At 45.7% G+C, this 123,275-nt stretch overlaps 3 protein-coding genes and 1 pseudogene across 6 annotated transcripts in view; 2 read left to right on the forward strand and 2 right to left on the reverse strand.

Moving 5' to 3' along the window:
* The window catches only part of FN3KRP (fructosamine 3 kinase related protein), an 11,693-nt gene extending 11,622 nt beyond the window's left edge, over positions 1-71 (reverse strand). The window contains exon 1 of one of the 2 annotated variants that reach the window (XM_060171689.1): positions 1-71. This exon is cut by the window's left edge and continues 112 nt beyond it. In XM_060171689.1, the coding sequence (XP_060027672.1) occupies positions 1-29 (29 nt within the window). In that variant the 5' untranslated portion in view covers positions 30-71. The other variant, XM_060171690.1, reaches the window with a different exon arrangement.
* Positions 72-18,975: 18,904 nt separating this feature from the next.
* On the reverse strand, positions 18,976-19,803 carry LOC103114722 (proteasome subunit beta type-6-like; annotated as a pseudogene).
* Positions 19,804-34,988: 15,185 nt separating this feature from the next.
* RAB40B (RAB40B, member RAS oncogene family) lies at positions 34,989-72,084 on the forward strand. The gene is made up of 6 exons (XM_007524448.3): positions 34,989-35,243; positions 59,119-59,179; positions 61,215-61,275; positions 61,857-61,934; positions 67,252-67,474; positions 71,047-72,084. Exons 1-6 carry the CDS (start codon positions 35,075-35,077, stop codon positions 71,313-71,315), a joined length of 861 nt encoding a protein of 286 aa, XP_007524510.1. The 5' UTR covers positions 34,989-35,074; the 3' UTR covers positions 71,316-72,084.
* A 6,466-nt stretch (positions 72,085-78,550) lies between these two features.
* Positions 78,551-110,357, forward strand: WDR45B (WD repeat domain 45B). 3 transcript variants are annotated; one of them, XM_007524450.3, is made up of 10 exons: positions 78,551-78,707; positions 87,215-87,289; positions 93,178-93,279; positions 99,929-100,016; positions 102,643-102,737; positions 105,549-105,739; positions 106,366-106,451; positions 107,786-107,887; positions 108,513-108,634; positions 108,977-110,357. In XM_007524450.3, exons 1-10 carry the CDS (start codon positions 78,641-78,643, stop codon positions 109,081-109,083), a joined length of 1,035 nt encoding a protein of 344 aa, XP_007524512.1. In that variant the 5' UTR covers positions 78,551-78,640; the 3' UTR covers positions 109,084-110,357. The 3 variants fall into 3 exon arrangements, with proteins under 3 accessions (XP_007524512.1, XP_060027675.1, XP_016044239.1); XM_016188753.2 differs by lacking the exon at positions 78,551-78,707 and adding an exon at positions 78,841-79,311; XM_060171692.1 differs by lacking the exon at positions 108,513-108,634.
* The last annotated feature ends 12,918 nt before the right edge of the window (positions 110,358-123,275 follow it).

Genomic DNA, 123,275 nt, shown 5'->3' on the forward strand with positions numbered 1-123,275 from the left:
CCCAGCTCCCGACTCAGCAGCGCCTCCATCTTCTTAGCGCACCCCGAAGCCGAACCAGCTCAGGTAGCAGCGGAGACGCGAGCGACTACGCTGAAACGCTTGCGGATTGGGTGAGGGGCGGGAGGGGGTGGGACCTAGCCTGAGGATGCACGGGGATTGGAGAAAGACCCATGCGTCACAGGGGCGGGGCCTATGGGCAGGCGTGAGCGGGGATTGGGTGAGGGACAGGGCCACGTCAGGGCGTTTGGGAGAGGGCAAGGGGCGGGGCCATGCTTCTGCAGTCTCAGCAGCTCCTGGCAGGGGGCCGGGAACTGGTTTGCATTCTTTACGGTTTCCTTCACGCTGACCCTAACCTTGACTCTTGCCCGCTGCTCACCCTCTCAAGCACAGACAGCATAGCCTGCTGTGCCCTAGTTTACAAAGCCCTGCTTGTGGTCACTCTTATTGTTGCTGAGCATTAGAAACCCATTATTCTCTCTCTCTCACCCTCTCTTTTTGCCTTTAGGATTATCTGTGGGGTTGGGTGTTGGCACTACTAATCCACTCTTCCTGGAGGCCTTTTTTTTTCCATTTTATTGGGTAGGACAGAGAGAAATTGAGAGAGAAGGAGGTATAGAAAGGGAGAGAGAAAGACACCTGTAGACCTGTCTCATCGCTTGAAAAACGAATACCCTGAAGGTGGGAAGGCGGGGAGGGGGCTCGAACTTGTAGCCTTGCTCTTTGTACTATGTGCACTTAACCCGGTGCGCTCCGCCCGGCCCTTACGCCATTATTCTCTCTACAGAAATTCTAGCAGAGTTCCAGGTGTAGGCCTTAAGAAAATTGACACATTTACTGTGGGTCTAGACCAGCCTTGAGTTTATGTAATCCAAAGGACACTCAGAAGTACCCGGATGTAGGGGGCCCGGCGGGAGCACACCAAGTTAAGTGTACATAGTGCGAAGCACAGGGACAGGAACAAGGATCCTGGTTCTGGCTCTGGGCTCCCCAGCTGCTGGGGGATCGCTTTACAAGCAAGTAAAGTAGGTCTGCTGATGTCTTTCTCTTCTCTCTATCTTCCTCTCCTCTCTCAATTTCTCTCAGTCCTGTCCAACAACAAAATGGAAAAAATGGCCTCCGGGAGCAGTGGATTAGTAGTGCAGGCACCGAGCCCCAGCCATAACCCTGGAGGCAAAAAAAAAAAAAAAAAAAACCCGGATGTGGTACACCTAGTAGACTGCACACATTACCGTGTGCAAGGACTTGAGTTCTAACCCCTAGCCCCATTTGCAGGGCACCGAGCCCCAGTGATAGCCCTGGTGGCAAAACAAAACAAAATAAAACACCCAGAGCTCCTGCATGAAAAACTACAACTTACTCTCAGTCTCCCTTGTCTAGAGAATTTATGGAGTTTTTATTTTACTTTATTTCTTTATTGGAGGATTAATGGTTTACAGTCAACAGTAAAATACAGTACTCTGTACATGTGTAACATTTCTCAGTTTTCCACAGAACTCAACCCCCATTAGGTCCTCCCCTGCCATCATGTTCCAGGACCTGAGCCCTCCCCCCCCCCCCCAGAGTCTTTTACTTTGGTGCAATACATCAGGAGAGTTCTTAAGTCAGAAGGAAAAAGTGCAAGGACCGGCATAAGGATCCTGGTTCGGGCCCCTGGCTCCCCTCCTTAGGGTGTCCCTTCACAGGCGGTGAAACAGGTCTACAGGTGTCTGTCTTTCTCTCCCCTTCTCTATTTTCTCCTCCTCTCTCCATTTCTGTCTGTCCTATCTAACAATGACAACAACAACAATAATAACTACAACAATAAAAAAAAGGGCAACAAAGTGAAAAGAAAGAAAGTCAGAGCCTCACTCTAACCTCTACCTTCCCTATCCCTTAGCCTTAAAAGACCTCCTCGTTGTCAATTTTTTTTTAAAAAATTATTTATTTATTTATTTGTTTGCTTATTTATTTATTTTTCCTTTTTGTTGCCCTTGTTGTTTTTCATTGTTGTTGTAGTTATTGATGTTGTCATTGTTAGGAAAGAGAGAAATGGAGAGAGGAGGGGAAGACAGAGAGGGGTAGAGAAAGACACCTGCAGACCTGCTTCACCCCCTGTGAAGTGACTCCCCTTCACGTGGGGAGCTGGGGGCTCGAACTGGGATCCTTAAACGGGCCCTTGCACTTTGACCCACGTGCACTTAAACTGTTGCGCTACCAGCCAATTCCCCTTTGTTTTGTTTTTAATCTGTGGTTAACGGTGGTTTATAAAATTGTAAGATTATGCTCAAGGACCGGCGTAAGGAACCCGGTTCGAGCCCTCGGCTCCCCACCTGCAGGGGAGTCCCTTCACAGGCAGTGAAGCAGGTCTGCAGGTGTCTATCTTTCTCTCCCGCTCTGTCTTCCCCTCCTCTCTCCATTTCTCTCCTATCTAACAACGACATCAACAACAACAATAATAACTACAACAACAACGAAAAACAACAAGGGCAACAAAAGGGGCCTGATAGGCCGAGGGCCGAGAGGGGTGATCTGGTGTTGCTAAGTCCCAAAACATCTGGCTGCAAGGTCCATGGACTGCTACAGTCAGTCCTCGAGAAGTCCAGCCATGTAAAGAGAGTGTCCAAAGGTGTACCACCAAGTCCAATAGAAGTGTCAGTCCAATGCCAACAACCAGGGGAAGAAATGCTGCACGTCTGTCTCGATGGCTGAGGACAGCCAATGGAACTTTGCATCACTGTAGAGAGTCAGCTGGAGTTGCCAAAATATGACAGGCGAAGCAGAAGCAGGAAGGGCAGGCAATGATGGGCGAGAGAAAGGCAGTAGGAAATTTCTGTCCTTGGAGTCTGTGAATCAGGTTCTTCAGATCGTGTCAGGTCACATCATGGGCTTCAGGGGGCTGCTGTAGTCATGCCATCTTGTGGGCGATGTCAGAGGACAGGGGTCCAAATGGATTTCTGGGGATTGCTTATGAGCAGATGTTTCTTCATGTGAAGGCTTGACATAGTTGTAATCACTTACTTGTGAAGAAAAAAACTTGTAACAAATTAGAAGTTTACTATAATTGATAACTCAATGATTATAATTGGTTTAAGTACCTTTACAATTTTGGAAGTCCTTTCTAGTATGATTTTAAGGTTGTTAAAACAGTTTAAGCTCAATAAAATATGGAAAGGTAAACAGTAGAACCATTCTTAGAAGCCTCAAGCATGAGTATCATTAGCATAACCATTCTGTGATCTATCATTCACCCCGGCTGATTCTACCTCTTTAATTGGGAAGGTATATGAGAGCTTTACATATCAATAGCGTCTTTTCCACCTTTTGTTACACCCATGTAAGATGGAGACACATTGAATATTGTCACGTTGAATATTTAGACTTTACCTTAAATACTCAGTTGCTTTAGCATTGCTAAATGCTGTGGTTTATTTACATAATCATTGTTTTGCCTGAGACCCCCCCCCTGCCTGCAGGGCATTGGTTTAATCCCCACTAGTTAGATGGAAGCTTGCTACTTTCATGCTCTTTTCTCCTGTCCACCTCCTATCCTATCCATTTCCTTTTCCGGCCTGCCACTTCCACTTCGGAAGGTATAAAGGCAGTTCTTTTCTGATCAATAAAGGCAGCATTTCATTGCATTCCCACTCAGCCACGAGAATTCCTGGTTGCTCTCCTGTGTCGCTAGGTTGGTTCCAGTTGAGTTCTCTCCAACCCAGAGAACATGTGCCTGGGAAGAAACACCCTCAGGCTAGCCCAGCATCTGGTGCCTGAACAGGGACCCACCCCTCGGCTTCACACACAAGCAGCAGACCTATGAAGGCACCCCAGATAAGTATACACCATTTGGCTCTCTGCAAACTTGTGTTAAGGCACTGATTTTTTTCCCTTCTTATTTTTCTGAAATCTTTCTGCCATGGACCATCTTCCTCTTTATGAAGATGTTTCCCAAATCCTGTACTCTTTTTTCTATATACAGTTTTTATATCTCTGGGACATTTTGCTCGGGGCCACACCTTGGATCCTCTTGACCATGGTCGCAGCTTTCAGGGGATATACAGGGCACCCTCCCAAAAGGCTAAGGGACCTTGAGGCTGAGGTCCAAGAGTTAAGGGAGATGGTCATTGCATTTACCCAGCACCATACATGCTTATTAGAGAAAGCAAAGCCTGTTTCAATCCTGGCCCACCCTAAGCCCTCTGCATTTTGCCCCGAGGCTCCTGTTTTGGCAGATACAGCTTCTCCGGCAGCCACCGCCATGGCTTATCCAGTGGCTTCCATTTCTGCGACTCTTCCCCCTGCCACTTCGCAGTGGAGCTTTTCCTCCGGAGCAAGTCCACACATTCCCAGTTAACATTGCCCCCAATAGACAGAAACCTCAGGCATGGTACCCATATTCCTCCACAGATCTTAAAGCGCTTCGTCAGGTAATTAAGGAGGATGGAATTTATGCTCCATGGACCAGGTCCATTTTACAAGGCCTTCTTCCCCAGAACCTTAATACACCACAAGACTGGAGGAACATAACTCGAGCTATGCTCCCAGTCCCCCTCTTCCTTCAATGGGAGGCATTTTTTCATGATGAATGTTTACAGCAATCCCGGAATAGCCAGAATCAGCCCGAGTGGAATTTTGAAGCACTGTTTGGAACGGGTCATTTGGAAACCAGAATTCAACAGGCAGAGGCCAAGTTTCCACCCAGTTATTTTGATCAGGTACATCTCTGCGCATTACAAGCATGGAAGAGGTTAACACCACCCATGGGAGCGGCCTCAGCCCCCATTCTCTCCCTTTGCCAAGAACTGGATGAATCCCTGGCTAAATTCATTGCCATGGTCCAATCAAGTTTGAGAGAAAGATTTATAATCCTGATGCTTGTTTTCTCCTCCTGCGTTCCACTGTCTGGGATGGCATGCTTCTGGACTTCTGTCAGGCATGCCTCAGTCTTAAAAACAAACACCCAGATACCTGCATTTTAGAGACACAGGAACTTAGATCAAGCTCTTATCAGACACCCATTATGACACAGGCCTATGCAGCTACCCTATATAAGCGAAAGGGGGCTTGTTTTCAGTGTAGTTGCCAAGGGCATTGGAGTAACCAATGTCCAGAAAATAAACCGCGACCCTACTTCCAGTCAGGGAGCCAGAGACCCCGAATGCCTTGTCCTAGATGCCAGAAAGGGTTTCATTGGAGGAGAGATTGTTGGTCAAAGTTTCATAGAAATGGCAAGCCCCTGCCAAATGTAGGTCTAAACAGGGATTTAAACTAGGTGTGGGGCGTCGCTCAGCCCCGCCTTCAAGAGGGAGTCAAACAGGTCACCTGCTCGGCACCACACCTTTCTTCCATAAACAAAAGCCCAGCCCAGGATCCAACCCATCGCTCCACCCACAATGCCACATACAATAGCAGAGCATGAGAGGCAGGAGGAGCTCGCGGTGTGTGGGAACTCTCAACGTAAAAGTAGCCGGCTGGAGCAAGTGAACAGCTTGGATTCAGAGCCTGAGATTTTTGTGGACCACCCCTGTTTTAGAAAGGGGTCACCTGACTATGACAGTAAGGATTGGTAATATTCCTTTTAAATGTTTGATTGATAGATTGATACTAGAGCAGATAAAACAATCTTAAGGCAAGCAGAAGTTCCCCAGAGTTGGGAACTCCTTCGAGTACCACGTTTACATGGTGTTTGAGGGTTGACTCAAGCCTTCCTCACATGAGATTCGCTAGTGTGGGAAGGCCCATAAGGGAATACTGGATGCTTTCATCCTTTAATAGCTGATATTAGCACCAATTTATTGGGCAGAGACTTGCTGGAATCTCTTGGTGTAGTAATATCCTCAGACGCCTCTGCAGGGCACCACACTTACTCCTGCGAGACTACTAGACCCGACCAGCACTCCCAATACTAACTGCCACTGTTCATAACAGAACTCCCTGCTTAGATTGGCTTTCTAATGAGCCTGTCTGGGTGGAGCAGTGGCCTTTGCCTAGGGAGAAACTAGAAATTTTAAAAGAGCTCATCCAAGAGCAGTTGTCCTTGGGACACATTTGCCATTCCCGGAGCCCATGGAATACTCCTGGACCAGCGTAAGGATTCCGATTCGAGCCCCCACTCCCCACCTGCAGGGAGGGTCACTTCACAAGCGGTGAAGCAGGTCTGCAGGTGTCTATCTTTCTCTCCCCTTCTCGGTCTTCCCTCCTCTCTCCATGTTTCTCTGTCATATCCAACATCGACCACATCAATAGCAACAACAATAATAACTACAACAATAAAACAACAAGGGCAACAAAAGGGAATAAATAAATAAAAATAATATTCCAGTGTGTGTGTGTGTGTGTGTGTGTTTTAATATATTTTCTTTATTTTTAATGACAGAGAGACAGATACATAGAGAAAGAGAGAGAAAAGCTAAAGCACTACTCATCTCTAGATTATGGTGGTGCTGGGGACTGAACCTGCTCAGAGCTTCATGCCTGAAGGTCTTTTACAGAATCATTATGCTGTCTCTCTAGTTCTCATGTGTGGGTATTTAATCTATTCATTCATTGATAGGCACTTAGGCTGTTTACATGTCTTGGGCTATTGTAAATTATGCTGCAATAAACATGGGTGTGCAGACATCTCCGAGGGATAAGACTTTTTATTCATTTATTTATTTATTTGTTGCATACAGACAGAAATTAAGAGAGGAAGGGGGAGATAGAGGGAGAGAGACAGAGATTCCTGCAGCCCTGCTTCACCACTTGTGAAGATTTTCCTCTGCAAAGGGAACCAAAGGCTTGAACCTGGGTCCATGCACAGTGCAATGTGTGCACTTAACCAGGTGTTCCACTGCCTGGCCCTGAGATAGAGCTTTTATTTCCCTGAATATCTACTCAGAACTGGAATTGCTAGATAATAAAGATGTTATGCGTCTAATTTTTTGAGGAAACTTCTGATTATTTTTTGTAATGGTTGCAACAATTTATATTCCCATCAACGGTGCACAAGAACACTTGTTATTACTTATGTTTTGATAGTGAGTATTCCAGCAAGGTGGTATACCATTATGGTTTCCAGTAGCATTTCATTAATTAAGGATGTTGAACATCTTTTCATGTACCCATTGGTCATTTGCATATCTTCATGGAGAAAATGTCCATTCATAATTTGCCCCTTTTCAATAGGATTTTTCAACTGCAGTGCATAGGTGCTTAATTTATTTAATACCTTGTCAGGAATATAAGATTTTGTGGTCTGGGAGGTGGTGCAGTGGATAAAGCATTGGACTCTCAGCATGAGGTCCTGAGTTTAATCCCCGGCAGCACATGTACCAGAGTGATGTCTGGCTCTTTCTCTCCTCCTATGTTTCTCATTAATAAATAAATAAGCGCTAAGCACAAGGACCCGCATAAGGATCCTGGTTCAAGCCCTGGCTCCCCACCTGCAGGGTTGCTGCTTCACAAGCGGTGAAACAGGTATGCAGGTGTCTATCTTTCTCTCCCTCTCTCTGTCTTCTCCCTCCACTCTCCATTTCTCTCTGTCCTATCCAACAACAATGACAACAATAATAACTACAACAATAAAACAACAAGGGCAACAAAAGGGAATAAATAAATATAAATAAATATATTAAAATTTTTTTAAAATGAAATGGAAATAAATAAATAAAATCTTAAAAAAACATATATAAGATTTGCAAATATTTCCTCCCATTTATTGGATTGCCTTTTCATTTAATTTAATTTAATTTTTTTTTTTTGCAGAGCTGGGGCTTCTCTTTTCCATAATTTCATCACTCCTGAGCTGATTTTTTCACTTAGATAGAGGTAGGAAGGGGTGGAGGGAAAGATAACGTAACTCTGGAGCTGCCCCTGGTGCTGCAGTATTTCAGTATGATGCCAGAGTTTAAAACATGGTGCCACTTTAACTTTGTACCACAAACACCTAAGTATTGACACAAACAATGCCACTACTATTAAAATTTTTGTAGAGTGGTCTGGGAGGTGGCACAGTGATAAAGCTTTGGACTCTCAAGCATGAGGTCCTGAGTTCAATTCCCAGCAGCACATGTGCCAGAGTGATGTCTGGTTCTTAATCTCTCCCCCTTTCTCATAAATAAATAAAATCTTTAAAAAAAATTCTATTTGTAAAGAAATTCTTTTTGGCAAGGTGCTGGGGATTGAACTAAGGACTTCATGCATGGGCTTTGCTGCTAAATCCACTTCCAGAATCAATTAAATTTGAGTTTTATCATTTATTAGAGAGAAAGAAAAGAGAGAGAGACCAAACCACTGCCTCATCCTACATAGAGTGACTTTCTTCCTCGGTGGTGTCCATGGTGCTCCTCCAGAGTGAATAAAAACCGTGTGTGGTTGGGTGTGCACTCTACCTGGCCTCTAGCATGTTTGGTTTTGTTTGTTTGTTTTAGTTAATGCCATCTAAAAAACTGTATTGATTATTTGAAACAGGAATATTACGTATTGCATGAAAGACAAATTATGTGTATTACTTTTTAAAATTATTTTACTTTATTTGCTGGATAGAAACAGCCAGAAATTGAGAGGGAAGAAGGTGATACAGAAGAAGAAAGACAGAGAGACAATTGCAACAGTGCTTCACCACTTGCAAAATATCCCCCCTGCAGGTGGGGACCAGGGGACTTGAACCCCAGTTTTTGCACACTGTAATGTGTGTGCTTAAACAGGTGCACCACTACCCGGCCCCTGTATTGCTTATTCACCCACGAGGAAATGTTCCACAGTTGTCCTGTGACCAAACGTATTCCCCCATACTTTCATACACTACCTGATTCCAGAGATTCTGAGACCTCTCAGTAAATAAAAAAAGTCTGATTTTCTGCCAGTCTGTTCTCTCCTTGCAAACTCAGGTTTTCCTTTCCTGTGGCTTTTTCCTCCTCTGCAAACAATCTTCTCTGTATTCTGAGGTAATAGTCCTGAAAATTGCTCCCACCTCATGGTCTGGGATTCTCTCTATTTCCCTTCCTGAGGTCTGTCTTGGACTTGGGTTGATTCAGTTGTCTCAGGCTCTGTGGCAGCCCTGGGCTCTCTTCTTCTTGTACCTTGGCAATGACTATGGAACCTGGTGCACACTTAGGTGTCTGGTTTGCCAATGCAGTCAGGATGGTATGAAGGAAGTGGTGTGACAAAAGGACCAGAAGGCAACACCTGATCTTTACCATGGCCTGTGATGCTCCAAGGGCACACAATGAGCTAGGTCAGCGTGCTGCAACACCGGGCCTTATGTGGAGGAATATAGACTTATTTAATAATAGTATTTGTTTGCTTTTACCAGAGCACTGCTCAGCTCTGGCATATGGAGGTGCTGGAGATTGAACCTGGAATCTCAGAGCCTTTTGCAGAACCACAGTGGTGTCTCTCTAGTCCAAAAGTAAACTCTGAATCAAGAAGAGTTGGTGAATTTACCACTAAAGTGAGTTTATGCCCACAGAAGAACTGTCATAAGCAGCCCCATGTGGGCGCTGGAATCCCACGACTCCACTCGTTGGAACAGTCTTGAGTGATGAAAGCTCCTGTGTCACGAAAGTCAGAGGGACTGGAGTCGGGCAATAGTGCAGCAGGTTAAGTGCAGGTGGCGCAAAGCTCAAGGACTGGCTAAGGATCTGGGTTTGAGCAACTCCCCTCCCCACCTGCAGGGGAGTCGCTTCACAGGCAGTGAAGTAGGTCTGCAGGTGTCTATCTTTCTCTCCCCCTCTCTGTCTTCCCCTCCTCTCTCCTTTTCTCTCTGTCCCATCCAACAACAACGACATCAGTAACAACAACAATAATAACTACAACAATAAAAACAAGGGCAACAAAAGGGAATAAATATTTTTTTAAAAGTAAAGAAAGAGAGAAAGGAAGAAAGAGAGAAAGGAAGAAAGGAAGAAAGGAAGAAAGAAAGAAAGAAAGAAAGAAAGAAAGAAAGAAAGAAAGAAAGAAAGAAAGAAAGAAAGAAAGAAAGAAAGAAAGGGAGAAAGAAAGAAGGAGAGAGAGAAAGAGAAAAAGAAAGCCAGAGGGACAGCGCAAGCAAGAAGCCTGACCCCAGGTACAGGGTACAGCACTGCCAGGCTAGACCTTACCGACGCTGGAGGCGGGGCAGAGAGGGGCGTGGCCTCAACGGGCGTGGCTTATATATGGGCGTGGCCCTGAAATAGACTTTAAATAGAGGTCATGATGCCCTGAGACTGCTGCAGCGCCCCTAAGATTACAGTTTTGCTTCAAATAGGTTTTCTTTTTATGGCAGAAGAACAACTGGCACCTTGGTGAGTCATCCGTGAACACACACTCAATGTGAGGCTGAGCTCAGCTGCTAGCATCTATTTTCTTCTTGACAGCAGGGGAGAGACAGCAGAAGACTTAATTGGTTTGTGCAGACACCTGGCTTTGAGGGAGCAATAGTCAGACAATTTTACTTCCCTCTGTCTATTTTTAGAGAAAGTCAGAAAAAGAGCAGCCAGGGAAAGAGCTCAACTGTTTAAAGTGAGTTCAAGCCCTGCATGGGTGGGACTCCTAGTTCCATCACCTTGCTCTCTCTCATGTGAAACTCTCTATAGCTCATATGAGATAAGTAAAACTACAAAAGAAGAAAGAAAATCATAAGGAAACTGAAGAAAAGTAAGAAGTGCATTGCTCTGGACCAGCAGGTGTCTCAGTGTATGAAGTGTTGGACTCTCAAACATGAGGTCCGAGGTTCAATCCTCAGCACTTCAAGTGCCAGAGTGATGCTCTGGTTCTACCCCCCCATCTCATTAATAAATAAATAAATAAAGATATTTTTAAAAGAAATTCATCTCTGGGGTTGCACTGTGGTGCACATGGCAAAGAACACACATTACTCTGTGCAAGGACCCAGGACCCAGGTCATTCCCCTGGCGCCCACCTGCAGCAGGAAGACTTCACTATTGGTGAAGCAGTGTTGCAGGTGTCTCTCTGTCTCTCTCCTTTATCTCTCCCTTCCATCATAATTTCTGTCTCTATCCAAAATAAATTAATAAATAAAATACATTTCCATAGAAAAACAAAATGGGATAAATATCACACCAGAATTTATGGGAATGATGGTGCCCCCCCCCCTAGGGTTACTGTGGGGTGAAAGGGGACCGATCACAGGTACTGGAGAGTCCCTCACCCTCCACTGATCTCAGGCCAGAACCACTCTGGATCCTGGTCCCTAAGTCCTAATGCATCTGCCACCTCTAACAGATGCCCTCCTCTCCCTTGGTGGAGAAACCAAGTCCCTGAGCCCCTGAGCCCTGTGATGATCCCAGTCAGATCAATAGTAATGAAGCAGGAGGGACAGCATAATGGTTATGCAAAGAGATTCTTATGCTGAGGCTCCAAAGTACCTGGTCAACCCTCAGCACTACTTTGATCCAGAGCTGAGCAGTGCTCAGATAAAAATAATAAAAATAAAATAAAAACAAGTAAAGAGTAAAAATTTAAAAGTAGGGTAGGGGTAGATAGCATAATGGTTATGCAAAGAGACTCTCAGGCCTGAGGCTCCAGAGTCCAGGTTCAAACCCCACACCACTGTAAAGGAGTTGGGCAGTGTTCTGGTTAAAAAAGAAAAAGAAAAGAAGGGTGGGGGAGATAGCATAATGGTTATGCAAAGAGACTCTCAGGCCTGAGGCTCCCAAATCACAGATTCAATCCCTTGCACCACCACCATAAACCAGTGCTGAGCAGTGTTCTGGTTAAAAAAAAAAAAAATTATAAGTAGTCATGAAAATCATGTAGGCATAGACACCTCCCAGGTACAGCAGGAAGTGGTGGTAAGCCCCGAAAGGTATGCCTGATGTGGGTGTTGTGATCTCACCTGTGGGTCTGAGTGTGTCTACCACCCCTCAACAGGCTGGTGAATGTCAGCCTGGTGAAAATCAAATAAAAACAGTCTCAGGAGCAGGCAGTAGCACAGCGGATTAAGTGCACATGGCACAAAGTGCAAGGATCCTAACCAGTGTAAGGATCCTGGTTTGAGCCCCCAGCTCCCTACCTGCAGGGGGTTGCTTCACAAATGGTGAAGCAGGTCTGCAGGTGTCTCTTTCTCTTCCCTTCTCTGTCTTCCCCTCCTCTCTCAATTTCTTTCTTCCTATCCAACAACAACAACAGCAATGGCAACAATAACAACAACAGGGGAAACAACAAGGGCAACAAAATGGAAAAAATAGCTCCCAGAGCAGTGGATTATTAGTGCAGGCTCGGAACAAGCAGTCTTGATACCTCACAATTCATATCAAATGTTCCTGCTGCAGGTTGCCACTTCCGACCCAAAGAGGAGGAAAATGTGATGGTGAAAAGAGTAGGCAACTTACTATAGATCAGCAATGGTATGGACTACCCCATTCCTGAAGGGAAGCTGGGTCAACCTACCCTGCCACCTGAAGAAGACTGGTCCTGAAATGAGTGTAGTCTAGAATGTTCCCAGCTGTGACCATGGAATGCGAGTTCAGAGTGACAGAGTCTGATAAGTTACACAGGCTCCTGTTCTAAAAATGAATATATATGGGCCCTGGGTCAGGTTGATTGAGTAGTCAGTGGTATTTATGTATCTCCTCATGTTTGGGAGCTATTCTCTGTGCTAATCCAGCTTTCTAGCCCTATTCTCAACTCTGACACCATCATCTCAGAGTTGATGGTCACCATATTTTAGTCCACCTGAATGTTAACTATCAGGAACACAGCTAAAATAGGCTTCCAAGCTTCTTCCCAACCGAAGACCCCTAATTTCATATGCTCTACTCCTACCTTTGGATTCCTATTTATTGAACAATCTGTCCTGCTTTACAACTTACTGCCTTTCAGCCACCAAGTTGCAGATGCTACTCTGATACCATCCTGATGTCCCTGGGCAGACAACTTAACCAATGTGTCCCAGAGGCTCACCTCTCCAGAGATAGAAATAAGCTGGGGGTATGGATCCACCTTCCAACATCCATGTCCATCAGAGAAGCAATTACAGAAACCAGACCTCCCTTTGCACTCCAGAAAGAATTTTGGTCCATAGTCCCAGAAGGATAGTGAATAGGGAACCTTCCAATGGAGGGATGAGACACAGAACTCTGGTGGTAGGAATTGTGTGGAATTGTACTCCTGTTATTTTAAACAATCTTGTTAATCATTATTAAATCACTAATAAAAATTTTTTAAAAAACAAATATTTGCATGAAGATTTTGAGAGGGAGGATTCTTTCTTAATGTTTTATCTTAATTTTGTTATTTTTTCTTTTCAAATATTTTTTTTCTTTCTTTTCTTTTTTTTATTTCTTTATTGGGGAATTAATGTTTTACATTCAACAGTAAATACAATAGTTTGTACATGCATAACATTCCTCAGTTTCCCATATAACAATACAATCCCCACTAGGTCCTCTGTCATCCTTCTTGGACCTGTATTCTCCCCACCCACCCATCCCCCACCCCAGAGTCTTTTACTTTGGTGCCAATTCCACTTTTTGTTTATTATTGAATAGAGACAGAGAGAAATTGAGAGGGAGATGGAGAGGGGGAGAAAGAGAGAGACACAAGCAGCCCTGCATCACCACTTGTGAAGCTTTCCCCCCTGCAGGTGGGGACCAGGGGCTTGAAGCCGGATCCTTGTGTACTATAATGTGTGTACTTAATTAGGTGCACCACTGCCTAACCCCTGAGAGGTAAACTCTTTCAAAATGACATCTAGGAGGGTGGGGGATAGTATAATGGTTACTCAGAAAGATTTTCATTCTTGAATTTCAAGATCCCAGTTTCAATCCCCAGTACCATCTTAATCCAAAGATAAGCACTGCTCTGATAAAAACAAAACAAGCAAAATTTCTAGACTGCTGGGGTGAGGGATTGGTGCAGTGCTGGAATACAGGATTTAGAACTTTCAACTCCCAACACCAAATATGTTGGAGTAGCACTCTGGTTATCTTTTGTTAATATATTGTGTTTTTTTTTTTTTTTAATTCCTTGTAGGCCCAGGAGATGGTTCAGAGGGCAAAGCACATGCCTTGGCAAGCATGAAATCCAAGTGTGATCCCTGGCACCATAATAAAGCAACAAGGACAGCATCAAAGGAACTCCACAGGTCATAGGATGATGCTTTGATAGCTCTCTCTTCCTCTCTCAAAATACAGTATAAAGGACTGTGGAGAGACTTCATTGCTAGAACACTTGTATGCTTGAAGCCCCAGAGACCTCTAGCTCACTCTCCAACACCACCATTTGCCACAGCTGAGCAGTGCAGTAGCTTTTCTCTCTCTCTCTCTTTCATAGAAATAAAGAAATAGGGAGTCGGGAGGTAGCACAGCGGGTTAAGCGCAGGTGGCGCAAAGCACAAGGACAGGCGTAAGGATCCCAGTTCGAGCCCCTGACTCCCTACCTCCAGGGGGAATCATTTCACAGGTGGTGAAGCAGGTCTGCAGGTATCTTTCTTTCTCCTTCTCTGTCTTCCCCTCCTCTCTCCATTTCTCTCTGTCCTATCCAAGAACGATGACAACAATAACAACAACAATAATAACTACGGTAATAAAACAACAAGGGCAACAATAAATAATTTTTAAAAATTTAAAAAAGAAATAAATAAGTCTTAAACATTATGTATAGAATAAAGGGTCAGGTGGTAGTGCACCTGGTTGAACTCACACTTTACTATGCACAAGGACCTGTGTTCAAGCCCCCAGCTCCCATTTACAGGGGGCAAGCTTCAAGAATGGTGAAGCAGTGCTGCAGTGTGTCTCTTTCCCTCTCCCTTTCTACTACCCTTTCCCTCTCAGTTTTTCTCTGTCATATCAAAAAAAATTATGTGGGAGTCGGGCAGTAGCGCAATGGGTTAAGCGCACGTGGCACAAAGTGCAAGGACTGGGGAAAGGATCCTGGTTCGAGCCCCTGGCTCCCCACCTGCAGGGGAGTCGCTTCACAAGCGGTAAAGCAGGTCTGCAGGTGTCTGTCTTTCTCCCTTCTGTCTTCCCCTCCTCCCTCCATTTCTCTCTGTCTTATCTAACAACAACAATAACAACTACAATAGCAATGAAAAACAAGGGCAACAAAAGAGAAAATATGTTGGGTAGTATGCCACCTCCCCCTGGCTTCTGCTTAACCATATGCCTATATAGGGATTTACTGATCCAAAGCTTTGGTCTATTTACATAAATCACTTTTACATAAAGCACTCCAGGGCATTGGTGGTTCAGTGATAGGATTCTCGCCTGTTCCGCCCCCTCCTTGTCACACTCTGATTTTCACCAGTCACTTTTCTCTCCACCCTCTCTATATCACATCCTGTTTCCACCCTACTTGGAGAGTATAAAAACAGCTGCTCTTCTGATTAAAGACACCTGGAAATTGCTTTCCCGCTCCGAGAGTTCCAGAGTGTATCTCCTGCGGAAGTTAGTGCGGCACAAGTTCCCGATCCCTCTCCCACGCAGCAGCCTAGATCGGCTCCAGTTGAGTTCTCTCCAAGCCAGAGAGCACTAGCTCGGGAAGAAGTACCCTCAGGCTATCCCGGCAAAAATAAATTAAAAAAAAAACTTAAAAAAATTATGTATGACCCTGGGCCTATGCTCCCAGAGGGATAGAGAATGGGAAAGCTATTGGGGAGGGGATGGGATATGGAGATTGGGTGGTGGGAACCGTGTGGTTCCCCCCATCCTATGATTGTGTTAATGTCTCCTTTCTTAAATAAAAAAAATTATGTATGGAATAAAAATTGGGTCAGAGAGTCTTTCCAGCAGCATTGTCACTGAACTGAAAGCTAGAATTGTTTAACGCTCAAGAGCCCAATTAACAAGACAAGAGTTGATACAAGAAAAACAGATTTAATGAGGTGCTAGCCATACCTGAGAAGATGGCACACTCACACCTCAAAAAAAAAAAAAATCTGGGAACTGGGATAACTCACTCGGTAGAGCATACACTTTTAAAAATATTTATTTATTTATTTATTTTATTGCCACCAGGGTTATCACTGGAGCTTGGTGGCTGCATGATGATTCTACTGCTCTTTTCCTTTAATAGAGACAGAGAGAAATTGAAAGGGAAGGGAAAGATAGAAAGGGAAAGAGCAAAAGAGATAACTGCAATACTATTTCACTGCTTAAGAAGCTTTCACCACCTGCAGGGGGAGATCAGGGACCTGAATCCAAGTGCTTGTGCGTGGTAGCATGTGTACTCTATCGGGTGCACCATGGTCTGGTCCCTGTAGACTTACACTTGACAATAGAAGGGGATCTGAGTTTGGGTGCTGGACCACTACATGGCAGCACCTGAATGGAGGATGCTTCTTGAGTACTAGGATGGCACTGCAATGACTCTACTTCTCTCTCTCTGCCTTCTTCTTTGTATCTCTTCCTCATTCTGTCATTTTTTTTTCCCTCTAGGGTTATCTGCTGGGGCTCAGTGCTGGCACTATAAATCCACTACTCCTGGAGGCCTTTTTTTCTTCTTCTTCATTTTATTGGATAGAGACAGAGAGAAATTGAGAGGGGAGGGGTAAACAGACAGGGAGAGAGAAAGACACCTGCAGACCTGCTTCACCTCTTGTAAAGTGACACACACACACACACACACACACACACACACACACACACACACTGCAGTTGGGGAGCAAGAGGCTCAAACAGAGATTTTTGCACCAGTCCTTGCACTTCGTACTTTGTGTGCTTAACTCAGTGCACCACTGCCTAGCCCACCCCCCGTAATTTTATTTATTTATTTATCTATTTATTTATTTTGTCTCCAGCGTTGAATCCACTGCTCCTGGAGGCTATTTTTTCCCTTTTGTTGCCTTTGTTGTTTATCATTGTTGTTGTTATTGCTGTTGTTGTTGGATAGGACAGAAAGAAATCAAGAGAGGAGGGGAAGACAGAGAGGGGAGAGAAAGGTAGACACCTGCAGACCTGCTTCACTGCCCATGAAACGACCCCCATGCCAGGAGCCAGGGCTCGAACAGAGATCCTTATGCTGGTCAGTGCACTTTACGCCATGTGCACTTAACCCACTGAGCCCACCCCCCCAACTCTGTCATTTTCTATCTAAAAACTAAAGAGAAAGAGGAGCGTGCCAGGAGTAGTTGTGTTGTGCAAGTGAGGAACCCCAGTGATAGCCATAATGGAGAATTTAATCTTATAGGCCAGCAAGATGGCTCCCCTGGGAGGGTGCCTGCTCTGACATGTTGTGAACCAGGCAGGAGTCTAGCCTCTGCCACACAGGGAAATGCTTTGGTGTTATGGTGGATTTCCCTCCCTCTGTCTTTGACTATCTCTATTTTGTTTGTTTGTTTGTTTATTGTCACCAGGTTATCACTGGGGCTGGGTGCCTGCACTATGAATCCATTACTCCTGGTGGCTATTTCCCCTTCTTATTCCTTTCTATTTTTATTGCACAGGACAGAGAGAAATTGAGAAGGGAGGGGGAGATAGAGAGGGAGAGACTTGCTCTAAAAGAGTCAACCTTGTGGGGAGGGCAGTGGTGCACCTGGTAGAATGTTGTTTTCGCCGGGCTGGCTTCACGGGCGGGTAACAGATGACCCGGGACTCATGGCTGGGTTGTACGCAGTATCTCTTTATTCATGCAGGATGCAGCGCAATCTATACCAAGCTAGACTAAAACTAACACAACTACCAACTAACTAAAACGAACAATGTTGTCCTTACATACTTTCCAAGTAGGGTGTAAACAGGATGTGATGTAGAGAGGGTGGAGAGAAAAGTGACTGGTGAAAATCAGGGTGTGACAAGGAGAGGGGGTGGAGCAGGCAAGAGTTCTATCACTGAACCACTAATGCCCTGGAGGGAGTGTGGTGCTTTATGTAAATGTAAAAGTGACTTATGTAAATAGACTGCTTTGAATGGGATCAAACCAATCCCTATACAGGCATACCGGTGCTTGGTTAAGCAGAAGCCAGGGGGAGCTGGCATACTACCCAACAGTAGAACACATATTACAATGTACAAGGACCTGGGTTCAAGCACGTGGTCCCCACCTGCTGTGACAGAGCAGCGCTGCAGCTGTCTCTTTCTCCCTGTCAGTCTCCCCCTTCCCTCTCAATTTGTCTCTATCCAAAAAAATGAATATATATTAAGGGGTGGTGATGGAGAGAATCAACCTAGAGCAATAGAGCTCTGATGAGGAAAAAAAAAAACTTACTCTAAGACTGGGCTTCAGGTTCTGTTAAGGGAAGTGGGAGGGGTAGCACCATATGGCTGTGTATTTAGTTGGAATAGGTCTTGTCATGAGCCTGTGTGTCAGGAGGGATGACTCACTGAAGCCTAGTGATCTGTAAAGCTTCGAGAAATGGGGCCGGTATAGGGCAGTGTGTTAAGTGCACAAGGCGCAAAGTGCCAGGACCCTTGTAAGGATGATCCTGGTTTGAGCCCCCAGCTCCCCACCTTCAGAGGGTCGCTTCACACTCAGTGAAGCAGGTCTGCAGGTGTCTATCTTTCTCTCCCTCTCTCTGTCTTCCCCTCCTCTCTCAATTTCTCTCTGTCCTATCCAACAACAACAACAAGGGCAACAAAATGGGGGAAATGGCCTCCAGAAGCAGGGTTATTCGTAGTGCAGGCACCAAGCCCCAACGATAACCCTGGAAGCCAAAGGAGAGAAAGAAACAAAAAAACTTCAAGATAGACTCATAAAGCCATTTCTCCTCCTGAGATCTACAGAACAGGTGCATTTTCCTGGGAGAACATCTACCTCACAGGCTCCATGCAGCTTTGATTTACTTTTTTTTTGCCTCCAGGGTTAACGCTGGGACATGGTGCCTGCACTATGAATCCACTGCTCCTGGAGGCCATTTTTTCCTTGTTGCCCTTGTTGTTATTGTTATTGTTGTTGCTGGATAGGACAGAGAAATCAAGAGAAATGGGGAAGACAGAGAGAAAGATAGACACCTGCAGACCTGCTTCACCGCTTGTGAACTCCCTGGGCTCTAACCAGGATCCTTACGCTGGTCCTGTGCTTCACACCATGTGCACTTAACTCTGTGCGCTACTTCCCAGCCCCCTCTTTTTTTTCTCTCTCTTTAACAAAGTGTTTATTGGATCTAGTATCTGTCTGGGGTGCCTCCTATCATATCCTAGAGTCCCAGTATTTAAGGAGGTGGTAAAGTGGCAATGCTGAATTTGGGGATCTGAGCTCCCGAAAGTACCTGCCGCTCTACCCCTGATTCTGCAATGGCTGCTAGGCGGATCACCCCTCCACTTGAGCCATCCCGCTCCATGGCCAAAGCAAGAGGGTTGGCAGTGAACTGCAGACACTCTTCCTTGCTCATGCCTTCCCGGTAGGTAGCATCAACATAATCGTAGATGTAGGAGCTCCCAGAACCCCAGTGGCGAAGGACTGCCTAACCATCATACCTCCCATGGACACTGAGTACACCTGTCCTTCTTCTTGAGGGTCCCCAGCCTGCAGTGGCGATTCCTACCATTAGCTCTTCTCAGTATCGGTAACACATCTCCTCAAAGAGGCTGGTAGCTGTGTGTACCAGTGAAAGCTCATTCAGTTCAATGCTGTGGAAGCCACGCTGATAAGTGACTGCATCAGCTACTGCCTGGGTATCAGCTGCTGAGCCTGAGCGGCAGCAGAAGATTCAGTCATGAATGGGGGTCAGCTTGTCAGTCACTCGGCTGGCAATGTAGGACCCAGTGGTGGTTCTGGAGTCTGCTCACCAAAGTCAAACTGCACCGCCATAATAGTGGTCCCTGTGGAGACTTCCCGGCCTTCCCAGTAGGGGGCAAAAGCCTCTGGTCCCCATGCTGGTGCCGGTCCCGCTGCTAGAGGAGCTACTAAGGTGGCCGCCACCTTCCTCCTCCCCCCAGCCCCCTCTTTTTTAAACATCTTTTTCCCCATCTTGCAATTCTATGTAGCCAGTTTTTGTTTATTTGTTTGTTTTAACCAGAACACAGATCAGCTCTGGCTTATGGTGGTGTGGGGGATTGAACCTGGGAATTAGGAGCCTCAGGCATGAGAGCCCTTTGCATAATCATTATGCTATCTATCCCTGCCCACAGGCAACATTTTCCCCCTGAGGTCTACGTGACTGATATGAGAGAACAAAATGGACTTTCTGTAATGTTTGCTCATTTATAGTTTCACCCATGGAGACCTCGAGGATTATCCCCAACACCATATGAAAACAAACAAACAAACAAATAAATAAATAACTTTCAAAAGTCAACTTTTCGGGAGCTGGGCAGTTGCAAGTTTACCTATAAAATCAGTCACATTCACTTCGCAAGTGGTGAAGCAGGTCTGCGGGTGTCTCTTTCTCTCTTCCTGTCTTCCCCATCTCTCTCGACTTCTCTCTGTCCTATCCAACAACAATAATAACAACAATGACAATAAACAAGGGCAACAAAAGGGGGATATTTTTTTAAAATTGGGTGTTGGGCAGTAGCGCAGCGGGTTAAGTGCATGTGGCACAAAGCACAAGGACTGGCATAATGATCCCAGTTTGAGACCCCGGCTCCCCACCTGCAGGGGAGTCGCTTCACAGGGGGTGAAGCAGGTCTGCAAGTGTCTATTTTTCTCTCCCCCTCTGTCTTCCCTTCCTCTCTCCATTTCTCTCTGTCCTATCCAACAATGACAACAACAATAATAAACACAACAACAATAAAAAAGGCCAACAAAAGGGAAAATAAATAAATAATTTTAAAATATTTTATTTTATTTTATTTTTTATTTAAGAAAGGATAAATTAACAAAACCATAGGTTAGGAGGGGTACAACTCCACACAATTCCCACCACCCAATCTCCATATCCCACCCCCTCCCCTGATAGCTTTCCCACTCTCTATCCCTCTGGGAGCATGGACCCAGGGTCATTGTGGGTTGTAGAAGGTGGAAGATCTGGCTTCTGTAATTGCTTCCCCGCTGAACATGGGCGTTGACTGGTCGGTCCATACTCCCAGTCTGCCTCTCTCTTTCCCTAGTAGGGTGGGTCTCTGGGGAAGCAGAGCTCCAGGACACATTGGTGGGGTCTTCAGTCCAGGGAAGCCTGGCCGGCATCCTGATGACATCTGGAACCTGGTGACTGAAAAGAGAGTTAAGATACAAAGCCAAACAAATTGTTGAGCAATCTTGGACCCAAAGCTTGGAGTAGTGGAGAGGAAGTGTTAGGGGGATACTCACTGCAAACTCTAGTGTACTTCTGCTTTCAGGTATATATTTTGCAGTAGTTTATGGATACGTGTGAACATAAGCTCTCTCTCACAGAAACTGGTGTATATCTAGGTTTTGGGACTTTGTTAGAAAGTGAACCACCTGAGATGGAATTAGAGTATACTATGAAAGGAAAGGTCTCACCCGAGTAATGAAGCTGAAGGGTTGTCATTCCACACGTGAAGTCTCTGGACACAGTCTGAAGTGAAGCATGTTGAGGTAGCCGTCGTTGCGTTGATTAGGTTGTGATCGGCAGATGCAATATTATTTGATATGGATTGGAAGAGGCATACGGGAAAGTGGGCCCTATCCAAGGGTTCCAGGACTGGGGGAAGTAGAGGCTCTATAGTGGAGATGTGAGGTTCCTGCTGTCTTAGGGTTCAAAAAGACAATCGATAGTTAATGTTATCATCACATTATTTGGTAATTGGGTTAACTTTGAAAAGTCCTTTTGTTATAGTTTGCTGTACAGTACCCAGTATCTTGTATATAGTTGTGCTATTGGCTGCTAATTTTTTTTAATTTTAAAAAATAGTCACATCCTACCTGAAATTTCTTTTTAAAAATTTTGTATGTTTATTTATTTGTTTATTCCCTTTTGTTGCCCTTATTGTTTTATTGTTGTAGTTATTATCGTTGTTGTTATTGATGTCGTCATTGTTAGATAGGACAGAGAAATGGAGAGAGGAGGGGAAGACAGAGAGGGATAGAGAAAGATAGACACCTGCAGACCTACTTCACCACCTGTGAAACAACTCCCCTGCAGGTGGGGAGCCGGGGGCTCCAAGGGGGATCCTTATGCCAATCCTTGTGCTTTGTGCCATGTGGGCTTAACCCACTGTGCTACAGCCCGACTCCCCTACCTGAAACTTCTAAAGGCCCGCTGAGTATCTGAAGATTATCTCCCTGGCTCTTGCAGGTCTCAAAATGTGTTTTCGTAATCTTTTGTGCATCATGAGATGTTAATGAAACTGAAGTTGACTCATTGAAATTTCAGGAATTTCATGTGGTGATATCATTACTGAATCAAAGGTTTCAACTGTTCTCTGCTCAGGTGACCAGTTAACCAAGAGACAAGCACTGGTGTGAGAAATACAGATCGAATCAGGCACTAGTAATCCTGAGAAGATGGAAGATGAGTGTGTTGAAAAAAAAAATTCTTACTCTGAGGCTGGAGTTCAAGATGAGTGAAAGAAAAGGGGTCCAGTCACATAGCCATCTGGTTTCTGTAAAACGTCCTATTACTACAAGCCTGTTTGTGTATCTGGAAGGTGTCCTGTCATAAGTCACTGGAGCTTGGTGGCTGGTTCCTTGTAAAATTTTGAGATATATTTATCTAACAATACCATTTCCCTGACAGGTTCCAAGTGACACTTCTCCCGGAAGTCTAAGGGGTTGGCTCCTGGTTTATATGTGGCCAGCAAGACGAAATGTATAATGCCTGCTCACTGGCTCTAAGCAAGAGAATCCTGATGCCTCACTCTAGTCAGAATGGTAGAGCCATTTTTTCCTCAAGGTTCAAAAGATGTGAGACCAGCTCAGATTTTTCCAGTGATTTCAGATTAAGCTGTCCAACCCATAGTATACCCATCTCTTCATAGAGACTGTGGGGCAAATGATAGGCACAAAGCTTGTCCTCTGCAGAGACAGGCCACTTTACTGCCTCAGTTCCACTCCTGATGGAGCCTGAGAACAGGTAGATGAAAAACCTCTTGGTGAGGAGTGTCCAGAGCCCCTGGCTTAGGCAGATGGTGGCTAGCTCCCAAAAGACCTTGCTGTCTGGATTCCAGCTCTCATTGATAGAACCTACACAGGTTCTGGGAAATAACACAGAGGTAGTATACCAGACTTGCCTGTGAGAAGCCCCAGGTTTGATCCCTAACACCACCGGTAACCAAAGCTTAGAATTTTAGTTCTTTTTCCTTCCTGTTCTATTGGGAACATTCCTGCTGCTGGGACCCACCCCAGGGTCTCTTAATATTCCCTAGTTTTTTTTTTTTGTACTATTTTTTTTATTGGGGAATTAATGTTTTACATTCAACAGTAAGTACAATAGTTTGTACATGCATAACATTCCCCAGATTCCCATATAACAATACAACCCCCACTAGGTCCTCTGAATCCTTCTTGGACCTGTATTCTCCCCACCCACCCACACTGACCCAGAGTCTTTTACTTTGGTGAGATATGCCAATTCCATTTCAGGTTTTACTTGTGTTTTCTTTTCTGATCTTGTGTTTCAACTTTTGCCTGAGAGTGACATCATCCCATATTCATCTTTCTGTTTCTGACTTATTTCACTCAACATGATTTTTCCAAGGTCCATCCAAGATCGGCTGAAAACGGTGAAGTCACCATTTTTAACAGCTGAGTAGTATTCCATTGTGTATATAGACCACAACTTGCTCAGCCACTCATCTGTTGTTGAACACCTGGGTTGCTTCCAGGTTTTGGCTATTACAAATTGTGCTGCCAAGAACATATGTGTACACAGATCTTTTTGGATGGATGTGCTGAGTTCCTTAGGATATATCCCCAGGAGAGGAATTGCAGGGTCATAGGGTAGGTCCATTTCTAGCCTTCTGAGAGTTCTCCAGACTGTTCTTCACAGAGGTTGGATCAATTTACATTCCCACCAGCAGTGTAGGAGGGTTCCTTTGACCCACACCCTCTCCAGCATTTGCTACTGTTACCTTTTCTGATGTATGACATTCTCACAGGAGTGAAGTGGTATCTTGTTGTTGTTGTTATTTGCATTTCTCTGACAATCAGAGACTTGGAGCATTTTTTCATGTGTTTCTTGGCCTTTTGGATCTCTTCTGTGGTGAATATTCTGTCCATGTCCTCCCCCCATTTTTGGATGGGGTTATTTGTTGTCTTGTTGTTGAGTTTGGCAAGCTCTTTATATATATTGGTTATTAAACTCTTGTCTGATGTATGGCATGTAAAGATCTTCTCCCATTCTGTGAGGGGTCTCTTGGTTTGGGTAGTGGTTTCTTTTGCTGTGAAGAAGCTTTTTAATTTGATGTAGTCCCATAGGTTTATACTTGCCTTAGCTTTCTTTGTAATTGGATTCGTTTCATTGAAGATGTCTTTAAAATTTATGCGTAAAAGAGTTCTGCCAATATTTTCTTCTAAAGTATCTGATTGTTTGTGGTATAACATCCAAGTCCTTGATCCACTTGGAATTTACCTTTGTATTTGGTGAAATACAGTGGTTCAGTTTCATTATTCTGCATGTTTCAACCCACTGTTTCTAACACCATTTGTTGAAGAGACTCTGCTTTCCCCATGTAATAGTCTGGGCCCCTTTATCAAAGATTAGATGTCCATAGGTGTGGGGCCCCTTTCAGAACTTCTTTCAGGGCAGGCTTGGTGATGGTTGATTCCTTCAACTGTTGCTTGTCTGAGAAGGTTTTGATGCCTCCATCTAGTCTGAATGACAGTCTAGCAGGATATAGTATTCTTGGCTGAAAGCCTTTCTCATTGAGCACTCGATAGATATCTTGCCATTCTCTTCTGGCCTGTAGTGTTTGTATGGAGAAGTCTGCTGCTAATATTATGGGTTCCTTCCTTTGTAGGTGACTTTTTGTTTTTCTCTTGCAGCCTTCAGGATCCTTTCTTTATCCTTATTCCTTTCCATTTTAAGTATGATATGTCTTGGTGTCTTTAGGTCTGGGTTAATTCTGTTTGGGACCCTCTGGGCTTCTTGAATCTTTTATGTCTTTGATGTTGTCTAGACTAGAGAAGTTTTCAGCTATTATGGCCTGGAAAATGCTTTCTTCCTCTCCTTCTCTTTCTTCCTCTGGTATGCCAATAATGCGTATATTGTTTCTTTTGAAGTCATCCCATAGGACTCTGTTGTTGTTTTCAGCATCTCTTAATCTCTTTTTGAGATCTCTTCTTTTTTAGTTGTCTCTAATTCATCCTCAATCTTGCTAATTCTGTTTTCAGCCTCATAGATTCTATTTTCTCTTCCCTCTACTGTTTTCTGGAGTTCATCTATTTTGTTACCCTGTTCTGATACTGTTTTAGCTTGTTCAGCTAGTTGTCATCTTAGCTCAGCTATTTCAGCTTTCAGATCTCTAATAACCTTGAGATAGTTAGTGTTTTCTTCCAGAGTCTCATTTGTTGTTCCTGTATTTCTGATTACAATTCTTTCAACTCTTTACTAACTCCTGTGATTATTTCCTTAGCTAATGTTTGGGTGTTGAACTCGTTATTTTGTGCTTCACCCTTAGGGGGGCTTTTATCTGGACTGTTGTCCTGGTTAGTTTCTCCAGTATTTCTTCTTGTTGGTTTACCCATTTTATATATTATGTTATGAGTTCCCTCTCTTAGTACTTTTCAAATTACTGATCACTATTTCCTGGATTGACTTGTGTCTAAGTAAGGTAATTAAAGGGTTCACAGTGGTGGAAGTTAACAGTTGTTTCAATAGTATTTTAATCCCTGAGTTGGAGCTCAGTGATTTAAAACCCTCTTTTAAATTTTTTTTTCTTCTCTGTAGGCTATGGGAGCCTGAGGGCTTCTAAACTATCAATAGGCTTCTTAGCTTAATCACTGACTGCTGACCAAGAGATAAGGCAGGGTGTGGCAGAGATAGTCCAGTGGTTATGCAAAGAGACTTTCACAGCCCCACAGCTATGCCACCGAGGTATACGTCTTCTCCTGAGTTTCCTGGTTAGATCTCTGTCCCCCAGTGTCCCTCCCTGCCGCTGCTCCAGATTCTGAGGGTAGTAGCAATGGAGACTCAGAGTTGCACTTGGTGAGTCTCTGGGGAGTCCTCTCCTCCCTTCAGCTGTCCCCTTGTTGGTGGAACAAACTGGAGGTGGTGTCTCAACTGATAAACCGCCAGACTGTTACCAGCCATTTAGTCTCTCCCTAGGCTCCTCTCTGTCACCAGCAATGTGTGTTTGCACTCACCGGTGATTTGGTGGGTTCCTGTAGTCGTTCTAGTCCTGTCTTGCTGTGGTCCCAGGTGGTCTCCTTTGGTATTCCTAGTTGATCGGGGAAAGGAGAGGAGAGAGACAGATCTTTATTCCCTAGTTCTTAGAGACAACATCTTCACGTTAGCAGTGAATGAACCTGTCTCCAGGTGTCACTCAGGTGCACTGTAGTCAGGAGGTGATGCAGAAACAGCATTGTCATGCTATATAAAGCTGGTCTAGGGACCACAGTATGGAGGTGGAGGCCTTGCTCCCAGAAGCCTTAAGACCAAGGAAAGCCTGGCAACTGTGAACTGGAAAATGCATGTGCCCATATTTTTCTGCCTTTTCCAGTGCTGCCCGTGGAATGATGAGTGTGTGCACATCATTCTAATTAGATGTATGTGCAGATGCAATCACTAACTATGTGGTGGGCCAGGAGGGCTTCCTGAGGGAGATGTCATACTGTAGAGTTCTGAAGGTCCCATAGTACCAACCCAGTGAGAAATGTCAGACATGTCTTAGGGCTTAAATTTCTTTTTATTTTATTTATTTATTTTAAATTTTATTATCTTTATTTATTGGATGTAGACAGCCAGAAATTGAGAGGGATGGGGGAGATATAGAGGGAGAGAGACAGAGTGACAACTGCAGCCTTGCTTCACCACTTGTGAATCTTTCTCCCTGCAGATGGGAACCAGGGGCTTGAACCTGGGTCCTTTAGCACTCTAATGTGAGCGCTTAACCAAGTGCAAGTCCACCCAGCCAGGACTTAAATTTATTTTTTATATTTATTTATTTATGTATTTATTCTCTTTTGTTGCCCTTGTTTTATTGTTGTAGTTATTGTTGTTGTTATTGATGTCGTCAGTGTTAGATAGGACAGAGAGAAATGGAGAGAGGAGGGGAAGACAGAGAGGGGGAGAGAAAGATAGACACCTACAGACCTGCTTCACTGCCTGTGAAGCGACGCCCCTGCAGGTGGGAGCCAGGAGCTGGAACCGGGATCCTTAGGATGGTCCTTGTGCTTCACGCTTAACCTAGTGCACTACTGCCCGACTCCCAGGACTTAAATTTCTATCCCTAGCGTTTGTGAGACTTTCTGGAACATTGGAAATGCATTTTTCCCCTCACCAGGGTTATTTTTGGGGCTTGGTGCAGCATGGAAACTCCACTGCTCCTGGAATTTTTTTTTAATATTTACTTTATTTATTTATTCCCTTTTGTTTCCCTTCTTTTATTGTTGTTGTTCTTGATGTTGTTATTGTTGCATAGGACAGAGAGAAATGAAGAGAGGAGGGGAAGACAGAGAGAGGAAGAGAAAGACAGATACCTGCAGACCCACTTCACCACCCGTGAAGTGACTCCCCTGCAGGTGGGGAGCCAGGGTCTTGAACCGGGGGAATTTTTTTTTCATATAGGATAAAGCAGAAAAAGATAGGAGAAGAAAGAAGAGGAGGAGGAGGAGACACCTGCAGTATTGCTTCACCGCTTATGAAGCTTCCCCCTGCAGGTGGGAAGCTGTGTCCTCATGCATGATAACATGTGCATTCTAGCAGATGTGCTGTCATCCAGCTCCCCTGATAGTTTTAAATGTTAACTGTTATTTTCATTTTTAAGTTACTTGCACAGTTCTCTGCAAGCAATAGAAATACAGAGATGCTGGGAGTCCGGCAGTAGTGCAGTGGGTTAAGCAATGTGGTGCCAAGTGCAAGGATTGGTGTAAGGATCCCAGTACAAGCCCCCAGCTCCCCACCTGCAGGGGAGTCGCTTCACAGGCAGTGAAGCAGGTCTGCAGGTGTCTATCTTTCTCTCCCCCGTCTGTCTTCCCCTCCTCTCTCCATTTCTCTCTGTCCTATCCAACAATGATGACATCAATAACAATAACTACAACAATGAAAAACAATAAGGGCAACAAAAGGGTAAATAAATAAATTAATTAAAAAAAAAAGAAATAGAGAGATGCCTAAGCAAGAAGACTGTCTTAGAAAAGCACAGCTTCAGTGCCCCTAGGGTCCAGAAAGGATTGCCTGACCATGTTACAGTGCCCAGGTCTGGTCAGGTCCCTGGAGCACTGGAACTGGGGACCACTCCATGAGTCTACCTGCTTCCCACTTACCCAGAACACACACATTACCTTGTACAAGTACCGGGGTTCAAGCTCCTGGTCCCCACTTGTAGGGGGGCAGCTTCATGAGCAGTAGAGCAATGCTTCAGGTATCACTCTTTTCTCTCCCTCTTTCTGTCTTTCACCATCTGTCAAGTAGAAAGAAAAAGGAAAAAGTGACCACAGTGACTGGTAGAGCTGTGCAGGCACAGTTCCCCATTGATAGGCCTTGTGGCAACAGTGTGGGGGAGCTAAATTAGGGGGAAGGGCATGGAGAGTGTGCTGGTGCTTACATGGGTGGCCTCTCAACCCGAGATAAGCTGCTGACCTTCTCGTCTAAGGTTCAAGGAACCTCTAGATGCAGAAGAAGCACCGGGAGAGGTTCAGGTATGAACTTCTACTTTATTTTGGAGTAAGCACAGGTTTTATAGCAAACAGAACGAAGTACATTTTTCAAATATGTCAGAAATCACAGGTTTCTTAAAGGTTAGCTACCTCTATGTTGAGGGGTGTAGGAATGACAAGAATTGATGAGATATAGAAAGGTCAAAGCAGGGGGTCGGGCGGTGGCGCAGTGGGTTAAGCGCATGTGGCGCAAAGCGCAGGAACCGGCGTAAGGATCCTGGTTCGAGCCCCCGGCTCCCCACCTGCAGGGGAGTCGCTTCACAGGCGGTGAAGCAGGTCTGCAGGTGTCTATCTTTCTCTCCCCTTCTCTGTCTTCCCCTCCTCTCTCCATTTCTCTCTGTCCTATCCAACAACGAATTGCGTCAACAAGGGCAATAATAATAACCACAATGAAGCTACAACAAGGGCAACAAAAGGGGGAAAAAATGGCCTCCAGGAGCGGTGGATTCATGGTGCAGGCACCGAGCCCACCAATAACCCTGGAGGAGGAAAAAAAAAAAATAATAATAATAATAAAAAAAAAGAAAGGTCAAAGCAATTATTTCCATGATGCAAGACAAGTTAATTATCTAAAGGTATTAAGAAAAACATAGTGATAAAACCAGTAGGGTGAGATAAAGTAGAGAAGGATAAGGCTTTATGTAAATCATAGATATCAAAGACAAGGAAATAGGTGTGGGGGTCTCACTGCCAGGGTGCTGACAAGGCTTGTGATGGAGTATGCTTATGTATGTGATCAAAGGATGAAAGGATGGTGAACTCTGGGTGAATATAGTGAACTTACAAGCAGGCTTTGAACTTACAAGCAGGCAGCCATTTGGTCTGCTGGCAGGGGACTGAACTAAGTGTGAGAAGATGCAGGCTTTCTGTGAGGTTTTGAGAGGCTAACAAGGGGAAACTTGAGTCATGGAAAGCATTTCCCTCTTAGCTCCATACCTAGAAGGGAGAGTCTAACAAGTGGGGTGTCTTTCCAGACCTCCATCACAAGGATGGGAGAGCTCCCCTAAGCTCTGCCAAGATTTCACATAGTCCCACAAGAGTGCACACAATGATAACATGCCTTGTCTTAGTTGCCATGAAGTTCTAGGTTCAATCCCTGTCATCACAAGAACATAGGGAGTGCCATGTGCTACTATGACATCTCTCCCCCTCTGTTCCTCTAAAACTAATGAAAGAAATATCAGCTTCAGGAAGTCAGTCATCTGCAGTATCTTGCATCTGTGATGTCCTGAGTTCAACCACAAATGGAAAAAAAAGAAGGAAGACACTATAGTTGGATGAATGAACATTAGTGAGCAGCTTTGGCAGGTGGCTCAGTGGGAGAGCATAGGATTGACATGCATGGAGTGAGAGAGAGACAGAGAAAGATGCCACAGCACTAGAACTTCCTCAGTACCTTGGCACCTCCTATACAGTGTCAGGACTCAAACCAGGCCTAACACATGGGCCCTACCTGGTATACTATCTTTACAGCCCTGAATTCCATTTTGTTTTGTTTATTTTTCTTTAATTTTTATTATCGTTTTTAATTTGTTGGATATAAACAGCCAGAAATCAAGAGAGAGGGGGATATAGAGAGGGAGAGGGACAGAGAGATACCTGCAGCCCTGCTTCGCCATTCGCAAAGCTTTCCCCCTGCAGGTGAAGACAGGGGACTTGAACCCAGTCCTTGCACATTTTAAAATTAGTGCTCAACTGTTTTGTTTTATTTTGGTTGCTGCTTCTCCTGTATCCAAATCAGCTAACTGACCAATAAACAGCAAGTATCATAAGCTAAATTAACATTTTCTTGTGCACCTTTCTTAGGTCCAAGCAAATATAAACGAGAAGCTAACAATCTTGCCCCTTTTTCTGGTTGCTACAGTGGGGGGCACCTTGGTAGCAGAGTCACACTGGCACACCATCTCTGGGGAAGTGTGGAAAGTCCTGCATGGCAGCCAGCTGTGGGGCTGTGCAGTCCACACTGGGTTCCGTACTGTGTCCCCCCTCCCTCTCCCCCCCCCACAAGGGACGAGGGTCAGAGCGGCTCTCCAGGGAGTCCTGGGATGACTGTATGTTGAGGGTGAAGTGCGCAGGGAGACAAGCAGTCAGCCCTGGGAAAGCCTCAGTGGGGCAATTCGTTTATTGAAATAAAATTCAGGGGAGTCTGGCGGTAGCGCAGCAGGTTAAGCGCATGTGGCGCAAAGCGCAAGGACCTGTGTAACAATCCCTGCGAGCCTCCAGCTCCCCGCCTGCAGGGGAGTCGCTTCACAGGCAGTGAAGCAGGTCTACAGGTGTCTTTCTCTCCCCCTCTTTGTCTTCCCCTTCTCTCTCCACTTCTCTCTGTCCTCTCCAACAAAGACAGCACCAACAACTACAACAATAACTACAACAACAATAAAAAAACAAGGGCAACAAAAAGGAAAATAAATAAATATTAAAAAAAGAAAGAAAAAGCAGATAAATATAGCCCATAACTTGGGGGGAAGTTTTGGGGTATCCATTAACCCAAACACAGAGCAACACAATCTATAGTTACATTTTGGCCAACAGACTGTTTTATCATAAGCTTTACAATGTACATTCCCCCCACCCCCACCCCGAGGTAAACTGCAGGCACTTTGGAGCAGCAGGGGAGAGGAAAAGGGAGACAGCTGAGCAATCAGGATGTTTGTTGGCAGGCTTTGAAAGTTAACACAGTAATCCATGGCTTTAAAAAAATTTTTTTAATATATTTATTTTCCCTTTAGTTGACCTTATTGTTGTAGTTATTATTGTTATTGATGTCATTGTTGTTAGATAGGACAGAGAGAAATGGAGAGAGGAGGGCAAGACAGAGAGGGAGAGAGAAAGATAGACACCTGCAGACCTGCTTCACCGCCTGTGAAGCGACTCCCTTGCAGGTGGGGAGCCAGGGGCTCAAACTGGGATCCTTATGCTGGTTCTTGCGCTTTGCGCCATGTGCACTTAAGCTGCTGCGCTACCGACCGACTCCCAATCCATGGCTTTTAATTAAAGAAGGAAGGGGGGAAGGTGGCATTTGTAGAAAGGCACCCATGTCCGGAGGTCCAGTCATAAATTCCAGAGACTAGGGGAACCAGTCCTTGTCTCAACCTGAAGGGAGAGCTGGGGGTCAACCTGCTCGGACCTCATGGAAACAATGGCCTGGACTTTCCAGGACAATGGACTCATTCTCCAACAGGGCTGCAGATAAGGCCCCCAGAAAGACAAACATTTCTCAGGCAACAGCAGGCTTATGTCCACTCCTTACTCGAATTCTCCTAGAGTCCTGGGGGTCCAGCAGCACTAAGGCAAGGTCATCCCCCATAAGGACATTCAGTTCTGACTGAAGAAAGTCAATGAGAAAATGATTAAGAACCCAGCCAAGGGTGGGGAACTTGCATAATTGTCATGCAAACAGATTTCATACCTGAGGTTCTAAGGTCCCAGATTCAATCTCCAGCACCACCATAAGCCAGAACTAAACAGTGCTCTGGTAAAATAATATTAATGATACAAATAGTTCTCTCTCTTTCTTTTCTTTTCTTTTCTTTTTTTTTTTTTTTTTGCATTATCTTTTTTGGACAGAAACAGTCAGAAATTAAGAGGGAAGGGAATGATAGGGAGAGAGATAGAGACACCTGCAGCATTGCTTCACCACTTGCAAAGATTTCCCCCTGTAGGTGGGGACTGGGGGCATTAACTTGGGTCCTTGAGCACTATAACATGTGCACTCAGCCAGGTGTGCCACCACCCAGCCCCGTCAAACATTTCTCTTAATATATGCATAATAAATTGCTACCAATCACTATTTAAAAAGAAGAATTTGGTCAAGGAGTCTTTCACAGAGATAGCTCACTGGATAGTTTGCCTATCTTGCCAGGCAGAAGGCCTTGGACCCCAGCATCAACAGAAACTTTGGTGGCATCTTGATCTTTCTTTCTCATTCTGAATGAAAAAGTGGCCTGGGAGTGGTTGAATCATGCCCACATAAGGCTCCAGCTCTGAAAATAAAACAGAAGTAGAAGTAGAGGAGAAGGAATAAGGAGAAGGATGAGAAGAAGAAGAAAATGGAAAAAAGGAAAGAAGGAAGAAAGGGAGAGAGAGAGTGTGGGGTGGGGAGAGAGAGAGAGAGAGATAAAGAAGCTGGTGAAGAAGTATGAGGCTGGATTTCAGAGTCACTGATGAAGCAGATCCTATGATTCCTGGGCACAGGCTTGAATAAATCTGAGCCACTGTAAGAACAAGGCCACCAAAATTGATGGACTAAAATCCAAATGAAGCAGGTGTTGTGTCTGGCTATTGCTGAGTACGTGGATGAGACAGATGATGAGCTTGTAAACAACATCCACTTAGTTGTTAATTTCCCAGTGTCATTGCCCAATAAGAGTTGGCAGGACTTCCTGGCCTTGGACAAGCCCCAGCGTCTGTACTAAGTAAGGCACAGCTTAATAAAGCCTAATGCTGCCATTAATATAGCAACAACACAAGGAGACAGGGCCAGCAAGCTAGCTCATTTGAATAGTATGACTACTTTGTCACACACACACCATCCAGATCTGAGCCCATCCCCACTGCAATGGAGGAAGTTTCTGTGCTGTGGTGTCTTTCCCTCTCTTCTCTCTCTCTATCTGAAAGTCAGTTCAGGGGCTGGGTGGTAGCACAGTGGGTTAAGCGCACATGGCACGAAGCTCAAAGACGGGCACAAGGATCCCAGTTCGAGCCCCCGGCTCCCCACCTGTAGGGGGTTCACTTCACTAACAGTGAAGCAGGTCTGCAGGTATGCATTTTTCTCTCCCTCTCTCTGTCTTCCCCTCCTCTCTTGATTTCTCTCTGTCCAATCTAACAACAGTAACAATAAGAATAACCATAACAGCAACAGAAATGTAAAAAATGCCTTCCAGGATCAGTGGATTTGTAGGACTCATAGTGTGGCACCAAGACCCAGTGATAACCCTTGAGGCAAAAAAAAAAAAAAAAAAAAAAAAGGAAGGAAAGAAAAGAAAAAAAAAAGTCAGTTCAGAGAAGTGAACTCTCCTAACACATACACAAACACACCATGCAATTACAGATAAAAAGAGAGAAGAAAATATTCACTTTCATCTAATTTCATGTGATTCTTTCTCTTGCTACTCTCTGCAGTGAAACTGGGTCTAAAGCAGTTTCCTGGGTCTCACAGATGGCTCTCTCCCCAGCCCCGTGGTGGAGTGTATGGAGCCGGACAGGCCTGGAGGGAGTTCTTCCTTTTCTCTGTGGGAAGCCAGTTCTGCAGAGCTCCTAGAGAAAGCCCTCCACCAGTGTGACTGGCAGCCAGGGTTCTGTGTCCCTGCTGGGCGAGCAGAGCTAGGGCTGGAGGTGCCTTGTGCATCCTTGGCATGAAGAGACCACTTGAGGCTAGGGCATCTCTGCCTGACTTCTCACACAACACCCACGCAAATATGGGCATGCGTGCACCAAAAGCAGCTATAAAAATGTTACTACAAATACTACAAACGCCCGTGCAGGCATACAAAGTGTATTCATGCTCACAAACATGCAGGCACGTGGTTACACAGATCTATTTATTTTTGAAAAATATTTTTACTTATTATTGGATAGAGATATGGAGATAGGAATTGAGAGGGGAGGGGTATAGAGAAGGAGAGAGACAGAGAGACACCTGCAGCCCTGCTCAACCACTTATGAAGCTTTCCCCCTGCAGGTGGGGATGAGCAGCTTGAACCTGGGTCCTTGCACACTATAATGTGAGTGCTTAACCAGGCGCGCCACCGCCACCGCCTGGCCCCGGGTACACAGATTTAGAGACAGGCACAAGCACAGGCACACACATGATCATACATACACATGCACAGGCAGAGTCACACAGCCATACATGTACACATGTAAAGGCACACATATGAACTTGCACACGCACAAATGTGTACACAAGCATGGGCACACAGATGCACAAAGACGTCAACGTATGCACACACACACAGAAACGTGCACAAGCATACATACACTCATCACATAGATGTAAATGGATGCAAGCACATGCACGTGTACACAGGCAGGCGAGTCCACGGGAGGCATCGCTCTGGAGAGTAGGGCCGGGTTCTAAGGAGCCGGCTGGGGGACTGCCCCGCCCGTGGGGAACAGGAACCCCGAGGCGGCAGCGAGTCCGCTCACTGGCCCGCCACGCGGGATCGTAAACACTAGCCCCGCCTCGTTCTCCGCTGGCTCCTCCCCTCCCCGCCTCCAGACCCCTATTGGCTGGGACTCGGTATCACCGCCCGACGCCCCGCCTCCCATCTGCCATTGGCTGCGACTGCAGTGTCCACTCCGGAGAGGCGAGTGGGCGTGGACCTAGAGGTGGAGACGAGAACTAGATGGACATGCTTTTCACCAATGAAAGCGCTCTATAGCCTTAGCAACTGCGGCCGGCCAATGGCGGGGAGGTAGGGCGGAGTTGTGCGCTGTCAGGCGGCGGGGGCTGCAGTGCACCTCAGGGCCGGCGCGGCGCCTGGGTGCCCGCAGCCCCTCTGCGCGTCTTCGGGCGGGCATGGGCGGGGGTGCAGGCGGCTGCACGATGAGCGCCGTGAGCAGCCCGGTCCGCGCCTACGACTTCCTGCTGAAATTCCTTCTGGTGGGCGACAGCGACGTGGGCAAGGGCGAGATCCTGGCTAGTCTGCAGGACGGCGCGGCCGAGTCCCCGTACGGCCACCCGGCGGGTGAGCGCGGCCCCAGGGCGGCGGGGCGGGGGTCCCCGCAGGCGGTGCGGGGCGCGGGGAGGGCGGACGGGGTGGGCCGAGGAGCAGCGTGGGCCGAGGGTTGTGAGGTGGCGAAAGGGTGATGGGGGATTGCAGTCGAGGCCATAGAGGAGCGGGGTTCGCTGCCTGCGAGGACAGGCATGGGGGGCGCGGGGCGCGCCGGGGAACGGGGCGCAGGGCCTTGGAGGCAATGCCGACCTCGAGGACCCGGGACCTGGAAGGGGCTGCGTTTGGGGGGGTGGACCCCAGGCGGAGGGGAAAGTGGGACACAGGTCCCTCACCTCTGCACCCCCATTCCGCGCTCTTCTGGGGGGGGGTTGCGCGTGGGCGGGAGTCAGCGGCTAGGGGACCCTGGGGGCCCTTCCTGGCTAGGGGTGACTGCGCCCTCACAAGTAGGAGCGTCCTCGGGGACTTGGGGACCCGTGGGCAGGGAGGCTGGCGCAGGGGTGCGGGGGTGGCTCTGCGCCCTCCCTAGAAGCTTCTCCAGGACTTCCGCGGGTCCCCTTGTGATCAGGCGGGGGGGGGGGGGGGGCGGACGCAGAGCAGAGCTCGTGTCCTCGGAGAGGGGGGTCTGGGAGTGAGTTCCATCCGAGGGGTGAACAGCATGCTGAGTCTCAGGTCTAGGCAGGAAAGCCCTCTGAGCTTGAGGTGGGAGAGCCTCCAGCCCCAGAGGGGTGCACACGGGGAAGGGAGGCCCGGCACAGGAGGAAGTGGGGGACCCTGAGGAGTCACTCTTTAAAAGAGTTACAAGTGGGAGAAGGGAGCTAGCTCAGCCTGTAGTGCACACACTTGATCATGCGTGAGGACCCAGGTTCCAGCCCTTGGGCAAACCTTACCAGCTGTGGAGTGCTCGTGCTGACGTGTGCCTCATCTCTGTCACCCACCCTCTATCTAAAAACAAAAGGAAAATTTCCTGGGAGCAGTGGGATCGTGCAGGTGTGAGCCTGCTCCAGTGAAAACCCTGGCAGCAAATAAATCAATGAGTGAAAACTAACAATAACAAAAAGGTTTAAGACTGCTTTTAACTCAGGAGATGAAATGAAGCTCGGGTCTGCCCTCACTGCTGGTCTATAACCTACAGAGCGAGTGGTAGTGGAAGCCCGCATCAGGTCATCATTAGCTGGGTCCCCCGGGGTTGCACTCTGTTGTCCAGGGAGCAGAAAGTAGAGTCTTATGGTCCCGATAGCCACTTTGACCAGTAGCTCCTGGGTCTAGGGACCTCACATGAGAGAAACTTCAAGTAGGGGATTGTAGTGTGGGGACCAGGCAGGCTTGATGGGGATCAGAGCTGAGGAGAATGAAGAGAGGGGCCCCATGGGTACTTGAGGGGAGGGGAGGCAGTCCAGCTTGGAGCATGGGGTGAAGAGAGTTGGGGAATGATACCATGAGCTGCCAGTGAGAACCCCTCAAACTGCCAGGGTCAGGAGCCACCTGGGGTCTGTCTTCCAGAAGTGCAGATTCTCTTTCTAGTTCTGTGTTGTCCAAGGTGATGCAGTCTGCTGCATGTTCTTTTCAATGAATCTAAAGGCTTTCAAAAGAAATGTGATTATTGATTTAAGTGTGTGAGAGTCACAGTGCTCAGCAGTCACTTGGAACTCTGGATGGATGTGGACCAGCACAGAGGAAGCTGCTTTGCTGGACAACACTGCCCTGAGCTGGGGAGAGTGGGGGGTGGAGGAGTGGGAGTGTGGGGTGACCTCAGAACCTGGGGTCAGAGAATGTGTCAGCCACGGGAGAAGCACGAGTTTGGAGCCTGTGTGGTAGCTAACCTGGTAGAGGGCACAGGTTACCATGCACAGGACCCCTAAGTTCAAGCTTCCAAATCCCACCTACAGAGGCAAAGCTTTACAAGCAGTGGGACAGTACTGCAGGTGTCTCTCCATCTCCTCACCACCACCACCACCACCATCACCACCCTGCACCTTTCTCTCACTCTTTATTGGAAAAAAATGACCACAGGGAATGGTGGAATCAGGCAGGCAGCTAGCCTCCCTCTGGTCGCCACAATAACTCTAGTGGCAAAAAATAAAAATAACAAGCCTTAAGCCTTGGGGGTTGGGAGGACTGGGGTTGGGGTGGAGGTGTATTTTGAGCTCTGTTGTTGGGTGGTAGGGAACAAGGAGGAATCTGGACCATTTGACACTCAGGGTGAGTTAAACTTCTGTTGCTTTAACCTCCCTTTTGTTAAGCTAAACTGAAGGCCTTTAGAAACAACATGAGCTTTCTTTCTTTTTTTTTTTTTAACATTTTATTTATGTATTAATGAGAAAGATAGGAGGAAAGATAGAAAGAACAAGAACAAGACATCACTCTGGTATATGTGCTGCCGGGGACTGAACTTGGGACCTCGTGTTTGAGAATCCAATGCTTTATCCTCTGCACCGGACCACAACACAGGCTTTCTTCTGAAGACTTTTCCACCCCCCTTGATACACAGAGGACTTAGGCTGCAAACGTTTTTCTGCAACAGATTTTATTGTCAGGGCTGGGAGGTAGCTCACTAGGTAGAGCATTTGGTTTGCCATGCACCAGGCCTTGGGTTTGAACCCTGGCACCCATGAGAACATCATGGTTGGTGTAGTGTTACCTCTCATCACCCTTTTTTGAATATTTATTTTTTATTAGTGATATACAAATTGTATTGTGAGCACTTAACCAGGGGTGCCTCCGTCTGACCCCTCAAATTGTAAAATAATAGGAAAATAATTTGTCACCACTCCCACCTCCAGAGTTCTGTACCCCAGCCCCCTCCAGTGGTAACCACTATAGTTCTCCTAAGGTCATAGATATGAATTGCTTTTTTTTTTTTCAAGTTCATGTGTTTCAGTTCTCTGTATTCCACATGAGTGAAATCATCCCATCTTTCTTACTTCAATAATCATAATTACTGCCAGTCCCATCTATTTAATCCCAAAGGACACATTATAGTTTGCTTTAACTGCTGAGTAGTACTCTGTTGAGTATATGTTCAATGACTTTTCTTTTTGTATTTAAAAGATTAAAATTAGTGATTTTTATTCTGTTAAAGGTTTCTCCCCCCAACTCTTAAGTATTTCTCATAGGGTCTTCCCCTCTCTCTAGTATTCTAACTTTTAATCTGGAAAATGAAAAGGTATGCACTAGAGAAGCATATGGGCCATTTGGGCAAAGATGGCTACCCCCATGTTCTCTATCTTTCTAGACAAATAGGCACACGATGAATGTAAGATTCAGAGCTTGGAAGGCTGCTTATTGCATCTGTGTCAGGTCTGAGTTCATTCAAGTTTTACTGTTGACTTCAAACCCTATTGGAAAGAACCAATGCCATAGATGTGTCCTTCATGAGTTCCTAAACATTTCCTATTACTTTATTAATTTTGCCACCAGGGTTATTGCTGGGGCTTGGTGCCTGCAGTAACTGCTCCTGGTGACCATTTTTCCTACCCCACCTTTTATCTGATAGAACAGAGAGAAATTAAATGAGAGAGAGAAGGAGAAAGCATTTCTTCACCACCTGTGAAACTTTCCCCCTTGCAGTTGGGGACCTGGGACTTAAACCCAGGTCCTTGCCCATGCTGACTGTATGCTTAACTGGGTACACAACCACTGGGCTCCCCTCATGGATTTTCATTTCATAAAACAGTATTCTAGGGCTAAGAAGGAGATTAGATACAGTTCAAAGCAGTTGGAACCTTTTTATATTTTAATTTTTACCATCACAGTTATCCCTGGGGCTTGGTGCCTGACGGGCTCTACCATTCCTGGTGGCCATTTCCCCACTTCTTTCCTTCTCCTTCCTTCCTTCCTTCCTTCCTTCCTTCCTTCCTTCCTTCCTTCCTTATTTTCTTTTTTTCTAGAGGGTGAGAGACAGAGATAGAATGTAAAGGAAGGAGGTAGGGAGGGAGAGACAGAAAAAGAGAAACACCTGCAGCACTGCTCTACTGGTTGTGAAGTGACCTTCTGCAGGAAGGGGCTGGGGACTTGAACCTGGGTCCTCACATATGGTAACCTGTACACTCTATAGGTTGAATCACCACCTATCCCCATAACATTTGTTTTTGTTTGTAAAGATTTATTTTTCAGGGGTCAGGTGGTAGTGCAGTGGGTTAATGCCATGGCGCAAAGCACAAGGACCAGCTTAAGGATCCCGGTTCGAGTCCCGGGCTTCCTACCTACAGGGGGATTGCTTCACAAGCGGTGAAGCAGGTCTGCAGGTATCTATCTTTCTCTCCTCCTCTCTGTCTTCCCCTCCTCTCTCCATTTCTGTCTGTCCTATCCAACAATGACATCAATAACAACAACAATAATAATAACCACAACAATGTTAAGCAACAAAAGGGAAAAAAAATAGCTTTCAGGAGCAGTGGATTCGTGGTGCAGGCACTGAGCCCCAGCAGTAACCCTGGAGAAAAAAAACAAAAATAGATTTATTTTGCTATTTAGTAAGAAGCAAGAGGGGAGAGAGAGAGAGAGGAGGGGTGAGAGAATGGAGTTATCACTCTAATACATGTGGTGCTGGGGATGGAACTCAGAAATTAGTGTTAAAGAGTCCAAGGTTTTATCCATTGCCCAATCTTCTGCACTGACAGAATATTTTATTTTATTTTATTTTATTTTATTTTATTTTATTTTTTAAAGGAAGGGGTCAGGGCAGTGGTGCATCAAGTTAAACATCGTTAGTATGAAGAAGCACGAGGACCTGTGCAAGGATCCCAGTTCAAGTCCCGGCTCCCCACCTGCAAGGAGGTCACTTTATAAGCAGCAAAGCAGGTCTGCAGGTATCTATCTTTCTCTCCCCCTCTCTATCTTCCTTTCCTCTCTCAATTTCTTTCTGTCCTATCCAAAAAAGAGAAGAAAAAGGCTTCCAGGAGCAGTGGGTTTGTAGTGCCAGCACTGAGCCCCAGAGATAACCATGGAGGCAAAGAGAGAGAGAGAAAGAGAGACCACAGCACCAAAGCTTCCTTCAGTACAGCATGAGAGTGAGCCAGGCTCAAACCTGGGTCACACACGTGGCAAAGCAGCGCACTGTCCCAGGGAGCTATGCTATTGACCTGGAATCTTTTTTTTTTTTAACACTTAAATTTTTTTTTAAATTTATTATTGGATAGAGATTGAGAGAGGAAGAAGAGATAGAGAGACAGAGAGACACCTGTCCAGCCCTGCTTCACCACCGTGAATCTTTCCCCTGCAGGTGGGGAGCAGGGGCTTGAATCCGGGTTCTTATGCACTGTAGTGTAAGCACTTAACCAGATGTGCCACCACCTGCTCCCCCCACCCCCTTTTTTAAGACGTATTTCACACTGAGGCAATGCTTGCAGATGGAAGTGGGGGGGGGAGTGAGGGCATTTCTAATCCTTCACTGCCCCGTGCCTGATGCTGTGATCTGTGTTGTCATTTTGCAGGTTGGCTTCACTCCCTCTGTGGGTGACGGCACCCACAGTTACTCAGCACTAACATGTCCATGTAGACCTCAGTCACTGCCCATCAGCACATCTACACTCACTGTTTTGCTGCCTCTCTTAATGAAACTATATGGCCAAACACATAGCTCACCTGTATAGTGCACTGCTTTGATCTGTGAGCAGCCCAGGTTTGAGCCTGGCCCCCACCCTGCTAAAGGAAACATAGGTGCTTTGGTCTCCTTTACTCACTCACTTTTTCTCAAAAAAAAAAGTCTAATGAGGGAGTCGGGCTGTAGCGCAGCGGGTTAAGCGCAGGTGGCGCAAAGCACAAGGACCGGCATAAGGAACCCCGGCTCCCCACCTGCAGGGGAATCGCTTCACAGGCGGTGAAGCAGGTCTGCAGGTGTCTATCTTTCTCTCTTCCTCTCTGTTTTCCCCTCCTCTCTCCATTTCTCTGTCCTATCCAATAACGACAACAACAATAATAACTACAACAATAAAAAAAAAGATTAAAAAAAAAAGTCTAATGAGATTGCACTTAGTCATCTTTTTTCATGAGGCATTGCTAAGAGTTTCCATGTCTGAAAATGTCTGTGTGTTTGGCTCATGTTGGAGAAGCACACTGACTGGGATAGGGTGCTCTGAGCTATTTCCTTCCCCCTTTACTTTGTGGTCATTGTCCCACTACCAGAGGCATTGAATGTCTTTGTGGGGAAGCCTGAGGTCTACTGGTTTCTGCCTGTGTGGGTGACACGCCTTTTTCAAAAATGAATTTCTGAAGTTATTATTATTATTTACCTCATAACTCATTAGCTGGACCAGGCCCTACCTCAGAGTAGAATGCTTCTGTCAAACTCTGGTGCACTGTGTACACTTTTTAATTTCATTTTATTTTATTTATTTAGTCCTCACTGAGGCTTTACTACTTTAGGCTTTTTCTTACTTTCTCTTTTAAAGACTTTTATTTATTTATTTATTTACCAGAGCACTGCTCAGCTCTGGCTTATAGTGGTGTGGGGGATTGAACCAGGGACTTTGGAGGCTCAAGCATGAGAGTCTCTTTGCACCCTGAGTCCCTGTTAGCCAGTCTGTGCAGATGAAGAGCCTTAGTTTTGCCTTTGATATTGATGACTGATTTTCCAGCTTGGGTGAGATCAGAAGTGAAACCTCCATACCTTCTGTACAGTCCTCTGTCCCCCTGGAGAGATTTGCCCCTCCCCACCCAGCAAAGTCTCCTTTGCACACTGCAGGGGAGAAGCAGGTGGTGGGTGTGGGGGCTGTGCCATCCTTCTGTCCAGGGAGGAGCCTGCCATCCCCAGGGATGACAACACACACTCTGGCCCCATCCAGGTCCTTCCTGTTACCTGCTGCAGCCTAGTCCATCTTGTCCCTTAGAAGTCCTGCTTCTTCCTGGTGGAACTGGAATAGGAACTGGTGGAAAGGAATAGGATTGGGCAGCCATTATTGGGGATAGGAGGGCCCAGGCCACATTGGGCTCTGAGTCCTGCTCATCCTGAGCCTCAGGCTCTGGAACTCTAGTGCCGTGTCCTGGCCCTTCCCTTCTCTGAGGGAGTCTCCATATCCTGCTCCTTTCGTTAGTGATGGGGAGGAGGTGGATCACACTGATGCTGTTGATGTAACCTTCTCTTGCCCAGTTTTTCCTGCTTTCTCCTGGCAGTTTTTCCAGCCGCTTTTTCCCAGCAGAGGAAAATTCCTTCTGTTTCTTGGGCTCATTTTCACTGAGAGCAAACACTAAGTCCTGCTACAGATCGGGAGACAGGTTCCGTCCTGAGACCCATAGAGAGGGAGGGAGTGTCACAGTGTGTGTAAGAACTAAGGGTTCACAGTATGTCGTATACTGGTCAGAGCCAGAAGGAGGCACAAGGGACTGGGGTCTGTGTCAGGGGGAGTCAGACAGATCAGATCAGAGTGGGCACATGGGCAGCCAGATGACTGCTAGAGCTCCAGAAAGTTTTCAGTTGCAGACTTTTAGAAATCTATTATTCATAATATTTCATTTATTTATTTGATAGAGACAGAGAGAAATCCAGAATGAAGGGGAAGATATAAAGGGAGAGGGGGGGGCCAGGTGATGGCACAACTGGTTAAACGCACACGCTACAGTATGTTTAGGCCCCTGTTCTCCACCTACAGGGGGGAAAGCTTACTGGTGGTGAACTAGAGCTGCAGGTGTCTCTCTGTCTCTCTCCCTCTCTACCCCTCCCCCCTCAATCCCTGTCTCTGTCCAATAATAAATAGAATTTAATTTAATAAAGAGAGAGGAAGAGAGAGACACTTGCAATACTGTTTCAGCACTTGCATATCTTTCCTCCTGTAGGTGGGAACTGAGAGCTTGAACCTGGGCCCTTGGGCATGATAACATGTACATTCAACCAAGTGTGCCACAACCTGGCCCCTTGTTTGTTTATTTGCTTATTTTTATGTATTTATTTATTTTTATTATTTTTTACCAGAGCACTACTTAGCTCTGGCTTATGGTGGTACTGGGGATTGAACCTGGGAGCCCAGAGTCTCAGGCATGAGAGTCTGCATAACCACTATGCTATCTCCCCAGCCCAAAAACCTATCATTATTTTTAAAGATTCATTCATTTTCTAAAAGAGAGAGACAAATACTACTTGGTAATGGGTGGTGCAGCAGATTGAACCCAGGATTCTATCTTTTGAGAGAGGAAGAAAGATAAGAGAGATATCAAATCAGTGCTCCACCATGCACGGTACTGTTCATGGTGTTCTAGTGTGGTGCTGGGCTTGAATCCAGGGCCTCATGCATCATAAGGCACATGTTTCACCTGCTGAACCATTTCCTGGGACTGAAGCAAGAATTTTTTTTTTTTGATGAAGTTTATCAATGGAGAAGCAGTTTATTTATCTGTATGTTTCTAATTCTGTTATCCTGAAAGAAAATCATTAAGCATGAAACTACCTATGTTTTTTAGATGGCTTCACTTTTGTGATTGTTTTCTGCATGTGGGTTTGGCATTCCATAGCCCTAAGCCTCTCTTTGCCATGTTGCATAGTCTATTTATTTACTTTTTGTCACCAGAGTTATCACTTGGGTTCAGTGCCTGCATGACTTCACTCCTCTATATAGAAGGTGAGACAGACAGAGAGAGAGAGAGAGTAGGAAGAGAGGAGAGGACCAAAGCACCACTCCAGCACTCCTAAAGCTTCCTCTCCTGCACATGTGGTGGCCCAGGACTTGAACCCAGATCTTTGTGCATGATAACATGTGCACTATACCAGGTAAGCTACCTGCCTTGTCCCTCCCCCCCTTATTTTATGGATTTTATGGTATAGAATCCAGGCCCTGAAGTGCAGCCGAGAGTAAGTTGCCCCTGATTATGCCTAGCAGATCTTAGCGGGCACTCACAAGGTGATCATGCCTGACTCAACTGGTGTAGAGAGATTGAGCTCTTGCTTCTAGAACTATAGCTTTGTGGGGTTGCTCCTTGGGTGGCAAGTGTCAAGTCCCAGTGGGCAGGGAGCCAGGCCTGAGTGACCACCAGCTGCCTGTTACTGCAGCTTCTCACCAGGAGTCTTGTTCTGGATGCCACATTCTCCACCTGAACCCACCTGCTTATGGGTCTCTCCTGCAAGACCATACCAAACAGGCCTCTGTTGGCTGCGACGCGGAGGGGAGAGAGAGAGAGGAGATCCGGAGTGGAGAGGGAACACAATTCTTTATTTGCACGGGCACCTCAGAGTTGGGTGAGAGAGAAGCAGGTTGGGCCACGTGGAGCTAGCCAAAATGGCCACCTCGCGCAGCAACCTTCCCTGCAGTCTAATCACTGAAGTGAAAAGCAGGCAGAGCGAGAGGGGCGGAAGAAGAAGGGCTTTATAGGGCAAAAACCGGGAGTGATGAGCCGGGACAGGATTGGTTGGGAAGGGCACTTCAAGAATATCGTATTAACTCTTGCGGGAACTGGCACTAGCCTGAGGGGACAAGATGGCGGAACAGGCGCTCAGAGAATGCGGGAACTGGCACTAGCCTGAGGGGCATCTGCACAGCAGGCCTCCGAGAAGGACACAGGCTCTCCTCACCAATCTCGGCCTTCCCTGAGTTAAAAGTGACTTTCCAACAAGGGCAACAAAAGGGAATAAATAAATAAAATAAATATTTTTTTTTAAAAAGTGACTTTCATGGGGCCAGGCAGTGGTGCACCTGTTTAAGGATACATATTACCATGCACAAAGATCTGGGTTTAAGCTCCTTGCTCCCTCTTACAGGGGAGATGCTTCACTAGTGGTGTCTTTCTCTCTCCCTCTCTATCTCCTCCTCCCCTTTCAATTTCTCTCTGTCCTACTCCATAAAATAAAAAGAAAAAAAAAAGGCTGCTGAGAGTAGTGCATTTGTAATGCTGACACCAAGCCCCAGTGATAACCCGGGTGGCAATTAAAAAAAAATCAACCTTCAGGGTGCCAGGAGATAGCTCACCCAGAAAAGGGCATGCCTTACCTTGCTTGAGGACTTGGGTTTGAACCCTGGCTCCACATGGGAGCACACTGACTTGGGAGAACCTCAGCAGATGGTGAGACAGTGCTGTGATGTCGCTTCCTCTCTGCTGATTTCCCTCTCTCCCTGGAATTAAGAAAAATTCAGCCAGGAGTAGTGGAATTGCATATTTATATGGCCACTAATAATAGTGTTTTTTTTTTTAAGTGACCCTCAGGCTGTCGTGGTTTCAGTGACTGTATCCCAGCCTCCTGGGACTGGTAATTAATCACCTTCCTCGAAGGTGACAGTGACTCAGCAGGGTTTACTTATAACTTTGAATCGTGACTCATGACAAGGCTGGTATTTTGTCAGATGAAAAAGAGAAGTAGGCAGAAAAAAGAAAAGAAAAGCATGTGGTGGGGAAGGGTTGCGGGGGGGTAGGAGATAGCTCTGGGGTAGAGGGCTCCCTTGACCATGCTGGGGGACTCCACTGGGCTGGGTGTGGGGGCTACTGCTGTCCCTCTCTCTTTCAGTGAGGTGTGGGTGGGGAGGGGTGGTGCAAATCTTTACTGGATGGTGTTTTCATTTCCTAGTGTGTCATGACAACCTGTTTCTGGGGCTCTGGAAGTGCAGAAGTAGGCAGGAGGAGATAGCATAATGCTAATGCAAACATCTCTCTCTTATTGCCACCAGGGCTATCACTGGTGCCCGGTGCCAGCACTATGAATCCACTGCTCCTGGCAACCATTCCTCCCCCCTTTTTTTTCTTTCTACTTTTTTATTTTTATTTGACATAACAGACAGAAATTGAGAGAGGAAAGGGGAGATAGGGAGAGAGATAGACACCTGCAGATCTGCTTCACAGCTCCCTGCAGGTGTGGAGTGGGGGCTCGAACCTTGGTCGTTGCAGCTGGTGCTATGTGTGCTTAACCAAGAGCTCCACCACCCAGCTCCACAAACAGCTCTGAAGCTTGAGACTCTAAAGTCCCTGGTTCAAACCCACCCATAAGCCAGAGCTGAGCAGTACTGTGGTGGAAAATAGACAGACAGACAAAGTATGGAAGCGGCATTGTGGCCCAGGAACCAGAAAGAGGACTTGAGTCAGGCAGAAGACATTCCAGAGACCCAGGAATCTGCATTTCAGACCCACTGGAGAACTACTGTGCTGACTGTCTCCTTCTACAGTTGTTTTGGCCTTTTTAGTAGATTTATTCAGAAGTGCCTCCCGCCAGGCCCTAGTGTTCTCGGCTGGAGTTTAGTGGATGGTGGGGAGTGTTCTAGCAGCATCTGCCTGGTGGGCTGGTTCTCTGGGATGTGGGGACTTAGTGTAAAACACCTGCTTTGCAGGCAAGGAGGTGGCAATGGAGGTGACAGTGGGTGCCTCTGCTGGGGGTGTGTGGGGGTTCGAGGGCTCCTGTCACCCCTAAAGTATGTGTGTGGGGGGCCTGTAAAGCTGGTTGTGAGCGCAGCCTGCCCCACACCTGAACAGCCAGGAAGGAGAAAGTACAGGGGACAGACTGCTTTGCAGAGAGCATAGAGGGGCAGGGTTGCTGGCTTCAGTAAAAACCTCTGTGCCAGGCTTCCTTTAAGACTGGTGGAAAGCAAAGACCGATCTGCCTCCAGAGCCATTTAGACCCAGTGGGAAGCCACTTAAGGTGGAGGGGCCTAGAGGATGCTGAGAGTAGCTGTCCCTGCAACTTGGTCGCTGCACCCTGGAATCCCAGGGTCTGCAGGCCTCTTCTTTTGAAACATCCCCCTCCCTCCACTACTCTTCAATAAAAAAACAGCGCTCTTCAATAAAAAAAAAAATGCAGGCAGGGAGTTGGGCGGTAGCTCAGCGGGTTAAGCATAGGCTGCACGAAGCGTAAGGACCTCGGTTCAAGCCCCCGGGCTCCGGGGGTCTCTTCACAGGCGGTGAAGCAGTTCTACAGGTGTCTATCTTTCTCTCCCCCTCTCTGTCTTCCCTTCCTCTCTCCATTTCTTTCTGTCCTATCCAACAATGACGACATCAATAACAATAACTACAACAACAATAAAAAGGGCAACAAAAGGGAAAATAAATAAATATAATAAAATTAAATTTAAAAAAATCTTTATTAAAAAATCTAGGTAAGGTCAGTACCTGGGTAGGGCAGGTGTGTGGACTTAACTTTATGCAGGTGAAATTCATAGAACAAGAAACTAATCATTCCAAAGTGAAATTTGTGTTTTGTTTATTTGTTTATTTTCTGCAGAGAAGGGACCTCACGCGTGCATAATTTCACTGATGTGGACCATTTTTTTAAAAAAAGATTTTATTTATTTTTAATGATAGATAGATAGAGATAGAGAGAGAGAGAGAGAGAGAGAGAGAGGCAGAGGCACCAGAGCACTGCTCACTGCTCAGCTCTGATGATGATTGTGCTGGGCATTGAACCTGAGATCTCAGTCTCAGGCATAAAAATCTTTTGCATAACCATTATGCTATCTCTCTAGCTCCCCTACTTCCCCCCCCCCATTTAGATGGAGAGACAAAGAACCAGAGAAAGAGGGTGAGACACCACAGCACCAAAGGAAAGCCAGGTGCCAATGTGATACCAGGGCTTGAACTTGGGCCTGGAGCACAGCACTGGGTGGTGCCTCAACCCAGTGAGCCAGCTTGCCAGACTCTCCAGGTGAACAAGTCAGGGGCATATTGAGTAAGTTTATGATCTTGTACAGCCCCCTAATTACTTTGTGTTCTAGTCCGTCCCCCAGCCCCACCCCAAAGGAAGCCCCCAGCCCCTCTCTCAGCCCCTGGTAACTTCCAGCCTGCTTTTGGCTATCTCAGTTTGACACAGGACATGTTTTCTAAAGTCAGATGCTGAAAGATGATATGTTTGCAAGTGATATTGAACCAATATTTACACCACCAGAGGATCCTCTTATGTGAAGGGACACACTCGCTAAAATAGGATTTAGCAGCTGGTGGACGAGTTTAAATAAACTGCTAGATTTTTTTATTCATCATGTGGAGCTAAAAGTGTAGTGAATGGCTAGGCGTTTGATTTTTTTTTTTTTTTTAAGAAGTCTAAAATTACCTCTCTTCTTGTCTCCTGACTCACTCAGTGAACATTCCTCCCGGCTTTGTTCTAGAAGCTTTCATGGGTTTGAATTTTATGTTGATGGACGAGGTTGGTGAATTAGTTGAGAGCAGTGAAAAAATAGAACCTTAAAAAAATAGAAACAGGTGGTCTGGGAGGTGGCGCAGTGGGTAAAGTACTGGACTCCCAAGTGGATCCCAAGTTTGATCCCTGGCAGCACATATACCAGAGGATGTCTGGTTCTTACTCTCTCCTCCTATCTTTCTCGTAAATAAATAAATAAAATCTAAAAAAAAAGAAGAAGAAGAAGAAGAAGAAGAAGAAGAAGAAGAAGAAGAAGAAGAAGAAGAAGAAGAAGAAGAGGAAGAAGAAGAAGAAGAATGAATGAATGAAATAGGCAGAGAACAAGGCGGGGCAGGTGGTGATGCATTTGGTTAAGTGCACACATTACAATGCACAAGGACCTAGGTTTGAGCCCCCAGTCTCCACCTGCAGGGGGAAAAGAGGTAAAGCAGTATTGCAGGTGATTTTTTTTTTAAACCAGAGCACTGCTCATCTCTGGCTTATGGTGGTGCTGGGGACTGAACCTGGGATTTTGAAGCCTCAAGCATGAGAATCTTTTTGCATAACCATTATGCTATTTGCCCAGCTTTCTCTCTCCCTATCACCCCCTTCCCTTTCAATTTCTAACTACCTCTATCCAATAAGTAAACATAATAAAATTTAAGTATATATATATATGTATATATATATATATATGTATATGTATATATGAAGATCTGGCTTGAGCAGTGGTCTGTGGATAATGATTGGAAGGTTAATACAGAGCTGGGGAGACAGCTTAATGATTCTGAAAAACAAACAAAAAAAAACTCTATACCTGAGGCTCTGAGGTCCTAGGTTCAATCCCTAGCACCACCATAAGGCAGAGCTGGGCAGTGCTCTGTTAAAAAAAACATAGGAGTCTCTTTGTATAACCATTGTGCTATCTACCTCCACCCTCTCTCTTCCTCTCTATCTCTTTTCCATGGAATGTGTCTGTCATATCAAACAATTAAGGGATTTATTAATTAAAACAACAAACAAAAAGAAATGCAAACACTAAAAGTAGGTCCCCACTTGCAGGGGAAAACGTCACAAGTGGTGAAGCAGGGCTGCAGGTATCCTCTCTTCCTCTCTCCCTTTCTATCTCCCCTTCCCTCTGGATTTCTTTCTGTCTCTACCCAATAAATAAAATTTTTAAAAAATTAAAAATTTAAAAAAACTTAAAGTAGGTCAGGAGATGACTCAGTGGTATAGTGCAGGCATTGAACCCTGGGTTCATTATGTGGTACCTTAAAAAATGTGGGGGCTGGGCTGTAGTGCAGTAGGATAATAATAATAATAATAATAATAATAATAATAATAATAATAATAATAATAATAATATGGCCACAAGGAGCAGTGGATTCATAGTGTAGGCAGCGAGCCCCAGAGATAACCCTGGAGGCAAAAAATAATAATAATAATTTGTGATTGGGACCAGGTGGTGGCACATCTAGTTAAACACACACATTACATAAGGGCCCGAGTTCAAGTCCCCTGGTCCCCACCTGCAGGGGAAAAGCTTCACAAGGGTGAAGCAGGGCTACAGGTGTCTCTCTGCCTCTTTCCTTCTTTATCTCTTCCTCTCCTCAATTTCTCTCTGTCTCTATTCAGTAATAAATAAATAAATGATTTTTAGAAATAAAATAAATTATTTTTATTAATAACACATTACAAGATTACAAGGTTACAGTTCCATACCATACCCACCACCAGAGTTCTGTTTCCCCACCCTCCCATCTCCCAAAGATGACTGCCATAATCCTTACAAGTCTTAGAAACTGTTTGCTTGCTTGCTTTTTTAAAAAAATTTTTAAAAAATATATATTTATTTATTTTCTCTTTTGTTGCCCTTGTTGTTTAACATTGTTGTGGTTATTGATGTCATTGTTGTTGGATAGGACAGGGAGAAATGGAGAGAGGAAGGGAAGACAGAGAGGGGAGAGAAAGACAGACACCTGCAGACCTGCTTCACCAATTGTGAAGCGACATTCCCTGCAGGTGGGGGCCGCGGGCTCAAATTGAGATCCTTACTCTGGTCCTTGCACTTCACGCCACATGCGCTTAACCCACTGCGCCACCGCCTGGACTACCGCTTGCTTGCTTTTGTTTTCCTTTCTTCTTGTGTTTCTGTTCAGCCTGCAGTCAACTTTCCACCTGTGCTCCTTTCTACCTGGGACGAGGCTGGCCACTGTATTCAACACACCTTCCTCCACTACTGTCTTCCTCCCTCCCTTCCTTCCTTCCTTCCTTCCTTCCTCTCCTTCTTTCTTTCTCTTTTTTTGTGGATAAGAAACAGAAGTCAAGAGAGGAGAGGACGATAGAGAGAGGTAGATACAGATAGACATCTGCAGACCTGTCTCACCACCTGTGAAGCGATCCCCCTGCAAGTGAGCTCAGAGCCAAGGCCTCAACTCGGAATCCTTGGGATCATCGTACTTTGCACCATGTACACGTGACCCACTGTGCTACCGCCCAGCCCCTCTCCTTTTCTTCCATCCTTTTTTTTCTTCCCCTCCAGGGTTATCGATGGGGCTCGGTGCCTGCACTACGAATCCACTCCTCTTGGAGGCCATTTTTTCCCCTTTTTTGTTGCCCTTATTGTTGTTATTGCTGTTAGATAGGACAGAGGGAAATGGAGGTAGGAGGAACAAATAGAGAAGGAGAGAGAAAGATAGAAACTTGCAGACCTGCTTCCCTGCCAGTGAAGCAACCACCCTGCAGGTGGGGAGCCGGGGGCTCAAACCAGGATCCTTGTGCTTCAGACTATATGCTCTTAACCTGGTGTGCCACTGCTAGACCCTCATCCCCCCATCATAAATAATTTTTTAAAAAGAAGAAGAAACAAGGAAAGTGGGCTGAAGGAGACCTAGTCTGAACTGTGGTTGGTGGCCAGGGTTAGGGGTTAGGGGTCAGGGGTCAGTCGGCTATGATGGCTACACACACACACACACACACACACACACACACACACACACGATGATGTCTCAGGAAGGCAAAACATCTGAATGTTTGGAAATACTGAACAGAAATTTTTTTTTCTTTATTGTGGGATTACTGGTTTACAGTTGATGGTAAAATACAGTAGTTGGTACATGTGTAACATTTTTCAGTTTTCCACATAACAATACAACCCCCCTTTAGGTCTTCCTCTGCCACCATGTTCCAGGACCTGAACCTTCCCCCCAGTGCTCCAGAGTCCTTTATTTTATTTATTTATTTGTTATTGGATAGAGACAGAGAGAAATTAAGGGGGGGAGATATAGATTGGGAGAGAGACAGAGAGACACCTTCAGTCCTGTTTCACCACTTGTGAAGATTTCCCCCTGCAGGTAGGGAGCAGGGATTTAAACCTGCATCTTTGCGCACTATAATGTGAGTGCTTAACTAGGTACACCACCGCCTGCCTCCCCACCCCCCAGAGTCCCTTCTTCTTCTTTTTCTTCTCCTTCTCCTTCTCCTTCTCCTTCTTCTTCTTCTTTTTCTTCTTCTTCTTCTTCTTCTTTTTTTACCAGAGACTTTGGAGCCTCAGGTATAAGAGTCTCTTTGCATAACCATTATGCTATCTCCCCCCACCCCAGAGTCCTTTACTTTGGTGCAATACACCAAGTTCAGTCCAAGATCTGCGTTGTGTTTCCCCTTCTCAAACAGAAATTTTGAGAGTTGGGGAAGACTCTAAGGATAGGTTAATGATACATGCAGAGAAAGTTAAGTAATTTGACAAAAAGATAATCTTTAACTCTGGGAAAAACAAAAATAAAGGAAGGAAAAATAAAACATGACTGAGCTGTAGTTAGTGTATATTTGAGCATACTCATGTAAAACCTGAATACTGATGCAGCTGAAATGCCTATAGCTCTGTGTGCATGTGTGTGTGTGTGTGTGAGAGAGAGAGACAGAGAGACAGAGACAGAGAGGTGGGGTGGGGAAAGGAGGTATGGATGTATCAAATTAAAAAAAAAAAACTCAGCAAGGGAGACAGCATAATGGCTGTTAAAGACTTTCATGCCTAAGACTCTGAGGTCCCAGGTTCAGTTCCCAGCTCCACCATCAGCCAGAGCTGAGCAGAGCTCTGGTCATTCTCTCCATATCTTTCTCTCTGTTGTTAAAATTGAATAAATAATTTTTAAAAACTATGTTTTCACCTTCTTTTACTATGGAAGTCAATTAATGCCTAAAATGGAAAAGTCAAGAAGTAAAAATATAAGATTTTTTTGTTTATTTTTGTAAATTTGGAGCTACACAGCAAAATCATCCATTTATTGGACTAAAACAAGGAGTGCAGCCACTCCTTGTGAACCAGCACACACTTTCCATACTCAGTCTCGGAATATTTTGACACTCAAAACCATGTGCCTCTGTGACTGATGAAGAGTAGAAGTACAGCTCTAAGCAGTCAGGAGCTGGGCCACTGAAATTGCTCACTTTGATAGTGCGCTGCTTTGCCATGTGTAAGACCCAGATTTGAGCCCAGCCCCCACTGCATTGAAGGAAACTTCAGTGCTGTGGTCTCTTTAATTTTCTCTCTCTGCCTCTGTCTCTAAAGCCAAAATAAGACAGAGATTGCTTAGACCATCAGGAATTCTCAATAGTTATGGTTATTATCAATAGTTATGGTCCTAAAATAAAAACACACAAGGACACTTTTCCTTCTAGGGTTATCTCTGGGACTCTACGATCTACTGCTCCTGGCGGCCATTTTTCCCATTTTATTGGTTAGGACATTGAGAGAGGAGGGGGAGATAAAGATGAAGAAAAAGTGGAGGTAGATAGCATAATGGTTATGCAAAGAGAATCTCGTGCTTGAGGTTGCGAAGTGCCAGGTTCAATCACCCACACCACCAAGCCAGAGCTGAGCAGTGCTCTGGTAAATAAAAACAAAAACAAACAAACAAACAGCAACAACAAAAAAGAGGAAATAGAGACACCTTCAGACCTGCTTTGCTGCTTGTGAAGCATCCTTGCTTCCCCACTTGTGAAGCATCCCCCCTGCAGGTGGGGAGCCTGGGGCTCGAACCTAGATCCTTTCACTTTGTACTATGTGCACTTACTGAGTGCACCACCACCTGGCTCCCACAAGAACACTTTCTAAATCAGAGAAGCACAAGCAGCGAGTTAATCTCCCAAAGAACAAAGATGAAAGACATGCTTCTCTGGGCTGTGAATGTCCCTGTCACTCTCTAGAAACAAACCCTGTAAAGACCTGGCCTCTCCCTAGATCCAACAGTGTGAATCCAACAGATTCCCAAGTATGTTTATTTGTTGCTTCATGGAAAGAGTGCAAAGTCATTAGCTTTCCAAGGGGAAAAGAAGGATTTTTGAACCCAAAATTAACTTCGTATTTGTTACAAATACATATACATACATCCTACCATTCTATTATATCTCTCTGTGTGTATGTGTATTGTTTTGCTTTTGTTTTTGTTTTTGCCTCTAAGGTTTATTGCTGGGCTCGGTGCCTGCCCCATGAATCCACTGCTCCTGGAGGCCACTTTTCCCATTTTTGCTGCCCTAGTTGTTGTTTTTGTTGATATACTGTCGTTGTTGGATAGGACAGAGAGAAATGGAGAGAAGAGAGGAAGACAGAGAAGGGGAGAGAAAGATAGACACCTGCAGACCTGCTTCACTGCCTGTGAAGTGGTCCCCCTACAGGTGGGGAGCTGGGGGCTCGATCTGGGATCCTTGACCCAGTCCTTGCGCTTCACATCATGTGTGCTTAACCTGCATTAATAGCAGGAGGCCTGCCCAGTAAGAAAGGCTTTCCTTTTTTAAAAATTATTTTTATTTATTTATTGGATAGAGACAGCCAGAAATCAAGAACGGAGGGAATGATAGAGAGGGAGAGACAGAGAGACACCTTGCAGCCCTGCTTCACCACTCGCAAAGCTTTCTTTTCTGCAGGTGGGGACAGGAGGCTCGAACCTGGGTCTTTGTGCATTGTAACATGTGCGCTCAACCAAGTGCGCCACCACCCAGCCCCCACACATATATTTCAATGCACAACTTTAGAGGTCTTGGGCTTATGTGCTAAGTAGGCGTGACCTCCTAGGTCCAATTTTTTTCCCTCACTTTGTTTTATCTTAATTTATTAGAGATTTAATATTGATTCACAAAATTATGAGATAACGGGTATAATTCCACATGTTCCCATCACCAGAATTCTGTCTCTACTCTTTTTATTAGAAACCATAGTAGTTCTCACAGATATGGGTTGACTATTATTTCTTTTTTTGCCTCCAGGATTATTGCTGGGGCTCGGTGCCTGCACTATGAATACACTGCTGCTGGAGACCATTTTTTCCCATTTTTATTGCCCTTGTTGTTTATCGTTGTTGTTATTATTGTTGCTGTCAATGTTGGATAGGACAGAGAGAAATCGAGAGAGGACGGGAAGACAGAGAGGGGAAGAGAAAGACAGACAACTGCAGGCCTGTTTCACTGCTTGTGAAGCGACCCCCCTGCAGGTGGAGAGCAGGGCTCGAACTGAGATAGATCCCTAGGCCGGTCCTTGTGCTTTGTGCCATGTGCGTTTAACCCGCTGCACTATTGCCTGGCCTCCAACTATTATTTCTATATCTATATATATATATATTTGCCCATTTTTTCCTATGGTCCTGTCTTCTCTTCCTTTCTAAGTCACACCTATACCTGTTACTACTCCTTAATGCCCTTCTTTTTTCCTCATCTCTCTCTGGGTCCTGATGAAATTGGAGTTTAGAGCCTTTTAAAAAAAATTTTTATTTATAAAAAGGAAACATTGACTAAACCATAGGATAAGAGAGGTACAACTTTACACAATTCCCACCACCAGAACTCCATACCCCATCCCCTCCCCTGATAGCTTTCCTATTCTTTAACCCTCTGGGAGTATGGACCCAATGTCATTGTGGGATGCAGAAGGTGGAAGGTCTGGCTTCTGTAATTGCTTCCCCACTGAGCATGGGCATTGACAGGTCGATCCATACTCCCAGCCTGTCTCTCTCTTTCCCTAGTGGGGAAGGGCTCTGGGGAAGTGGAGCTTCAGGACACATTGGTGGGGTTGTCTGTCCAGGGAAGTCCAGTCAGCATCATGCTAGCATCTGGAATCTGGTCGTTGAAAAGAGAGTTAATATACAAAGCCCAAGCAAATTGCTGAACAATCATGGACCTAAAGGCTGGAGTAGTGCTGATGAAGAGTTGGGGGACCCTCCATTTTGTAGATAGCTAGTAGGCTATTTTAGTTATATTCCGAAGAGCCTGTGGCTATACTAGTTTTTGTTTGTTTGTAGCTCCCAAATATGGGAAAGCTGTATAAATATTGTTGACTGTAAACTCCATCGATTTGATGTGATCTGGGGCCCATATTCAGCTTAGGAGCCTATGTGACCTCTGCATCCCTGTAGATCTGAGCTCACATTCTGTGGTCATAAGTAGGAACGTTCCAAGCTGCCCCAGTTTCAGGACCCATCTTCCTCAGGTGTAGCATAGAGTATATTGTCCAGCCTCCCTTCGGAGGATGGAATATTCTCTACCATTGTTGATCCAAGTTGAGGGCAAGCTCCTATGGGGGCCCACAAAAGGGCCTGTTGTGTTGTTCCTGACAGAAATGACCGGTAACAATGGAGAGGGGTATTTATTTGAGGTCTAGGCCCATCATGTCTGTTTGGGAATCTCAGGACTCCCTGATTACGGCCCCCGCAGTTTAGAGCCTTTTAATCATCTTCCTCTAAGATTTTTCCCCCTTTGGGATTATGGACCAGAATTCTTTTTGGGGTGCAGAAAGCGAAAGGTCTGGTTCTGTAATTGCTTCTCTGCTGGAATGGACATTGGCAGATCAATCCATATGTTTCTGATTAGACTTAGACCTAATAAGCTTGGCAAGCAAGTAGAAAGGCCTAAAGAAGGCACCATAAATTGTCTCATCAAATATTTACTACTTGGAGCCAGATAGTGGCACAGTCATTGAGCGCACATATTACAGTGCTCAAGGACCTGGATTTGAGCCCTCAGTCCCCACCTGCAGGGGGAAGCTTTGCAAGTGGTAAAGCAGTGTTTCAGGTGTCTCTCTGTCTGTCTACCTCTCTATCACCCCCTTTCCTCTTGGTTTCTGACTGCATCCAATAAATAAGATAATAACAACAAAAATTTTAAATGTATACATTTGTATTTACTAAAGCCTAGGTGCCCTCCTCTCACATCCTCTACTTCACTTCCCTCAATTACTCATCTACTCAACTAACTACACAAAAGCAAGTAAGATTTATCTCCTAATCTCTTCTGATGGCATCAGCATTATTGTCACCCCTTGATAATCTTTAGGGGAAACACTGTGTACAGTTGGTCCCACCCCCTCTAAGTTATAAAGAGAGGAGAGAGGGAGAGAAAGTGTAAAAGGATATCCATATTAGCACTTTTCACCACCCATGGAGCTCCCCAGGGGCTCAAACCCAGGACCTGGTCCCACATGGTAAGGCACAAACTCTACCAGATGAGCTGTCTCCTGATTCCTGTGTGTATATGCGCTCTATTACATGCATTTGAGTTTGCAGAAGAAGTGGTACCTTATTATGTGTCTATATAATCTATATTCATGTGTATTTGTATGTGTCTCCTACTGCATGTGCCCAGACCCTGATTGACACATGGGGGCTAGAGAGGCAGCATAATAAATATACAAAAAAATTCCATGGCTGAGGCTTGAGTTCCCAGATTCAATCACTGATACCAGCAACCCATATCTGTGACCTTGGGACAACCACTGCAGTTTCCAATGGGAATGGGACACAGAACTCTGGTGGTGGGAAGGTTATGGAATCACACACCTAATGTCTTACAATTTTGTAAATCAATATTGAATCACTAATAAAAATAGTTTCTGAAACATCTGAGATACTATCCAAACCAGCCTGGCAACCGAAAGCACACTTAACATCTCTGTGAACTCAACAACAGAACAGTGGACTCGAGCTGATTCACCAGGTAGAACACACATCTTGACTGTGTGAGGCCCTGGGTACAATTTCCACAACCTGCATGTGAGGGAGTGGTGCTCTGGTCTCTCCCCTCTCTCATAAAATAAAGAGAAATTCAAAGAATCTTGGAGAAAAGGAAAACAGGGTCAGCAAGACAGCTGACTTGGACGATATCCTGGCTTTGTTAAGTGGATGACCTGGGTTCCAGCCCAGTCCCCGCCACGTCCAAGGCAGCTTCAGTGTTGTGGTGTCTTTCTCTCTGTTCCTCTACCTGTGTCTGTCTTTCCATCTGATAAAAGTCAAAAGCCAAAGCTGAGAAGTGCTCTGGTCAAACACAAAAACAAATGACTGGAGGTGGGCATCTGAAAGTGCCTTTTGCAGAGTGCAGTCAGATCTTAAACGACTTCCCAGGGAGTTGGGCGGTAGCACAGTGGGTTAAGCACACAAGGCACAAGGACCAGCATAAGGATTCCGGTTCGAGCCCCTGGCTCCCCACCTGCAGGGGGTTGCTTCACAAGCGGTGAAGCAGGTCTGCAGGCGTCTCTCTTTCTCTCCCCCTCTCTGTCTTCCCCTCCTCTCTCCATTTCTCTCTGTTTTATCCAATAATGACAAGAAGAACTACAACAATAAAACAACAATGGCAACAAAAGGGAATAAATAAATAAATAAATAAATAAATATTAAAAAAAAAAGACTTCCCAGAGGTTCGTGGTAGTTGCTCTGAAGACTAATGTTAGGGGCTAGTGGGTGCGTTGGTGTCTCTTTCCTTCCTCCTGTCTCTAAAGATATTAAGAATTGGGCTAGGGGTGGCTCAGTGGCATCGCAGATGACTAATAAAGAAGAAATATGCTCATGTGGCTGAGCATTTATCATCAAGACAGAGTAAAAAACTAAGAGAGTCATTTTGCAGGAAAGCTGCTGACCTAAACTTAAAGTCTGTGCTGTGCTCTGGAACTTGGGAACAGGTGTCAGAATGTGACGACACATCCTGTGAGGGCAGGAGGCTACTGTGACCCAGCCCTTCTCGAGGCTGTAGGTGTGGATCAGGCAGGCACTGGCCAAGTCTGAGTTTCTAAATCTGGCATGAGAGCCTAAAAGTGATCCTCCAGCTTCTTGTGAGCACATGTGCACACACACACACACACACACACACACACACACGACACACTTGTGTCCTATCTTTTCACACATCATTTTCTCATTTGTCTCATTTCCTCTTTCCTTGCTAAGAGTGATGATGTGAGGAAAACTGTCCCAGAATTAGCTGAGGGTGAGGGGGACGAGCTTATTTGGGTGCAGGTCCCACAGCCTCTTGATAAGCCTAGGGACACCAGGCCACACAAGTTCTCTGTTTCATGGGTCCAAATCTAAGGCCCTCAGCTCATGTGACCCACCCCTGGGGCAGCAGTGGTAGACACCAGGGTAAGGAAAGGAGGGCTGGGAGTGAACTCATGCTGCAGGCAGGCTTATGGGGGGAGGAAGGCTACTGACTTTGGGTTCCTGTTCTCTGCCCCCCACCACCACAATGAGAACAGTGAGAGAGAGTTTCTTTTTTCCTTTCTTTTCATTTTCTTATTTATTTATTTATTTATTTATTTTAGGTCCTAAGGTTTTTGCACCTGCACAGTTCCACCACTCACAGCAGACCTCCCCACTTTTAATTTCAGATACAGAGAAACTACGTGAGTGTGTGTATATACACCACAGCACTGCTCTACTGTTCATGAAGTTTCCCCTGGTGAAGGTGATCCCATCTGACAGTTGAGGCCTCGATCCCTGGTCCTGGCACATGGCAAAGTGTGTGTTCTAGTGGGCGAGCACTGAGAATGGGTTCTTCCTTTTGCCCTTGTGGTGGGACTGGGCAGCCAGCTGGGTGTCAGCATTGGACCCTTCTTTGCAGGTATCGACTATAAAACCACCACCATCCTGCTGGATGGCCGGCGAGTGAAGCTACAGCTCTGGTGAGTGGGTCCCCAGGGTATGGAAGAAGACACTGTAGCCTTTAGTGACAACTGTAGGGAACCCAGTCCTCCATCCCTGAGTGAGGCTTATGGTTGTCCTGAGGGAGGGGCCCCCTGGACTTTGCCAGGTTCCTAGGAGTCTATCTGGGACAGGGGGCCTCACTGAAGATTGCCTGCCCTAGCATGCCATGCAGTAGTGACAGGGCAGGATGGAGGAGGAGGGGGCAGAAGCAAGAGGCTGGGGTGTCTCCTCTCTGGTTCCCCCCAGATGACCTAGCTCTGAGGTCTGGCCAATGCTGCCCCTCAGAGGTGAAGTTAGGGAGCCAGGAGCTTCCTGCTGTGACCAGTTCCTGCACTGATACCCTCCTGCTCCAATCATCATACCCAACCTGGGCCTGACACAGGGTAGGGGGGTGTCTTCCCCTTCTGGCCTCTCTCCTGCCCCTTTGAGCAGCAGCCACCCCTACACCCCTGTGCCTTCCCCATGTTTGGCTGTAGGCCTGCCCACCCCAAGTGTGTGGGTTGTTCTTGAACCCCCTTCCCTCAGCAGCCCAAGTCCTTTCTGAGCTAGAAGTCCATTCTATTAGCTCTGTCCTGAGCATCGGAAGGAGGCTCCTTCCCCAGACTTGATTTCTCTTCTCCCACTCTGGGGACTCCCAAGACGACTTCTTGTGTAGTAGCTGCTCCTCACTGCCTCCAACCGCCTGTCCCCCCTAGGCTCCCCTAGGCTCTCCAGTTCCATCTCACTCAGGCGACCATCTGAGATGCTTGGGCCCCCGGGTCAGCTTGGTCATTGGGATGGAGGAGGGGGCTGCCAGTACTGAGCCAACCTAGTGCAGGAGACAGTGCTGCCTACCCTCAGAAAATGCTGTCTCAGCATAGCCCTGATGGCGTGAAGTGGGCCCATCACCCCTTCTGCTCCCCTGCAGTCTCCTCACGTCAAACTTTAGGCTTCTTCCACCTGCAGGTGAAGTCTCACTCCCAAGGTTCCGCTGGGGCTGACCTGGGAGATAACCCCCCACCATCAGTTTCCATTCAGTAAATGAGGCACCCCTTCCACCCTTTGGTGGTCCCACCTCTGGCCCGTCAGATTCCCTGGCCCTAGGACTCAGACAGCTGGCGGGTTGCTGAGAGGACAGTAAAGCCAGTCTCACATTGTTCATCCCTGAGGACAGGCCTGGTGTGGGGGGTTGTTCTGCTGGGGCCTCCATGTACCCAAGGGACCCTCCCTTTCTGGAAAATGGTTATGTCAACCTTGCATGCAAGTGTGTGTCTATTTTGCCCTTAGAAAAGATGCCCGGTGACATGTCCACTGGCTCCTAGAACCATGGTCATGCCTTCTGGCTGCCAGAGCCTATTCTAGTGTGTCTTCACTTCAGTTTATTTCTAGACCCTCTGGGTATGCACACCCTGGGTGGTTCCTTAAACTGGTAAGACTTAAGGTGCAGCCACAAAGGGCTGTTTATGTGAGCTGCTTGTAGCTTAATTGGAAGTGGTAGAAATTGGCCTGTATTGACTCCTAAATTGCCTCATTAAGCAATTTCAAACCTTAAATTAGATTTATTGAATGTATTTTTATTTGTTTAATAGGACCGAGAGAAATTGAAAGGAGAGGAGATAGAATGAGAGACCTACAGCACTGTTTCATCCTGCATGAAACTTCCCTCCTGCAGTGAGGACTAGATGCTTGAACCCAGGTCCTTGTAAGTGGTAATGTGTGCGCTCTACTGGATGTGCCACCACTTGGCCACCCAGATTTATCAACATGTCAGGACAGTGTTATGTTGAAGCACATCACTCATTTTTTTTCTAGCTGACTTGAAAGGACCTTTAGAAAAGAGAGTCAGATCAGAGGCACCCCACTAGTCCAGGCTACCCAGGAAACACGGTGACTATTTTGTTGGGGTCTTGGGCCTCAGTGCCCTGGCTACCATGGGCCAGTGTCAAACAGACCTACCAAGGTTCCCACATCCAGGTACCCTGTTGTCAGGAAGAGCTGTGGTGTCTGCTTACCATGCTCCACCCTCTTTTCCAGGGATACATCAGGGCAGGGGCGATTCTGCACCATTTTCCGCTCCTATTCTCGGGGTGCACAGGTAAGGGGCCTGAGTGATATGTGGGAAGTGCTAAGTGTGACTAGGCTGTGGACCCATGCCATGTCTCATGGGGATGTGTGCTTGTCTGCATGTGTGTTCCTGTGGCACTCGCATGCCTGTGTGTGCTCTGCACATGGATTGTGTGCATAGGTGTGTGCATGTGAGCTGTGTATGCCTATACCTATGCCCATGTGCACATGTATGCCTGTGTGAGCACTTGTCCAGGTGGCTGAGCTCTGCTCCTGTGAGGTGGCATTCCTGAACCCCCGCCCCCTATACTCCATGTCCCCTGGAGCAGATGATGGGAGGAGGAACCAAGTTCTGGTACCCAGCTCAGCTGGATACTTGAGAATCTGTCAATGGGCTTATGAGACAACAGTGGAAGCCATCACATAAATGATCCAAGTCCAGAGATAGAGCAAATAAGTCTTCTGTGTGCTACAAGTGAATGACATGGTTATTGAGCTGGTGGTGGTGGCACCAAGTCCACCACTGACTTGGCCCATGTTTTTGAAAGTGGTGGTATCTGCATGTAAGCCCCTGTCTGTCCCATCAGGTAAGCCAGGTGCCTCTTCCCTCAGGGTGTGATCCTGGTGTATGATATAGCCAACCGCTGGTCCTTTGATGGCATCAACCGGTGGATCAAGGAGATTGATGAGGTAGGACTTGGCCTGAGGGCTCACCCCAAGTGGGTGGGCTGGTATGTGGGTTCAGAAGGGGCTGTAGGTGCAGGACACGGGCCGAGGCAACAAAGGCCACCTCCCAGCACAAGGCTGACCCAGATGCAGAAGCACCAAGCCCGAGTCTAGGTGACAGGTAGTCAGGTCCCTGTTTGTTCAGCTGTGGTCTGATGGGGCCAGTAGCAGTGATCAGCCCTGCTTCCAAGTGGGGACAAGTTGTGGTCAGCCCAGTCCCCCTTTGCTGGATTCCTTCTGTACGTGTAACAAGATGCTGTCTGGGTGTGGGGTATAGCATAATGGTTCTGCAAAAGACTCTCATGTCTGAGGCTCCAAGGTCCCAGGTTCAATCCTCAACACCACAATAAGCCAGAATTAACTACTGCTCTGGTCTTTCTCTCTCTCCTTCCCTGTATACTTCTCTCTGTATCTCTCTTATTAAAAATTTCTTATTAGAAATAGGAGGCCTAGGTGGTGGCACACTTGGTTAAGTGCACATATCACCATGCTCAAGGATCTGGGTTGGAGTCCCCACTCCCCACCTGTAGGAGAGACACTTCACGAGTAATGAAGCACGTCTGCAGGTGTCTCTCTCCCTCTCTATCTCGCCTCCTCTCTCAATTTCTCTCTGTCCTGTCAAAAGAAAGAAAGAGGTAAAGAAAGAAAGAAAAAAAAATGGAAAAAATGGCTACCGGGAATGGTGAATTTATAGTGCTGCTCCAAGCCCCAGTGATAACACTGCTGGAAAAATAAATAAATGAATAAATAATAAACAAGCAAGCGTTGAGTGGTGGTGGTGCACCCGGTTGAGTGCATACATTACTATATGCAAGGATTCCTGTCAATATTCAATATTCCATCTTCAAGCCTCCAGTCCCCACCTGCAGTGGGTGGGGGTGAGGGAGCTCCCCTTTCAATTTCTCTGGGTCCTGTCACATAGAAAGAAAAGAAGGGGGAGTCGGGCTGTAGCTCAGTGGGTTAAGCGCAGGTGGTGCAAAGCACAAGGTCGGCATAAGGATCCCGGTTCGAGCCCCCGGTTCCCCACCTGCAGGGGACTCACTTCACAAGTGGTGAAGCAGGTCTGCAGGTGTCTGTCTTTCTCTCCCCCTCTCTGTCTTCCCCTCCTCTCTTCATTTCTCTCTGTCCTATCTAACAACGACAACATCAATAACAATAATAACTACAACAACAACGAAAAACAACAAGGACAACAAAAGAGAAAATAAATAAATAAAATATTAAAAAAAAGAAAAGAAGGTAAAAAGGAGGAAATGACTGCCAAGAGCAGTGGATTAGTAGTGCAGGTACTGAGCCCCAGCAGTAACCTTGGTGGCAACAAAAATTTATTCATTCATTTAAAAAGTAGTCCCCATGGGGGTTGGTGGTAGCTGCAGCGGGTTAAACACACATGGTGCGAAGCTCAAGGACCAGCGTAAGGATCCTTGTTCCAGCCCCTGGCTCACCACCTGCAGGAGAGTCGCATCACAAGCAGTGAAGCAGGTTTGCAGGTGTCTTATCTTTCTCTTCCCCCTCTGCCTTCCCCTTCCCTCTCCATTTCTCTCTATCCTATCCAACAATGGCGACATCAATAACAACAATAATAATAACCACAGCAATAAAAAAACAAAGACAACAAAAGGGGAAAAAAATAGCCTCCAGGGAGTCAGACTGTAGCACAGCGGGTTAAGCGCAGGTGGCGCAAAGCACAAGGACCGGCATAAGGATCCCGGTTGGAACCCCGGCTCCCCACCTGCAGGGTAGTCGCTTCACAGGCGGTGAAGCAGGTCTGCAGGTGTCTATCTTTCTCTCCTCCTCTCTGTCTTTCCCTCCTCTCTCCATTTCTCTCTGTCCTATCCAACAATGACAACAACAATAATAACTACAACAATAAAACAAGGGCAACAAAAGGGAATAAAAAAAAAATAGCCTCCAAGAGCAGTGGATTCATGGTGCAGGCACCGAGTCCCAGCAATAACCCTGGAGGCAAAAAAAAAAAAAAGTGGTCCCGAGATGGCATGCATGAGCGATTACAAACAACAGATTTGAGCCAGCAAAATAGCTCACCTAGATAGTGTGCTTACTTATCCTTGTGCATGACCCAGCCCCCAAAGCTCTGGAGGAAGCTTTGGTGTTGTGATGTCTTTCCCTTGACCTCTGTCTCTATCTAAAGAAGGAGGCCTGGAACACTGACACTCAGGGAACAGTAAAAAAGTAAATAAATCAGTGGTGTATCTGGTTGAGTTGCACACATTATTATTATTTGCCTCCAGGGTTATTGCTTGATTCAGTATCTGCACTATGAATCTGGTGGCTTTTTTTTTTTTTTTTTTGATAGGACAGAGAGAAATTGAGAGGGGAGGGAAAGATAGAGAGGGAGAAGCAGACCTGCTTCAACGCTTGTGAAGCGACTCCCCTGCAGGTGGGGAACCGGGCCTCAAACTGCAATTCTTCTGTGGGTCCTTGTGTTTCGTACTATGGGCACTTAATCCAGTGAGCCATTGCCCAGCCCCCTCCCCCAAATTACTATTTGCAAGAAGGTTCAAGCCCACACTCTCCACCTGCAGATGGGGACATTTCACAAGTGGTGAAACAGGATAGCTGGTGGCTCCGTCTCTTTCCCTCCTTCCCATCTCAATTTCTCTGTCTTATTAAATAGAAAGAAAAAAAGTGGCTGCTGGTACCAAGCAGCCTGGTGTCAGTTAAAAAATTATAATGGGGGGAGGTTGGTCAGTAGCACAGCGGGTTAAGTACAAGTGGCGCAAAACACAAGGACTGGAGTAAGGATCCTGGTTCTAGCCCTCAGCTCCCCACCTGCAAGAGGTTCACTGCACAAGCGGTGAAGCAGGTCTGCAGATGTCTATCTTTCTTTCCCCATCTCTGTCTTCCCCTCCTCTCTTGATTTCTCTCTCGTCCTATCTAACAAGAACGACAGCAATAACAACAACAAGAGCAACAAAATGGGGAAAATGGACTCCAGGATTAATGGATTCATAGTGCAGGCACTGAGCTCCAGCAATAAATAACCCTAAGGACAAAAATATATAAATAAGTTAAATAATAATATTTTTTAAATTTTTTTATTTATAAAAAGGAAATATTGACTAAACCATAGGATAAGAGGGGTACAACTTCACACAATTCCCACCACCAGAACTCTGTATCCCATCTCCTTCCCTGATAGCTTTCCTATTCTTTTTTTTTAAATTTATTTATTTTCCCTTTTGTTTCCCTTGTTGTTTACCATTATTGTGGTTATTGATATCGTTGTTGTTGGATGGGACTGAGAGAAATGGAGAGAGGAGGGGAAGACAGAGAGGGGGAGAGAAAGACAGACACCTGCAGACCTGCTTCACCGCTTGTGAAGCGACTCCCCTGCAGGTGGGGAGCCGGGGGCTGGAACCGGGATCCTTACAGGTCCTTGCACTTTGTGTCACATGTGCTTAACCCGCTGCGCCACTGCCCGACTCCCAACTTTCCTGTTCTTTAACCCTCTGGGAGTATGGACCCAAGGTCATGTGGGATGCAGAATGTTGAAGGTCTGGCTTCTGTAATTGCTTCCCTGCTTAACATGGGTGTTGACAGGTTGATCCATACTCCCAGCCTGTCTTTCTCTTTCCCTAGTGGGGAAGGGCTCTGGGTAAGTGGAGCTCCAGGACACATTGGTGGGGTAATCTATCAAATTATTATTTTATTATTATTTATTATTTTATTGTTTTTATTATTATTTTGCTGGACAGACAGCAAAATGGTTGTGCAAACAACTCTCAATCCTGAGACTCTGAAGTTCCAGGTTCACTCCTCAGCACTACCATATGCCAGAACTGAGTAGAGCTCTGCTCTTTCCTTCTCTCTCTATCTCTCTCTCTTTTATTTTTTTTTTGCCTCCAGGGTTATCGCTGGGGCTTGGTGCCTGCACCTAAGAGGAGGGGAAGGGGAAGACGAGAGAGGAGGGGAAGACAGAGAGGGGGAGAGAAAGATAGACACCTGCAGAACTGTTTCACTGCTTGTGAAGTAACCCCCCTGCAGGTGGGGGAGTCGGGGGCTTGAACCAGGATCCTTACATTGGTCCTTGAGCTTTGTGTCATGTGTGCTTAACCTGTTGTGCCACTGCCCAGCCCCTCTCTTTCACTGTGTATCATTCTTTCTGTATATCTCTCATTATAATAAATAAAATATTTTTAAAAATAAATTTTAAATAATAGATCAGGAGTCGGGCGGTAGCACAGTGGGTTAAGCACAGGTGGCACAAAGACTAAATAAATATTATAAATATTTACAATATTTATAATATCACATTATTAAAATATTATAATATAATAATTATTATAATATTACAAATAAATAAAATTTAAAATTATTAAAAATAAATTTTAAAAATTAAAAGTAATAAATTGCAGAGTTCAGGCACCCAGAAGTCAGGGTCAAGGTGTCACAGGACCATGCTCCCTCTACAAGTTATAAGAGACGGGGGTTGCATGATAGCACAATGGGTTAAGCGCAAATGGCATGAAGTGCAAGAACCCGCGTAAGCATAAGGATCCTGGTTCGAGTCCCTGGCTCCCCACCTGCAGGGGGGTCACTTCACAGGCAGTGAAGCTGCAGATGTCTGTCTTCCCTTCCTCTCTCGATTTCTCTCTGTCCTATCCAACAACAATAGCAGCAATGACAACAACAATAGTAATGACAACAACAAAGGTAACAACAAGGGCAATAAAATGGGAGAAATGGTCTCCAGGAGCAGTGGATTCGATCTTCCTGCCTCCTCCAGCTTCTGGTGGCTGCAGACGGTCCCTGGTATCTCTTGTTTGTAGAAGTTCCTACGGGCCAGGTCGTGGTACACCTGGTTAAGTACACACATTACAGTGCACAAAGGCCCTGGGTTCAAGCCCTTGGCCCCCACCTGCAGGGGAAAGCTTCACAAGCAGTGAAGCATTGCTGCAGGTGTGTTTCCTTCCCTCTCAATTTCTGTCCTAGCAAAATAAAGTTAAGAAGTAGTTCTTGGTCTCCACTTCCAGCTTCACTTGGTGTTCTTCCTGTGTATCCTGTATTTCTCCTCTCAAAAGAACACTAATGAATGGGTAGGGATCCCAACCACTGACCCCACCCTAGCAAATCTCATCTGCGTAGATCCTATTCCAACAGAAGAGACTGTCTGAGATGTGGGGCAGACATTACTTTGGAGGTATGACTTTGTAGCCCCACCATGCCAACCACAGCCAAATCTGGCACAAGTAACACATTTCCTTGCCTTCTTCCTCCCCACTTCTCTCTCTCTCTTTCTCTCTCTCTCGCCCTTCAGCATGCACCAGGTGTCCCGAAAATCCTCGTGGGCAACCGCCTGCACCTGGCCTTCAAGCGCCAGGTGCCCACAGAGCAGGCCCAGGCCTATGCTGAGCGCCTGGGTGTCACCTTCTTCGAGGTCAGCCCCCTGTGTAACTTCAACATCACAGAGTCCTTCATGGAGCTGGCCAGGATCGTGCTGCTGCGGCACGGGATGGATCGGCTATGGAGGCCAAGCAAGGGTAGGCACTGCCCAGGTGCCCTGCAGCCCAGCAAGACTGCCCTAGCCATAGCTGCTAGCTAGTCTCAAAGAGGGAAGGGGTTTAAGGTTCAGGGTGGGGAGGTGGCTCACCTGGTTACTATGCATGAGGATCTGGGATTTGGAGGCCAGACTATGGCACACCTGGTTGAATGCACACATTATCATGCATGAGAACCTGGGTTCAAACTCCATACAGGAAGTTTCATGAGCAGTGAAGGAGGTCTGCAGGTATCTTTCTTTTTCTCTATCTCCCTCTCCCCTCTCAATTTCACTCTGTCCTATCAAATGAAATAGGAAAAAAAAATGAAGACAATGACCTTCAGGAGTGGTGGATTTATAGTGTTGACACCAAGTCCCAGTGATAACCTGGTAGCAATAAAAAAAAAGGGGGGGCCAGTGGTGGTGCACTTGGTTGAACACACATGTTACAATGCCCAAGGACCTGGGTTCGAACTCCTGGTCCCCACCTGCAGGGGGAAAGCTTTGCAAGTGGTGAAGCAGTGTTGTAGGTGTCTCTTTGTCTCTTTTCCTATTCCCATTCCCTTCAATTTCTGGATGTCTTTACCCAATAAATAAATAAAGATAATAAAAAATTTAAAAAATATATCTGGATTTCGGACGACCTCATGAGATTGCCTACAGGGGGAAGCTTCATGCTGTTTGTCTCCTCTTCTTCTTCCTCCTCCTTCTCTCTCTCTCTCTCTCTCTCTCTCTCTCTCTCTCTCACCCTATATCTAGAGGAAGAAAAAATGGCTGCCAGAAGTAGGTTCATTGTGCAGGCACTGAGCCCCAGTGGAGCCCCAGTGATAACCCTGGCAAGAAAGGGGGGGCAGGGAGTTGGGCTGTAGCGCAGCAGGTTAAGCGCAGGTGGCACAAAGCACAAGGATCGGCATAAGGATCCCCGTTCGAACCCCGGCTCCCCACCTGCAGGGTAGTCGCTTCACAGGCGGTGAAGCAGGTCTGCAGGTGTCTATCTTTCTCTCCTCCTCTCTGTCTTCCCCTCCTCTCTCCATTTCTCTCTGTCCTATCCAACAATGACAACAACAATAATAACTACAACAATAAAACAACAAGGGCAACAAAAGGGAATAAATAAATAAAATAAATATTTAAAAATTTTAAAAAAAAGAAAGGGGAGGCTTCATTATGGCTTTGTGGGAATGCTCAGAAGAAATTTATAGGGACAGAAGCATTTGTAAAGCACACAATCACAGCCAGGGTGATGAGGCCTCAGGTCCTTTCCCCCCTTAGAGGAGAGGACAGATGGACTGCCTGGGGGTGGCCTGTGTGAGGGCCAGGAGTGCTGAAGCTGGTGGCAAGAGCATATCATATTCGGGATGATTTGATTTCACTGTACTTTGTACGCAAAGAGAACTGGAGAAATAGAACTGCACAGAGTGTTTTTCCATATAATGTATTTTGCAGTTGGAATATAATCAAATTCTTTAGGGTTAATATATCCTGAAATGCCTGTTGGTGCTTTGTGGAAATGTACTGGGCTGTAGTGTGGCTGCCACTGTTTTCCTTTAAAGTTTTGTCAGCTCATTTCTTCCAAAGACAAAATAATAGTAATAATAATGATGGTCTAGCTTCCTTGAATTAGGCAGCATTAGGGCTGAAAGTGCAAAATATAAGTTTTCTAAATAAGGATTCTCTTCTCTCTTAATTGAGCAACAGAACAAACTGAACTTTTTTTTTTTTTTTAACATTTTTTCCCTTTATGGGAGTATTAATGTTTTACAGTCACCAGTAAATACAATGGTTTGTACATGCATAACATGTCACAGTTTTCCACATAACAATACAACCACTACTAGGTCCTCTGTCATCCTTTTCCAGGACCTGTACTCCCCCCCACCCCAGAGTCTTTTACTTTGGTGCAATATAAACTGAACTTTTAGATTAAGTTTATTCAAGAATTAAGCTGAGGATTCAAGCCTAGAAGGAAATCAAACCCAGGAACAGGCCTCACCTGGTCCTTGTGTGAACATGAGAGGAGGTGATAGCAGGTGTCTTTAGGAATTCCACAGAGCAGAACAGGTCAGACAAGCCTCCTGTCCTGGTGTTATCTGCATGCTGAGGCCACCCAGCACAGTCATGACGTCCTTTCTCTATCTTAACCAGTTCTTCTGGGAACTGGGGAGTTGGATGTCCTAGACCAACTGCTCTCTGTGTATCACTATATCTCTGCCCCTCACAGCATCAGTAGGTTAGAGTTTGGCCTGTTCACAGAAACAGAGTTCTGATCAGTTCTAATTTTTGACTCTACCTTTTTTTTTTTAATTGCCACCAGGGTTATTGCTGGGGCTTGGTGCTGGCACTGCAAATCCATTGCTCCTGGTGGCCATTCCTTCCTCTTTTTCCCCTTCTTCTTTCTTTCTATTTTATTTGATAGGACAGAGAGAAATTGAGAGGGGAGAGAGAGAGATAGACCTGCAGACCTTCACTGCTCATAAAGTGTCCCTCCTGTAGGTGGGAGCAGGAGCTCAAACCTGGTCCCTGCACATGGTAATGTGTACACTCAATTGGGCACACCACCACCCAGCCCCTGACACTACACTTTATTTCAGGCCAAATTCCTACAACTCAAGGTCCCCTTAACACCCCAGAAATGGGGATTCATTCATACTGGCACTAACGCTGTGTTACCTGGAGCCCTTCTCTGCAGTAGGGTGCACTGTACACTGCTGGGTATCAAGCAGTAATGCTGTCTTCCTTTTTCTGAAAACCTCAGATGTAGGACTGTGCAGTAGCACACCTGGTAAAACACACAAATTCCTATGTATAAGGATCCAGGTTCAAGCCCTCAATCCTTACTTGCAGGGGGAAGCTTTATGACTGGTGAAGCAGTGCTGCAGGTCTCTCTCTCTCTCTCTCTCTCTCTCTCCCTCTGCCCTCTAAGTTTCTCCTTTAAAAAAGAAAGATAGGGAGAGGGAGGAAAGGAGGGAGAGGGAGAGAGAGAGAGAGATAGAACAAAGGAAGGAAGGAAGGAAGGAAGGAAGGATGGAAGGAAAGAGTAGGGGGCAGGAGGTAGTGTGTTTGGTTGAATACACATTACCATGCGCAAGGACGCAGGTTTGAGCTCCCATTCCCCACCTGCTAGGGGGAAGTTTCACAAGTGGTGAAGTAGTACTGCAAGTTTCCTTCTTCCTCTCCCTCGCCCTCGCCCTCGCCCTTGCCCTCTCTCTCCTTCTCCCTCTCTTCCAGTCTCCTTCTCTTCCCCATCTTCCCCTTCCTTCTTGATTTCTCTCTGAGTCTATCCAATAATAAATAAGAGAGAAAGAGAGCAAGCTGATAGCCCTTCCAGGGTGTGTATGTGGGGTGGGGCAGACCTCTCTGGACAGTTCTGATGCCAAGGGGAAGGTAGTAGGGCTCTCAATTTTGGGGGCAAGTGGGAGTCAAGGTGGTGGAAGCCAGACTGTGCTCTTGGGTGCTGCTGTGGGCTTGGGGGGAGATGGCTCAGCTGTGACTCTGAGTGTCACTACATGGGCCTTGTGGTGAAATGGGTCTAGATAGCTTGGGCTAAGTACCATTTCCTTTTTCTCCCCCAAGTCCTGAGCCTGCAGGACCTGTGCTGCCGTGCAGTGGTGTCCTGCACGCCAGTACACCTGGTGGACAAGCTGCCACTTCCCATGGCCCTGCGCAGCCATCTCAAATCCTTCTCCATGGCCAACGGCTTGAATACCAGGATGATGCACGGCCGCTCCTACTCTCTGGCTTCGGGCTCTACCCATAAGAGGAGCAGCCTCCGCAAAGCCAGGGTCCGGGCACCCCAGAGCCCCCCCAGGCACTGTGCCCGGGGCAGCTGCAAGGTCTCCTAGGGAGGCCCAGTTTCCCTGGGAAAAACTGTCCTGTCTGAAGGGCCATGTTATCTCTCAAACAAAACCCTCCACCTGCCTGACTTGGGGGTTCCTCCATGGATGTGCATGAAGCTCTCTTTTGCAACATTTATTTATAACGGGAGGACCTCTACACCACTCTTGATAACATGAAGTTCTGAATGTTATGTATCTCCTGGTTGTTGTACAGCACTTCCCTTCAAATGCCTGATTTTATAAGAATGGTGACGTGCATGTGATGACTGCAGAGGCAAAGGACTCTGGGAGCAACGGCAGAAGAGCAATAGGAGTCACCGAACCCTAAGCAAGGCCTTTTTTCTTTCTTTCTTTTTTTTCTGGTAAACCTTTTTATTGTCAAAGCACTACTTTCTATAATAAGATGCTGCTGTAGGTGCATTTGAGGGGGGAGGGTGCACACAGCTCTGTCCAGCTTGTGGGAAGCAAATTTGATAACGTTTTTTGCTATGTAATTTAGTACATTTTGGGGATCCCTATGTGATTTATATGCCTATTTTTCTGTAAATCTACATTTTTTCTTTTCTTTTTTGTACAGGATGATCCACAAGTTATGAAACAAAGGGGGAAAACAATGCCAAAGATATCTCTAGTTATGCTGAACACAGACATTGGTGTAATGGGCCCAGAGCTGCCAGAAATAGCATACTGGGCGCTGGATTAGCGAGGGATGGAATCAACTCTGTTACTTAGGGAGATGCTTCTGAACAATAAAGCAGATGTGTGTTTCTGGGTAGGGCGGTTGGCTGGTTCTCTCTGATTCCTTTTACTTCATCACCAGTGTCAGCTGCCACATGTTAGTGCTAGTGGCTCCAGTGAAAGGTGTCACCTGCTGAGAAAGGGTCCCCTCTCTTGAAAAGAAAGGCAGAAGCAGAAAAGATTAGGTTAGGGGCTCACAAACAAGTGCCCCTGGAGGTAGTGCTGGCATTGCTCTTGGTCGTGGAAGAGCTCACACTGTCACATGTGTCCCTCTGTGGTGAGGACCTTCGGTCACCACAGGTGACATTTAAATGTGCTTGGACTTGCATGGAACCTGGGCAGTGGCTTCACTTCCTGCCTGCAGTGGCTTGGTGTCTCTGTGGCATCTAGAGGTCACAGTGAAGTCCTAAAAACTGGACTCACCAGGTAAAGCACATGTGCAAGACCCATGTTCAAGTCCCCAGCTGCCTAGACTGGAGTCTAATTCGAGCAGGCTATCACACAAGGAAAGAAGCCATACTTCGTAGTGGAAAGTGCTATATACTAAGTCCATGCAGCACTTCGGAGCCATCAAACTCTGGGGCTGGGGGATGCTCACCAGATGAGCACCTGCCTAGCTGTGCATGGGATTCTGGATATGAGCCCTGGCACCAACAAGAGAACTACAGATGGTAGTGGAAAGCATTCACTTAACCATGTGCAAGAACCTGGGTTTGAGTGGAAGTGGCAGAGTAGACGCTTCAAGAGTGGTATAGTAGTGCTATGGTGTCTCCTCTCTGTCTCTCTCTGCTCCTCTCTGCCTTTCATCCTCTATCTGAAAACAAACAGCCCACCGGGAGTGATGGAATCATGTAGGCATGAAGCCCTAGTAAAGCCTGGGAACAAGGAAAATAAATCCTGATCACAATGTATTAAGTACAAGGATGCGTACTTCAGTGGTGGGTATGCAGAAGATGTAAAATGAACCGGAAAGATAACCACACTCAACCTGTTATGTTCTCCTGTTTGGCCTCACTGCTGGCAAAACCCAGAGTACAAACACAAATGCCAGATTTTATCCTAGATGTTTGCAGTTCCCTTCTCACTCATTTTAATGCAAAAGGCATTAGGTACAGTCACGTCTTTAGCTGTGAAATGCCTGCACTGTGGGATGATTTCCTACACAGAAGTGATGACAAAAGTGAGGCGTTATCTAGGCAAATACTGAACCTGGAAAACAGGTTACAGACTGATGATATTTAGCCAAAGGGAGACCACAGCTGGTGCTTCTCTTCATCATAGTAAACTTGCACTTGGGAAGCAAACAGTATTGAGCAAACCCTATGCACATTGACGGTCTTGGGGGGGGGAGTGGCCTGTACCCCCATGATTGAGAAAGCCGAGGCTCCGTGCTCATTCTGTCTGATACAACTTCCTTAAGACCTTCCCACCTCGGGCCCCAGCCCTTCCTGAGGTTATTCTCAACACTATGGGAGGGTAAGGACCAAGCAGAGCAGATTTGTTGAAGCCGAGTAAAGTTTCAGATGGGGCAGCGAGGGCTGGGGGTGGGGGGCCCCTCCTAGAGCTTCTCTTGGGCAGGGGAGTAGCCTGGCACACAGAAGTGAACTGTATCCTGGACTAATCCTGCCCCATTGCCTCCTTGACTCTGTTTCGGTGTAGGGCCAGTGTTTCAGTCTGTGCCCCCTCTCTTTATATTTGTTTTTTTTTTTAAGATTTATTTATTTATGAGAGAATCAGAGCATCACTCTGGCATCTGCAGTGCTAGGGACTGAACCTGGGATCTCATGCACACCAGTTCTGTACTCTACCCACTGAGCCACCTCCCCAGTTGTGTGTGCCTCTGCTCTTTAGACCTCCTATCCTCACATACCTTTTTCTGGCTGACTCCTGCTGATCATCTTTTAAAATATATATTTTTGGGAGTTGGGCCGTAGCGTAGCAGGTTAAGCACACATGGTGCAAAGTGCAAGGAACACATAAAGATCCCGGTTCGAGCCCCCAGCTCTCCACCTGCAGGAGAGTCGCTTCAAAGGTGATGAAGCAGGTCTGCAGGTGTCTCTCTTTCTCTCTCCCTCTCTGTCTTCCCCTCCTCTCTCTATTTCTCTCTGTCCTAGCTAACAATGATGACATCAGTAACAACAACAATGATAACTACAACAATAAAAAATAAATAAAAATCAGTAATAAATAAAAACAAAAATAAAATGTTTTTTTAATTTATTATTGGATAGAGACAGAGATAAATTGAGTGTGGAAGGGGAGAGGGGGAGAGAGAGAGAGAACTGCAGCCCTGCTTCACACCATTCATGAAGCTTTCCCCCTGCAGGTGGGGACCAGGGGGCTTGAACCTGGGTCCTTGTGCATTATAATGTGTGCACTTAACTAGGTGCACCACTGCTGCCTGGCCCCTCCTGCTGATCATCTTCAGCATTTAATCCTTTCCTCTCCCTCCTTCTGTGTAGAACTCAAAGTTCCCCCTCTTATCCAATAGGCTTGTCATTCATAATTAAATCAATAATAGTAATAAAAATTCAGAGCAATACTGCTGCTCCCATTCTCCCTACATCAGCATGCAGATCTGTGGCCCGGTTGTGGTGACTTGCTACGACAAGCAAGGCTTTGTAGTACCTTTGCACAATGTGATCCATTGCACTAAAAATTATTTAAGAACCTTTGGGAAAAAGTCATCAGTAGTAAAGTTGGACTTTACAACTTGAGGTCCTGAGTTTGATGCTAAGGTATGTTCATGTCCACTCCTGTCATCTCTGGGGCACCAGGAAGACTGCAAAATCTGTTGCACGCATAGCCAGCTGATATGCTCCTTCAGACAGGACAGCTGTGGGGATGAGGCTGGCAGCATGGGACAAAGGCAAGATGTTTGCGTAGACACAGACTCTGCTAGGTGAGATGGTGGCTACTTCTTACCAGTGACAGCTTTCACCATGGTGCATCCCCTTCCAGATGAGGACTACTGAGTTTAACGTGTGTGCTTAAGCAGGTGCGCCACTGCCTGATCCCTGATTACTGAGTTTAAGTATCCGTCTCAGGCCACATACTCCCTGAGAGCACTGAACATAAAGTATGTTCTCTCTGTCAAATTTACCTGGGTCCCTTTTTTAAATTATTTTTTTTAATATTTATTTTCCCTTTTGTTGCCTTTGTTGTTTTTTATTTTGTTGTAGTTATTGTTGTTGTTATTGATGTTGTGGTTGTCAGATAGGATGGAAAGAAATGGAGAGAGGAGGGGAAGACAGAAAGGGGGAGAGAAAGATAGACACTTACAGACCTGCTTCACCACCTGTGAAGAGATTCCCCTACAGGTGGGGAGCTGGGGGCTCGAACTGGGATCCGTAGGCCAGTCCTTGCACTTTCACCACCTGCACTTAACCCGCTGTGCTACCACCTGGTCCCCCCCCCCCATCCTTTTCAACTCCCTCCTGGCAGACATCAATCACAAGGGCCTTTTCAGGTAAGTCAGCAGTGGCTGTGATGGTCTCAGCAGCACCCCTGCTAGTCTCTGACTGACCTTTAGGCTGCCTCCTCTAGGAGGTATGAAGGCAGGAGCAAAAGGTATGAAGGCTTTGAAGCAATGTAGACTATGCAATTCTCCCTTTGTGCCTTCAGCTTCTTTTCCATGAGGACTCAGAGGCTCCTGAGCCCTTACAACAACAGAAATATACTCAGTTCTGGAGGCCAGGAGTCCAAGAGTCCAAAATGAGGACCATGGGTTTGGTGGTGTGCTTCCTCCAGAGGCTCCGTCTTTCTTCCTTCTAGCTCCTAGTGGCCTAAGGGGTGCCCGGACTGCATCCCTCCAACCTTGGTCTTCATGTGACCTTCCTGTGTGGATCAAGTCTACCCACTTCCTCTCTTTCTTTCCCCCCAAAGTCTGACTTCTTAATGACAATGAGAGGGAGAACCAGAGCGTCACTGTGGCACATGTGATGGTGGGGCTCAAACTCAGGATCTTGTGCTTGAGAGACTGGTGGTTTATACACTGTACCACCTCCTGGGCTGCCTCCCCACTTTCATAAAGACAGATATGGCAGCACATCAGGAATGTCCAAAGAACCCAGGCAATCTGGACAATTTCCCCACCTCAGATCCTTTACTTAATCATATCTACAAAGAGCTTTATTCTAAAATAAGGCAACATGGGCAGGTTCCGAGGGTAAACACCAGATAACTTTGATGGCCTGTATCAAACTGTCAGACTGAGAGACTGAAAAACTCACACCAATCCCTTGGCCTATTTCTATTCTTTGTCTCATAGGGAGCTCCATGCCCAGGTACTTCTATTTATCACAGTAAACACCTTTGTTGTTGTCTTTTTTTCTTTCTTTCTTCCTTTCTTTTTCAAATTTTAAATATTTATTTATTTATTCCCTTTTGTTGCCCTTGTTGTTTTATTGTTGTAGTTATTATTGATGTCGTTGTTAGATAGGACAGAGAGAAATGGAGAGAGGAGGGGAAGACAGAGAGGAGGACAGAAAGACAAGACACCTGCAGACCTGCTTCACCGCCTGTGAAGTGACTCCCCTGCAGGTGGGGAGCCGGGGGCTCAAACCGGGATCCTTACACCGGGTCCTTGGCTTTGTGTCATGTGCGCTTAACCCTCTTTCTTCCTTTCTTTTTAACTAGAGCACTGCTCAGCTCCAGTTTATGGTATGGGGGGGTCGAACCTGGGATTTTGGAGCCTCAGGCACAAGAGTATCTTTGCATAACCATTATGCTTTCTAACCCCCGCACCTCTTTCTTCCTTTCTTTCCTTTTGTTTTCTTCCAATCTAAGATAACAGAAAGAGAGAGGGAAAGACAGAGAGAGAGATGGGGAATCGGGCAGTAGCGCAGTGGGTTAAGTGCACATGGGGCAAACTGCAAGGACCTGCGTAATGATTCCTGTTGGAGCCCTGACTCCCCACCTACAGGGGAGTTGCTTCACAGGCGGTGAAGCAGGTCTGCAGGTATCTTTCTCTCCCCCTCTCTGTTTTCCCCTCCTCTTTCCATTTCTCTCTGTCCTAACAACGACGACATCAATAACAATAATAACTACAACAATAAAACAACAAGGGCAACAAAAGGGAATAAATATGTAAAAAGAGACAGACACTACAGGAACTGCTGTGCTCCCATGTGGTGCTAGCAGCTGGAACCTATGCTCATGTGCACAATAAAGTGGGCGCTGTACTGGGTGAGCTGTCTTCTAGTCTAGATGGTCATCTCTTTAATCGGTTAAAAGTAAGTAAGGAGGGGCCAGGTGGTAATGCACCTGGTTGAGTGCACATGTTACTATGTGCAAGGATCTGGGTTCAAGCCCCCAGTTCCCACCTGCAGGTGCAAGTTCTGCAAGCGGTGATGCAGTGCTGCAGGTGTCTCTGTTTCTCTCCCTATCACTTCCTTCCATCTTGAAATCTGGCTGTCTCTTAATAAATTTTTCATCCCTTAGTTTTAACTTTTTAAAAAGCATCTTTATTTATTGGATAGAGACAGCCAGAAATTAAGGGGGATGGAGTGATAGTGAGGGAGAGAGACAGAGAAGACACCTGCAGAGCTGCTTCACCACTGGTAAAGCTTTCCCCTTGCAAGTGGGGACCTGGGGTTCATGTACACTCAACCAGGTGTGCTACCACCCAGCCCCCATATCTGGCTGTCTCTATCCAATAAATCAAGATATTCCAAAAAAATTTTTTTTATATTTATTTTCCCTTTTGTTGCCCTTGCTTTTTTATTGTTGTTGTAGTTATTATTGTTGTTGTTATTGATGTCGTCATTGTTAGCTAGGACCCAGAGAAATAGAGGAGGGAGTCGGGCGGTAGCTCAGCGGGTTAAGCGCAGGTGGCGCAAAGCGCAAGGACTGGCAGAAGGCCCCCGGCTCCCCACCTGCAGGGGAGTAGCCTCACAAGCGGTGAAGCAGGTCTGCAGGTGTTTATCTTTCTCTCCCCCTCTCTGTCTTCCCCTCCTCTCTCCATTTCTGTCCTATCCAACAACGACATCATCATCAACAACAATAATAACTATAACAAGGGCAACAAAGGGAATTTAAAAAAAAATAGAGAGGAGAGAAAGACAGAGAGGAGGAGAGAAAGATAGACACCTGCAGACCTGCTTCACCGCTTGCGAAGCGACTCCCCTGCAGGTGGGGAGCTGGGGGCTCAAACCGGGGTCCTTATGCTGGTCCTTGCACTTGGCGAATCCAAAAATATTTTTAAAATAAGTATTGTTTTTAAAAAAATAAATAAGGAAAAGTCTCTTCCATCTTCTTTAGATTTTATAACTTAGGGGCCCTCACGGGAATTAGTGTGCCTGTGAGCAGCACTTGGCGCCTGACTCTCGAGGCCCCGCCCCCTCGACCTGGCTCAGGCTCCACTCCGAGCCCCGCCCACTGGAACCAGTCCCTTCCCGGCAGGCCCCGCTTTCATACTCGTGATGCTCTGGGCTCTCCCTCCTGCCCTGCCCCTCGCGGGTAAATGCGCTCTGCACTCTTCACTGCGGGCTGCGCGTCCACGCAGTCCTCCCGTCGCTTCCGGCCGCGGCGGCCCCACCGCCGGCCTCGGCTCCCGAGGGCATGCGGCGCTAAGGCGCTGGCCCCGCAGCGCCATGAACCTCCTTCCGTGCAACCCCCATGGCAACGGGCTGCTTTACGCCGGCTTCAACCAGGACCACGGTGAGGCCCTCGGGCGCGGCGGCGCCCCCGACGCCCCTTTCCGCCGGCGCTGGCGGGGAGCCGCCCACCCGCGCGGTCCTCCGGGGCCCGCCGTCCTCGGGGCCGCGAGTGCGGACCGCGCGGCCTTTGACACCGGGCCCTTGAGTGGGGGCCGGGCCGAACCGGGGCGCCGTTCTTACTGCGAGTTCCTGCTGGCCAGGGGACGAGCTCTCCCTTCCGCCCCGGGACTCCCACACCCAGGGGACCTCGCTGCCCTGGGACTCCCCCACCCAGCCCGGGCCCAGCTGGGGTGAAGCGTAGCCCGTCCGAGCGTCTTGGGGAGCTTTTACTGCTCCCGGGCCTGCAGCCCGCCCTGGGGTACTCTGCGGGGTACGGAGGTTTGGGGGACCCTCCTCCCTACGCCCCCCGGGGACGGGACGGTGCTCTTCAGGCACGGCCTCTTCGGAGGTTGGGTTGGTTGTGTTTTGATTGTTAAGAGAAGCAAAGTGGGGGCACCCGACCATAGTGTTGGTAAGGTTTCCGCTTAGATGTTCTTGGACACCACGGAAGGCTACCCGGAGGAGGTGGCCGTGTGCGTGGAGGGGAGCTGCTTGAGGGACTGCAGGTGGGTCGGGCTAAGAGGGCATGTTCGCTACAGACGGCCGCGGGTTGGGGCCATTGGGCTGTAACTGGCCGAAGCTGTGGGGCTTGGGTTTCCCAGGCGGGCCGGGAGGCCCCGGAGTCGTTAGGATGCTCACTGCACATGGAGCCGGCTCCCATGCGAAGCTTTCAGTGAGAAGTGATGGGAAGGTGAGGTGAGGTCCCTGAGCAGACGGTTGGGAAAACAACGTGGGTGGGGGGTGCTGGGGAGACAGCACCCTGCCTGAGGCTCTGGGACCCCAGGCTTAGTCCCCAGCACCACCATCAGCCAGGGCTGAGCAGGGCTGTGGTGTGTCTCTCCACCCCTGTGTGTGTGTGTGTGTTATCTTTCCTTATGTTTCTATTCTTTCTCATTAAAATAAAATAAATATATTTTCTAAAAAAACAGAAAAGCAGAAAGCTTTGTGGCTCAAGGAGATTTAATGTGAAATAATTTAATGCGATTTGCCCAAGAAGGGAGCGACGCTTGTGCTATTTTATGAGGGTTTGTCAAGAATTGTTTTGAAAACACGGCTTTGGTTTGTGATATATCGCGATTGGTGGGGAAATGACTTTATTTTTGTAAAATGAACTCACTTCATTGTAACGACTTGTAAGAAGTTTACAGTGTTGAGAGGGACTTAAGCTTCAGGTTGGTGGGTTAAAGCACTTTATAAACCAGGGAGTTGTTTATTTCACTGCAGTTTTACAGATAGAAATATTTTTCTGTGCTAGATCCTCGCTCATGCATAATTTCACCACTCCTGGGCCTACATTTCCATTGTTTTATGTCCAGGAGAGAAGTAGAGATACTACAGCACTGCTCCACCATCAGTGGAACCTCCCCCGTTCCTGTATGTACCCTCGGAGATCAGTTTTTTAAGTCTTTAACTTTCATTAGTGATTTAATCATGATTAACAAAATTGTAAGATAATAGGGGTATAATTCCATACAGTTCCCACCACCAAAGTTCTGTGTCCCATCTCTTCCATTGGAAGCTTCCCTATTTTTATATCCCTCTGTACATGGACACATGTGGGTGGACCCACACCTCCAGCCTGTTTGTGTCTTTCTCTAGTGGGGTAGGGCTTTAGAGAGGTGAGACTTCAGGACATGCAGGTCAGGTCTTCTGCCCAGGGGAGTCAGGATGGTATCATAGAAGTCGGGCGGTGGAGCAGCGGGTTAAGCACACATGGTGTAAAGCACAAGGACCCGAGTAAGGATCCCGGTTCGAGCCCACCTGCAGGGGAGTCACTTCACAAGCGGTGAGACAAGTCTGCAGGTGTCCATCTTTCCCTCCTCTCTCCATTTTCTCTGTCCTGTCCAACAACAACAGACAACAATAATAACTACAGCAATAAAACAAGGGCAACAGAAGGGAATAAATAATAAAAGAATTGTCTGCAATTTAGTGCCTATGGGAGTCGTGCAGTATCGCAGCAGGTTAAGCACAGGTGGTGTAAAGCACAAAGACCAGCACAAGGATCCTGATTCAAGCCCCTGGCTCCCCACCTGCAGGGGAGTTGCCTCACAAGCAGTTAAGTAGGTCTTCAGGTATCTATCTCTCCCCCTTGGTCTTTCCCTCCATTTATTTCTGTCCTATCCAATGTCGACAATAATAACAACAATAAAACAAGGGCAACAAAAGGGAATATATAAATAAAAATTTAGTGCCTGAAAGGTGGTAAGATACAAAGCAGGACAAAGTAATAAACAGGAACCCAAAGGTATGAATAGAACGTATGAAAATAGGGCTCTTCAGGTAAGACAAAGCTAAGAAGTCTATTTTAGGTATGTTCCAAGGGGCCCATGACTAGTAATTTTTGCCTGAGCCTGATAGGTAACATGCAGGCAGGATAAAATATTGTTTGGGAAGATGGTGTCAGAATTTAGAATAGGTCTAGAAAGCTGGATTAGGGCAGAGAGTAGCTCTCAAACATGAAGAGAATATGTAAATACTATTAACTGTTTACTCTGCTGATCTGATCTAGGGCCCCATACTTGAAAATCTTTTTTGTCTTCTGCCACCAGGATTATCACTAGGGCTTGGTGTCTGCGCAGTGACTTCATCGCTGTTGGAGCCATTTTCTTTTCTTTCTAATAGAGACAAATAGGAAGAAGGGAAGAGATAAAGAGATGCATCTGCAGCACTGCTTCACCCCTTGTGAAGTTCTCCCCTGCAGGTGGGAACTTGCATCGGGGTCCTTGTGCATTACCATGTGTGCACTGTGATGGGCTGGGGAGGTGGCAGAGTAGTACATCAGTGCATGAGTGAAGCTCTGGCTTTGCTTCCTGTCTTCATGTAGAATATCAGCAGTGCTCTGTCTGTCTGTCTGTCTTACTGAAATGATTTAAAATGAAATAAGAGCTGCCCAGGAGGTGGTGCAGTGGCTAGACCTTTGAGCTTAAAAGTTAAGATCCCAGGTTAGATGCCTGATGTCATGTGTGCTAGACTGATGGTCTGGTTTCTTTAGAGAATTATATAAGAGGGAATCGGGTGGTAGCTCAGTGGGTTAAGCACGGGTGGTGCAAAGTGCAAGGTTTGGCATAAGGATCCCGGTTCGAGCCCCTGGCTCCCCACCTGCAGGGGAGTCACTTCGCAGGTGGTGAAGCAAGCCTGCATGTGTCTATCTTTCTCTCCCCTTGTCTGTCTTCCCCTTTCTCTCTGTCCTATCCAACAACAGCAACATCAGTAAAACAATAACTACAACAATAAAACAAGGGCAACAAAAGGAAATAAATATTCACAAAGAGAAAATTATATAAGAACATTTGCCCATAATTTTAAACTGTTCCAACTTGGGCTTACCCTCTCCCAGAGATAACTTGCAATACAGTGTTGACATGCACATTTCTAGAATTGTACCAACTAGCTTTTTAATTTTTATTATTATTATTTTTTAATATTCCCTTTTGTTGCTCTTGTTATATTGTTGTAGTTATTACTGTTACTGATGTCTGTTGGATAGGACAGAGATAAATGGAGAGAGGAGGGGGATGCAGAGGGGAAGAGAAAGATAGACACCTGTAGACCTGCTTCACCGCCTGTGAAGTGACTTCCCTTGCAGGTGGGGGCTCAAACCGATATCCTTACACTGGTCCTTGCACTTTGCGCCACCTGCGCTTAACCCACTGCGCCACTGCCCAACTCCTGCTTTTTTATTCTTTTAATGTGATACTGGGGAATGAACTGAGGTCCTCACTCCTGCACTCTCTAGCCCAGCTTTTTATTTCTACTTATTTTTTACTTTACATACTGAGAGAGACAGGAGACACCAAAGTACTGTTCCCCAGACCATGTTTCCCTTTGGTGCTGCTCATGGTGCTCTGTTGTGCTTGTGATAGAATCCACAGCATTGTGTGTAGTGAGGCCTTCACTCTGTCCACTGAGCTATCTCCTTTTGCCCTAACATTCTTTCTGTTCCCTTGGAAGTGTCTGAGGAGGTATACCTTCTCCTTTTCTGACTGGACAAGACCTGAGGCCACTGGTTGACTTCCATGTTCCCCTCATCTGTGGGGAAAATTTTTGTTAAAATATATTAGGATTATAGCTTAGCATTTCTCTCTTCTTCCTTCCTTTCTCTCTTTCTTCCTTTCTTTCTTTCTTAGACATTAGGTTGGTTGGAGATCGCTCACCGGGTCATACTCTACCATGCACAAGGGCCTGCTTTTCAAACTTCCAGCCATCATGCACCCTTGCTTGGGGGAGCTCCACATAGGGTGGAGCAGTGCTGTGCTTTCTCTTCTTCCCCTGTCCCTGACCCTTTGTTTGAAAAAAGATACAGGAGCTCTGTACTGAGATGGTGCACACATGAAGCCCCAGTGAAGACTCTGGTGGCAAAAAGAAGAAAGCCAAGATGAAAAGACCCTTAACCACTTTAGAAAGTGCATTTCAATTTTTTTGTGTTTGTAATACCATTTCTTCACATTTCATTGACGTAGCACAAACATCTAAGTGTTTTTCATTAATTTTTCAAACTACAGACTCAAGACTAGAGTCACATCTTTTTTATATTTATTTATTTTCCCTTTTGTCCTTGGTTTTATTGTTGTTGTAGTTGTTGTTATTGATGTCATCATTGTTAGATAGGACAAAGAGAATTGGAGAGAGGAGAAGACGGGGAAAGAAAGACAGACACTGGGAGTCGGGCAGTAGTGCAGCGGGTTAAGCACACGTGGTGCAAAGCTCAAGGACCGGTGTAAGCGACTCCTCAGCAGGTGGGGAGCCAAGGGGATCCCTATGCCGGTCCTTGCACTTTGCTCCATATGCACTTAACCTGCTGCGCTACTGCCCGACTCCCTAGAGTCACATCTTAATACAAAAAAAAAAAAAAAAAAAAAACCAAACATCTGCCTTACAGGCTCCAGGCAACTTTTATTTATTTATTTTGCCTCCAGGGTTATCACCGGGGCTCGGTGACTGCATTATGAATCCATTGCTCCTGGATGCCATTCTTCCCACTTTATTGCCCTTGTTGTCACCCTTGTTGTTATTGTTATTTTTGTTATAGCTGTTGTGTTGGATAGGACAGAAAAATCGAGAGGAGGGGAAGACAGAGGGGGAGAGAAAGACACCTGCAGACCTGGTATGCTTGAGTGCTCAGAGAGAACTTGCGGGGCTTGATCACTGGCAGAGGGCTGTGAGTGCCTTTGCTAATGCCTGGGTCAGAAACACACCCTGCCTGGCTGCTAGATGGAACAGGTTAGCCAGACCTTCAGGGAGTCGATACAGACAGACTATGACCCACATAGTCAATGACTGCCACCTCTCCAGATTCAAAGGAGGTCTCGAAACTTTACATCAGGCTCAACCTGACGCTGTTGACTGGCTACGGAAGAAGGGCAAACGCTAGAAGAAGAAGGGAGTCGATACCTGCAGTGGTGGACTATAAACCTTTTTCTTTTTAAGGAAAGAAGGAAACTGAACATAGGGTGATGGGGAATATCTTGATTGATAAGAGTGCAGAACTTGTAGACCTGGGGCTCCCAGTTTGATATCTGGTGCTGTGTGTACTGGCATGGCACTATTTATTTGTTTATTTTTTTTTTTTTAAGATTTTATTTATTTATGAGAAAGATAGGAGAGAGAAAGAACCAGACATCATTCTAGCATGTCTGCTGCCGGGGATCGAACTCAGGACCTCACGCTTGAGAGTCCAAAGCTTTACCACTGCGCCACCTCCCGGACCACGGCATGGTACTCTTGATCTCTCTCTCTCTCTCTCTCTCATGTGGAACGCACGTAAAATCACTAAAATCGGGTGTCTGGCGGTAGCGCAGTGGGTTAAGTGCACATGGAACAAAACACAAGGGTCCGGCATAAGGATCCCAGTTCGAGTCCCCAGCTCCCCACCTGCAGGGGTGTTGCCTCACAAGCGGTGAAGTAGGTCTGCAGGTGTCTGTCTTTCTCTCCTCCTCTCTGTCTTCTCCATTTCTCTCTGTCCTATCCAACAACATCTATGGCAACAATAACGACAAGGGCAACAAAATGGGAAAAAATAGCCTCCAGGAGCAGTGGATTTGTAGTGCAGGCACTGAGCCCTAGTGATAACCCTGAAGACAAAAAAAAAAATCACTAAAATGTGTATTTCTTTTCTTTCTTTCTCTCTATTTTTATTTTTAAAGAAACTGAGCACAGGTCTAGGGAGCTAGCTCAACCTGCTAGAGAACCAGCTTGCATGCCTAGGCCCTAGAGCCATGGGTTTAGTTCCTGGCATCATGTTATTCAGAGCCGAGCAGTCCTTTGGTCGATTCCTTCCTCTTTCATAATATATATTTTTGGGGAAAAAACAAAAACGGAACACATCCATCTAGCTGCCAGCCACCCTTCTGTTAGCCAGCGCAGTGTAAGTCCCTGTGGCATAAATAGTACCTTTTGTGGGTATGCTCTATTGCTAAGCTACTGCCTGACCCCTGGGTTTTTAGCTTTGTCTCTGGCATTATTGATAAACATCATGCTGTGAGGTTTTCCCCATGTTGTTGCCCTTGTTTTATTGTTGTTGTTATTGATGTCATTATTGTTGGATAGGACAGAGAGAAGTCGAGAGGAGGGGAAGATGGGGAGAGAAAAATATTTACCTGCAGACCTGCTTCACTGCTTGTGAAGTGACCCTCCCCATAGGTGGGGAGCAGGGGGCTCAAACCAGGATCCTTAACCCAGTGTGCTACCACCTGACCCCCAAAAAATTATTTTAATGAGAGAGATACCGAGTGAGAGAGACCAGAACACTGCTCAGCTCTGGCTTATGGTGGTAGGGATTGAAACTAGGAGTAGGGCTGGAGCACAGTGGGTTAAGCCTAAGGATCCTGGTTCAAGCCCCCAGCTCCCCACCTTCAGGAGCGTCGATTCACAAGCGGTGAAGCAGGTCTGCAGGTATCTATCTCTCTCTCCTCCTCTCTGTCTTCCCCTCCTCTGTCCAATTCTTTCTGTCCTATCCAACAACAACAACATCAGTAACAACAACAATAATAACTACAATTAAAAAAACAAGGGCAACAAAAGGGAATAAGTAAATAAAATAGCATTAAAAAAAAAAGAAACTAAGATCTCAGAGCAGCGCTAGGCATGAAAGTCTTTACATAGCCATGATGCTATCTCACCTGCCTTAAAGATAAATTAATATGTATGCAAGGGCTCAGGAGATAGCTCACCCAGTACAGCGTGTGCCTTTTCATGTATGAGGCCGTGTGTTCAAGCCCCAACACCACATGAGAGCACCATGGCACTGGGAGAGCTCGATCAGTGGTGGAGTGGTACTTTGGTGTGTCTCATGTTCCACTCCATGTCCCAGTAGCAAAAAGAAAAAATGGGTCTAGGAGGTCACTCAGTAGTACTAGTACTATGCTTAAGATCCCTGTGTTCATTCCCCTACACCGTATTAAAAAGTGTGTTTCAATGAACTACTGCTTAGCTATCAAATATGGTGGGTTCGTGGTCCAGGAGGAGGTGCAGTGAATAAAGCACTAGACTCTCAGGCATGAGGTCCCAAATTCAATCCCTGGCAGCATATGTACCAGAGTGATGTCTTGTTCTTTCTCTTTCTCCTCCTCTTTCTCAATAATAAGTAAAATCTTTAAAAATTATATATGGTGGATTCACCTTCACTTCATCTTGGGTGGAGCTTGAAGGAATCATGTTAAGTGAGATCAGCCAGAAAGAGAAGGATGAATATGGGATGATCCCACTCATGGACAGAAGTTGAGAAATAAGAACAGAAGGGAAAACAAAGCAGAACCTGGTCTGGGTTTGGTGTATTGTACTAAAATAAAGGACTTGGGGTGGGGGGAGGTGGCCTCAGTCCTAGAGCATGGTGGTGGAGGAGGACCCAGGTGAGAAGCTAAAGTGTTGTGTAGAAAACAGACATGTTACACATGTAGCAATTACTGTATTTACTGTTTATTGTAAACCACTAATTCCCCCACCCCCAAAATGTGTGTGTGTGTCCATCCAGGAGATAGCTCACTCCATAAGCAAACACATTACCATGCTCAAAGATCCAGAGCCACTGGGCTTCAAACTTGGGGTAGATGTCACCCTTGAGAGAAAGGAAACAGATTCCTGTCTTATTTCTAGGAAGCAAAGTTTGATTCTTGTGTTCAGATTGCATGGGATCAGTAACACAGAGAAGGACTTAGACCCAGAATAAGTTGTTACAGTAAGTAATGTAGCACTTTTTCCTCTTGCTGCTAGGGATCAAACTCAGGGTGTCAAAGACACAAAGCTCTCTACCACTTGTGCCTGACCATATGTATGCTTTACCAAGCGTGCCACCAGTCCCTAGGAAACTAGGTCCTTTTCTAGGTCCTTTTCTAGGTCCCTCATTCCTGTTGTATGCCTGGAGTCTTGAGCTGAAACCTCACATTAATGTGTCTGTCTCTCACACTGTAGGATGCTTTGCGTGTGGGATGGAAAATGGATTCCGTGTCTATAACACTGATCCGCTGAAAGAAAAAGAAAAACAAGGTAAGAAGCCATTGGCACTTTCTGGTTTCTTGTTCATCCCTCAGAGTCAAAAATGTTCTCTTCACCCAGCATTTCCTCTGGGTTTCCCAAGTTCTTCATCCACACTTGACTGCCAGTGTCACACGTTCTAGTGCTGATCTCATGCTGGGAGAGATGGGGGACATTCTTATGTAAGCAGGTGAGGGCTGCTGACTCCTAAGCCTGCTGGTTGCTGGTTGGTGCTGTACTGTGCCAGGAAGTAGGGGAAGATGATGACTCAGCCTCATTAGCCACTCAGCAAGTGGAAGTGAGAGCTGGCCAGTGTGAGCACAGCCCTGGCCTGACCTTCACTGCCCAGAGTCCTTGTAAATCTAATTTCACAGATGTGGATGATGAGAAATGGAAAGACTGAGTTGGAGGAGGGTACTGGGCATGTACACTACTAAATTCATGTACAACCATCACTGTCATCTGTCTCCAGAATGCTTTATCTTGCAAAACTGAAGCTCTGTTCCCATCCCTCAGCTCAGGCACTGAGGAGTCTACTTTCTGTATCTGTGGGTTTGACTCCTCTGGTTCCCCTCATCTGCACACTGTTTCTCCTTCTATATCTGTTAAGTTAGAATCACTTTGAGATAGCTTTTTTAAAGCTAGATATTTTCCTTAATTTTCTCAGAAACCAATATGGTGAACTTTAGAAATGTCTTTCATAGTTATTGTTGGACAGGGAGAAGCTGGTTCTTAATCTTCAAAAGACTCTTAATTTTTGAAGACTTTGTTTCATCCCTGGTCCTTTGCTATATCTTCACTGTCTTGAGAGTCATTGCAGACTGTTGGGGTTAAGGTGGACAGACTTGCTCTGCAACATGAATTACTCAGAATTGGATTTGCCTCTCTGAGCCCCAAACTTCTCATTGAGAGATTTGATCTTTGCCATGGACATTGAGAAACCTACTGTCATTTTCCTTTTAACATAGTGAGTATTTGAAGTTGAGGCATTCAGACTTAAGTGGAAGAGTTTTTCCAAGTGATTTTTTATTATTTTTTTTTCTTTTAATTTTGCTTTTCCTTTTGTTGCCCTTGTTGTATTGTTGTGTGCTGATTGTTGTTATTGCTGTTGTTGTTATTGATATTGTCGTTGTTGGATAGGACAGAGAGAAATGGAGAGAGGAGGGGAAGACAGAGGGGGAGAGAAAGATAGACACCTGCAGACCTGCTTCACCGCCTGTGAAGCGACTCTTCTGCAGGTGGGGAGCCAGAGGCTTGAACTGGGATCCTTAGGCTGATCCTTGCACTTCGTGCCATGTGCGCTTAATCCACTGCGCTAATGCCTGAACCCACCCACCCCCCTTTTTTTTAACCACCAGGGTTATTGCTGAGACTTGGTGCCTTCATGACTCCACCATCATTTTTTCTTTATTTTTTATTTTTCATAAAAGGTGAGAGAGATAACCTGTAGCACTGCTCCACTACTTATGAAACTCATTTTTCCTCTCCCGCTCTCTTCTCCTCCTTTCTCCCTCTCTCTCTCTCTCCTCCTCTCTTCCTCTTCCTTCCTCTCTTCTCTCTTTCCCTCCCCTCCAACTTCACAGGTGGGAACTGGACACTTGAATCTAGATCTTCATGCATAGTGATATGTGTGTGCTCTCAACCAGGTGCACCACCCCACACATGAATTTTAAAATTCAGTTTGTAACATGCTTTTGAGAAAGATTTTGCCATACCTTAAAGTGAGAATTTTGGCATGTCATCTATTTTATTGCGTTATCTTAAAGTGTCATGTGGCTTGTGTGTGGTTATAGGATACTAAGTCTGAAGTCCAGAGCTAAGTACTTTCCCAGCCAGTTACTACTTTGATTTGTGATGGTAATTGCTGATTAAAAGCTAAATGCTGGGAGTAGGGCGGTAGCACAGCGAGTTAAGCACACATGGCGCAAAGCGCAAGGATCAGCGTAAGGATCCTGGTTCAGCCCTCTGGCTCCTCACCTGCAGGGGAGTCTCTTCACAAGCAGTGAAGCATGCCTGCAGGTGTCTGTCTTTCTCTCCCCCTCTCTGTCTCCCCTCCTCTCTCAATTTCTTTCTGTCCTATCCAACAGCGACATCAATAACAACAATAATAACTACAATAAAACAATAAGGGCAACAAAAGGGAATAAATAAATATTTTTTAAAAGGCCAAATGCTGGGTGACACAGGGGTTGTATAGTGGATAGAGAGCTAGACTTGTAAACATGAGGTCCAGAGTTTAATGTCTGGCATCATATGCACCATGGCAGCCTGGTTCTCTCTCCTTTCTCTCATAAATAAATCTTTTTTAAAAAGTCAGATGCAGAGCAGGAGAGATAGCTTACCTGGTAAGGCACATGCTTTGCTATACTTGTGGCCCAGGATCAAATCCTTACACCACATAGAAAGTGCTGTAGCATCAGAGGAAGCTCTGGTGATGCCTTGTCTCACTTTTCTCCCTCTACCCCACTCTGTTCTCTCTTTTCCTAAATTAAAAAGTGGTTTTTTGGCCCACAGAAACATGAAGAAATATTCCACTTCACTTATGATTAGAGAAATGCAGGCCCTTTGGAAGACAGTATGAAAAAGTATCCTTAAACAAATAAAAATGGAATTACCTTATGATCTAGCAGTACCACTCAGACATTTATCCAGTGGACACTGAAACATTAATTAGTAGAGCCATATGCACCCCTGTGTTGATAGTTGAATTATTCACAATAGCCAGATTTTTTAAAAAAATATTTATTCCCTTTTGTTGCCCTTGTTTTATTGTTGTAGTTATTATTGTTGTTATTGATTCCGTCTTTGTTGGATAGACAAGAGAGAAATAGAGAGAGGAGGGGAGACAGAGAAGGGGAGAGAAAGACCTACAGACCTGCTTCTGTGAAAGGACTCCCCTGCAGGTGGGGAGCGGGGGTCTCAAACTGTTATCCTTACGCCGGTGCTCCCTCACAATAGCCATTTTAAGAATGGAAGCAGCCTAAATGCCTATGGATGGGCGGGGGTAGATAGCATAATGGTTATGCAAAGAGACTGTCACACCTGAGGACTCCCAAGGTTAAGTTCCGGTCAATCACCTGCAGCACCCTAAGCCAGAGCTGATCGGTGCTCTGGTATAAAAAACAAAAAAAAAGAAAGGTTATAGAATATATAGTCCATGGAATACTACTCTGCAATAAAAAACGATGAGATTGGGAGTCTGGCAGTAGTGCAGAAGGTTAAGCACAAGGACAGGCAGAAGGATCCTGGTTCAAACACCCGGCAAAGCGCAAGGACTGGCTAAGCATTTGGGTTTGAGCTACCCCCCTCCCCACCTGCACAGAAGTCGCTTCACAGGCGGTGAAGCAGGTCTGCAGGTATCTGTCTTTCCCCCTCTGTGTCTTCCCCTCAATTTCTCTCTGTCCTATCCAATGACAGCAACAACAACAATGGTAGTGATAACCACAACAATGATAAAACAACAAGGGCAACAAAAGGGGAAAAAATGGTCTCCAGGAGCAGTGGATTCCTGGTGCGAGCCCCGGCGATAATCCTGGAGGCAAAAAAAAAAAGATAATATTGTTTCCTTTGGGACAAAATGGTTGGAACTGGATTATGCTTAGTGAAATAAGTAAAAAAGATGAAGACAACTACCTGATAGTTTCACTCATATGTGGAATCTAGAGATCTGATTTACATAGCTCCCCCCCCAAAAAAAAATTCCAAACAAAACAGAAGCAAGCACTCTTTTTAAGACTTGTGAAAGTTATTGTTATCTTTGGGAGCTGGGTGGGTGGGGATATAGAACTTTGATGTTGGATATGGCATGGGATGTTGTGATTTTACAATCTTGTGATAAAGTATTAATAAAAAACCAAAATTACTTGTATATAAAAAAGTGCTTATTTGAAGCAGTGAAATCACACATTTTCAAGACTCACCTCTGAAAAAATAGGGAAATGTTATTGTATTAGTGATTTAATTAATGGTTGACAAGGTTATAAGTTAAGAGGGGTAGAATTCCATACAGTTCCCACCACCAGAGTTCTGTATCCTATCCTATCCTCTACATTGGAAGGTTTCCTTTTATTATTATTATTATTATTACTTATTTTCTCTTTTGTTGCCTTTGTTGTTTTTTTGTTGTTGTTGTAGTTGTTGTTGTTGATAGATGGGACATAGAGAAATGGAGAGAGGGAAAGACAGCGAGGGGGAGAGAAAGAGAAGACACCTGCAGACCTGCTTCACCACTTGTGAAGCGACTCTCCTGCAGGTGGGAAGCCGGGGCTCGAACCATATCATTAACGCCAGTCCTTGTGTTTTGCACCATGTGCGCTTAACCTGCTGTGTTACCGCTTGACCCCATCCTCTCTTTTTTTTTAATCTATTTATTTATTGGATAGAGACCGTCAGAAATTGAAGGAAGGGGGAGATAGAGGGAGAGAGACAGAGACACCTGTAGCACTGCTTCACCACTTGTGAAGCTTTCTTCCTGCAGTTGGGGACCAGGGGTCCTTGTGCACTGTAACATAGGCGCTCAACCAGGTGTACCACCACCTGGCCCCAGTTTCCTGTTTGTTTGTTTGTTTGTTTGTTTATGGTGATGCAGGGATTTGAACCTGGGACTTTGGGGCCTCAGGTATGAGAGTTACCAAAAGGGCCATCATTAAAGTTTGCCAGTCTCTTGCCCTTGTCCAGTTTTTTTAGTCTTTTTTTCTGACAAAGAGTGATTGAGGGGAGGGAAATAGGGAGTAGTAGAGGAGGGTTTAGGTCTAAGTAGAAACTATTTGATTAAGTACTTTATGTTGTCTTTTATTCTTTTCTCTTCCCTTTTTTTTCTTTTTTGGCCACCCAGGGTTATTGTTGGAGCTTGGTGCCTGCACTACAAATCCACTGCTCCTGGAGGCTATTCTTTCCCTTTTGTTGCCCTTGTTTACTGGTTGTTGTTGTTGTTAGTGCTGTTATTGTTGGATAGGACAGAAAAATCGAGCAAGGAGGGAGAGAAAACTAGACACCTGCAGACCTGCTTCACCACTAGTGAAGCTACCCTTCCTGCATGTGGGTTCTTCTTGTAGCGTTTGCCCTTCTTCCGTAGCCAGTCAACAGCGTCAGGTTGAGCCTGATGTAAAGTTTTGAGACCTCCTTTGAATCTGGAGAGGTGGCAGTCGTTGACTATGTGGGTCATAGTCTGTCTGGAGCCGCAGGGGCAGTTCGGGTCATCTCTGGCTCCCCAGCGGTGGAACATAGCGGCGCACTGGCCATGGCCTGTTCGATAGCGATTGAGGAGGGCCCGATCATAACGTGCTAGGTCAAAGCCGGGTTGACGCTTGCAGGGGTCTGTGATGAGGTGTTTGTTCTTTACCTCAGCTGACTGCCAACTCTGTTTCCAAGCTGGGGCCTCAAACTGGGATCCTTACTCCAGTCCTTTTGCTTTGTGCCGTGTACGCTTAACCCTCTGTGCTACTGCCCGACCCCCATGTTGTCTTTCCCCCCCCCCCCTTTTGTTGCCCTTGTTGTTGTAGCCTCGTGGTTATTATTATTACCATTGTGGATGTTGTTCGTTGTTGGATAGAACAGAGAAAAATGGAGAGAGGAGGGCAAGACAGAGGGGGAGAGAAAGATAGACACCTGCAGACCTGCTTCACCGCCTGTGAAGCGACTCCCCTGCAGGTGGGGAGCCGGGGGCTTGAACCGGGATCCTTAAGCCGGTCCTTGTGCTTTGCACCACATGCGCTTAACCCACAGCGCCACCACCCGACCCCCCCATGTTGTCTTTTTTTTTAGGTCTATTTGCTTGCTGCACTAATTGTCTAAGTTTGTTCACTACAGACCATTGCACACTTTTACTTTAAGGCATATTTAAGGTTTTTTTTTTTTTATTTTAAAAAACACGAACTAATAACTTTTTAATATCATTTCAGAATTCCTAGAAGGAGGAGTTGGTCATGTGGAAATGTTATTTCGTTGCAACTATTTGGCTTTGGTTGGTGGTGGAAAAAAGCCAAAATACCCTCCCAACAAAGGTATTGTATATATTGTATAATGACATGGTAATGTTGTGAACATTTTTTTAAATATTTTGTTTATTCCCTTTTGTTGTCCTTGCTTTTATTGTTGTAGTTATTATTGTTATTGATGTCATCGTTGTTGGATAGGACAGAGGGAAATGGAGAGAGAAGGGGAAAATGGAGAGAGACAGACACCTGCAGACCTGCTTCACTGCTTGTGAAGCGACTCCCCTATAGGTGGGGGCCAGGGCCTTGAAGTGGGATCCTTATGCCGGTCCTTGCCTTTTGCACCACCCAGGCTTAACCCATTGTGCTGCCGCCCGACTCCCAGCTTTGTGAACTTTTATATACATCTGTGTTTCTGGTGTGGTGGTAATAAATTTCTTTCATGGTTGCTTGTCTGAGAAACATTATCCTTGTTGCATAGAATTTTTTTTTTTTTGGTGGAGGTCATTTTTATTCAGAACTTTGAGTATGTCCTGCCAGTCCTTTCTAGCCTTCAGAGTTTCTGACAGGCAGTTCTTTATAGGTGGCTGTGCTTTTTATCTAGATGCTATTAATATTCTCTCTTGTCTTTGATCTTTGCTATTTTAAGTTATGGTGAACTCAGGTTTACATTTATTTTACTTGGAACTTTTTGGACTTCCTAGAGCTGAGGTTTTATCTCCTTCAGTTTTGAGAAATTGTCAGCTAATACCAGCTAATACTTCAAGTAAGAATTCTGGCTGAGGGAGTCGGGCTGTAGCGCAGCGGGTTAAGCGCAGGTGGCGCAAAACACAAGAACCGGCATAAGGATCCCGGTTCGAACCCCGGCTCCCCACCTGAAGGGGAGTCGCTTCACAGGCAGTGAAGCAGGTCTGCAGGTGTCTATCTTTCTCTCCTCCTCTCTGTCTTCCCCTCCTCTCTCCATTTCTCTCTGTCCTATCCAACAACGACAACAACAATAACAACTACAACAATAAAACAATAAGGGCAATAAAAGGGAATAAATAAAAAAAAAAAAAAAAAAGAATTCTGGCTGATAAGGGACTGGTGCACCCATCTTATCTTGTTCAAGGGCCTGAGTTTGAGTCCCCGCTCCCTACCTGGTGAAGCAGGTATGCAGGTGTCTCTCTTTCTCCCTCTATCTCACCCACCCCTCGCATTTTCTCTTTGCCATATTAAAATATTTTTTAAAAGGACAAAATGGCCACCAGGAATGGTGGATTTGTGCTCCCGGCACTCACCCCATCAGTAGCCCCGGGTGCAATAAATAAAGATTTCTGGCTGATGAGATAGTTCTCTTGGGAAGGTTAGAAAGTCCCTTAGCTCCACAATACTGCGGAAGCTTTGGTACTGTGGTGGTTCTCCTTTTGTCTTTTTCTTCTTTTCTATCTGAAAGGCAGTCCATAATGATGAAGTGCTGATGAGGACAAAGAAAATAATTCTCTCTCTCCTTCTGGTCCCTCTAAAGTGGATATTGTTTCTTATGTTACTGTCCCATAGCTTTCTCACGTTATCTTCATTTGTTCTAGTTCTTTGTTGTTGTTATTTTTGCTTTTTATTTATTTATTTATTTATTTTAATATTTATTCCCTTTTGTTGCCCTTGTTTTATTGTTTGTCTCAGACTCCAGCCTGGCAGTGCGTTGTTTTAATGTTGTAGTTATTGTTGTTATTGATGTCATCGTTGTTTTTGGATAGGACAGAGAGAAATGGAGAGAGGAGGGGAAGACAGAGAAGGAGAGAGAAACAGACACCTGCAGACCTGCTTCACCTCCTGTGAAGTGACTCCCCTGCAGGTGGGAGCCGGGTGTTCCAACCGGGATCCTTATGCCGGTCCTTGCGCTTTGCGCCACGTGCGCTTAACCCACTGTGCTACCACCCGACTCCCTGCTCTTTATTTTTTTATTTTTTATTTATTCATAAGAGAGATAAGAGGAGAGAAAGAACCAGACATCACTCTGGTACATGTGCTGCCGGGGATCAAACTCGGGACCTCATGGTTGAGAATCCAATGCTTTATCCATTGCGCCACCTCCCAGACCACCCTGCTTTTTATTTTTATGGGCCTCTCCACTATATTTTATAGATCATGTACTGTATATATTGCTGATTTCTGTTACATATTTTTATATTTTCTCTGGATTTGTTGAGGTTTTCTCCTACAGTTAAACTTGTCTCAGTGAGCATTGTCAGGATCATAGCTTTGAAGTCTTTAGAAGGTGTATATATATATATATATATATATATATATATATATATATATATATATCTGTTGAGTTTGAGATTTTATTCAAGCTGCTCTCTTGGTTCAACATTGTGGGTATTTTTCTCTGTGTTCCCATTGTGTTTGGTTCTCTGTGAGAACCAGGGCTATGGGCCTGGGTGTGAGCAGGCCAGGCTCACAAGTGCCTGTCTACAACTATTGTATCTGTGTTTCACCAGACCAGAAATCTGAGACTGCAGGTGTCTTACAGACTGGGTGGATGGAGCTCTTCTAGTTCTTGTTCCCAGAGTCAGTTGCTGTGGAAGCTGAACTTCAGTATTGCTGCTTTCAAACTGTAGCTATGGTTCCCACATGATTTATAGCTCTTATTCTCCCTCCCACTGCTGTCAAGTTGTAGTACTAGGCTGCCATTCTGCCCCTGTCTCTTCACTGTGGCTTATTGTCTTTTGGAGTATAGAGGCAGGATCGTAGGTCACAGGACTATGGTGTCCTGAACATAACAAAGAGTGGGCTAGGCCACAGCAGCAGGGTACAGTGCTGGGCTAGCTATGTGGGGCGGGACCAGAGTAGGGCAGTGGGTGGCCATTGAGGAGGGACTCTGTGACCTAGGCTTTTGTCATTCCTTGTCTGATCCAAGCTCTCCACCCCCTCTACCCCCCTTTTCCCCTTCTTTCATTTTTTAAGAGAGCACTGATCAACTCTGGCTTATGGTGGTTTGGGGATTGAGCCTGAGACTTTGAAGCCTTAGGCATGAGAGTTTGCATAACCATTGTATTATCTGACCCAGCCCTTCCAGCTCTCTCATTCTTTTTGTTTTTTGGCCTCCAGGGTTATTGTTGCTGGGGCTCATGAATCTGCTGCTCCTGGAGGCCATTTCCCCCCCCTTTTGTTGCCATTGTTGTTGTAGCCTTGTTGTGGTTTTTATTGTTATTGTTGATGTCGTTCATTGTTGGATAAGACAGAGAGAAATGGAGAGAGATAGACACCTGCAGACCTGCTTCACCGCCTGTGAAGTGACTCCCATGCAGGTGAGGAGCCTGAGGCTCGAACCGGGATTCTTCCTCTGGTCCTTAACCCGCTGCGCTACCGCTGACACACACTCTCTCTCGCTCTCGCTCTCGCTCTCGCTCTCGCTCTCTTTTGCCTCCTACGGCCACTTTTCAGTTTTTTGGATAGGATAGAAAAATTGAGAGAGGAGGGGAAGACAGGAAGGGAGAGAGAAAGACATCTGCAGACCTGCTTCACTGTTTGTGAAGTGACCCTGCAGGTGGGGAGCCGCGGGCTCAAACCGGGATCCTTGCACTGGTCTTGCGCTTGGTACTTTGTGCATTTAACCTTGTGTGCCACCACCTGGCCCACTCTAAGCCTTTTTTCCCCCCACTGATGTTTTTTTTTCCTTTTCCTTCCAGGGTTATTATCACTGCTTGTTATTGTTATTATTGTTGTCATTGCTGTTGGATAGGACAGAGAGAAAATCTAGAGAGATGGGGAAGCCGGGAGAGAAAGAGAGAGTTTTCATAATCATTATGTTATTTGACCCAGCCCTTCAAGATCACTCTTTCTTTTTTTTTTTTTTTTTGCCTCCAGGATTATTGCTGGGGCTCAGTGCCTGCACCATGAATCCACTGCTCCTGGAGACCATTTTTTCCCCTCTTTTGTTGCCCTTGTTGTTGTAGCCTTGTTGTGGTTATTATTGTTATTGTTGATGTCATTCATTGTTGGATAGGACAGAGAGAAATGGAGAGAAGAGGGGAGAGAAAGATAGACACCTGCAGACCTGCTTTACCGCCTGTGAAGTGACTCCCCTGTAGGTGGGGAGCCAGGGCCTCGAAATGGGATCCTTGACCTGGTCCTTGCACTTCATGCCACGTGCACTTAACCTGCTGCACTACTGCCCGGCACCTCGCTGGTTTCTTTTAATTGATTTAATAATGATCATTAAGACCGTAGAATAAGAGGGGTAGAATTCCACACAGTTCCCACCACCAGAGTTCCGTATCCCATCCCCTCCATTGGAAGATTTCCTTTTCTTTATCCCTCTGGGAGTATGGACCCAGGATCATTATAGGGTGCAGAAGGTGGAAGGTCTGGCTTCTATAATTGCTTCTCCACTGGACATGGGCGTTGGCAGGTCAATCCATTAAGATATAAAGCAGAACAAATCGTTTAAATTTTTAAAAATATTTATTTATTCCCTTTTGTTGGCCTTGTTTTATTGTTGTAGTTATTGTTATTGACGTAGTTGTTGTTGGATAGGACAGAGAGAAATGGAGGAGGGGAAGACAGAGAGGGAGAGAAAGATAGACACCTGCAGACCTGCTTCACCGCCTGTGAAGCGACTCCCCTGCAGGTGGGGAGCCGGGGGCTCGAATCGGGATCCTTACGCCGGTCCTTGCACTTTGCACCATGTGTGCTTAACCTGCTATGCTACCGCCCAACTCCCTTTGAGGTATATTCTAAGGGGCTCATGGCTTTACTTATTTTTGCCTGAGCCTGACAACGGGCATGCAGATAGGCCAAAGGCGCTGTCTGGGAAGGGTGTCAGAGTTGGAAATAGGACTAAAAAGGTGGATCAGGGAAGAGAGTAGCTCCCAAATATGGAAAAAGTATACAAAAATATTTAACTGTAAACCCCATCGATTTGATCTGGCACTTACATTCTGTAGTCATTGCCAGGAAGATTCTAGGCTGCACTCATTGTAGGACCCGTCTTCCTCATGTGGCAGAGTATGTTGACTTAACTTCCCTCCAGAGAATGGGGCAGTCCCCACCAGTGTTGACCCACATTGAGGGCAAAGTCCTGTGGAGGCCTACAAGAAGGTCCACTATGCTGTTCCTTATGGAAATGACCAGCAGATGACCAGCGACAGTGGGGAGAGGGATCTGCTGAGACTTATAGGCCTATCATGTCTATGTGGAAATCCTAGGATTCCCTGACTAGATCCCTGAAAGATGGGGTGGCCTGGTAGTGGCCAAAGAGCCATCACTGCAGTATGCCAGTCTCTTGCCCCATCCAGCTTTTGTAGTCCTTAACTTGTCTGCCAAGGTTAGCCTCCTCCAAGCCCTTTTTCTATGCAGTGTTTACCATATATGTTGTGGACTTGCTGTTTTGAGCAAAATTCTTAGCCTTATTTTCGAATGGTTATAAAGATTAACCTCTTAAACAGTTTGACGTTATTTTATAATAAACAGTAATTCTTGTAGGCTGGTGTTAATTATCTCTTGGTTTGAATTTAGATCATTAAATCCATCCAGGCAAAACTTAACACCTATGTCTTGGCCTCAAAGGCTTGTGTTGGTCATGGTGCTGGTGACTTCTGCCTTCGGTCCCCATGCCCTGACTTTTGAGGGAGCTCACTTTCTCACTCCTCAGCCACTTAGAAAATACATCATCAAGACGAAAAGATAGGAAATGATTGGATGCTGGAGCCCTTGCTCCCCACACGTTCTTCACTTCTTCACTGTGGCCCCACCAGCATTCTTGTCCTAGAGGTCCTTTAAATCATCCTGTCCCCTGACACTTGCCAGTCCGTCCTAATAAAATGCTGCATTGCGAGCTTGATGGTTCCTCTGGATTTGAAGAAGACAAAAACAGGCTTCTGTGATAGTGTGCAGTACAGAAACCCCTGGCCCTGGGGTTTTATCCATCTTTTCCACCAAGTTTGTCTCCCTCTTTTAAAAAAATCTTTACTTATTTATTATATAGACACAACCAGAAATTGAGAGGGAAGGGGGAAATGGACACTCGAAGCTTTCCCCTTGCAGGTGGAGACTGGGGACTTGAACTGGGGCCTTGTGCATTGTAACGTGTGCTCAACCAGGTGCTCCACCTCCCTGCCCCAACTCAAGGTTCTCTCTAACTCTTAGTAACTATAGTTGAAGACTAGGAACAAGTAGGGTTGGCAGAGGAAGTGCAAGCCTGTGTCTGGGCAAAAATGGTTGCTTGCCTGTGTTTTTGACCACACTGTTCAGGAGAGCCAGCAGACTATCAAAGGAGGAAGGTGATCTGGGAAGGGATTAGAGGTAGGGGGTCAGCAACATCTCTGCCAGGTCAGGTGTTTTTGAATGAATGCCCCCTTCCAGAAGTGCCCTTAACTATCTCCTGTTTAGAACTTTGTTCAAGGGAGTCAGGTGGTAGCTTAGCGGGTTAAGCACACGTGGCGCAAAGTACAAGGACCAGTGTAAGGATCCTGGTTCGAGCCCCTGGCTCCCCACCTGCAGGGAGTTGCTTCACAAGCAGTGAAGTAGGTCTGCAGGTGTCTATCTTTCTCTCCCCCTCTCTGTCTTCCCCTCCTCTCTCCATTTCTCTCTGTCCTATCCAACAACGATGACATCAATAACAACAGTAATAGCTATAACAATAAAACAAGGGCAGCAAAAGGAAATAGGTAAATAAATAAATAATCTTTTTTTAAAAAAAGAGAACTTTGTTTATGAGTGCTGTCTGATGTTTCAGTGATGATCTGGGATGACCTGAAAAAGAAGACTGTTATTGAAATAGAATTTTCTACAGAAGTCAAAGCTGTCAAATTGCGCCGGGATAGGTAGGTTGGTTATCTTCTTATTTATTTTTTCTTCATGCTGTGCTAGAGAATGAACCCAAGACCATGTGCATGTGTGATGCCACTGAGTGACCTCTGTGGTTCTATGGCTCTCTTGTGTGGTGCTAGGGCTCAACCCCAGGGTCTCATGCACAGAAAGCTCCACTGGGTGAGGTGTCTACCAGCTCCTCTATTTCTTAGTAATTGGGGGCCACTCACCTGGCACAGTGCACACTTTTCCATGCATGAGAACCAAGGTTCAAGCCTGCCACCACTTGGGAGCACCAAGAAGTGCTATATCTTTTCTTTCTCAGTGCCTGTCCCTGTCTGTCTTTGTCTAAAAAAAAAAAAAGGAAAACGTGTGTCGGGCGGTAGTGCAGTGGGTTAAGCACACGTGGCGCAAAGCACAAGGACCAGCATCAGGATCTTGGTTCGAGCCCCCAGCTCCCTACCTGTAGGGGAGTCACTTTACAGGTGGTGAAGCAGGTCTGTAGGTGTCTGTCTTGTTCTCCCCCTCCTCTCTCCATTTCTCTCTGTTCTATCCAACAACAATGACATTAATAACAGCAATAATAATAATTTCAACAACGATAAAACAACCAGGGCAACAAAAGGGAAAAAAATGGCCTCCAGGAGCAGTTGATTCATGGTGCAGGCACTAAGCCCCAGCAATAACCCTGGAGGCAAAAAGAAGAAGGAGAAGGAGAAGGAGAAGGCGGCGGTGTAGCGCAGCGGGTAAGCGCAGGTGACACAAAGCACAAGGATAGGCGTAAGGATCCCTGTTTGAGCGCCTGGCTCCCCGCCTACAGGGGAATCACTTCACCAGCGAATAAGTAGGAACAACAATAAACAAGGACAAAAAGAGGGGATATATATATATATATTCTTCATATATATATGAAGAAGAAGAGTTTGCTTTGAGCAGTGGAATTTGCTTGTTCGGAGCCCCACATTTCTTGATTGTTGAGACATTTGAAAGTATGTAGAAATAAACTTTCTACCCCATTACACACTGCTTGGTTCTTACTCTAGATGGAATATATCATAATAGTATATCTTTTTTTAATATATAGTATTTATTCCCTTTTGTTGCCCTTGTTTTATTGTTGTAGTTAATTGTTTTTATTGATGTTATCTGTTGTTAGATAGGACAGAGAGAAATGGAGAGAGGAGGGGAAGACAGAGGGGGAGAGAAAAATTGACACCTGCAGACCTGCTTCACCACTTGTGAAGCGACTCCCCTGCAGGTGGGGAGCCAGGGGCTGGAACCAGGATTATTATACTAGGATTATTTGTGTCACGTGCGCTTAAGTGAGGGTACTTGTTCATTCATTAGTTCCAGCCAGGAGCTGTTAAGCCTGTGCTTCCCTGGAACCTGAGCTAGGCCCTATCTGTAAGAGAAGCTCGTCCAGGAATGATTTTGGAGGCCAGGACATGGTTCACCTGGTAGATAACATACTTTACTATGTGTGCAGATCTGAATTTGAGTTCTCAATCATCACATGGGAGTACCACAAAAAAGAAGCTTCACAAGTGGTGATGCAGTGCTTTGGTTTCTCTCAACTTCTGTCTGGGGGGAAAATGTGTTGGGAGCAGTGGAACCATGTAGGCGTGAAGACCCAGTGAAACCCTGTTGCCGAGGATAGGAATTTTAAAGTTGAACAGGGCGAAAGACTTACATGCTTGAGGAAGTCACGACTCCATTTCCTATACCACCATTAGCTAGAACTGTGCAGTGCTCTGGTTAAAAAAAAAAAAAGAAAGAAAAATTGGTGTATTGCACAAAAGTAAAGAAATCTGGGGGTGGTGGGGGAGTATTCACGTCCTTGAACATGATGGCTGAGGAGGATTTAGGGTGGGGATTAAAGTGTTACGTGGAAAACTGAGAAATGTTAGACACGTGCCAACTACTGTATTTTACTGTTGATTATTAATCCCCCCAGTAAAGAAATTAAAACTTTGTGGGGGAGACAGCACACTGGTTATGTGATTCTCATGCCTGAGACACCAGAGTCCCAGGTTCAATCCCCAGCACCACCATAAAACAGAAATGAGCAGTGTTTTGTTTAAAATAATAATAATAATAATAAAGAATAATAGTTGTAACTTTCTTAAAAAGCTATTATATATCTAATTTTTTTTTTTAAAGAACATTTCTTTTGTGTGTGGCCTTTGGAGTGTTTCTAAACTGAAGCTTCAAGACAATAAGAACAGTTTGAAACTATACACTATAATCTTAGAATCTTGTGACTTTAATTTTTTATATACTTATTTATTTCCCCTTTTGTTCCCCTTGTTTTTAATTGTTGTTGTAGTTATTATTGTTATTGATGTCGTTAGATAGGACAGAGAGAAATGGAGAGAGGAAGGGAAGACAGGGGGAGAGAAAGATAAACCTGCAGACCTGCTTCACCGCCTGTGAAGCGACTCCCTTGCAGGTGGGGAGCTGGGGAGCTCGAACTGGGATCCTTCCACCGGCCCTTGCGCTTTGTGCCACATGCGCTTAACCCACTGCGTTAATGCCCAACTCCCACAATCTTGTAACTTACACACACACACACACCCTACAAGATATTTAAAGTTTTGCCTTTGGTGAGAGGAATTCTGAGTTCATGTTTTTTCTTTCCAGAATCGTAGTTGTTTTGGACTCCATGATTAAGGTGTTTACATTCACACACAATCCCCATCAGCTACATGTTTTTGAAACCTGCTATAACCCTAAAGGTAAGACACTCTGGAGGAGTGATGTGGAATGTGGCTGCAGACTTGTGTGCTGGGCATCCTCTTGTGTGTTGGATTATTATCTGAGCAGTATAACTGGGGAGAAGATTCCCCTTCATATTCCAGACATGGGTGCCTGGGAGAATCGGCTTCTTCATTCAGCACAGTGTTCTAACTCCTCCAGTCCAACCTTCAGCGTCTAGTAGTTCTGGGTCTCACCTGTCAGCATCGTGGAGGGGGGTGGTGTGTGTGGCCTATTTTACAGTGTTCTCATCATTTGGAAGCTCTGTGGTGGGCCCTGGAATCCATGCTTTATTCAGTTCTGAAGTCTTCCCTTTATTCTTCTGGAAAGAGAACTGCTTGTTATAACATCACCTTACTTTTTTTTTTTTTTTTGGCATCCAGGGTTATTGCTGGGCTTGGTGCCTGCACCATGAATCCGCTGTCCTAGAGGCCATTTTCCCCCTTTTATTGCCCTTGTTGTAGCCTTGTTGTGGTTATTATTGTTATTGTTGATGTTGTTCGTTGTTGGATGGGACAGAGAGAAATGGAGAGAGGAGGGGAAGACGGGGAGAGAAAGATAGACAGACACCTGCAGACTTGCTTCACCACCTGTGAAACGACTCCCCTGCAGGTCGGGAGCCGGGGGCTTGAACTGGGATCCTTCCGCTGGCCCTTGCGCTTTGCGCCATGAGCACTTAACTCACTGTGCTACTGCCCGACCCCCTTTTTTCTTTTTTCTTTTTTAAACTCATTTGTTTACTTATGAGAAGGAATGAGATCACTCTGGCACGTGTGATGCTGGAGGTTGAAGTCAGGACCTCATACTAGTGTGCTACCTCCTGGACTGTAACCTTTTATTTATTTATTATTTTTAATTTACTTTTAGAGAATGAACCCATGCACGATACTACTAAGTAACTTTCCTACTCAGTTTTCTTTCTTTTTTTTTTTTTTTTACCAGATCACTGCTCAGCTCTGGCTTGAGACTCTTTGCATAACCATTATGCTATCTCTCCCCTCCCTTTCTGTTTGTTTCCCTGAGCAGAGACCAGTGCTTCTCCATCATCCATGGGGCTCCCATGTAGTGATGGGAAAAAAAGCTAGAGCCATGTCCATATGAGCTATCTCTGGGCACTTCACCTTAATTTCTTTTAAAAAAAAATTCTCCTAGCATTGTTAAAATTTACATAAAACTCACTTTAAGCCTAGTCACTATAAATACTTGTATTCGTGTTTCTGTAGTTAAGATAAACCTTCACCCTCGTGAGGGCTCAACCCTGCTGCTTAAGGTAAGAAACTGCTTGACTGGCACACGATGGTGCTGGGGACTGAACCTAGGACCTCTGCTGCACTATGGCTGTACTGTCACTCAAGAATTGTCAGGCCTTGCCAGTTTCCATTACATGAGAACCTAAAACCCAGGTCTGAGAACAGAGATAGAGTAGTGTTTTCTTTGTTTTAGACTCTATGTCACAGAGGAAGTACTAGTGAAGTCAGTCAAGCATCTTTTCATATGCTTATGACCATCGGTAAATAGTCTGTTTTCTTCTAGAAGTTTAATAACTAAGCTTCATGGCCGTGAGCCATCTTTTTTAGACAGAAAAGGAGAGACAGAGATGGAGGAGAGAGGGAAAGACACCATCACACTGAAGCTTCTCCCAGTGTAGTGTAGGCCAGACTTGAAACCAGGCTGAGAACCCAGGTTCAATCCCCCGGCCCACCTGTAGGGAACATTTCACAAGTAGTAAAACAGGTCTGGACTCTATCTCTCTCCCTCTCCCTCTCCCTCTCCCTCTCCCTCTCCCTCTCCCTGTCTTCACTTCTGTCTTTATCCAGTAGATAATCTAGAAGAAGCTGGGCTGTGTGAATGGCAAAACAGTCAGTTTCCCAGATAAAATATCTTTCAACTTATTTTTTCAAGAAAGTATTTCGCTGCTTTAGAACCTTTTCCTTCCCATGTAGCTTTCACCAACAGCTTGATTGTTTCTTTAGAAAAGCCTGCAGAGATTATTTGGTGATTACACTGATGTTTAGATGACTGTCAGTTCAGCCTTGGCCTCATGCAGCCCGCCGTCTATGAACTCTGGCTTTCCTTTGCTGTGTGCTAGAACTTCTTACCTGTCTGTTGTTAATTAGGTTGTCAAAAAAGTCACGACACATTTTCACATAGAAAAATATGTTATGACTTTTATGATGGCCCAATAAATGTATTCCTAAGTGTTTCTTAAATAGGCTATAGTTGGTGGAATCGTTTTTTTGTTGTTGTTGCTTTGTTTTTGAAATAGATTTATTTGAGAGAAGAGAGTGAGAATGGAGAGAAAAAGAGAACAGCATTGCTTAGCTGTGACTTAAGGTGGTGCCACGTATTGAATCTCTGACCTCTGGGTCTTCAAGCCAGTTGCTGTTTTTACAGGCTGAGCTGTCTCCACAGCTGTGTAAGGTATTCTTTAGATTTTGCAGTATTACATCCCAGAAGATGGACCTTAACTACACTTTCCAGTCATCGGCAGCTTTACTTGACCCTCTCATCTCCCCCCCCCCCTTTTTTTAGAGATTTATTTGTGTATGTGAGAGAACTTTGGCACATGCAGTGGCAGGGCTCAAACTCAGGGTGTAAGCTTTGTTCGCTGTGCCACCTCCCACACCAATCACATACCCTTCGTAATGAAGAGATTTCATGGTTCTGATACGAGTAGAAACGCCTGCACACATTCTTTTCCTTGGAGGTCAGGGGACAGGTTTGGTTATGGAACTGCAGGGATTTAGAGGACAGTTACGGGTGCTTCATGGCTTTTCTCTGTCCCTGTTTAGGCCTCTGTGTCCTGTGTCCCAATAGTAACAACTCCCTCCTGGCCTTTCCGGGCACACACACGGGCCACGTGCAGCTCGTGGACCTGGCCAGCACTGAAAAGCCGCCCGTGGACATTCCCGCCCATGAGGGCGTCCTGAGCTGTATTGCTCTCAACCTGCAGGGAACAAGAATTGCAACTGCATCTGAAAAAGTAAGTGCAGGTCTCTCCTCTTCTGGGCAAGTGCCTCCCAGAGCTGCCTCACTGCTGAGAAATCAGCACTTCCAGAGGGCCTGGGTTCTGGGGCTCTGGACCATCAGCCAGGGTGACATAGGTGTCCCCAAAGTATTTGGTGGTGGGTCATCTTTTCTGGCAGAAGAATTACAGACTTTTCTAGGCAGCATGGAGTTGAGATGTCTGTTCTCTGGGAGGCAGAGGGTGGCTTCTCCTGGTTTTGATGGGGCCAGCACCCATGTGCTTCACACTAATGTCCTGCCAACACCTGCTGCTGCTACACTGGAGGGAAAAGTTGTTCAAGCAGTTTGGGAAAGGGTTGTGTGGCACGGATGGGTTTGTAAGTAGAAATCATTTCAGGTAGTTAAAAAGTTGTCAATCTCTCTCTCTCTCTCTCTTTTTTTTTTTTAGATCTTATTTATTTATTTATTTACTTAAGAGAAGTATAGGAGGAGAGAGAGAGCCAGACATCACTCTGGTACATGTGCTGCCGGGGACTGACCACAGGACCTCATGCTTGGGAGTCCGATGCTTTATCCACTGTGCCACCTCCTGGACCACAAAAACCCATCTCTAATAATGAAACACTTCACTCTTTTTCAAAGGGGACCCTTATAAGAATATTTGACACTTCATCAGGGAATTTAATCCAGGAATTAAGAAGAGGATCTCAAGCAGCTAATATTTATTGGTAAGAACTCATGAGGGGCTGTTGGGGAGTTTCTGTGATTTTAATTTTTGTTTTCATTATTTGAACAGACACAGAAGTAGAAAGCATAATTACTTGCCATTAATGCATCACCTGGCTTTGGTGTTTACAGATACCTTTCAGTTTTTGGTTTTTTTTTTTTTTTAATATTTAGTCCTTTTTGTTGCCCTTGTAGTTATTGTTGTTATTGATGTCATCATTGTTGGATAGGACAGAGAGAAATGGAGAGAGGAGGAGAAGACGGGGGGAAAGATAGACACCTGCTTCACTGCCTGTGAAGTGATCCCTGCGGGTGGGGAGCCGGGGGCTCGAACCAGGATCCTTCTGCCGGTCCTTACGCTTTGCGCCACGTGTGTTTAACCCGCTGTACTACCACCCGACTCCCAATATCTTTCAGTTTTATTTCATTCTTCACTTCCCTTCAGCATACTTGTCTTTAGTGTTTTAAGGCAATAGGATCTTGTTTCCTGTGTAGCTAGTTCACCTCTGTGAAACAGGGAGGGTTCTGACACCATGTGGCTGGTCTCTGCTGGGCAGGATTTCATTCTTTTTTTTTTTTTTTTTTGGATAGAGACAGTCAGAAATTGAGAGGGAAGGGGGTGATAGAGAGGAAGAGAGACAGAGAGACACCTGCAGCACTGCTTCATCACTTATGAAGCTTTCCCCTAGCAGGTGGGATAGGATTTCATTCTTGCCTCCCTTGTGGGTTGGAGCAGTGTCAGGTCTGTGATATAAAGTATACCTGCACTGGGAGTCGGGCAGTAACGCAGCGGGTTGGGCGCACACGGCACAGAGTGTAAGGACTGGCGTGGGAATCCTGGTTCGAGCCTCCGGCTCCCCACCTGTCTTGTTCTCCCCACTCTCTGTTTTCCCCTCCTCTCTCCATTTCTCTCTGTCCTATCTAACAACGATGACATCAACAACAACTACAACAACAATATAAAAAATCAAGGGCAACAAAAGGGGAAAAAAAGTATACCTGAACTGTGAATTCAGCGAGAATGGCAGTGGGGTTCTGCAGTAAGTGTGTAGTCTGCTCTCAGGGCCTCTCCAGCCAGGCAGGTGCTCACCCAGCCCATGAGCTGCCCTGTTCCAAAGGGTCTGTGCGTCTCGACTGCAGGAGCCCATCTTTCTTGCTGTCCTCCTGCCCCGCTGTGCACCTGAGGCTGTGCTGGGGAAGCTGGGCTTTCAGTTGTATTCTGAGTGCCGTTAGCTTCTAGAAAGAAGTAGGTATGGGAAGATCTGGGCTTGTATTGCTTGCTGGGATATTTCTTAGCTGTGGCAGGTTCCTCTGACAATCTGGTTTCTCTCTGCAGCATTAACTTCAATCAGGACGCTTCCCTCATCTGCGTATCCAGTGACCATGGCACAGTGCACATTTTTGCTGCCGAAGATCCTAAAAGGAATAAACAGTCTAGGTAGGTTTCCAGAGTTGGAAGCACTAGCTGTGGATTTGCAGTGTTAAGGCACCATTGGGATCTTTTCCATCTCTTGTTTATTTGGCTCTTGGAGAAATCTGTGCATGTTGCCCGATGCTGAAACAGAGCCAGTTGTTACTCTTAGCTCTTTGGCATGTATCTGAAGAGCCAGGCCCTTTTCTCGAGATCTTGGTCCTAAGACCAAACTGTCCTTGCTTCCTGTGTTCAGAAGATGAGTGGCACTAGAAGCCAGTTTTAGTGGTTTCTGAATGTTTTACAAAGCCAGTTAAAGAAGCATGATTTTTTTTAATGTAAAATATGAAATATTTAAGGCTGGCAAAATAACTCACTGGATAGTGCAATGTTTTTGCTTTGTGTGCTCTGCTCAGGTTAGAACCCTGACTCCACTGCATTGGGGGGGGGCTTTAATGCTGTGGTTTCCCCCCCCTTCCTCCTCCTTCCTTTCCCTTTCTAAAAACTTCATCCTGAATAGTGAAGCCCTGGTAATGTGCATCACTCCCCCGGAAAACACACACACACACACACACACACACACACACACACACACGTCTTTTGGACTTGGCTGAGTGATGTGACCGTATCTTTTTCTTCCTTGTCCTCATAGTTTGGCATCAGCCAGTTTCCTTCCGAAATACTTCAGTTCCAAGTGGAGTTTTTCCAAGTTTCAGGTTCCCTCAGGCTCTCCATGCATTTGTGCCTTTGGAACAGAGCCCAATGCTGTCATCGGTAAGTGACAGTGACCCTTCTGTGCAGTGCCAGCTCTAATAGCTGCCCTTTCCTCTCTCCTAGGGGTACCATGTGCCCCTCTGGCATTTGCCCTCCAGGTTTCCTGGGTAAGTGCTGGGACAGGTTGTTTGGTGCCTGAACTGATGACAAGCAGGGTTTCCCTATGGCTGCCACCCCTCGGGCAAGGCTGAGCATGTGCCCCTTTCCGTGAGGAAGGGAGCTTTTCAGCACCCTCAGATTTCTCAAGAGCTGTACTATGTGCAGCTCAGCTGAATGAGGACTGCTTGGTTTTAACTGTCGGGAGAAGCAACATATGAGTAAACTGATCTTCTTCTGTCCCAGCGATCTGTGCCGATGGCAGTTACTACAAATTCCTCTTCAACCCCAAGGGGGAGTGTATCCGAGATGTCTACGCGCAGTTTCTAGAAATGACCGACGACAAGCTGTGACTTCGCCAGGAACATGATCAACACCCATGGCCGTTGCCCCCAGAGCACTGAGTGTGCCCCTCAAACTCCTGGGGCTGGTGCCAGCGCCCTGGGCCCTGTGGGTGACAGGCTGCAGGGACTAACTGGGAAACCTTGGTTGAAGCCATATGTGATGTCTGTTTCCTGAGCATGGCTTCCCCCTTTCAGTATTAAAGAAGTGTCACCAAGGCATCTTGGACACTCTGGTGGCTCTGAACAGCTGTGCTGCTGGTGGCTTGTTACTTAGTTCAACTGTGACGCTGGCTTTCGTGGTTCCACCCATCATCATACCTGTAGTCAGGAGCTCCGCACTTAGGGACGGGTTTGGGAAAGGGAGGGAAAAGTGAAGCTTGCTTTTGACAACAGACTCCGTCATTCTTACCGAGTTTATAATGGGGAAAGGAGCAAGTTTGTCAACGTTCTTACATTATATATACCAGATTTTAAGCAGAATCAGTACCAGCAGCTTGCCTTAGAATAGAAGGGACTTGATCCCTTCTCCCATCTGAACACTAATAACAACCAACACACTTGTGTTCTCAGACACAAGGTGGGCATTTCCTTTGTGAGTCTGAGTCCTGGTCTTCTCGTGCCTGGTCTGCCCTGTTATTTGGCTGTATGTGCTCAGTGCTAGGTCCAGTCTTGCTGTCGGAGCTGTGAGAACTGAGGCAGTGCCCTGCCAGTGATAGAGACTGTGCACTGCCCATAGTGTCCTGGTGAAACTCCCTGTTACCTGTAGGGAACAGTCAACATGATTTTAAAATTGGTGACAGGACAAAGTATCAGTGTCCAGGCCTGGAAGGGAGCCCGTCACCATCTCAGACAGTGCTGAGCTGTGCAGCGCAGTGTGTGGCCTCAGCCTGCCCCCCACCATCTTCACCCCAATATTGATGAGGATAGTTGCACACTAACATTTTGAGAATGAAAGGCACATGACTTTTTTTTTTAACGTTTGGTAACTAAAATAGGTTATGATTTCTATATTGTTAGTATTACTTTTGAGGTATATATTTTTCAGTTCGCTTAAAAAATAAAAAACTTAACCATACGGTTTTGATTTCAGGTTGCAAACATTTAAAATCTACAGCCACAAGTTCTCAGTTTTGCCAGTTTCTTTACTGTCATGTAATCAGCTAACTTTGTGAATTTCAATGTAAGTTATGCATGTTACTTTTACATGTATTTAATCATGGCATTTAATTTTGCACAATTATTTGTAATGTTTCTTTTAAATAAAATTGACTAATTTTGTTGTACTCTGTCAAGGGAAGTGGAATTTTGTGTGGGCAAATCTCAGTTCCGAGTCTGGTGTCAGGAAGCCCAAGGGAGTCCTGAGGTGTCGGGAGCAGGCCAGGAGGGGTGCAGCCTGGCATTTGTATCACTGTATAGTTTCTGGTATTGATTTGTGATAAAAAAAAAAATATATATATATATATATATATATATATATATTTTTTTTTTTTTTTTTTTCCCCCATTGGTCCTGTTTTATTTACCATAAAATAAAAAGGTTGACAGGGAGGGGCATCCATTGCTAGCAGCACTACCTGATTCTGCAATGTATTGTATAAAAAACCTGTTCAAAATCATCCCTCTCGCAGGATTAGGAATATAACAGAATCAGAGTAGATGCCTCCCATTCATGAGCCCAGACATTTTCTCCCCCACCCCCAACATGAACATAAAGATGAGAGAAAATTTACCATGTTACCTGAGAGAAAACCACTTTGGAAAACCCCACGCTAAAATCTATGAATGTGTCCTGACATAGTTCCAACTCCCCAAACATGCTAATCTGTGCTTTGTAATTACAGCCTTTGGAGGTAGAAAGTAAGTCTCGTGCTTCACTGGGATAGTAGAATGACTAGGCTGAGGGTTTGCATGCTTGAGGTTTAATAGACATTAACTACCACCACTACTGCCATGACCATTTTCACTAGAACCAAGCTCTGAGCACAATCTCTAACCTATGATGGAGAAAAAGAATTTCTCCATTGTCTAGTAAGGTTGAATACTTTGGAATGTGTTTTCTAGCCGTTTGTAATTATGTTGTAAATTACTTATTCCTGTCTCTGCCTGTTTTTCTGTTTGTGTATTTTGTCATTTGTGAGATTTCTTTTTTTATATAATCACCATTTGTTGTCTACACATACACACACTCTCACTCTGAATGTTTTCTCTTTATGCGTATTTTGAACTTTTATGTATTTATCAGCCTTTTTCCTTTATGGCTCTGGTATTGTTTTCATGATTAAAACATTTCCATTGATACAGTTTCATGGGTTTTGTTTTCATAGTTCAACCTGAAAGGAATTGAAAGCATGTCATGAGGTGAGTCTTCTCTTTCTCCTGCAAAGATGGTTGGCACCAATCCAGTGCCAGCCTGGAATTCAGTTCACTAATTGGCCTGATCTCTTACCTGGGTTAGCACTGCTACCCTCTCTTCCCCAATTGTGACAGGAAAACCAGAACATCACTCTGCCATTTGATGTAGTCCAAAGGGATCAAACCCTGGGCCTCATCACAACGTAGTATGCATATGCACTGGGTCACCTCCCTGGCCCCATATTTGTTTATTCTTGAGTTGACAGAGTTGATAGAATGTGGAGAGAAACTACAAGACCTTTTCTCTCTATGTGTAAGAACTTTTGTGAAGTATAGGGTTTTTTTTTTTTCTTTTTTGTGTCTGTGGTAAGATTTAGTAATAAGAAAGGAGAAGGAGAGCCAGAGCATTCCTCTGGCACATGTGATGCCAGAGATTAAATTGAACACCTGATGTTTGAGAATCCAACACAACTACATCTGGTTTTGTGAGCTTGGCATGATGGGACTAGAATTTGTAGCATATAAATGTAACACTTTTAGCAAGTTTTTGAAATTTAAACTGCAGTTTAGAAACCAAACTATTCCATTACCTCTCCTTTGGGAATTCAAGTACAGGAATATAAAACACCTTAGGTGTGATCCCATTCACTGGTCATTGAAGTTACGAGTATTTTTGTCTGTATTGTGTGGGCTTTTTTTTTTCATTTTCTTTATTTACTTATTCCCTTTTGTTGCCCTTGTTTTATTGTTGTAGTTAGTATTGATGTCGTTGTTGGATAGGACAGAGAGAAATGGAGAGAGGAGGGGAAGACGGGAAGAGAAAGACACCTCCAGACCTGCTTCACCGCCTGTGAAGCGACTCCCCTGCAGGTGGGAAGCTGGGGCTCCAACTGGGATCCTTATGCCAGTCCTTGCGCTTTGCTCCACATGCGTTTAACCCGCTGCGTTTACCGCCTGACTCCCTGTTTTTCTTTTTTCAAATAAAACTATATTGACTAGATTACAATACTATTTAAATTGTTGGGAGTAGAGTCTCCTACCTCTATTAGTCTGTAAGACTCCCCACACCACCAGAATTCTAGTGCCATCTCACTACAAAACTGACCGCTCCCCTTTTGTCCACTACCACCTCTTTAATAACCACTATATTCCTTTCCATGTCTGTCATTTTTGTAAAAAGCAAGGTAATGTATGCACTCTGAAGAGAAATCAGTATCACTTATTTTTGACTTTTATAAGTTTGAAGATTTATTTGAAAGAACCAGAGCTTTAGCATGTGTGTTGTCAGGGATTGGATTCAATTTATGAACTGACATTTTTTCCTCCAGATGGAGAGAGCACAGAATCTCCATCTCCAGATGGAGAGAGCCCCCAAGTGCGGGTGGGCTGGAACTTGGACCTCAAGCATGGCAAGGCAGGTGCCCTTGCGGGTGAACTCTCACAGGCCCCTAAATACGACAATCTCTTTCTGATTTAAAGCCTATCCCATGGGCTCTATGGGCTTTATATTTCAACTTTATTAATTATAAAAATCTTTTTTTTTTTTCTGTGCCTGCAAGATTACAGCATTCTTGACTTTTTTTCTCCTTTCCACGTTAGAGAGGAGTGACATCATAGCACTGCTGCACAGCTTCCCCCTCGACTGCGCCCGTGAGTCAGGGACTTGCGCTGGGCCCTTAACACAGGTAAAGTGGGAGGGAGCTATCCTGGCTAGATCTCAGCTAAACTATTTTTCCCCCCACCAAGGCTATCGCTGGGTCTTGGTGCCAGTACTACAAATAGACCACTTATGGTGGCCATTTCTACTTTTTCTTTTTTCTTTATTTAGTTTGATAGCATAGACAGAAATCGAGAGAAATGGGGAAATAGGGAGACAGAGAGAGAGAGAGACCTGCAGAATTCACCACTTGTGAAGCTTCCTTCCTGCAGGTGGGAACTGGGACTCTAAGCTGTGTCCTTGCACCTGGTAATTTGTGTACTCTACCAGGTGAACATGCCTGGCCCCTGGCTAAAAACTTTTACTTGGTCATGGGAGCATTTTTCTTTACAGAGTGTACTCAAATAATTTCTAATGTGAACATCTGGGTCTTCTCAGAATAAGGTACTAATCATATTTATTATGAGTGTGGCTTGTGTCATGTGTCTGGTCCTTCTGAGTTATATCCTGGACACTGTAAGTGTTATGTGGTAGATGCCGTATTCTGTTAGTGCTCCAGAATATATATATTTCTTATTTGATAGACCAAAGAAACTGAGTGAGAAGGGGAAGCAGAGAAGATGACAAAAAGACACCTGCTGAACTACTTCATCACTTGTAAAGTTTTTCCCCCTGCAGTGGGGGGGGGGGGGGGCGGGGCTTGAACCTAGGTGCCTGCACATGGTATTATGTGCACTCAACCCAGTTCACCACTGCCCAGTGCAGTTAGAGATATTTGTGTAATTATTTAACCACACTGAGCTCGAACTGCATGCCCAGTGTCCTCTGGTGTGTGTGACAGGGCCAAGTTCAGTTTGGTTCAAATGAGACATTTGAAGGATGAAATGGCAGAGGCTCACTTTCAGGTTCTTGCTGCTGGAAGGAGTTGGCAATTTTGTCTTTTTTTTTTTTCCTGCCTTGATTTCTGACTGTTCAGTCAACTTTGCGGTCCTGAGATAAACCCCACTTGTCTGCAGTGTGTTATTCTGTTAATATTGTTTATACTTCTTCATTGGTGGTGGTGGGGAGCAGTAGCAGAAGGTTCTAAGAAAGCAATCAGAGCAGGTGGTGGTGCACTGGATAGAGCATGTGCTACCATACACAAGGACCCCAAGTCAAGTCCTCGGTCCCCACCTGCAAGGAGAAAGCTTCACAGGTGGTAAAGCAGGATGGCAGGTAACTCTCTCCCCTATTTCCCCCTTCCCTCTCTCAATTTCTGTCTCTATCACAAATAAAGAAATCAGAGGGCCAGGCAATGGTGCACTCCATTGAGTACACACACAGGACCATGAGTGAGGACAGGGCTTGGGCCCCTGTTCCCCACCTGTGGGGTTGGGGGGCACTTCATGAGTGGGAAGCAGGTCTGCAGGTGTCTCACTGTCTTGTCTCCCTATTTCCCCTTCCCCTCTCAATTTCTGTCTTGTCAAGTCAAATAGAAAAAAGGAAAAGACAGTGGCCAATGGGAGCAGTGGACTAATAGAGCAGGCACTAAGCACCAGGCATAATCCTAGTGACAAAATAAATACGTAAATAAATAAATAAATAAAGCAGCCATGCTGGAGAAGTTAGGCAGTGTCCTCCGTTTGCAGAAAACTGGAGTTGTTTGGAGTGGCACTATAACATTCTGCTGGCAGGGCTGCTTCTGTGACTGCTGTGACAGCTGAGACAGTCCACAATGGCCTGGAGATCTAGTGAGGCTTCTTTAATGGCCACTGGGGATGGCCTTCAGTGACCAGGCGAGGTAGGAGTGCAGGCTGCACAGCCATCTGCACATAGCTTCTGGGACCAGTGGTGTGCAAGACTGAGCTACTATCCTCAGAGAAGCAGGTAGACAACAGTGTAGAGGTGTTGAGCTCCTGGTGTAATTATAGCTTCCCCCCACCTTCCAGGCAAAACATGCTTTTTTAAAGAATTGCAACAACATGGGAGTCAGGCGGTAGCGTAGCGGGTAAAGCGCAGGTGGTGCAAAGCGCAAGGACTGGCCTAAAGATTCCAGTTCGAGCCCCCGGCTCCCCACCTGCGGGGGGGGGGGGGGGTCACTTCACAGGCAGGTCTGCAGGTGTCTTTCTCTCCCTTCTCTGTCTTCCCCTCTCCTCTCTTCATTTCTCTCTTATCCAACAACAATAACTACAACAATAAAAACAAGGGAAACAAAAGGGAATGAATAAAAGTTAAAAAAAAAAAAAGGATTGCAACAACATATGCAGAAAATGAGGTTTTGTTTTTCCCTCCCCCCCCCTGGAGTTATTGTTGGGACTCTGCCTCCACAGTTCCCACTGTTCCTGACAGCCACTTTTTTCCCCTTTTTGTTTCTTTTTCTTTTTTCCCCTTTTTGTTGCCCTCTTTCTTTTATCATCGTTGTTGTTGGATAGGACAGAGAGAAATGGGGGGGGGAGACAGAGAGAGGGAGAGAAAGATAGACACCTGCAAACCTGCATCACCGCCTGGGAAGCGTCTCCCCTGCAGGTGGGGAGCTGGGGCTCAAACCGCAATCCTTACGCCGGTCCTTGCGCTTTGCGCCACCTGAGATTAACCTGCTGCGCTACCGCCCAATCCACATTTTTTTTTTTTTTTTGCAGAGCACTTCTCAGCTCTAGTTTATGGTGCTGCTTCTGATGACTGGATCTGGGAGCTTTGGTGCCTCAGGCAGGACAGTTTTTGCAGAACCATTTTGCCATGTCCCCAACCTCATTTTCCTAGTTTCAAATAGGATCTTTTTATTGTTTTAAGTATGCTTAAATATACTGTAAGTACTAAATCCATATTAAACATGATTTGAAAATATTGTCTCACACTCTGTAAGTTGTCTTTCCACTCTCTGGTCCTGGAGCTGGGACCTCAGATATGCAGGATTTCACTGCTTTTGGGCTAATCTTTCCATTCAGATAGACATCATGGGACCAGAGCTTCTGCTGGTACCATGAATCCTCCCATGTGGTGTCTGGGTTTGAATGTGGGCCACACACACAACTCTCTGGCTTTCTTACCACATTGACAGTGTCTGTTGACGTACAGGGTTTCAGAGGGGTAAGCAGTAGAGAAGTTTCTAGTGGAAAGGATGGGACACAGAACTCTGATGGTGAGAACTGTATGGAATTATGCCCCCATTATCTTACAACCTTGTATTGTCACTAATAAAATAAAAATGAAGAATGTCACTAATAAAATAAAAATGAAGAATGGGACTGGACGGTGGCACACCTAGCTGAGCGTGTTACAATGCACAAGGACCCAAGTTTGAGCCCGATGTCCCACCTGCAGGAGGACAGCTTTGCAAGTAAGTGGTGAAGCAGTGCTGCAGGTATCTCTCCCTATCACCCCCCCTTTTTCTGTAAGACTTATTTATTAATGAGAAAGATAAAGAACCAGGCATCACTCTGGCCAGGGACTGAACTCAGGATCTCATGCTTGATAATGCTTTATCCACTGCACCACCTCCCGGACCACTTCTCTTGATTTCTGGCTGCCTCTATCCAATAAATAAATAAATAAATAAACTTTTTTTTTAAAAAGATTAAATGGAAAATAAGCACAAAATCTTATTTTTCTATGAAAGAGAAGCCAGACCACCTCTCCGGTGTATTGTGGTGCCAGGGATTGATTGAATCCTCCAAGACCCTCCGGCATGTGAGTTTTGTTCCATATCAGCTAAGCTGGTTTTGGACTTTTTTTTTTTTCCTGTTGGGGTATTCTGGGGCGGGGTGTGTGTTGCGCCTGCCCTACTCTGTCATTCCACTGCACTGTTCCCTGCTATTGAAGCTTCTCTTTTGTGTGGTGCACTTGGTGGCCCCAGGTAAAACCCGGGACCTTGGACATAGTTAAGTGTGCCCTCTACTGGGTGAGCTATCTCCTGTCTGCCAGTTTTTAATTCTGTTTGGTGGCCATGGCTTCCACTGCTCCCAGGCAGGCTCTTTTCATTTTTAATTTCACATAAAGTGTGGGGGGGAGAGAGAACGAGTGTGCTAAGAGCTGAGCCCTCAAAGCCCTGCTCCACCTCTGTTGCTTCCCCTCTGTGCCTCTAGGGCTCAGGCTGACTTCTCACTCATGGTAAGCTGTGCATTCTGCCAGTCAAGCTATTTTCTGGTCCTTTTCTTTTCCTTTTTCTTTTCTTCTGGTGACCAGGGCTCTACTGCTCTAGGCCAATTTTTTTTCAGATAGAGATTGGGGTGGTGGGGAGAATTTTTAATTTTTTTTAAAAAATATTTTATTTATTCCCTTTTGTTGCCCTTGTTGTTTTATTATTGTAGTTATTATTATTGTTGTCGTTGTTGGATAGGACAGAGAGAAATGGAGAGAGGAGGGGAAGACAGAGAGGAGGAGAGAAAGATAGACACCTGCAGACCTGCTTCACCGCCTGTGAAGCGACTCCCCTGCAGGTGGGAAGCCGGGGTTCGAACCGGGATCCTTATGCCGGTCCTTGTGCTTTGCGTCACCTGCGCTTAACCCGCTGTGCTACAGCCCGACTCCCGAATTTTTAATTTTTATGAAACACAGCTGATACATTTTTTCTTTTTGCTGCTCATGCTAATATTGTCAAACCTGAGAAGCCACGGTCAAATTCTGGGTCATGAATGGTTGCCCCATGTTTGCTTCTAATAGTTTTGTCATTTTAACCTGCAGAGTCAGAGTTCCATGCTGAACTTTTTACATGAAAAAGGGTGAACTTCCAGCTTTGTCCTTTCATATGTAGCTACTTACCCAAGAGACTATTCTTTTGCCATGGAGTAGTGTCGACACCTTTGTTGAGAATTAACTGGCCAGAAGTTCACTCTCATTTCTACTTCCTGTACACGTGCCTGTTTGTATGTCAAACCCCCAGGTTTTTTAAAAAATAATTTTTTAAAAAATATATTTTATTATTGGATAGAGACAGAAACTGAGGGGAAGGGAAGATAGACATCTGCAGTCCTGCTTCACCTATTGTAAAGCTTTCCCCCTGCAAGTGGGGACCAGGGGTCTTGAACCCAAGTCCTTGTGCACTATAATATGCTTAACCAGGCATGCCACTGCCTGGTCCCTCAAACCCACAGTTTTGATCACTGTCCTTCGTGTGTGAACCAGAAATCAAATAGAGGGCCTCATGCATGTGTAGTGTGTGCTTTCCCACTGACCTCCAGCCCTACCCTGGCGCCTGAGGCATTAGTGGAAGTTCTGAAATAGGAAAGTCTATACACACCAATGTGAGCACACACTGCTGAAGTTTTAAAACCTAAATTAGGCTCCTACAAAGAAAAACTGAGTTAAAAACAAAACACAACAGATTCATACACACATAGAAAAAAAAAGAAATAGAGAAGTCAATTCTCCAACTATCTATTTTTCTTTTTCTACATTGTTCTAGCTATCTAGGACCCCTTATAGTGGCCCAGGGGGTGCTGCAGTGGATCAAGTGTTAGAGCCTCAAGCTTGACGTCCTATATTTCCTTATGAAATTGAGGATTGGTTTTTTTCACTGCTTAAAAAAAAAAAACAAAAAACACATTTCTTGCAAGGATTTCACTGCACCTGTAGATTGCTCTGGAAAGTTTTCCCACTTTAACAATATTAAGTCTTAGAGCCTGCAGGTTGCCCCTAGGCAGCACGTAAATATTACTGTGCATAACAACCTGAGTTTAGCCTCCAGCCAGCAAGTGGGGGTACCTGCAGGGGGAAGCAGTGGACCAGGCCTGTGGTGTCTGTCTTTCTCTAGAGCAGAAATGGGGAATGGCTAGCCCACAGGCTGTGTTGGTAATTTTATATGGCCCGTAAATATTGTCATAAATATACAAAAGGCCCCTGGCAGAAAAACAATACCCTATTTCTGAGCTAAAGGAAAGAAAAATGGCAGCCCGAGAGGCAAAGTCAAGCAGACACCGAGCCCCAGGAACAACCCTGTTAGCAAGGGGGAAATATATATATATATATTATATATATATAATATATATAAATATATATAAATATATATTTTTTTCCTGTCCATAAACAGAAAATAGATAATGTGTGTGTATTCATATATATTATTTCTTTCAGCAGTAGTTTGCAATTCTTTTTTTTTTAACATTAAAAAAAAAATTTTTTTTTAAATATTTATTTTATTTATTCCCTTTTGTTGCCATTGTTGTAGTTATTATTGTTGTTGTCATTGTTGGATAGGACAGAGAGAAATGGAGAGAGGAGGGGAAGACAGAGAGGAGGAGAGAAAGATAGACACCTGCAGACCTGCTTCACCACCTGTGAAGCGACTCCCCTGCAGGTGGGGAGCCGGGGTTCGAACCGGGATCCTTATGCCGGTCCTTGTGCTTTGCGCCACCTGCGCTTAACCCGCTGCGCTACAGCCCGACTCCCAGTAGTTTGCAATTCTAAGTCTGAAAGTTTTTCACCACTTTGGTTAAATTTATTAAAAGTGATTTTATCCTTTTAGATACTCAGGTAAATTTTTTAAGTTTCTTTTGGATTGTTTACATATGATATAGAAATACAATTGATTCTGGGACCAGGTGTTGGTGCATCTGGTTAAGTGCAAATACTATAATGTGTAAGGACCCAAGTTTAAGCCCCTGGTCCCTTTCTGCAGGTGTCTGTTTCTCTCTCTCTTTTAAAGGTTTATTTGAGAGGTAGGAGGGAGAGAGAAAGAACCAGACATCACTTTGGTACATGTGCTGCTGGGAATTGAACTCAGGACCTCATGCTTGGCTGTCCAATGCCTTATCCACTGCACCAACTCCCAGACCACTTCTTTCACTCTCTACCCCCTCCCCTCTCAATTTCTGTCTTTATCCAATAATAAAGTTTAAAAGAAAAATGAATGCAGTTGATTCTTAGGTCTTGCTCTTATGCACTGGAACTTTGCTGAATTCATTTCCTAGCTCTACTTTTATTATTATTATATTTATTAATGCAAAGGAGAGAGAGAGAGAAAGAGGGAAAAAAACAGAGAACCAGAGAGAACCACAGCATTATCTGGTACATGTGCTGCCAGGGATGAAACTCAGTACCTCATGATTGAGAACCCAACACTTTATCCACTATGTCACCATCTAGACCACTCTAGCTCTGTTTTTTGTACAGATTCTCTTATTTCTGTAATCATGTCATCTATAGTTTTACTTCCCAATTCAGATGATTTTTCTACACCCCCCCCCACACACTTTTATCAGGAAATTAATCGTTCACAGTACAGTTGTGGACACATTTTTTCTATTTTTTTAAATCTTTATTTATTTTTGGATAGACAGAAGCTTGTGAAGCTTTACCTCCTGCAGGTGGGGACGCAAACATTCTTGATCCCCTGTGAGTGGCTTGTATTTTCTATTTCATTAAAATCATAATTTTGAAATGACTTATTCATGAGAGAGGCAATGCATTATTGGCATATGCAAGTCTGGGGATTTAACATGGAGTGCCTCATGCTTGAGAGTCTAAGGCTTTATCCACTAGGCCACCTTCTGGGACCCATGATGATAAATATTTTTTTAAACTGGGAGATATAAAAGAAAAATCCTTACTTAACTTCACAGCTAGCACTGGACCCACTTGACTGACAAAGGGGAACTGAAAAACACCTGGCTTTGCTTCTAGCAGATTCCTTACTCTTCCTGGGCCTAGTCAGGAGCATAGGACTTAGCTGGGGCTGATCTGTGCACAGTGAGCTGGAGGCTGTGGAGGGAGCCCAGGCTAGGAGGGGACTCTGCCCAGCCCTGCACTCAGACCTCATCAGCACTAACGGGCACTTCGTGGGCAGAACCGCTTCCAGCATGACTTGGGCCTCTGCCATTTTGTTTTTATTAATTTTTTATTACTATTTTTTAACCAGAGCACTGTTCAGCTCTGACTTATGGTGGTGCAGGAGATTGAACCTGGGACTTTGGAGCCTCAGGCATGAGAGTCTGTTTGCATAACCATTATGCTATCTACCTCCACATTGCCATTTTGTTTTTAATTCAAAATTTTTTGTTAAGTAGAGCACAGATGAGGATTTTGGTTGGGCCCACATTAAACATGGAACCTGAGAGCCTCAAGATTTTAATGAAGTTGCTCACAACCACTGTGCTTTTCACACACTCCTTGGGACTCGAACCTGAGTTGTGCATCTGGCAATGCAGACACCCTCCCAGTCTTGCACCCCTTAGCTATGAACTATCCTCCCAGTCTCGCACCCCTTAGCTATGAACTTCACATAGCACTTCCCATTGCTCTCTTTCCTTGCACAGAGTATGCCTGGAGGGGCTATAGTATCCGTCTTCCAAGTTAGGCTCCAGGAACCCCTTAATAGGCAGGGTTCTGGCTTGCCCCAAGGGCATTGAATATAATCTCCCCCTTCCCTGTGACAGTCTGATTTAGCTTCTGGAGGCAAATCCTACCAAAACTTTGGGCCTCCCTCATGCCGGGGTTCCATACTGCCTCCCTGGAGCTTTGAACTGAGGCTCTAGCACTTGTTTCCTAGCCAGTCAGGATGTTTTCAGTGTCTGCACTCGCCTGTTTCTCAGATCTTGGCAGGAGCAGTTTGTCCTGTATCCTCCCGCTTGCTTATGGAGCCAGAAAGATTTGATTTTCCAGCCTGTTTGCTTCTGAAGATGGAGTGGCAACTTCCAAAAACCTACTGCAAAACCTGATAGCCAGCTCCTTTTGTTTTGAAGGTCTGTTGTCACCTCGGACGTGGACCTGTGCATGTCTTGGTGAGCTGACCCATTTTTATCTAACGCTTCCCAGGCCTGGACTGGACATTGCCCTTATGTTGAAGTGGAATTTGCCTGACATTACGCAGCTTTCACTTGGTGTCTGCTGTTTCTATCCTCATGTTTTTCGTCCACTCTGGAATTTTCTTGCCACTTCAAGTGACATGTAAGGACCTGACATACTGCTGTCTTCCTTTGTAGTAGAAAATTTGTATTACTTTTGGATGCACTGAAAACCCAGAAATGTTTTTAAAATACTTAAGAGGATGAGTTCCCACTCCCCTGCAGGGGGAAGCTCAGGAGCATGATGCAGGGCTGCAGGTGTTTCTCTTCCCTTCTCAATTTGCATAAGTAGAAAAATGGCCACTTGGGGGGGGCCGGGCGGTGGTGCACCTGGTTAAGCGCACGTTACAGTGCTCAAGGATCCAGGTTCAAGCCCCCCCGTCCCCACCTGCAAGGGGAAAGCTTCACAAGCAGTGAAGCAGGTCTGCAGTTCTCTCTCTCCCTCTCTATCTCCCCTATCCTCTTGATTTATGGCTGTCTCTATCCAATAAATAAAGATAATTAAAAAAATTTTTTTAAATGGCCACTGGAGTGGTGGGTTCATAGTGCAGGTATGTCTTTCTCCCTGTCTCCCTTGCCCCTCAATGTTTGTCCTATCAAAACAAAATTGAAATAGAAAAAAATGTCCACTAGGAGCGGTGTACTCTTGTGCCGGCCACTGAGCCCCGGCTGTCTCCCTCGCCTGCTATTTATTATTATTTATTTTCCCTTTTGTTGTCCTTGTTTTTATTATTGTTGTAGTAGTTATTATTGATTGTCATTGGATAAAACAGAGAAATGGAGAGAGGGGAAGACAGGGGGGAGAGAAAGAAACTTGCAGACCTGCTTCACCGCTTGTAAAGCGACTCCCCTGTAGGTGGGGAGCCAGGGGCTCCAACTGTCCGTGTGCTTTGCGCCACGTGTGCTTAACCCATTGTGCTACCGCCCAACTCCCTATTTATTATTATATTAAATTTTTAAAATTATCTTTATCCGATAAAACAGCCAGAAATTGAGAGGGCAGGGGGAGATAGAGGGAGACAGAGAGATACCTGCAGCACTACCACTTACAAAGCTTTCCCCCTGCAGGTGGGGACTGGGGAAACCTCCTGGTCCCAATTTTTTTTCTTATGTATTTACTTACTTTCTTTGTTGCCCTTGTTGCTTTTTTAAATTGTTGTAGTTGTTGTTATTGATGTCATCATTGTTAGGACAGAGAAATGGGAGAGAAAAGACATAGAGGGGAGAGATAGACACCTGCCAACCTGCTTCACCACCTGTGAAGCGATGCCCCTGCAGGTGGGAAGTTGGGGGCTCGAACTGGGATCCTTATGCTTTGTGCCACGTGCGCTTAACCCATTGCACTAACACCCAACCCCCACCCCTTTTTAAAACTTATTTTTATAAACTTAGCAGAGCACTGCTCAGCTCTGGTTCATGATGGTACTAGGGAATGAT

This window comes from Erinaceus europaeus, chromosome 14 (genome assembly GCF_950295315.1).
Source record: "Erinaceus europaeus chromosome 14, mEriEur2.1, whole genome shotgun sequence".
NCBI lineage: Eukaryota > Metazoa > Chordata > Mammalia > Eulipotyphla > Erinaceidae > Erinaceus > Erinaceus europaeus.

Excerpts from the sequence above, each read along its gene's own strand:
- WDR45B (XM_007524450.3), top strand. The coding sequence starts at position 78,641 with ATGAACCTCCTTCCGTGCAACCCCCATGGCAACGGGCTGCTTTACGCC. Across the intron at positions 87,290-93,177 it reads GAAAGAAAAAGAAAAACAAG|AATTCCTAGAAGGAGGAGTT; the intron begins GTAAGAAGCCAT and ends ATATCATTTCAG. Across the intron at positions 100,017-102,642 it reads GTCAAATTGCGCCGGGATAG|AATCGTAGTTGTTTTGGACT; the intron begins GTAGGTTGGTTA and ends TTTTCTTTCCAG.
- RAB40B (XM_007524448.3), top strand. The coding sequence starts at position 35,075 with ATGGGCGGGGGTGCAGGCGGCTGCACGATGAGCGCCGTGAGCAGCCCG. Across the intron at positions 59,180-61,214 it reads CGAGTGAAGCTACAGCTCTG|GGATACATCAGGGCAGGGGC; the intron begins GTGAGTGGGTCC and ends CCTCTTTTCCAG. Across the intron at positions 67,475-71,046 it reads GCTATGGAGGCCAAGCAAGG|TCCTGAGCCTGCAGGACCTG; the intron begins GTAGGCACTGCC and ends TTCTCCCCCAAG.